The sequence below is a fragment of the Thamnophis elegans genome, chromosome 4, assembly GCF_009769535.1.
Source record: "Thamnophis elegans isolate rThaEle1 chromosome 4, rThaEle1.pri, whole genome shotgun sequence".
In the NCBI taxonomy this organism is placed as follows: domain Eukaryota; kingdom Metazoa; phylum Chordata; class Lepidosauria; order Squamata; family Colubridae; genus Thamnophis; species Thamnophis elegans.
In genome coordinates this window covers 67,546,453-67,690,631 of record NC_045544.1, presented here as the reverse complement: position 1 = coordinate 67,690,631, position 144,179 = coordinate 67,546,453, and the positions used below count along the sequence as shown (strand labels likewise).

Here is a 144,179-nt window from a genome sequence, read left to right as displayed (position 1 = left end):
CAGAAATAAAGTCTAGAATACTTTTAGAATACAATCCTACGCCTACTTTCTTCTAGGCAGCCTATTACATCCAGAGAGATTTATTCCTGAAGAAACGTGCCTGTATTAACTGGTGGTAAATTCGTGAAAACCACTAGGAATTGCTAATAATAATAGCAATTCCTACTGGCAATCGTGGGGGTGGCAGCGCTCTTGAAGGCTCGATAATCATCCAAAATCCTTTCCTGACCTATAATTATGCTCCCCCCCCCCCCAAATCGATGCAGTGCTCGGGGAGCGGGGTTGGAAATTTCAAGGACGGTTAATGACTTCAATTTAAGAGGCAGTTTTAAGTGTAAAGGATTTGCCGAAGGTCAATGCGCCCATAGCCAATATCGAAAATTGAAACGATTCTTCGGGTAACCTACATTTTAAAACGCGGCCATTGCAGAACCCAACATTAGAACACATCCACAAGGTGCGGTGACCTTCTGCAACGGGCGAAGCTATGTGTACAGGGTGGCTATTAATTATTTTTTATTGCAAAACTACACTCCCCGCGCATTACTAGTAAAGCGTTCTTGCCCGGAAGGAGGAGAAGCGAAAGGCACCCCAGTCCTTCTATTTGCATCCATTCACACACGAAAGAGCTGCCGTTCCCTCCCTCCTTCCCTCCCTCCGCGTGCTGACTAGAGAGAGCTGGTTATTCTTGCAGCTCTTGTTGTCTTGGCAGGAGTTCAATGAGCAGCAGGAGGAGGAAGGGGAGAGCCTAACACGCAGGCGCTCCTGGGCACTGTCGAAGAATCGAGTCACTGGAGCAGAGCGCCCAAGCGGCGGCGACTGCTTCTGGAGTCCCCGCCCAGTGTGAGTGTCTGGGCGGCCGGCAGCCGGCGGGCAGTGCTGGAGTAGCAAGAGCGCGGTGCGGGCAGAGCGAGCGGCGTGTCGTACTGGGGGGTCGGAGGGAGCCTTGCTCGGGCGATGCATATCGCCACGTACCCGGAGTCCAGGAAATAGGAGAGCCTGGCCGAAAGCGGAGGCGCTTCCCTCGCCTCGGAGCCGCGCTCGTTCGCCCAAGGAGCTGGCATTCAGGGCAAAAGGCTGCAGCACCAGTTGCAACACGCCGAGCCTCCCCGGTGGCAAGCCGAGCAGCGGTGGGGAAGAGGAGGTAGGGGACAAGGCGCGGGGCGCTCACTGCCCCTGGACTCGGCCATGTCGTCCGCGGCGGTGGCGGTGGCCGCTGCCTCCCGCAGACAGTCCTGTTACTTGTGCGATCTACCTCGCATGCCCTGGGCCATGATCTGGGATTTCACCGAGCCCGTCTGCAGAGGCTGCGTCAACTACGAAGGGGCCGACCGTGTGGAGTTCGTCATCGACACGGCTCGGCAGCTCAAGCGGGCGCACAGCTTCCAGGAAGGCCGGGCTCCGCCACCTCCGCACACCAAGCAACAACCTCCGCCGCTCAGCGCCAAAGACCTGCACTCGGCGGCGGTGGCCACGGCCGAGGCGGCATCCCGCGCTCCACCGCAGCCCCACGAGCGCTACTCTCTGGCTGCAGCGCTGGCGTCCTCCGAGCGGCCGCCTCCCCGCCTGGGACCCGAGTACGGCGGGAGCAGGCAGGTCAACGGCATCCTCGTCCCCAACGGTTTCTCCAAGCCCGAGGAGCCGCCCGAACTGAACCGTCAGAGTCCCAACCCGCGCCGGACTCACGCCGTGGCCCCCACTTTGGTGCCCCTCATGAACGGAGCCTCCCTGCCAGCCTCCATCAGCATCAGCAGCCGGGCGGCGGCGGCTGCAGCAGCCTCCTTGGCGGCTATCTCCGGAGCGCCGCCAACCCCGCTGCAGGTCTCGGTCTCCCAGGCGCAGCAGAGCCAGCAGCAGCCCGGGGAAGGGGGTGGGCACAAGCGGCCCGGCTCGGTGTCTTCCTCCTCGTCTGGGGGCGGCGGTGGCGGCGGCGGTGCCAGCGACCAGGAGGGCAAGGAAAAGGGGCAGCCGCAAGCGGCGCGGGGTTCGGCGGACCCTCTGGACCCACTCGGCGTGGAGAGCAAAGCCCGGGGGGCAGCGGCGGGCTCGGAGCAAGAGTGGTTGGGCAAACCCAAGACCGTGCGTGACACCCTGCTGGCTTTGCAGCACAGCGGCCATGCGGCGCCCTTCGAGAGCAAGTTCAAGAAGGAGCCCGGCATGGCGGGAGGGAGGCTCTTGGGCTACGATAGCAACGGGGCTGCGGCCAAATCAGGTGAGAAAGGCGGGCGTTTGGCGCGGGCAGTTGAGGTTCTTGTGGAGGGAGAACCGTTTCGCCCTTCCTCCCTGAAAAACCGGGTCAGGGGCCCTTTTTCAACCTCCTGTGCCTGGCTGTGGCAGCGTGCTCCGCGCGCGGAAACAACATCTGCCGCGGGGAGATTTCCCCTCCCTACTCCTGGCCACTTTCTCTTGCGAGGGGGGCTCTGGGGCAGGCGGGGCTGGGAAACGTTTTGCCTTCCTCCTGCACCAGGCTAGAAGTCAGAGTGTGCAAATTAACAAACATGCGGAAGTTAGCCAGAGACTGGATGTGTATGGATAAATGTAGGGCTCTTCTCTATGTGAGTGGATTATGACGCATTGGGTGCACAATGACTGTGAATGTTTCCAGCCAGTGGAAAATTACAAGCATGCACTTGTTTCTTTGGCTCATGGCCACTAATGTGGGAGGAGGGAGGCACAATGTAGTTACATTTGACTGCAGTGTGTACCATAATAATATGAGCCCTTGGTCTACCTTGCAGAAGCTGATTCACAAACCCAGATAAAGTGAACTTTTATTGGTTTTAAGCTGGTCTTCCCCATTTGTATCTAGTGAGTAATTTGGCTGAGGTCCAGCTGCTTCAACTGACTAGAGTGATATAGGACACACCATTCTCTCTGCAACATGATCTCATCTCCCACTGCTTCTTTCTAGGGGCTCGGGCTGCGAGGAAGAGAAAGACTTCTCCAGAACCCGAAGGTGAAGTTGGACCTCCAAAAATCAATGGCGAGGCACAGTCATGGTTACCCACCTCATCAGAAGGGATGAAAATACCAATGGCAGCTGCATCTTTCATGTCCCCACCGCCACCAACTGCTTCGCCTCATTCAAATCGGACCACACCACCGGAGGCAGTTCAGAATGGTCAGTCCCCTATGGCTGCGCTCATTTTGGTTGCAGACAACGCTGGGGGCAACCATGCTTCCAAAGATGCCAACCAGGTTCACTCCACCACCAGGAGGAATAGCAGTAGCCCCCCTTCTCCATCCCCTATGAACCAAAGAAGGCTGGCCAGGGAAGTGCCGAGCCAAGGGGCAAATCCTGGAGGGATGGAACCAGTGCACCCTGTCAGCCTCCCAGACTCTTCTCTGGCAGCAAGTGTCCCCCTCTGCTGCACCCTGTGTCACGAGCGATTGGAAGACACCCACTTTGTGCAGTGTCCCTCAGTTCCGTCTCATAAGTTTTGCTTCCCTTGCTCTAGACAGAGCATCAAACAGCAAGGAGCTAATGGCGAAGTGTATTGTCCCAGTGGGGAGAAGTGCCCCCTAGTGGGATCCAATGTCCCTTGGGCCTTCATGCAAGGGGAGATTGCAACCATTCTTGCAGGAGATGTCAAAGTGAAAAAAGAGAGAGACTCATGACTTTTCCAGTTTTTCTTTGCAACGTCAAAAACGGCTTGAACTGTATATACCTATAAATACTATAAATATCTATATATATATTATATATATATATATATATATATCCAAGACAAGGGAAATGTAGACTTCATAAAACATGGCTGTATAATTTTGATTTCTTTTTTGAATACATTGTGTTTCTATATTTTTTGAAGACAAAGGTATGTACTTATAAATGCTCTTTTTTGTTGTTGTTATAGCAACTATTTGTTGTGCTTCCTTGGTGACAGTTACTGTTCAGTGTAGGCTGTGACTTGCGCTGCTTTTTTTAGAGAGCACTTGGCAAACCAGAAATGCTTCTAGCTGTAAATTGTATGCACTTGGTTTCTCCCCCCCCCCACTTTTTTTTAAAAATGCCAAATACATCTTTCAACATTGTAAAGATTGCCTTATTGTCTGTGGTTCCTTTTTTCCCCCTTTTCTTTTTTGCCCTTATTCATATTGAAGGCATTTTAGGTTTTAGAGAAATTATGGCATTAAAGAGATCATAGGATTCCAGCAAGGTTGCTATTCAGTCCAGTCCAAAGACCTGAAGCAATAGGGGTTTGTGTGGAAACATTATTCCTTCGCTGCTGCTGCAAAAACTGGCCAGATTCTTACAGTAATTTTTGCTTGTAGAAGGAAATTGTTTTTAGACTATTCAGCTTAAAGTGAGGTGCTATTGTGAGGCTGAGGAGGGGTTGTTGTTTTTTTTTGGTTAAAGGCAAAATAACCACAGTTGTAATAGTTGGTAGTAAGATTACAAAACCGTTTTTGTCATGAATTGCTTAAGGTTCCTGCAGTTCTTTTGTGATAAATTTAATTATTGACTAGCCGTGCATTAGAACAGAACAGCACTGCCATCTTAACAAACTCACAACTTTTCAGCATCAACGAATTGCAATCAACGAATAGACCGTTGCTATACCCTTCATACTTGTATGGAAAAACACTGAGGTAGGTTTTAAGGATTTTTACAGTAGTGCAGAAGAACTTTCTTCTTAACACTGAAATGTTTAGAACTGTTGCTATTGTTATTGTTGCTGATGTCACCTAATTGAGTAGAGCAAAAGCAGAGTGGTAATGACAGCAGCAGAGAAGGTTTTGCTTGGCATGTCTGCATTGTCAGCAGAGAGATTAACGGGGATTTCTGTCTGAAATTTCCTAATCCATGTGTTGGAGGCAAAACAACCAAATCGTATTTAAAGGAAACAACCTAGGATTTAAATCTTGAATTTTTATGCAGGCATCCCATGCCTTCTGGACTAACTTCAACCATTATTTTGCATAGCTAGTATTTTCATCATGCTTCTTTTTGCATCAGAAGACAGACATTTTAGACAAACATCAACTGCTAGACAAGACTCATTGTAGTGTTGCTGTGCTGTTCACTGTTGTGTTACCAACATTGCTGTACAACCACTTGCATTCATTATTGGTGACCACTTTAGCATATGGTCATAAATGATTATTTCAAACAACAGTTTGCCCCTCATGTTGTTAGCACGTAACAATATATTCTCTTTAGCTACATTTAATCATTTTATACTATTGGGTCAGACTGTTGTTAGGTGTTCATCTTCAGTCTTCTATTTAATGCTGAATAGATTTTGATAGGGTCCTTTTTTAGCGGTCAACACATTTGAAAACCTAACCTGCACATGGGCAATTCTTTTTTTTAAAAACATCTTAATAAGCACACCCACTAGCGTTGTGTTCCATATTACAGGTCAGTGTAATATTAAATAACAATTTTTGCATGATAAACCAATATTTGAAATTATAGAAATACATATAGATCAGACTGGTGTCTTATGTAAACACATTTAGAAAGTTTGAGATGGGAAACGCACATATGTACAACTGTAAGGATTCTTTGGAGCAACTATAATTGTGGAAATAAGAATTTAGGCACTTTATTAAAAATTGGATTTTGAATTAATAGAGGATAAGTTCTTAAGAATCTTTTTGACATAATACCTCATGTATTAAACTAATTTGTATGAACAGTTTGCATTTTTATGTTAAAAAAAATACCCCTACTAAAATTTTCATTGTGACATCTTGGCACGTAGTTCAGATTTGAACTTCTTAATCAAAGGAGGGATGAAAGTTCAGATTTGAGTTTCTTAATCCGAGGTGGGATGACAGTAACTTCTTTCTTCAAAATGCTATTCAAGCATGACAGATTATGGAGAGGCATTTCATTAGTTACAGTCTTCCTACTGTAGCTCAGTCATATCACTGTATGTTCTTTAAAGTAGTTCAATGAGTGGGATGTTTAAAGCTTGCCATGAACACAGCTGGAACATATTTCAAGACTTTTATCTGTTCAGCCAGTTTTTTCCAAACCTCTGTTAAGGTAACAAGTTCTCATATATTTTATAAATTTATACTACAGAAATGACATAAAATTGTGATATGATTTTTTTAAAAAAACACATTTCTGTGACTTCAATTGGCCTAATGTAATTTTGTTTGCTTTTTAAAATCGGTTTCAGCAGATAAGCATATATCCACATATATACATATACATTGATGCACACAATATGCTTCCCTGGCTACAAATTTTTTTCAAATGCTTTAGCTGCAACAATACTACAGTTACTATCCAATAAACAAAACAAAAAACTTGATTCCATTGCAGCTAATGTGAACTTAATTGCTTATTTCAATGGAGTCAGATGTTGCACCCTTACATTTTTTTCGTTTTTAATGGTGATTCTTTGTATAGCAATAAAGCAAAATGTTGTTTAATGGAGAGTGTGATTGTCACAATCTCACCTTCATTATACTTTTAAGTTACCATTATTAAAATGCCACCTGCACTATGCTTTCATTGTTTATAGTTGCTGAACTAACACATTACTATTTTTTCCTATTTTTTTAATCTTTTGCATTAAATAAAGTGAAATCAGGCATTTAAACACTTTCTGTGAATGTAGTCCTTTTTTATCATTTTATTTAAACAAAAAATAATCCTGCAGCTACTGACATAACCTAGTAGCCAAAGCAACTTTTTTTTAGATTACTTTCTTTAATTAGAAGGTGATAGGGAAGAATAGAACAAAATGTCATCAGAAAATATTTTTTCTTCTTAATGAGAACTCTTCCCTTTTATCTCAAGGTGCACAGAATCCAGGCAATTGGGAAGGGAAAGGAAAACATACAACTGCATACTAGTTATGGTATATTTGAGCTAAATACACTATGAAATCATACTTAGGAAAAGGTTTATTTGTGGAGTTCTCCCAATGGCTTTTTATGGCAACAGGATCCTGAGAAATTTCTTCTGTAGAAGAAGCCAGAACTTCTCACTTTACTTCCAGGAAGAATAGATACAGTGTTCTGCTGACATGAGAGGGAGCCATTGAGGAGAGATCTGATGTTGCAGTTTTGTGGAAGCATTTTTTGAGTTGAAGACAGAACACTCATATGAATCATAAAAATGCTGCACTTACTATATTTAGGCAGAAGAAAGGTTCCTTGGACATAATCTCAAGTAAATATGTTTAGAATTGAAAGAAACACTTCTAAAAATGTTCACTACAGGGAAAAACAGTAGAAAACATGCACCAATGCAGCTTAGATGTCCAGTCAAAATACAGAGAAGGTGCTGTAGTTGAAATTCTAATGATGTATGCATAATAAGTCTTGATCAGACTCAGTGCTGGAGAAGAATTGGAGATTATAATATATTTATATAAATTTTACAAACATTGCCATTTCAAAGATACAATACAATGACTTACATGGGGTTTTACAAGTTCAATGCAAAGATTTTAAGAGCGCTGCTCTTGCCATTAGCTTAGTAGTGAAAATTGTACTATTAAAGCAAGGATTTTACAAGGATTACCATTAATAAATATATTTAACCAATGAGTTCAATAGACCCACCACAGCCATTTTTTTTTGGAATCAAGATTAGTTGAATGCTGAACTGAGCTATAAAGGACTATACTATCTAATCAATGCCATTAAAATTTGGCCCTTCAATTTTGCTGAAAGTTTCTAGCTTATGGAACATATACACATTTTTATTTGAGGAGATGGGGTAGGAATCAAATTGTAAAAGTAATGTATATAACCAGATAGTGCATTTAATTATATTACACTAGTTTCTGTAAACTTTTTTTTACATTTTTACAAACACAAAAACTCTAAAATCACTCCCATATATTGGAAATAAGACAAATTAATCAGTGGATTGATTGGTTATGAGGACATCTAATGTGATCATAAAATGTAGTCAGTTAAAAGCAGTCTCTACTTTTGCTTAAGGATCATACTGGACTTAAAAATGTTAATAACTATAATGTACATGAAACTAACAAGGTAATTAGATTTCTTAAAAACATGGAATGACCAAAGGGAATTCTTCATTTTACATAAACATAACTGATTTTTATTTTTTAAAAATCTCTTCCTCTCCCACATATATCTTTAAGGTAAATCTGTTGTCAAAAGTGCAGATCAACTATTATAACCCAAGCAGAGCAAAGTTGCTCTTGCTCTGATTTCTTTAGACAAATAATTCAAAAAATGTTCTGCCAAATCTAGGTAGGCCACACAAAATTCTGACTCACTATCATTTACTTGCCTGTGCTCAAAAAATACAGAATGAGAAGAAACGCCTCTCCTTTATCATAGATGAAGGTCAGACTGTACTAACAGATAAATGGAATGTATATTTACCAATTGCATCATTCCAGACTTTGTAGCTGGGATGCTCAGCTACTCATTCAATGTCTTTGACTAAGAGGAAATAATCATAAATCCTTATAAAGGCTTTCATTTTGCAATGATAATTTACTCTCAATGTTCTATCCTATGAATGCATATGGACTAAAGGTGAGTAGAACAGTCTTCTAAATAAAGGTGTGTAGGTCTATAATGTTAATTACATTTGAAGAAATTCTTAAAGTTAACTCTTAATTGATACTTGTATGCTATTGCTTTATAATATAAATAACTGATGTATCCTTATTTTAATTTAGGTTATCACAGTAGTTGCATAAGTAAAATGCATTAAGGGCACATATAATATTTTTTAAGCTGAACTATCCCAGATGTTCTTTCTCACTTCTATAAAGGTTATTAACTTTTCTAACACTTTCAGGCAAAAATCCAGTGCTGAACTCTTTGTATGTACGTGATTTCAACTGAAACTACTTTCAAGTAAATGTAACAGCTACTTATATTAAAATTAGAAATAACTGTCTGCAAATTGTAGCCTGATATATGTAATTCCAGGCCTAAATAATACAATTTAGAAATACATTCTACTCAGTTGCAAGGATTGATAAAGTTGCTGGGAACTCTCCAATGTCCTTAAGGGACCTGGCCTTATGTTCCTTTTATAAGCAGAAGTGCTCAAAGAGAAGGGAAACAAAAAGGTGAAATGTCCAGTTCAGTCATGCTGATAACAGATTCTCACTAGTTGAAAAGTAATAGGATTAGTAATATTAATGGATGCTAGAACATAATAATTCAGCAACCTAAATCCAGCCTGAATGGTAGAGTAAAAATACAGGATGATTGGACAGATGGAGGATAGATTAGACAGACAGACAGATAAATATGGACAGACATCTCCTTCAAAAGCACATCAAAAACATCCTGGAAGAAGACAATATCAAACCATTTCTGTTGTCAAGAAAACAGCACAGAAATGTTTAGGTATCAGCAGGAGCTAAGTTTTACTCAAAGAAGCCCCTATTTTAAGACGGACACTTTCAAAGTTTGCTGACCTAACCCATTTGCCAAGGTTCATACACTACATTAACTTACAAAACTGGCAATCATACCTTACCCTAGTATGATTAAGACCCTGAACTACAGCCCGAGAAGTCATGCAAGCTAAATGGGTCATTTTATTTATTTACTTGCCTCCCTACGTTCCTACTTACTATTTGACTTAAACACCATGCAATCATAACTTACAGCAGCTTACAGACTTACAAACAGTGTGAAGGTTAAAACTACCAAGATAAATTTCTCAACTCCAAGGAATTTCACATATAGAAAGCATTCTCTGGGAGGAAATGAACAAATGAATAAAGCCAATTCCACAGGTCCCAAACATCTGCTGAAACAGACATGTCTTAATAGCTTTATGGAAAGTCAGAAAGAGCTGAAACCTGTCTAATGTTGACAATGGACATTAGACAATGAACAATGGATCTCTGAGACCATTTTGTTCCAGAGAAAAGGGACAGTGACTGAGAAAGACCAACTTCAAAATCCTGCAGATGACTTCAATAATCTAGAGAGAGGCATTCTCTTCCAGATATTATGCTAGTTAATTAACTCTTTGCTCAACTTATCCTAGTTCCTGTTATGGCAAAAAAATGAAGGGGAAATGGTAGGCATGCCATTGCCTTCAGTTCCTGGGGAACAGGGATAAGATTAAAAAAAATCAACTGTTAAAATTTGCTATAGTCAAATTCAGCCAGTTAGGGAATGTCCATTTCAACCATATCCATTCCTCTCTATATGAGATCTAATTGTCCTGCAACTAGCCAGTTTCCCATTATCTCACTCTGGAGCAATGTTTCTCAATCTTGGCAACTTTAAGATATATGGACAGCTGGAGAATGTGAAGTCCATAGATCTTAAAATTTCCGAGGTTGAGAAATACTGCTCTAAAGGATTTAGTTCATGGGTGTCCAACCTTTTGGCTTGTCTGGGCCACACTGAGAGAAGAGGAATTTTCTTGCACTGCATATAAAATATACACATATACATACATACATACATACATACATACATACAACACACACACACACACACACCAATCACATAACATTAAAGTTTACGATCTTGTGGGGCTGCATTGCTAGCTTTCCAGCCCATGGGCTGCAGGTTGGACAAGACTGACTGAACAATTATGGCAGAGTCTATTTCCTTCTTTCCTAGGTCATTTTTGCATTATATGCTTTTTATTTTATGTTATTTTAGTTTGAGAGATACCCAAATGAAGTGTGGCAGAAAGGGAAGACAAACCAGCCTAGAAAACTCCAACCAGAGCCTTGAAGTCATATCCACTCCAGTGCTTGTTGTGGTGCCTTGACTAGCAGATGGTCTTGCTGCTTGCTGGTGTTGTGCTAAAAGGAACCTGCAGCAAAGATAAAGGGTACCTTGTTCATTGTGACTAGTTTACTCATCATAACTAGCACATTCACAACCCAATAATGCTATTTGGCAGTGACTCCAGGAAGACAGATCAAAGACAGCATAGGAATTGGCAATGAGGACAACAAATTGTATGACAAGATTGGTTTGTGCTAGCTTAAGTGGAATGGAACAGATAGCACTTTAGATCAGTGTAAAAGACTGATATAGAGATCAGAAGTCATATTTTGAAAGCTATAATCTTCCTGTTGTGCTGGTGAGCTTCCCAGAGTCATAAGACTGACTAATTAAGGGGTGGGGAGGAGGGTAAGCATGTCTTAGTAGGCTTTTATCTGATCTAGCAAGATGACCCGTTTATTCTGGCTTTCTCAAATCTCAAAGACTGTTGTTCATTTTAACGAGATCACTAACCCAGGCACATGCACACAAGTAAGCTAGCCAAGGTTTGACTCAATGTTTACTAGTGAAAATCAAAACATTGAGGTTTGTTTGCCAAGGAAGATCCCTCACAGAAGAAACATGAATTGCTTTTCAGAATTATCGTTTCATGTGTGCAATTTCAGAACCAATTTTAGAAAGCAATGTGGCTGAAGAAATTATAGATCTGCTGAGCTGTAAATAAATAAAAGTAGGATTTGCTATTAATCACCACAGGTTAAAGCACCAATTTCACATAGGAAGAAAGCACTTTGACAGCACTGCAGAAAGAAAGGTCCCTGCTTCTGGATCCAGGTTGTCAAGACAAGAAATGATTTACCCTAGAGTACCAAGGATTTCCCTTTTGGGTACTACCATGTTTGTGATTCTACTATTCTCCACAATGCTTCCTTTTGGCTGAGATTAGCTTCAAGGTGAGAAAGTGATCCTTAAGTGGTTTCTGGGAATCTTGTAGATGAATCATCTGATTACCAGCAGTATATGTTGGAGCCTGTCCCTTTGTTACATGATGAATGGTAAATGAGATAGGAAATACTGTGCTACTGGCAGATGGTGTCTTTGACAAAGAAAACTATATTAGCAAGTTCCCTTAGGAAATATTTAGAAACTACTCATAGGAGAATGGAAAACTACCTTATATTGACTCAGCTAATTTTGAGTCCTTTTCTAGTTTTTGTTTTTTGTTTTGCATACATGTTTCTCTTACTATCTTGTTATCAAGTACAGCGTACTTAGCAAGATCAATTAGATAGTTCAGGGAACTGAGTTTTTTTCCCTGGGAAATTGTTTTAAGCTTTGAGTGATAACGCTTGTGTCATCTGAATGATAAACCTTGGCCATTCCTATTTTAAAGTTTATTATCAAATTGGCAGAGAATAGTGATCATTGTGCATGAGGGATTTGGATGGGGTGGGAGGAAAGGATAAATTATTCCTGCCTCTCCGATACTGAAGATGAGAAGCTATGAGTGAAACACCATGATTCTATCCAAGGAATCCCATCTAAAATTTAACTTAATGAAACCTCTTGCAATAGGAATCATAATCCTAAAATATTGCAAGCCATCTACAAATCAGTGGGACTTATTTCCATCTAAAATGCTTAAAAGAGTGCATCTAAATCAGTGGTGGGATTCAAAATATTTTACTACCGGTTCTGTGGGTGTGGCTTGGTGGGCGTGGCAGGGGAAGGATACTGCAAAATCCCCATTCCCTCCCTACCCCACTAATCTACTTTCCAGCTCTGTTCTCCTGTTCACGGCAACTGAAGATCAGCTGAGAGGCTGGGAGGCAGCAGGGGCGGGGCCAGCCTATTTGCCTCTTCTCCGAATTACTCAAAATTTCTGCTACCGACTCTCCAGAACCTGTCAGAACTGGCTGAATACCACCTCTGATTTAATATTTCCTTTTGCCTGAGTTGATGTACAAAGATTGCTTGCAGTATGTTGTTTGCAAGAAAAACTACATCTTGGGGAAATCATGGAGAGTCAACTTCATAGCTGGCATTCTCTTGTATTCACACAGATTGAGAAGCTATTTCTTTTAATGCACACATATATTTTCAGTTACTGAGAAAAATCACACAACCAAATCAGAAATAACTTCTGAAGCACCAGGGTTTTTACAAAACATCAGCCTTGTTATTTTAAAGGGGTTAAAAATGAAGTGACTCTATGCTAGTAAATAATTAACTTGTTTACCAAGCACTTGAACTGCCATCTAGCCATGTGGTCTGTGTCATTAAGGTTTGTTCAAGGTGCACATTGCTCCAAGCAAAGTCCTAAGTCCAAATACTAATATTTACACAGCCATATTCACCTTCGCCTTCAAAGACTATAATCTTGAGTATTATTTCTTCACCCCTGCCAATATCAACTGGCAAGCTTTCCTCCTATCCTACAGCTCAGCCCTGCACCGTTTAAAACTTGTTACTACAAGGAATGTTTTTTTGGAATGGTTGGAAGTGGCGGAAAAAAACTGATTTGTGGGTTGTACAGGGAACCATGTGTTTTGATGTTCATGTTAATCTATAGGCCTGAAATGTGTTACAAACTCTTGGGCTGGGACAAGTGCCAAACTAATATATTGTATCATAATTCAGCATGTAGAGAAAACTGTAATTCAGGGTGTGACCACCACAAAATCCTTGTGTTTTTAACAGTTCATAGCAGGTAATCAGCAGGTGACTCTTCCATCGAATCTTACCAGTCTGGAAAAGCTGGACTTAAAACAGCTTTCCCAGGGAAAAAAAAAACCTCGGTTCCCTGAAAAGCTATCTAATGAATCTAGCTAAATACACTGTATTTGGTAGCCTTACTCATAACACTGAAGCATCATAGAGGCCAAATCCTCAAGAGTAGACCTCAGGAGCAGGTCTTACCTGAATCGTGTTTGGTATTTCTGGGTTGCACACAAAGGCAAAACCAACCACACTCTGCTATATTTTGAAACAAAAACTTAGCTCTAAATATGCAAAGACTTTAATACAAGTCAACATAAATGTCCATAAAAGTAAAAAAAAAAGTCATCCTATTTCCGGCCACTCAAGAGCTCAGCCTCCCCAGACACAGCCTCGCTTATTTCAAAAGGCAGATACATATGAGATCGAGTCTCTGACTCGCTTTCCTCTGCTATACAAGTTCTGAGAAACCTAACTCATTTTTAAGAGGAAGTTGTAAAAAAAAAATTACACACAAACCAGCAAGGCTAAAGTTCATTACTACGCATTCCTCCCAGTTCCTCTCTTAAACCTTGACCTAAGAAACATGGAAGAGTTTGCAATTAAAAAAAAAAACCCGATCCGGGCAATTTCGAAAGGTACATTTTAGGGAATTCAGAGAAATGAAGCACTCTTTATTATTCAGCCTTCCCGACAGCCTCGTTTCCCCTCCCTGAGCTGCCTGCAAAAAAAAAAAAAAAAAAAAAATGCTAGCTCATCACGTACCGCTGCAGGGCACGGAGGGCAAAGCCACAAGCTGCGGAAGCCGCTGCCTCAACTCGAGCAAACCCCGCCTAGCAAGGAAACGGCCCCCGCTATAATTAGAGCCAGCGGGGCAGGCGCAGGCTCAGTGTTTCCTCGCAGGCGAGATCGGTTTCGGGCCTCCCTGTGTGTCCAAAACTGAGCCGTACCAAGAAAGGCTTTATAGCTGCTGACTCCAGCCTTTTTGTTCGAACCAGGGTCACCTCGTGCTGAACCAAATATAGTCAACGGCAGAGGCTAGCTGAGCCCTCGGCAAAGAGGAAGAATGTGGCGGCCTTGCGCAAGCGGTGGCGGGGGGGGGGAGTGCAAACGGTGACGTGTCGCGCAGCCACCCGCTGGGCGGGCAAAGGACCAGGGTTGCCTTGTTTCCCCCTTCCTGCTTTTGCTTGCGATTCGTTGCCTACAAGTCCCTTGAGGCCGCTGACTCATTCGCCGAATTGTTGAGAGTAAATTGTTGCCTCTTCAGCAGAATCTGCATTGCTCAAATAGTCCAATGTTTTTTTTTTTAAATAAAATGCGTAGAATCATTTAGAGATACGACATTTATGTATCCTTTACGCCGATCCCTCCCACATTCTGTTTAGAACCTAACTCGGTCCCTAGAGTTCGATATAAGGTAGGTGGTTATATAAATGTTTTACATTAATAAGTAAAAATAAACTAGGCGCAGCAGAGGCTTGTTTTCTGAAGAGTCATATAGTAGTTCCTACTGTCACTTCCAATTGATCCCCCCTCCCCCAAAACATTATTCAGGTTCTTTGGAATGAAAGGCAAATATTTCTTATTTTCATGTCAAAGCCATTAATAAGTCCCATTCCATTCAAGTTCAGTTCAACTCCATTCTGTCCTTAAAATGCACTTTTTAAACATGATTTTTCAAATTATTTTTATTTTGAATACAAATAATACAAACATAATACATATAAATATAAATACAAAAATAAAAAATACAAATATTGCAGTCCCCCCCCACCATTTTTTCTTACATATTTCTTATATTTTAAAATGCATTTTATGAGGAATTTTTTAACTACACCACCACAGTGAAATACTTTTTGGAAAAGATGAGAAGCATGCTTTAAACATTGATGGAGTTATAAATACATAAGGGAAGCAGTGGAATATTGTATTAAATAAAATGTAGTTATTTTAATTCAGCAAAATGTTCATATTGACTTTGCAATAGCTATTCATCAATGGAAAGAAATTAGGCCTAGTCAGAGTATCCAACCCAGGGGTCCCCAAGCCCCGGGCCTGTGGCCCACTACTGGGCCGTCAGCTGTTCAGAACTGGACCATGGAAGTGGCAGATGAACGCATGTGTGCGCGCATCCCCACGTGCGTGAGTGGTAAGTGATTGTAGATAGATCCCACTCTAGAGGTTCGTAACTTCACCACATCATATGGAGTGATGACTCTTGTGTAGGTTCAGATGACCTCAGGAGATTGAGTTTCCTAATAATAAATATTTGAATCGATATGTCTAGTGGAACAACTCAAGATTTGATCTCGGAGAGTTTTCAGCTAGATATCTGCTATAGCCAGTTTCTGCAACCTACAAAATTGGAACATAACTACAAGAATTAGTGGGCACGAAGAAGTGAATCCAACCCAAGAATCATAGAACCACACTATTTACTGAAATGGAAGATATACAGAATGCAGTCTTGGATGATATATGTTGTTATTTACCTAAACTCATTTATAACCTGAATTGCTATCTAGTTAATGAGAGCCTCAAATATTTTCAAAATCTCAGTAGGAGAAAGAAAACTTCAGCTTTCCATGACGAGTTGTTTTCCTTGTATTCTGGACTTCCACTTCCAAAAAGACTGATAGTATCAGATTGGAGAAAACAAGATTATTTTAACAATAATATGCACTATTTTTGTGATGAGGTTTGCACTACACCATCATTTGTCATTTGAAATGGTGTGGTTTACAAATATTTCTTACATTACCCTCATAAAATGGATATTTGCCTTTAATGTTGATTTTTAGATATGGAGAAAGTAATGTAGAAAAGGGTTTAGAAACAACACCTGGAGAAACAACCAGAACTTATTTTTCTTAAAGAAGATGAAAATGATTAAAGATGTCATTCCATCAAGATCTGTAACAGGTATTCCACATAAAACTTTGTCCTATAACATTATTTCTTTTAAACTATTACCATTGCTGTCCACCCAAGTAGCAACTTCACTGTGGGGTTTATTTTAATAATGAAAGCAGGATAGAAAAATAATAAATGGTAGTTCATTCTCCAAATGAGTGGAAGGTGCTTATTGTTTATATGTGAGAACAATCTTCTGTTTCTTTGTTTTTAGCATATTCAAATATTGGAAAAGATGAGCATGTTGGCAGTTCATCACATTTCTATACTGTCCAACAATGGAAGCCTCTACAAAAAATAAAAAGGATAACAGTTTGTAATAGGAAGGCATTAAATTATTTATTTATCAACTGCCTTTATAGCTCTGTTTTCTGTTAAAGCCCATATTATCTCTACAATTATCCCACAGTGAGACACATTGGCCTGAGGGAACAATGATTCCTCCAGAGAGCTTTGTGGTCAAGCAGGATCTTACTGGTCCCAGTCAAACACTTTATTACTTCACCACAGTGGGTTTCGTGTATCATAGGGTGGATAACCTTGATGACATCACATACACTAGTTATTAATAATGGTTTTAGGGAAATTGTTTTTCTGTAATCTCTTTCTAGGTAGGTATGATAAGTAGGGAGTGGTAGTCTTTGAATTCCTAGCTAGGTAGCAGCACCAAGCTAGTATTGGTTGTTGTCAAAAATCAAAGCAGGATCGGACTTAGATGGAAGACCACCAGCAAATTCTAGGGTTAAAGGTTAGATTTGGAAGTTAAGAAAAGAAATCCCAGAAGAAGACAGTAGGAAACAGCTTAAAGATTGTTCCCTAGATAACTACATGGACTACATCAGCTTTATTTTTATTGTTTGAACAACCTACAAAATCTCTTTCATCAAGGGCCAACAAAAAAAAGTATAGGTCTACTCCGCTCTTAAATCAGATTTTAAAATTACTTTCAACTTTTAAAAAGTTATTGACTATTTCCCTCAAGGAAACAATAATCATGTCATGCCCTAATTATTTTTTTCTCTTTGCTGTTGAGGGGTTATTTTATGTATTATTGTGTCTAAAAATTTATTGAGATTACAGTGGATTTACCAGACAGAATCCAAGTTGCCCGACTGCTGTTCAAGCCAATACAAATAATAACTAATCTCTTAGTGCTGCTTTCTCTTTGATCTTGTCTTACTCAATAGCAGTAAGATGTTCCTGGCAGAGTATTTCTGCACTTGCATGAATGTTAGTGCCTTGGCCTTGTGCCACTTCTCCAAAGAAGGAAGAATAATGGATTTTGGGTTTTAAAATAATTTTGTATATGAGCTTAGAGATGGTGGAAAGCGCCAGAGCGACAGTCTGAAAGGCAGAAGTTGTTTATCTATCTATAGTCTAGAGATCAACATTAACCATAAATTTATATTTCTTTACTGTCACCATGGATGTATCCTGACTTTAAAAATATAATGAAATTCTTTTGGCATAATCAGTTTGTTTAAAAGCAGTATGAAACGTTTAGGGGTTTTCTCCCTGAGCCATCTGCTGGTACAGTGGTTTTTAAGTGCAGGGTTAACCTAAGATATATGGTGCCTGAGGTGGAAAATCAAAATAGTGCTCCTTTCTAATAGCATTTGAAAGCTGCTGTCTGAGAAAGCCACATCGTTTAATCTAAACCTGGTAGGCCTCACATTGCTTAAGACTTTTGTAACTGGAAAGCAGCCAGGAAGTTTCTTTACAAGAACTGTGTTAAACTCCTAAAGTAATGTCTTTCCATTGTTCTAGCTAAGGGTGGAGAATTCAGAATCCTTCAGAGTTTACAGCTTAATTCCCAGCCTTTCTCACACAAGGCATGTTGGGTAGGACTACTGGGAATTGCAGATGAGCAACACTGGGAGTACATGATCCATTTCCTAGGTAAATATCTTTCCCATGTCCTGGGCAAAAGCATTAATAATTACACAGCGGTAATTTGAGTTCCACAAAATTATCGTTTGTTGCTCTTAAGGCTGCAGTTCAAACTGAGGCAGTTCATAACAGCTGGAAATCCCCATGTTTCTTGTGCCTATTGAAGGTACCATTAGCATCTCTTCAGATGTTTGCAGGATTCAGCAGTTTGCTCAAAGCTGCCTGGGGAATTCTAGAAGTTTAAAGTCCACACACCTTAAAAGTTTTTAAGGTTGAGAAATCCTGGCCTAGAAGTAAAAGATTGTTAGGATGAAATATAACAATAATAATATGAATTTGTCTAGCTGCTGCTAAAAAACACAGGGGTAACATCAATAAAAGAGAGCTGGGACATTAATAAAAATTAATCATGCAAAGCAAGACATTTTTAATGCTATTTTTGTTTAAGATTGCTAAATTATAATCTAAAAATGCACAATCAAATTATCTAGAGTTGGCCTTTTTACTGTATTTGTGTTTTAAAAAAATAATTATGAATGTTTTCTAGTTAATCTTGGGCAATTTTTCATTAATTTCATTAGGTTTTTGTTTCAGTATTTGTATTGATATCTAAATCATTTGGAATAAATTCAGCTATTTTTAATGTTGGAAAATTATACATCTTGTCATTATTTTTAGAGAGGGATAGAGTAGCAAGAATTGTCAGAATTTACAAAAATTTGCATGATAAGCAAAATATTAGAGGAAACTAATAAAATCATATGATTTGTGGAGATAGAATAAATATAAGAGAAAAAAAGATTTAAGCATGGTGGGTAAAAGTGATGAGTGGTTCTTATTTCGTTCAATAATGAACATTTGTTATCTGTATAGCCTATGTTTAACAAAGATAGTACTTCAGAAAAATGACATTCTTGCATATTTTTCTAGGAGCCACTTTTGATGGAATTAGGCCATAAATGCTTTATATTAAAAGAGAAAAGGATTCATTGTAACACTTCAGAGATCAATTACCATTATAATCTGATTAAAACATATTTTATTCTGTCCCCCAAATACATTCAGCCAATATTCTCAGCGAGCCATACATTCTCAGAGTTTTTCTCACTTGCATCTAAGCACAGGACAGAAATGCCCTGGCAATCTCTTTTTTCCCCACCAAATCCCCATAACACTATCGTTGCGTAGTCCCCATTCCAATCCTGAAACAGCCTTATATGTTCCAATGTCAGTGATGTTTCAGTCTTTAAATTGGCAGCAAACTCTCAAAATCTTATATGGGTTGCTTCCAGTGGCACAGTCGGGTGACTCTAGGGGAGAGGATGACCCTGATATTCATTAGTCATTTCAAACTGGTGTCCAACTCTTTTGTTGCTGATCCCTAAATGCTCTCCTCCAGGGCAGCTGTGTTAGCTTTTGGGTAGCCGGAGAGTCCCACTGTTTCAAACTAGAACGTTCCCTTATATCCACCATTTCCTGATGCCGATTTTTAAGAGATGATGGGTTCTGAGAGATAGTAAATTCACCAGGATAGGCTCTTTGAAACTCACTGCCTGCCTAACAATGAATACTGGAGTTTTACAAATGGTTGCATCTATCAGCTTAGCATTCTTTCAAAACTCCCCACCTACATAAACCAGTTGATGAAATTTGACAGATGGTTAAATCTATATCTCCCCATCTGTGAATGGCGAATGGTTTCCTGCTGGCTGATGACCTTTAGAAAGTGGGAAGGCAAAAGAACTGAAGTATAAGCAGTGGCTTTGCTTAATAAGCCTTGCATATTACAAGGCCATGTTAAGCCAGAACTATAGAGGAAAGGTAGAAATTGGCAGTGAGGACACACAAATGCTCAGAGTTGGCTGAAGGTTCTCTTCAGTAGACTCATGGGGAAAAGCAATCTTTCTTTCTCCCATTTCTGATCTTCTTACCTCTCTGTGGCCAAGTTCTAGCAGAGGAATAACACATCGTGCTAAATTAGTGTGTGGTTTTATTTGGCTTTGGTTTAGAACAGTGATTGTTAACCTTTTCGGCACCAAGTTCCCAAACCGGAACGCACATGCATGCACGTGCATGTGTGCACCGGAGTGCCAGAAACTCAAAGACCAGCTGGCTGGCGCACGCATGCCTATTTTGGGGGCGTTTTTTGGGCCGTTTTCAGGCTCCTTTTCAGGCCATTGTTAAGGCCATTTTTGGCCTGAAAATGGCGCGAAAAACAGCTTGAATATGGTCCAAACAACAGCCCAGAAAACGGCCTGTTTTTTTGCCCGTTTTGGGCCATTTTCAGGCAGTTTTCCGTCACTCTGGCACCCATGAAGACCAGCTGGCTGGCGTTCATATACACACTGAAAACCAGAAGACCAGCTGGCGATGGTGTGCATGGCCACAGAGAGAGCTCTGCATGCCACCTCTGGCACACGTGCCATAGGTTCCTCATATGGGCTTAGAATGTGTTTGAAGCAGAACAATTCTAATCTACTCAGTAAATTGTAGTTAAGCAAGCTATGATGTAGATTGCATGAATCCTGCCAATATATGTTTATCTTATCACCCTACGAAGTTTACATTATTGGCTTCTACTGTCCTATGTGTTTACTTCTCTGCATCTACATCACAGGATCTACCTAATTCTTGTCAGATAGACCTGTTTTAGATTCAAGAATGAGTAATCATGTAAACTGGTTCACAGCTGATGGGTGGAGTTCACCATTAATTTAAAGAGAAAACTACAGTAGCCCAAATCTGACCTGAGAGTGTCTGTAAGGTACATGGTAGGAACAACTCATATTTCTTTTGCAATTATGTAAATGGACAATCATGTTTAGTATTTGTTACAAAACCTTTAATTTTAAACTGCAGTCCTATCCTCACCAGGAAGTAAGCACCCTCAAACTTGGTAAAGCTCATTACTCACTAGACGTATAGGATTCTGCTCCAAATCAATAATGTCTGTAATTAAAAACCTTTGGAAGGTTTATATTTGATTTATAGATTGAATCTTCCTGTGGTTTACAGATGATGATATTTCACACACAACTCCTCCCCCCAAGCACACACCCCAATTAAATGCCTGGACTTGCCTGTTGTTTGGCTCCTTGCTTATTTGTGCCTAGGTGACATTTCTGGTGCCTCCCTGCCTTGCTAGGAAATTATTTATTAATGCTTTGTCATGTAACCTAAATAAAGCCAAAGATGACCCCTTATTTCTCAAGGTTGCAGCAAGTACATTTAAACATGACAGTAATCTTTCAAAGGGATATACTATATTATGGTATTATCTATTTGGCACACTGGTTAGAATGCAGTATTGCAGACTAATTCCGCTGACTGCCTATTGACAGCAATTGGGCAGTTTGAATCTCACCAGCTCAAGGTTGACTCAGCCTTCCATCCTTCTGAGGTCGGTAAACTGAGGACCCAGATTGTTGGAGGCAATAGCTGACTTGGCTGTAAAGCACTGTGAAGCAGCATATGTCTAAGTGCTATTGCTATATACCATATTTTTCAGAATATAAGACACACCTAGCTTTTGGGGAGGAAAACAAGGAAAAGAAATCTGCCTCTGCCTCCCAGCAATTTGCCTCCTTGCAGCAAACAGAGTGTTTCAGTTTCAATTTCAGCACAGCCTGATTAGCACAAACAGCTGATTGTTGGTTGGATCGGCCTCCCAATGATCAGCTGTTTCAGGCTGCAGGGATTGCCACAGCCTATTGCCGCCTCCACGCGCCCCGTTTTCAGCCTCCACACATCCCATTTTCGGCCTCTGTGCGCCCCTTTTTATACCCGTTCCGGACAGTGGGGATCAGAATGGGTGGAAAAAGGGAAGCCAAAAACGGGATGTACAGCGGCGGCAATAGCAATGGCAATCCCTGCAGCCTGAAACACTGATGGTCGGGAGGCTGATCTAACTGACAATTAGCTACTTGTGCTAATCAAAACTGAAACTGGCTGTTTGCTGCAAGGAGGCAAATTGCTGGGAGGCAGAGACCAAAGGGTGGGGACCGGCAGGTAGGCGGGACTACATTCAGTGTATAAGACACACTCAAATTTTCACCCTCTTTTAAGTGGGAAAAGTGTGTCTTATACTCCAAAAATATGGTAAATCTAAGCGCTACTGCTATTTAGGCTTTCCTCTTTTAGTATATTTCATACTGCTACTTCTCTCTCTCCCCCACTCTCAATTTCTGATAGCTTTTTCGAGGTTAGCTAGCATCCTATCCAAATGGAACATTTTGAGTTTTCTCTGGTTTGTTTTGGGTTTCTTCCCACGTTTCTTAATACAACTTTAGAATTTCAGAATATAACTTCCATAATTCTGGATTGCTTTATTCAGGACAGACCAAAATATTTGTCAATATAATAATCTAAAACATTTGGAGTACGTTAAGACTGCTGCCTTGTCTCCATTCCCTTGATGATAAAGTGCCATTACATCAATATTACTTCCAAGTGACCACATAGATGATCTGTCCCAAGTCTGGTCCTTCATGTCTTCCAATAGTGTACCTGTCCCCATTGTAATTGAGACCATCCACTTTGCTGTTAATTATCCTCATCTTTTCTTTCTTTTCATCTTGCAGTATAGATCCAAAGAGCTAGGTCGTCACTCAGAGGTAGTATTCAGCTGGTTCTCTCTGGTAGCGGCTGCTGCAGGAGGCTCTGTCCCTCCGGCCGAATATAATGCGTGAGCACTGCGCATGCACGTGCTCACATTTGCAAACCGGTAGGGAAGGGAAGTGAATCCCAGCTCTGTTGTCACCTAATGTGTCTAAAATATGGTAATCTGAGTCTGGTTATTTATGCCTGGAGGGAGAACTCTTGGGTTCAATTTTTCAATGATCCTTATGTTTGTTTTTATGGTTCTCCTTGGTATTCTCTGGAACTTGACCACAGAGAATTTGACACAGAGACACAAAGACCACCCCACAGTTCAAAAGCATCAATACTCTTTCTAGTCTGCTTTTATACTACTTTCTTTTTCTTTAGAGTCTCTTGTTCCTTTGGGATTTTTTTTTTACTTCTTTAAAGCACATTTGTTGAAATTCCACTTTTGTGGGCATGGAAAGATCCTCACTGCCTCACTCTGTCTTTTTGTTCAGCTGCTCAGTGCTCCATCAATGCACCAATTGGAGGGCATGGAAAATAGCATTCTTCCCCTTGCAACATTTGTTTTGGGAAATTAACTGTATCAGGCCAAGTTTGCGTATGTGTCAAAGTTTTCTTATTATTTTTAATTCCTTGCAAGATGCACAGATTTTTGTGTATCTATGTGTATCACATATAGATATGCATATACAAATATGCATACATACAGTCACAGACAGAGACAGACAGACAGACACACACACACACACAAGATAGCAGCTACATAACTTAGAAGGAGAAAGAAAAAAGAAAGAGAAAGAAAGAAGGGAAGGAAAAGAAAAGAAATTATCTTTAGAGTTCTGAAAAGTGAGGGCAGTTTTGGAGAAATGATCAGATGTACAAATGTTGGTAGAGAGATAGTAGGTAATGTGTGATATGTTAAGTAGGTAAGAGGTAAGTATGAAACCTAAATTTGAAGAGGAAGGACTTCAAAAGGCTAAGAAAAAATGTAGGAGGAATTCTATCCATTTCATGAATAGAGATATTTAAAAATGATTCAAAAGAGTAATTATAAGAATGTAAAATTATAAAATTATAAAAATATGCTAATTACGAACCAAATACAAGCAACACCAAACAGGGAAAAAATGGACAGACAACATGGTCCCACCAAATTTCTTTTGACAAACAGAACAAAATTTTTCAGGTACTGTTTCTGAAATGAATATATGAAACAAAAAGGACAAGTTTAAAAAATGGAAAAGGAGTATATAACATAGGATATTATATCAAGAATAATCTGAATCTGCAAGGATATCATGGTGGCTAAGGCAGAGAGGGGGGGGAGAGGGAGAGGGGGAGGGAGGGAGAGGGAGGGGAGAGAGAGAGAAAGAGAAATATTTTTCTGAGGTAATGGTTATTTGGGGAGGGCCTTACTACTCTATTGACAGAAGAAACCATTAATGGAAGTAATTACAGTACTTGGGGCTACAGTGATGGAAAACTATGAGAGACAAATGATAAATGCAGTGCATGAATCATTATTGCATATTCAACCTTCATCTTTCTTTCCCACCTTTCTCTCCCTCCTTCTACTAAAGATGCGCTGGGCAGCTGCTAGGTTGCAGATTCAAAGGGCTTCTTAGTCTAGACCTAGACTAAAAATTCTTAGCAATGAAACAGGCCATAGCAGAGAGAAGAAATATATTGCACAAAAATTTAGAGGAGGCATAATTTCATATTTCATCCGTGGAAGGCAAAGAGATCACCAGACTCTTTTTTGAATACGGCTCTCCAGCAATCTCCACAATAGAATATAATTCTTCATTGGCCAAGTGTGATTGGACACACAAAGAATTTGTCTTTGATGCATATGCTTTCAGTGAACATAAAAGAAAAGATTCATTCATCACGAATCAGAAAGTACAACACTACATAATAGTCATAGGGTACAAGTAAACAATCAAATCATACTAGGAAACATACTAGGAAACAATAAATATAAATTGTAAGGATACAAGCAATAAAGTTACAGTCATGCAGTCATAAGTGGGAGGAGATGTGTGATAGGAACAATGAGAAGATTAATAGTAATAGTAATGCAAACTTAGTAAATAGTTTGACAGTGTTGAGGGAATTATTTGTTTAGCAGAGTAACAGAGTTCAGGAAAAAACTGTTCTTGTGTCTAGTTGTTCTAGTGTGCAGTGTTCTATAGTATTCTTTGTTGTCTAACCTTCTGGCTTGTTTGGGCCCCATTGAGTGAAAAGGAATTGTCTTGGGATCCATATAAAATATATTATATATTTATATATCAATGCATATAAATAACAAACTTTCTTTATCTTTTAATACAGAGGTGTCAAACTCATGGTGTCATGTTGTCATGTGACATATTGCAACTTTTCCTCCTTCACCCCATCTTCCTGGGGTGGGGGTGGCCAGCATGTGACCCATCCAGCCTGTAGGCTGTGACTTTGACACCCGTTTTTTTATTTTTATTATCTGTCTAGGGGCTGCATGTGGCCTATGGGCTTCAGGTTGGACATGCCTGTTCTACAAGGATGATGAATCTCCATGAGTGCAATTTTGGTTTTACATTGCATGTGATCCTAATGAGGTTTCTGGTGGATAAATATCTTTTTTTCAGTAATGATCAAATCACTGCTTGATGGACAAGAGTACTACTCTTTATCCTTTGTCTGAGTGTGACTTCCACTTCAGCCATAATGGTAATGTGTGTATATGTCTATATTTGCTGCCTTTGAGTCTTCTCATTCCTGTCAACTGCCTGAACATGTCCCTATAGTTTTCCTAGCAAGATTTCAGAATTGGGTTGCCCTTGCCTTCTTCCTAGGGCTGTGGGAGAGTGACTGGCCTACAATTACCCACCTGGTTTTGTGCCAGAAAGGGAACTAGAATTTAGTCCTGGTTTCTGGCCTGGTACGTTAACCATTGCACCAAACTGGCTCTCTGAACTGTACGTAACATCTGGAACTCTTTTGTCCCTTGAAATAGTAGGTTTTGATATATTAAATTCTTCCTTAGACAGTGAGTAGGGCAATGTTTAAACTTGCAGTTCAGTTTTGAATATAATGTGCACCTGCACTCAGTCTTCTCTGTTTTCTCTTGGTCAATTGTCAATTTTAGGGTGATTTTCCAGTTCTAAGATCTATCCCTGCAATATCAACGAGTCGACAATCACAGTGCTCTTTCCTGTTGCTGTGTTTGATATGTCACTTGCTTGCAAAGTGTAGAAGCCATGGCAATCATAATTCAGAATCCAACTTGCTGGCTTTTCTACAAGGAGCCCATGAAAAAGCCATTGTCTCTTCAGTTCAGTCCATTCCTCACTCCAACTTGATACACAGAGCTTTTATTGTTAGCATTCTTTTAGCAACCTGGCCTAGTGGGAGCAACATTAAAAAGACATGAAAAATAACCAAAAGGAAACAAAAGCTGATATTAGGCATTTTGAGTGGGATGAAGAAGGCAGAGGGAGACCAATACCAGAGTTGCACTAAAAACAATTTGTTCTGCTGATTATTGCATGTAGCTGGAAGATTAAACAATTCCTCATCTATAATGAACTGTATTTGTCCTGGGTGGCAATAAAAATATCAAAAATAATATTTAGCACTAGTATGTATCATAAATAGAAACCCATTAATACTATTTCCACATAGCTACTCCGTCTAAAGTATTAACTGGCGGTTGTTGTTTTTTTAAAAAGCAGCTCTTCCATATTAATATTAATCAAATACTTAGCAAAGTAAAATGACAAATAAAGACCTGTTGTGATAAAAATGAATTCTTGTGCATTTTAATTTGCAAAATAAAGGCCACTACATTAATAAGACTTAATTGTACCATCAAATATTTAACAAATATTTTCTTATTCTTTACAAATTAGCCACATAAAGCAACACATAAGGCTTTATCCTGAACATTGTAGGCAATTCATACTATGATTTCTCCCAATGCATTCAATGTCTAGATGCAACTATGGTTGAAAACATACTGATGTTTTTAAATTCCTTTTCACATTATATGTGCTAGCTTTGGTGTTAATTACAGAATAATTTCTTCCAGTCTACAGTTTGGGTTTTTTTCATTGTTTTGTCACTAAGAAATTAAAGGCTTTAAATATATAATTGCAACATAGATTATTTTCGCATACATTTTTGATGCACCTTTAGATCAGACTGAATCATGAACAAGGAGTTCTGATTTATAATATCTGTTCATGATTGCTCAAAGATCATAACGCTTTCACTGATATATCTGACTACTTATTAATTAGTTAAATGGACAGTGTGAACCCTTCATGCATATAATTATAGATCCAGAAAAAAGTATTTCTGAAAATTATGTTTCTGCCCTTTTCAGCTGCATTCAACTGCCCTTTAAAGTTTGAGATATTCCCAAGAAGATGAGTCTTGCCACTCGTCATAGAGTCCAGCTCCAGACAACAAAAGCTGACTGATTCATCACACAGCACATCTCTTTTTGACAAAGTCCCCAGCTCAGAGACTCAAAGAACTTAGAAATCACACAGATGGACTTCACTTGATGTCCATCTGGAGTTAACAGCAGTGTTGATTCCAAGTGTCCCAAGCCAGAAATAGCTCATCTGCAGCTGCCTTAAATATGACCTCACTTTCCTATAGTGCAAAAGGCACAATCCAGATCTTAATTCCTAAAAGAGGCTCTCTCAGAATCAGGGAAGATTTGCCAGCCACACAACTGAGTGTGTCCTAGCTTATGCCTGTATTCTGCAACAAATAAGTAAGCATGTAAGTAGTTACAACAGAAAAGACATAGTGCTCGAGATGACCAAACAAATAAGTATAGTACTACCAGCATGAGATCATCCGCACCTCGTGAAAATTAGGAAGAATTGAAGACATCTTTCAGACCTGACTCCAGAGCCTTTAAATTGTATCTTGTGGTAGAGGGAGAAGACAACCTAGAAAATAGTGTGACATCAAGTCCTAAGAATAGGACCGGTGGGATATACAGGCTGCTGAGGCACCCACTAATGAACAGTATAGTAAATCTAGGAAAGGATAAATCAGTTTGCAAGGCTCAAAAATTCCAATGTCTTTATATTAATGTGCAGTGTTTAGGGTACAAACAGCAAGAATTAGAAGTCCCAATGCAGGAAAGCAATTACAATTTTGCAGGCTTTACTGAACCCTGGTGGGATGAGTGGAATGCAAAGGTTGAAAGGGCTAGTTGATTAACTTGGGGGATGGACGGACTGTGAGTTCTAGTCCTCCAGGAGTTCCCTTAATTTCTTGGTAATGGGAGACTATTTAAAGATTGTGTTAGGGAGCACACATTGAATGAGTTGATTCTGTGTAGAGAAGGCTGTTCTGACGGCACTTCGGAGCCAACTCGTATTGGACTTTATAGGTTAGAATTGGTAATTCAAATTGTATTTGGAAACCTCTTGACACAGCTGTTACATGGTGTCACTCTGACCGCCCAGAGTCATTTAGTGAGATGGCAGTGTCTAAATTTGTTAAATAAATACATGATGACTCTAATTTGCCAGCAAATCGGCCACTACAAAATTGGGCAAAGTACCTCTGGTGTGAGTTGTGAGTTCAGGAGAAACCCCAAATTTTAGACCCCCCCCTTTAGGGGCAATGCCACCCAATCCAGAGATATAACTGGAACTAATAGAGCACCCTTCTCAGCAAACATCAACTTGGGTTCGGCAAAAGACTCTTTTGTCCTGTCCACACCCAAGAGCCTTCAGACACCAACCCAGGTTTTTCCTTGAGTTATTTATAAAAATAATAAAGACTGGATATAAACAAACTAATAAATAGGTAAGTAAGTAGCAGGAGTGGGTTGCTGCTGGTTTTACTACCAGTTTGCAACCTGTGTGCAATGCGTGTGTGTGCACTGTTCAATGTAAATTGTTCTTTGTGCATGCACAGAACAATTTGCAGTGAACTGCACACACGCAGTCACTAAAAACCAAAATGGTGGTGGCCCAGCAGCGGTGAGGGAACTGGTTTGGGGACGTGCAGGCCTGGGTCGCTGTTGGTTTTGCGACCCAGGCATGAATTCTACTACCGGTTCGGCCGAACCAGGCTGAACCAGGAGCAACCCACCTCTGATAGGTAGGTATGTGCTGGATAACTAAACATATCAGTACAGGCAAAATTCTGAAACAGTGTTAACTTGTCAGTCTGTAATCATTAAATCATTAAAAAAAAAACCACATTGCTTGGTTCTTTATTCCAAACCATGGCAACTAGCCTGATCTCCTTGTTTGAAAGAGTGACCTTTTAATTGCCTAGAGGAATGCGGTGGACATAGTATACTGTGACTCTAGCCAAACTTTTGACAAAGTCTTCCATGAGGTTTTGGTAGAGAATGTTATCAAAATGTAGCTTAGATTATGTTGCTGTTTGCTGGATACAGAACTGATTGAACAAGCATACCCAAAATGTCAGTGATCCTGTATTAAACTCTGTTCTATCTCCAAGGAAGCAGTTAATTAATTCCCTTCTGTGTGTAAGTTTGATGAGGGCTGAATGGGAACATAAAAACATAAGCATTGCCCAGAGGTGGGCTTCAAAAATTGCAGCAATGGGTTCACTGCCCTGTTGCTGGGTGGGCGTGGCCATAGTGGGTGTGGCTAGTCAGCCTCCTGCACCACGGTGTGTGGGGAGATGTTTTTTGCCCTCCCTAGGCTCTGGAGGCTTTCCTCGAGTCTCCAGGAGGACACAAACTGCTTCTCCCAGGCTCCGGAGACTAGAAACAGGCCCGTTTCCAGATTTCTGGAACCTCCGGTAGGCCCGTTTTCCCCCATCCCCGAGCCTCTGTGCGGGCCCTACACTTACCTGGCATGATGAACGGGCCGCCTGGCAACTCCTGGGAGGGACAGGATAGGTGTGGCCAGCCAGGGATTGCATTTGGGGGTTCACCAAACTGGGCAGAATCCTAGTTAGAGGATCGCCCGAACCCATGCAACACCCAGCAGCCCACCCCTACCATTGCCCCTGCCGGATTGGAACTCTGGCCCATCTAACTTGCAGACTTTTCTTATATTGGCCAAACAATGGCACAATGAAGTCCATCTGTCTCCGAGCAGATGGCGTTCAGAGGCAGTCACATTGCCATCAAGGCTAGCTGCCATTGATCCATATGAGTACAAGCAACGCAGAGGTTTGTAGATCAATGGGAAATGAGGTTCTGGGGTTTGGTTCAGTTTGTTCTGGAAGGACTTTCCACTTTCTGTGTACATTCAACTAATAGTTTGGTAGTGCTAAGGAAATCTCTGCATTTCCATATGATTAGGAATGCATTTGCCCATTTATATTTCTGTAATATATATTTTTGTTATGTTTCTTGACCTGGCAGCAGTTATCTTTGCCTTGATTACTTCCCAGCTTAACTGCTGCAATGCATTCTACACGAGGCTTCCTTGAAGAATATCTAAATGCACAGGGAAAGCAAAAGCATATTGTTTTATGTATTCTGTATTGAATTTGTTTTTTTAATATTTTAATTTCTTAAATAGATTAGAATCTACTTACCTTGCTATGCACATCCAGATCCATAAGATCAACAGAAGAGGCCCTAATTCAGTGCCTTTATCTTCCAAGTTTGGTTCTCCAAAGTTGTTTGGAGCCTCAGCACAATTCCACAGAAAGTAATATTTCTGTTTTCAAGAAAGAAAGAAAGACTTCTTTGGATGGATCTTTGTAGTTTGAATAGGTTAATAGTTGTTACAACTGTTTATCATTTAAAAAAAAATTCTGCTTTTTTATTGGTATACTCATGGCCTTGAGTTCTCTTCAGGCAGAAAGGCAGGGTAACATTTGTATAAATAATAGACCACAAAAAAGGAAAGGAAGGCAGGAGGCTGATTTTAAGCAGCAGCAGGATAGCCATCTGTCAGGGATACTTTCATTTAAATTTCTGACCTTGGGAGGAGATGGATTTGGTGGCCAGCATAGCTTCAGCTCTATGATTCTTTAATGCTTTGAAAAGAGAGAAATGTGACGGGAAAAAGCAGGAAACTACATTAACCAAATTTCAACTTTATTCAGAGAAAGATATTTGCTTTGTGCCAGTCCAATCTAATATCTACTAGATATGTTGGATTACAAGTCTAAGACTTTCCAAAGCCATTCAACACTCTGACTTGAAATTTTGGGTGCTGCCAATATATTTAGAGGTTATCTGGTTGGGGAAAGCTGATTTCCATGTGCTTTGAATGAATACTGCATATGAAATGACCTGCAATTGGGTGTGTGTGTGTGTGGTTGACATGCAAATCTTGAGACAGTTTTAAAGTAATGGAGTATAACCACTGTTCCCTCTAAGGTGCGCGCCTGCGCGGCCGCGCACGTTGCAAAAAAAACCCGTGCAGCAGTTTTTATCTGCCGCGCAGAGATTTCTTAAGAAAACGTGTGGAAGTCCTTTGCAGGAGGCTACAACTGAATCCGGCAGTGCTGTTGCCTGTTGGAGGAGGAGGTGGCGAACCAGCCTGCCACCACCGCCCACCGCCAGCCCCGCTGCTCTTCCCGCTATTGCTGCTATTGAGACCCGGGGCTGCTTCTGCTGCGACCGCTGGACTGTGGGACTGGGAAGGGGGCGGGAAGAGCGGCGGGGCTGGCGGTGGCCGGCGGTGGCAGGCTGGTTCGCCTCCTTCTCCTCCAACAGCACTGCTGGATTTCCGCCCAACGCTACGGGGGCGCCAGCGGGAGCTTTTGCGGCTTCACCTCAGCCGCAGCGCTTGGCAGCAAATGTGTTGGTGCTGTTGGAGGAGGAGGAGGAGGTGGCAGCAATAGCACCTGAGGACAGGACAAGAAGCAATGGAAACTTGTCAGAAGAAGACTCAAGCTGGAAATAAGGAGAAATCTGACAGTAAGAACAATTAAAATCAATGGAATCTTAATTCATTTGCTACAGGTTTTCAAAAGACTGGGCGGCCATTTGTCTCAGATGATATAAAGACTCCTGCCTTGGACAAGGGGCTGGACTAGAAGACCTCCAGTATCCCTTCTGATTCTATGATTTTAAAAACCACAAGCTTTTTACAGCTCGCTTGCAACTTTACCAAATTTAATTCAGCCATTTCCTTTTGTTATTAAATGGGTATTGGTAGTTCAATGCACATGCACTCCACTTTTAAGATGCTGAAAAAATCCCCATGACCTGCAACAAAATTCATTCTTCTACTCTTATCTTGCCCTAACTTCTGATAGGTTCCTGAAATATAGATCTATAAAATTTAGTGAAAATATTTCTATCTATTTTAATACAGACTCGTAAAACAGATTGGGACAAATGACATTAGTGCTCTGGGATAATAGCAGGTTTACTCTATTTGGATTTTCAGATAAAAGGTATCTTTTGTGCTAAGTTCTAACAATGTAGTTCTCTAATGTAACTATGAAACAGTCCAAATATATAATTCCCCTCAGGGAGGAATTCTGGGAGTTGAAGTCCACAAGTCTTAAAGCTGTCACATTTGAAGACCCCTGGGATTTTTTTTCCCTAAAGGGTTAGGGGTGCAAGGGTCTTGTAACAACAGCTTTAAGTCTTGCGTGCTTCAAATGCCAGACTTTCTGAGCAACATTTTGGTTGCTAAGCAGGAGCGTTGTTAAGTGATACTGATATTATATAACACTTTTAATTAAGCGGGTACCTTGAATAAACATAACTTTGAGTTTCAAATAATACTGATTTTGTTGTTGTCTTAGGTGACATATGTGAAAAAAATTCAGGTGCTCAGGCATGAAAATATGCCGCTCAAACACTATACTTTTCCGCTCACACTGAAAAAAAATTAGAGGGAACATTGAGTATAACAAATCTCTAGTTTTCTCCATATCATTCCATAACCATATTTTTTACATATCTTGTGTTGTGCATATTAAGACAGGTTGGACTATGTTGAGCAATGACTATCAGTAGCCAATGAATTGTTGAATGAAATGTAGCACAGCATCCTAACTCTTTGGTTCAGCCATTCAGGAGATGCACAGCTTTATAGATACACAACAGAGAACTTGACTGACATATTTGCAGTCTTGCATGCAACAAATAAATTTTGCCAATATGGTTGTAGTTGTTTGTCCATTTGTTTTGGAAGGGTGAAGTTCAAAGTGATTGCAAGCTTTTGACAATCATATTAAAGATGCTCATGATTTCAGATACTTTGGAGACTGCAAATTGGGGGCTCCAGCCTTTGCTTTTCAAAAGCTTCAGCAGAAGTGACAACAACTATAGTTGCTCTGGCTGAGCATGACAGGCGCTAATCATTATTCTGGTGGGGTGAGCAGACTCAAAGTTTCCCTGTCAGAAGATACATGTTCCTTTGGGCTTTATCCTTCTAACTTTTATCGCTGGCACTGTGACTTGAATAGCAATTTGGGTCTCTCAAGTGTAGCACAGCAGGCTCAATGTGCCAGCAGTGTGGTGCATGCCAAAGAAGGCTAGATTAGTATCTGTCTTATTCTTGCTAGAAACTACTTTTTTCTGCTCTTTCTTCTGCCTTCCTTTGTGGATAAAGACAATATGGATTCTTACCTATCATATTTCATATGTATTGGGAGAGCAAAGTGTCAATCCAAACAAATTTGTAAACATGTTTATTTTTTTGTATTAAAAATGGTATTAAAATCTAGTTCATCCTTCTGCATGTAGATGCCTTCTGGATATGTTAAACTGAAAAGTTCCATCTTCCTGGATTAACCCTCTTAAATTGGATAGAGTAGCAATGAAAGCTACATGTATAGCTTCAGCTGGAAATTAATTAACTTTTCTCTATTTTCAATTTCTGACAATGACTGACAATGAGCTATACTGTATTCTGATAGATTACTTAATATATTTATAATGATACACTGACTGGTTGCCTTGTGGGATGCCTTTGCTTATAGCCATGTCCAACACCTCTGTTGATAAGTAGATTGTCCTTAAGCTTATGCGCAGCAATCACGGTTGATGAGTTAGGACAGCATGTGTAACTCAAAGGATAACTCTCCCAGTGGTAGGATTCAAAATTTACTACTGGTTCTGTGGGCATGGCATGGCTTGGTGGGCAAGGCTTGGTGGATGTGGCAGGGCAAGGATACTGTAAAATCTCCATTTCCACCCCACTCCAGGGCAAGGATACTGTAAAATCTCTATTCCCTCCCCACCCCACTAACCTGCTTTCCAGCTCCATTCAGGGCAACAGAGGAAGACCCAGCCAATCAGCTGGGACTCTGTGAATAGATGAGGGCAGAGCCAGCCAGAGATGGTATTTGCCAGTTCCCCGAAGTACTCAAAATTTCTGCTATCGTTTTGCCTGAACTGGTCAGAACTGGCTGAATACCACTAGTGTTCTCTCCCAACGCACATGAGAACCTAATAACTTTCACTGTAGAACAGGGGCGGGGAACCATGGCCTTTTTTGACTTGTGGACTTAAACTCCCAGAATTCCTGAGCCAGCATGGGCCATGATTCCCCACCCCTACTGTAGAATGTCAAACAAAGAAGCATCTCATCTATAACATATCATCGTCTTCATCATCCTTAAGCAATCCACTGAAAGGCCTATTCAGTGAAAATTACAGACTGTAATCTACAATGCTAGTTCCAGGCAAGTTGGCAAATATAAGTTTTTCAATTACCCAGTTCAGGGCTGAGACAGAGCGACTGGCCCAAAGTCACCCAGCCACCTTCAGTGCCTAAGGAAGATATATATCTTCTGAAGATATGGGTGTACATTGAAGACTGAAGTTAAATCTCTACTAACTTCTAAAGATGTAGAAAACAATCCATTTTTTCAGAGTAGTGGGAAATAAATTATTATTACTTTCTGACCATGACAGTGCACAGTTCTGAAAAACAAGTGCTTAATAGCCGGATTGTAGTAAACAGTCGATTGCCGAAAATGTCTAAACTTGTGTTAAATTCACTCTACTGCAAACTTATAATTCACCAGTGTGACTTGTACCTCTTCATTTCACTCCCTGTGATATAAATCACAATGTGATAGAGCCTGGGTACAAATGATGAATTTTGTTAATCTCATTCTTTAGTATCCCTTATAAATGGCTTTAAAATACTATAGTCCCTTTCATTTCTCGACCTTGCCTCCCTGCTTTGCTGCGAGGGAGCTTTTACACTAGTTTCTATAGCAACTGGCTCTATTATATTTAAGACAGTAGAAGAAAAGGATTCATGTGGATTCTTGTGACAACTCTGATGGTGTATTCTCCTCTTATTTTCTGCTGTAATTTGTTCCATTCCCAGTTGGTCTGACCCTGTCTGCCCTGCATAGTGCCTTCGGTATGGGGATGGGGAATGGGGAAGCACATGTTTCCGTATTCTTCCTGATCCTTCTTCAGATTTTATGGGTAGAATGTTATGCCACAAAATCATTTAAAATGCTTTTTAATTGAGTGTCCAGAGATGGATAGGTTGACCATGGAACTGAAGGATAGAGAAGAATCGGAGTACTATAAAGTGTGGAACAGATGGTATAAATGGTTGGACAATAGATGTGAGATACTGTATAAAAACTAAGTATTATTTACAACAAATATGATAACACTGTATAAATCTGTAAATATTAGTATGTTTTAAGTTATTATATGATATTATACAATATAGAATATATTATATAATATATGATGAATTTCCAGCCCCACTTGAATCGTTATGACTGTTGTTGTTTTTACTCTGTCTGTCTTTTGTCCTATTTGTATCCCCCCCTCCTTTGGTTGTTAGCCCCCACCTAGTCCCTCGGGAGTGGGGCAGCATACAAATTAAATAAACATAAACAAACATAAACATTAGAGCATATAGAAATGGAGCTTATGCAAATACGAATAATATTGACGATACTGATATGAAGTCACTGTAATGAGTGGAAATTTGTGTTTTGTTTTTTAATGTTTTAAAAAAGCTTAATAAAAATATTTAAAAAATAAAAAAAAAATGTTTGTTAAAGCTGGCTGTCCTGAAATAATTGCATGAGGTGACTTTAAAGCAATTCATTCCATCCTTTTGAAAGGTGCAAGAAGTGAACCTTTTTTTCCCTGGGCAAACATCCCATTTAATAGGTGCTGTTATCATACACGTGGCTTGATCCTGGGGCAGCTTGGAGCAGGCCATCATGTTTGGGACTCTTTTCCGGGGCAGGTGTGGGGGAAGAGGAAGAGAATGGGATCTTCCTTGAAAGGAGGGAAATGTGACTTAGAGAATTACGATGACCTGATAACTTAAATGCTAGTTTACATGACCTCTGAAAAACTAAGGAAAAGGGAATGATTCCTGGCTTTGAGTGCAGTTCTCAGGAAAATTATTTATATGGATCATGTACAGAGCTTGCCCAAACTTCAATTCTCCTCCTCCTACTCAACGGCTATGCTGGCTAGAGAATACGGAAGTTCTAGTCCAGCCCCACTGGTTCAGAGGTGGGTTGCTCCCGGTTCAGCCGAACTGGTAGTGGTGATCTGGCCTGGGTCGCAGAATCAGCAGTGACCCAGGCTGGCGACACCCCCAAACCGGTTTCTCAGTCTCTTATGCCATTGCTGGCATGTTTCTGCACATGCGCAGAACAATTTTCAGTCAACTGCACATGCGTGAGCAATGCATGCCGAAGCAAAGTGCACATGAAGAGAACCAGTACCAACTGGTACAGGAACCAACCCTGCGCTGGTTGATACTAATTGGGGATTGCTATTCAAGGGCTCTGGTGGAAGAAATGCCATTGGTGCATATCTCCTTATGAGGTCCCCTCCCCGCCCTGTGGCTTTGAAAGGACTGGCTAAGGGCCATCCTGCTCATCCTATTCTGGGAAACCTCTGTGATGGGAATGCTGTACTTTCTCAGTGGCTGGGTTTACATAGTCACTGAATCACTCACGATGCAATGACATTTGAACTGGTTGTATGCAAAGCCAGTACATTGGGTTACTTTATGGTTCAGTGTATTTTGCAGACTCAAGAAGGTGGATAGTCACGGTTAAGCATACCATGCATCAATTTCAGTGAACTATTTCTTTTAATAAAAGACACTGTGTATGTTCCTCTGTTCTTATAAAGGGAATCCCTTTTATGTAGACAAATACTCTTTGTTTAAAGCATCTTGTAATACCTTGAAGATATACCCAAGGCGAAAAGTAAATGAATGCATGTAAAACTGATTTTAAGAAGCAATAATTCAAGTTCTGCATCATCATTAGCTTTCATAAGCAAACAAAATACCTTAGATATGGAGGCATTCACAAGTTCTTATGGTACTGAAATCAAGCAAAGTTCTTCCAGGTAAACAGAACTTTTGCACAACCACAGTGCAGATCAAACAAAACCTTTTTTTATGACAATGAAAAGCAGTAAATATTAGACAGGCTTCTGCTAATATGGAACTATGGCGGATACAGCTAAAAGCCTTGCAAAGGATGACCTAGGCATTAATGGGACGAGTCTCTCCATGGAGAAGAATAGGTAATTTGAAATCACCTCAATACGGGGTTGATAGGTCCAAAGAAAGCATGGTCTAATTGAGTTATCCCACTGGACGAGAGATATTGCAGTACCACTTATTTTGTCCTGGGTTAGAGGCAGATAGTTGCACATGCAGAGTCATACTGAGCTCGCTGTGGAAACATATGCAATGGTGGAAATAAATATGAGTTGGAGAGGTAGACACAAGAATAAGAATTAGCTTTCATGGATACTTTTGTTTTTATGCTCTTCAGCAGACTAATTTGTCTGTTCCTCTGAGTCATCAGAAGAAACCCCATGAATCCTGAATTTTGATTAACCTTTAAAATGCCTAAAGACTTCATGCCTTTGAAACCTGAAAGTTGAATGAAGGTCCTCCTGTGTGATAAAGTCTACGCTGGCTTTAGAATTAAAAATAGCAGGTTCTGCCTTCAGGTGGCCACAGTGGAAAATTCCTCATAAAGTATATTGCTTTCGATCTGCAATTATTTAGATAATTTCTCAATGCTTTTAACTTTGAAATTCTCTGGAGGTGGACTCCTGAGGCAATGCCTCTCAAAATCTTGTGAGGAGGCAGTTGGCAGCTGGAGTGGTGCTTTGAAAGAAGAGTGCCAGTTCTTCCCCATAGATGTCGTGAGATATATATCCTTTTGTGACCTAAAGAGAGGTGATTGAATTAGGCTATCATTTTTAATCCATCTGAAAAGGAACTATAAAGTAAATGAGATAGAGAACTAACTTTGCAGTGCAGGAGATTCCAGAAATCAACAACTACATATTTATTTCTGGTTCTGCAGGGTTCTGTAGCTTTCCCTCATTTATCATTCTTACTAAAGAAGTCTATTCAACTTACTGATTGCATTTCCCCTTGTCTTTTTAAATCCCCTCTCCTCCTAGGGTTTAAATGCACCTTATCTCATTTGTTTCACTCTCACTAAGCATAAACATACATTCTGATAATGGAACGTTGTGTATTCAAATGTTTATATTCATCTGTACAGGTAACATCTAAAAATGATGAAACAATCATTGACTGACCCAGTGCCAAAATATTGGAACAAAATGGTGCAGTGTTGCTTGTTAAATCAAGGTTGCGTTTTATATATGTAAATCCATCACAGTTAATCATGACCGACTGGCATATAAAACCTTTTGGTGCAGCTTTCTTTCTTCCTGGACTGCTTGCTCTGAGGAAATTTTTAAAAGATGAAATTTGTAAGACTCATTTTTTAGTAACTAGATATTTTCCTTGAGGAGAATTATCAATATATAGTTTAGCTTTTGGCCCAAGAACAAGAGTGCTGGTTAGTTATGAATTCTTTGCATTGCAGTCAGCCATAAAATTGGGAAACGGCAGCACATAGCTGAATATGTATAGGCTCCAAAGCTAAGTAGGATAAGGCCTGTTAGTGTTCAGATGGAAGATCGCCAGACAATCCCAGGGCGTGTATACACACACACACACACACATGCACGCACGCACACACACACATACACACACTCAAAAGTGCATGTCAACTCTTGCTGGCCCATCCTGGAAGTGAATTTGAGAACTTAGAATACAACATACATGGAGGACAGCAGGTTGGGAAGTGTGTTACTTCCACAAATGCTTATATTTTATCAACGTTCTTATGAAGGTCAGCTCAGAATAATACTCTTTAAATCCTGAATTTTGAGATTGCAAATGGTTAAAAAGTCAGGACATATATACATGTGTTGTAGAATCATTTTCTTGCAGGTTCTAATTGTTGCAAGAATGCTACTAAAAATAAACGACTACAGATTAACTTTAAATTCACTCAGTTAATTTTTTTTTTAAAAAAAGACAAGGCAAAAACAAACCTTCATGTTCAAAATCTCTGGAATGCTTGTATGCAGTTGTTTTGTTTGTTTGAATCATTTGGGTCAAAGCAGCACACCAAGATTTGAATATGTGGAGGGTGAAGCAGCATCCTGAACATGCCAAATGCCAGATTTTATTCTGAGATCCTGAGCAATACTTTCCACTTCCCAGACTCTCTTGAACCTTGCCCATTTCTAGTTTTTCAGTCACGGAAGAGAAGCACTTATCACTGTCTTCATGTATCATGTGAGAGGCGATTCCCGGCCTATTTTCCAGGGATCCAAACAATCTACTGACATCATATACTAACTATAGAGCTATTTTGGCTGTAGGTGAATAAATAATGTAGCTGTACTTGCAGAGGTTTTTAATGGCACAGCTTGTACTATAACTAGACTGTCAACCTTGAATAATCAGAAGCCTCATTCTCAATTGCAAAGAAATCTTTGATGAATATTCAGAACTATTACCAAGGAAAGCTTTCAAAGACTAGCTCATTCTCCAGGTACAAACCACAGTGAAGTGACAAGAGACCAATAACCATAGCATGACTTTTCCACATTTTTGTGTCACTAAGGCTTGCCCAATTAAAAAAGGTTGCATTTCTGTCGGCAGTCAGTTTTGAGTGGTCACGAGAAGACTTGTGTGATGGATTCTATGTCTGGAGAGAATTACATATGTTCTGAGAATATAATAGAACTCGAGTCTAGAGTTAGCATTCCTTCACTCAAAAGAAGATAAGAAAAAGTATGTATCTATTAGAGAGAATCTTTTCTTTTATTTCTTTTAATATTATTTATATAGCCACCCAGCTCCCAAGCAAGTGACTCTGAGCAGTACACAACATTTTGAATAGGACAAAATAGAACTCTTTATTCGCCAAGTGTGACTGGACACACGAGGAATTTGTCTCCATTGCATAAGACCTCAGTGTACCAACAGACAACAAGATCATAAATCATAGTTACAATCGTTAATCATAAGATACATTTTTTTGCTTTGGTTATTTTTATGCTATCATTCTGCCTTTAGGCAAATACTCTGCTCTAAAATGAAGACTTTATCCTCACAACATTTAGACGAAGTAGGTTACATGGGCAGACAGTGATTGGCTTGAAGTCCTTCAGTCATCCGTGTCTGCACCTGAGTCTTCTTCCCAGCCCCCGTCCAGCAATCTAACAAATCTCTTTGCTATTTTGAGCCTCTTTTAAATGTAAATATCAGCACCATTCATAATGTTTAAGGGCTCAGGGTTTCCCCTTTACTATGGGAATATTGCAGTGTTAATTTACCTCCACTTCTCCAAACATCAGTAACTCTTCCCATGGGCCAATTTCCTGTTAAATGTTTTTGGGAAAGCTCTGCATTTCATAAAGTACTACCAAAATCAAACCAATAACAACAAATCCAACCAACCTCCCTCCCCCAAGGGTTAATTTTATGATTCCCCACTGTATGATCTTCTACCATTCTATACTCCACAGTCAAACTACTGTGTTTCCCTGAAAATAAGACCAGGTGTTATATTAATTTTTGCTCCAAAGGGCTTATTTTCTGGTTAGGTCTTATTTTGGGGGGAAATATATTAAATGGCTGACAATCTTAACTGGGGCTTATTTTGAGAGTGGGGCTTATATTATGAGCATCCTGAAAAATCATGCTAGGATTTATTTTCCAGTTGGGTCTTGTTATCAGGGGAAATAGGGTAGGTTCTACAAGACACAGTAGAATAAACAGAGAATTCTAAGGCATCTCTTGAATCCAACTTCAATTGTCTTGGTAATACAAAAGCTCAAGGGGTTGTATCCGGGGATTTACTTTCCTTTTCTTCCCAAAGAACCACCCAGTGAAATAGATTGGGTTGAAAGACAGTGGCCCAATCTCACCCAAAGAGTTTCCAGAGCTTATGGTCACCTTATACTCTGTCCTGTTCTAACAGTTAACCATTATGGTGTAGTCCCAGAGATTTAAGTTGAAAAGCTTGCTGCACTCGTTTTAATGACTGTACTATGCTTTAATTATTATGGCATTATTCTTTAATAGCTGCTTTGAATATTGGCTGGATAAAAAATAAACCACAAACATGCAATGTTCTAGTTTATAGATAAAGTTAAGTAAAAACATTTTACCTACCAGAGTACCAGCTCAAACAGGTTGGAAACTGTTGCTTATCAAACTAACTGGAGACCTGCTGCTAGATTCCACAGCGTTCATCCAGCAGTTCAATAGTTCCTGAAAAGAGAAGAGAAGAAAAGAACAGCTGAAGTAATTCTGTAGCATAGCCACGTTATCTAATGTTTATTTAATGTGATATTGCACAAACTGGAGAGAAAATATCAGTGCTGCAGATCTACAAATATACAAAATGACCATGTGAGTCCAGCGAATCAATCAAATAATTTGTAGGGCCTGAATTAATAATGCCTGCAGTGTAGAGCAACTGAACGGTTACAGAGCTGCATTAGAATTTCCGGACAAACAGGCAGACAGACACTTTAGCTTTGTCCCTGCAAATTGAAAGCACTTCTCAGAATGGTGGTTCAGATTAAAACTGTTTCCTTTGATATCTTTCTGTGTTTTGGGGCCTTTGCTTGAAAATGTGTTTATCAGAGTTTAGTCAAATAAGCAACAAAGGGGTATACTATAGGGTATAAGCAGCTGCATTTTGTGAGCTGCTGTTTATGTAATCACCTAATGAGCTTTGATTTCAACCAGGAACAATATCAGATTCATTTTTCTGGGTGGGCAGAATGGGGCTTCTGGCTCCAGCATTTCAAGCCAGCATTTCTGGAAGCTAATTCACGTAGAAAATTCCAGATTAGGGAAAGAATATTTTATATGCTGTAGGTATGTTTCTTCAATAATATGTAAGGTATCTTACAAATAGTTTTCTTCACATAATGTTTAGAGACTATCAGGGGTTGTTTAAAAGTTAGGGAAAGTATGTTTTGGGAAGTATGAGTCACTTCAAATAATTGTCAGTTCATTCCTGTGAAAGGTGTTAAGATAAATTCAGGGTGTATGTTCTCAGTAAGTGTCTATTGCCTATACTGCAGCAGGTTTATGTAATCTTTTATTTGCATAGCTAGCTTTATATTTAATCTAATATGTCATTGCTTGGAAGTAAATCCTTCAATTCTCTTTGCTAAGATCATGTTGTAAATGCTATTCTCCATTGCAAAATCTTTATAAAAGAAAAATGTGGGGTTCACATATAGCACTATGGCTAATGTAGTTTGTTTTGGGTTTTGTCTATTGCAGTGTATAAAACTAGCTATTGTAGCTTAAAAGCTATAGTTTATTGTTTTATGTAATCAGGCCAGGATAGCTTCTTTAGCCAACAATAGTTTACTGCAATGTATGAATCCAGCCATTACAGAGCATATTTTCAACATTTCCATCTTGTTCCTTGGTCAGTCAATAAGACAAGATCAAAACGTATCTCTTAAAGGTTATAAATTGATTAGTGTCAGAACATTCTACACATCTCCTAAACAAGAAACAGCTCAAGAAAAGAACAGCTTCCGTTAGGGTGGTGTTTTTCAGAAATGGCAACTTCAAGATGTTTGGACTTCAAGACATGTTCCTACATTTTAAAGTTAATTTGAAAAAAAATCTCTTTGGAGTTTGTATCTAGATGGAGAACATCCCAGGTCTATTGGGCTCCAGGTTCCCACAGTCTGTTCTGTGCCATGTAGTAGCTTTAATCATGGTTCAGGGCAGTGGTGGATTCTGGATCCCATTGCAACCGGTACGGTTCAATGGGGCCCAGAGTGTCCCACATGCACGCGCGCAGCACACATGTGCAACGCACACATGTGTCCTTACCTCTGTGATGCTCCAGCTGCTTGGTGGAGCATCTCACAGGGCGCCGTACGCTGCGTGCACATGCACGGAAGCGCTGAAGAGCTCAAATACAGATAAGGAGCTCGGGTGGGCCCTCCGGAACACTGTACCGAAACAGTACCCGGTGTTCCCGGCAGGCATCGGTATGGCTGTACCGGGGCGTACCATCTGCAACCCACCACTGGTTCACGGATAGTGGAGCTATTTTTTGCAAAAGTGAAGAAGAAAAGAATTTTGCTGCAGTAGGTTGGCTCTTAGGATAAAAGGGACAAGATCTTTTAAACAAGGAAATATTTAGCTTCATGCTAGAATTGGAAGACAGAGTCTTCCAACAAATATGTCCTGAGGTGTAGAAAGTTACTGACAAAAGCAGCTGCAGTTTTCCATTTTCTGCTGGATTTTTTAAAAGCTATGCAGGAAATTCTGCAAGAGAATAGTATACCTCCCCTGGAAAGACTTATCCTCCCAAACCAAAAGAACATTTTAAAAAAACTTTATATAAAGGCTATCAGAATAAATACATGCTTTCCATGATGTCACAGACTCTAGACTTGGATGGAGGCCTCACCAATTATAAGTTGTAGCATTTGGGGACATAAAGTGGGAGGAGGAGTTGGCCTTCCCAGAAACTGACTTGATTTAATTCATGTGAGAACCTCTGCGTGGGAATCACTTAAGCAAGTAGCCAACTTCCACCCTCAGCTGATTGTCTGAGAGACGGCCATGGCTTACCTGTGTCCCGGTGAGCAAACATTTATTGCATTCCTAAATGCTTGACTGGCACATTATGCAACTGAAAGAACAAGTCAAGAAGTTGACTTAGCTGCCTCTGGGCTGTAGTGACTCAACTCAATCAAAACTGGGTTACCTGCTGTGATGAGTTCACATCATCACAGCCTGCCTTTGTTGTGGGACAGTGCTTCAGCTGGGTTTGGTATGCTTCCTAGATCTGTCTTCTGACTTTTTTATTTTGGGCATAAACACTTATGTTTCTTCTTTACTTCTCAATATAATTTAGCTGTCTCTTTTCTTGCTGATTCTTTTACTGCAGTGGACAAAATAAAAGCATTTTTTCCAGTTCTGATTCTTGATAAGTTTCAAATCTGTGCAGTTTTGCCAGACTTTCCATTGGGATAATAAAAACAACTTAGATAAACATGGTGATCTTTTTCTTATTCCATTCCCAATGCTAAGCCTTAACCACAAACCTTTTCACTGGAAGAAAATGGCCTTTTCCACCTCCTCCCCCCTCCCCCCAAATACATTTTAAAACTGTATGTGTGAATGTGTAAGAAAACACACACAGCTGCTGAGGTTTTTATGGCATTCCTATAAGAGTAGAGGAAAATATTTGATCAAAAAGGTAAAATAATTGCGATTCTATTTTCCCATATTGCCCAGCAAATGTCAAGCATTCTCAATCACAAACAGAATTTGAGACTTTCTATAGTCCTGATGTGTTAGATATTAAACTTTGGTGACCAAATACCCTGCTGCTTGCATTGCTGAAAGTTGAAAGTTCTAGGTCTGAGGTTATATCAATTGTGTTTTATTTATTAAATTTATTTGCTGCCTGTCTCATTTTGAAGTGACTCCAGGAAGCTTATAGCATTAAAAACATTAAAATCATAAAGAATTTCTAAAATAATAAAAATGGAAATTACAGTTTTGTATCTCACACCACAACAACCAGAAATCTATGTTAATAGAATGGTGCATGCTCAGCATTGAGATAGAAATATCTACACAAACAAAACAAAACCAGAAAATATTCTTGGAGACATTGGCATAGCCACCACTCTGAAGCCATTGTAGCAAAGACACCAATATATCCTGTGGGCATAAAGAGAGAGAGTGAAACTGGTTGTCCCGTTGCTATAGCTCAGGGGTTAGCAACCAGCAGCTCTGGAGCCACATATGGCTCTTTCATCCCCCTGCTGTGGCTCCCTGTTGCCAGTCGGTGCCACAATTTTGAAAGGAGCTTCCAGTTACGGGGGGGGGGGGGAAGCACAGTGCACCAGGAGGAGACTCTATAGCAGGTGGTGGGTTTGCCAGTCGACTCCACAATTGATAGGGCTTTCAGTTAGGACAAGTAGAGGAAAAAGGATGCTGTTCTAGGAAGAGACTCTTGGGGGGGGGGGGGTGAACTGGCTTTCCAGTCGCCTCCAGAATTGAATGAGGGGCTTCAGGTTAGGACCTTTGTGGTTCCTGGTGTTTTTTTTTCTGTGGGAAACGGGTCCAAATGGCTCTTTGGGTGTTTAAGGTTGCCAACCCCTGCTATAGCTCAATCACGTAAAGAATGCAGAAATAGGCAGGGAATAGAAATCTCCAAATAAATTAATATTAAACATTATTCAGAATAAGTTACTAAGGACAGAACTGTTTCAAAGTAGTTTCATCTTTAGCAAAGCATTTCCATTTGCCTCCGGCCACCACCTAAAAGAAACATTGGGTCAGATAGTATCTACAAGCAAGAGGGCAGTTTCAATGCAGAAGCAAATGTCCTTGGAGCTCATGGTTCAAACTGACCTCCAGTGGGTTTTTGCCTATTTCTTATTATTAGTTGAAAAGAAGAATGAGGAAACATGAAGATATACAAATGCACATATGCTGTTATTGGAATTGTTTCATGTACTCCTAGGGGAAAACATGTTCACAATCCTAGAATAGAATAGAATAGGAGAGTTGGAAGGGACCTTGGAGGTCTTCTAGTCCAACCCCTGCTTAGGCAGGAAACCTAGTTTGGTGGTGCTAAAATCTAACTGGCTACTGCAGAATTCTACAGCATCGATGATGTGAATTGGAGCCAAAATTTCCATCTCTAGATGATGGAATCACTTAGTCGGATTTCACAACTTTTTAAAGTCATAGTCGTTCAGTGAATCATGTGGTCATTAAGTGAATCCGGCTTCCACATTATCTTTGCTTTTTGGAAACTGTTTGGAAGGTCACAAATAGTGATTACATGACCCCTGGATCAGAGGTGAAATTCAGCAGGTTCTGAAGAACTGGTAGTGGAAATTTTGAATAGTTCAGAGAACCCGCAAATACCACCTCTCCCTGGCCCCAGAGTGGGGTGGGAATGGAGATTTTGCAGTATCCTTCCCCTGGAGTGGGGTGGGAATGGAGATTTTGCAGTATCCTTCTCCTGGAGTGGGGTGGGAATGGGGATTTTGCAGTAACTTTCTCCTGGCGTGGGGTGGGAATGGAGATTTTGCAGTATCCTTCTCCTGGAGTGGGGAGGGAATGGAGATTTTGCAGTATCCTTGTCCTGCAATGCCCACCAAGCCACACCCATAGAACTGGTACTAATTTTTTATGAATTTCGCCACTGCCCAGGATTTTACAACCACTGTAAATACATGCCAGTTGCCAAGGGTCCAAATTTTATTCACGGGACTATAGGGACACTGCAATGGCTGCAAGTCGGAGGACTGGGCATAAGTCACCTTGTACAGATAGTCACTGTAAAAATATTTCTAAAACAGATCAGCTGGAAAAGGGGTACGTGTGCCACCCGGGGTATAAAATCCATGGAAGTATGCACCACCAATGTCACACCCAGCCTTTTAGCAAGCTGTGGGGATTTGATTACCATTAGACGAGGTCTGTTTGTGCAATCTTTTCACATAAGGGATCGCTGGCTGTCCAAGGGGGAGAGAATCAGAACAGCTCTGTTGTTTTCTTCCGCTGCCCTCCATGGGGATAGAGAAACACGATCCCGATTCTTTTTGCTTTGTTGTACTCCTTCCTGCGGCTTTTCCACTGCCTTCCAGACTCTTTGCTGAGGGCAGAGGGAATCTGCTTAGCCTTTACTTTCTCACATGGTTCAGATGTGCAGGGGTGTGATTGTAAACAAAGTTGTCAAATGCTCCAGAACTGTCTACTCCTCCTGTGTCTTGTTCCCATCATCCGGGAGGGGGGGGGGGCTTTCCAGCAAGAGGGCGTAAGCAAACAGAACAAAACAGTAATCTGGAGCTCTGACAGCATTTAAAAAAAACACAAAACTTTAATGATAGGTTATCTGACTACCCAAGGTTTGGATTCACTTACTCTTTCTTAAGCACATCTGGTATTTTGTAACAATTTAAGTAGCAGGAGACATAGCCAGTGTTGCCTTGCAGGATGGAAACTCATCAGGGAAGCCAGTGAACTGCACAGTTCCACAGCTTTTTTGTACTCTGGGCACCCGGCCAATGTAGCTAAAATATGTGGATTGGCACTGAGTTCTTGCCACGCAAACACTTCTGGAAATTTCGGTGTTCAGGCCTGCCAAGTCCTTTATGCGTAACATGAGTTACTCTCTTCCTGAGCGGTTGTTTTTAAGCCTTTGCTTGTCTATACGGTTAAGAAGAAATACAATATCTTTGACTTAAATTTCCATTTCTCTGTTGCCAAGGTCACCGTTTCAGTGAATTAGTAGGAACTTCCCAAAGCATTTGTTTTAGTTACATGGAATAAAACATGTGGAAGAGAACTCTTATTTCCTGGAAATTTCTTGAAAGAAAGGCTGTCTGATTAAATTGAGATTGGTTGGCATCTGAAAATGGTAGCTAACTGGAAGACAATTGTTTCATGCTTTAAAAAGGCATATAAAATAACGTGATTTATCGTACATTAAAATACCTCTGCTTGTCAAGCCAATGTCTTTGCAACCACAAATATGAAAGAAAGATAATCATCTTGTCAACACAAAGGATAATTTGTTTCATCTGCCTGTTGTTAAAAAAAAAGCCCTTCCCAAAAGCTGCTCCATATTTTTTAATATTGTGTGAATCATACAACTGCATACCTTTGTAGCATGGTGCTTAAGTGATTATACTGTAAAATCTGAAATCTGGCAGTGGATGTCCTGAGATTTGCAGCATACTGAAATTATTTTTTTTTAGAACTAAGCTGAAATTGTGTCAGTACTGGCATATAAATTAGTTAAATAATAGTAAGAAAAGACATAAAACTTTATTTGATTTTGATTAACTTTTGTCTCAACAATTCACAGCAAACAGTTGTGCTTTAAAAAAAACAACTGGCTTTGATCCAGATTTATCTAAACTAAACATGCTTAAACTCTTCTGGAAGAAAGAAAATACACAGAAAAAGAGAGGATTGTTGCTAGCCAAGTATAAAAAAAACATGATTTCAAGTTACATGGATATCCCCTTTGTATATATATATATTTAAACCAAAAATTAAAAAGGAGTGATACTTGTCCAGATTGAGGTTAGTTTAATACATTTCAGCATTTTGAACATTCACTGTTAGGATTATTTGCTTTGTGGACTTTTGAAGCAACAGCTGGATGGAAATGAAACCACTGGATGGCTCCTTTTCTACTATGGGCCAGCCTTTTCCCTCTCTCTCATACACATTATATGATGTTTATGGCTGAACACGGTGAGTAAGCCACTCATAAATGAGAAATAGGAAGGATCACAAAGGATTCCAAAAGGATTTAAAAGATGAATTTTTCTGTAAATGACCTTGTGGACACTGCCCTTATCTGTGATATTATCATATGGTCAATCCACAGAAAGCATTCACAGTAAGAATAATCACTTACTAATGAAGGCAATTATTGTACTGAATACCCAGCAGTTCTCCCATTAGTAATCCCTGCGCCCGCACCTTTCCTAGATAAACCAAGGCAAAACTATCAGCTCTTATTTACATTTGCATGGACAGCCAATGTGGTATAAGTTGTCCACCCTCAACTATGATAATTGGAATCCATCCTCAGCTATGGAAGCTCTATAGGTGACTTGGTTCTGTTCTTTTCACTCAGCCCACTCAACCTTATAGGGTGGTTATTATGGCAATAAATAGGTTCAGTGCTATATTTAAATATAAGCATATGCTAAATAAAAACATTGCATGTGAGTTTGATTTATTGTTCATCGGGGGTCCTTCATCAAAAAAATTGTCAAGAAGATGAGCTACAAAATACAATCTAAAACAAAACAAAACCATGAAACAGCATTCTCAGTGGTTCAAATAGGGAAGGCTAACAATATATCTAGAAAAAACATTTTGACAGTATGGCAAAACAGTGGTAAGATCAGCATTGTTCTTCTACACAGAAAAAGATGTCATATTTTGGAGGCTATTTGGGGCTATTACTACCACCTTGGAAGGCTGGAATTGAGGGGGGGGGCACCAAGAAGAAGAATGCAAATTTAGAGCAATTTGTCCCTTCATATTATAAACCAACACAAAGTTTCATTGTTTGAAATCTCAGATATAAAGTGACATAAATGGGCAATTCCTCCAGTGTCACTTTCCCTAACCTGTAGCTTTTCATCTGTAATATATATATATATTTGTGTCCGCACATACTTACTTATACTGCAATTGTTCCACGAATAATGCAATAACTTCTTTTCTTAAAAATAATTTTCAAGTTCTGTGTCTCATTCCAACTCCACTGCAGCTTGAATTAAATGGGCTTCTTGGAAAAGATGCTTATTGGATTCATATCAGAATAATCTCAGCACCACCTTTCATCTATCTGTTACTCATCATTCTTTTCAGTTGCCTAAAATTTCCCATCCAAAGTGATTATTTTGCTCATTTCTCTGTGTCTCAGATGTATAAAGAGGCGAGACTTATACTGGCTTAGACATAAGAAGGCATTTCCTTATGCCTGCCAAGTTAGCAAAAATGTTCTCTATCCTAGCTACAGATTACAGACCACCCTGTAGCATTTTTTTCTAACCTGTCATTGTTTAGATCTGCTTGGACTGCAATCCCTTAAATTCTCCAGGCAGCAGAATTGGAGGAGGGCTTCCCAATTGCCATGTTGGGTATGCTAACCCAAACATATGTTTTATGAAACAGGAAGCCAGGGTCTCTTACTAACAAACATCCATCTTGTTCTGAAGGATAGAGTTTACAGGATGTGTTGTTAACATTCCAGTCCCAAATTATTTCTTGTCCTTAAATGGGATTGAGCAACTTAATTTTACATAATGGTCCCTGCCAAGTAAAAGGTACTTGCAAAATACTTGAAAATTATTTTTACGTGTAAATCTTTAACTTAACAATTCATTTGACTGTAGAATATGCGTCATGCCCTTTCAGGAAAAAAATGTTCTCAAGAACATGAATGGCATTAGGGGGTTAAGATGTCATATTTTGTTTCCTTCTGTACTCCTCCACTTTTTAAAAACTTTCTTCCCATAACTCTTGGACAAAACACATAATTCATCTGAGTTAAGCCAAGCCTTAAAGATCAGTCTGAGCCTTTAGAGTCAGGCATGGAGCTCTTTACACCGTGTAACAGAGAAGAGTCTGAAGAAGAGGAGGCAAAGGATGAGATTCTTGTTTAAGGCTTAAGCTTGTGGTTGATTCATAAATCTTTAGAGCCAGGGTCTCCAACCTTGGCAACTTTAAACCTGGAGGACTTCAACTCCCAGAATTCTGGGAGTTGAAGTCCACCAGACTTAAAGATGCCAAGGTTGGAGATCCCTGCTTTAGAGAACCCCCAAGCAGGTGAGCTTTTGAGGCACTTCTGTTTTCTCTCAGAAAGTCAGTTTGCTCTGTATCAGTGATGAATTGGGGATGATGGGATTCCTATCTGGATCTCCCAGTTCAAGTCCTAATACCTTTCCCAAGACACAGCATTCTTTTCCTTTCCAATTTGTCCACCCTCTCGTATATATTGATTTACACTTTGCAGGAGTCATCCCGGGAGGGTGGTGGTGGAAATCAGGGATGTCTACAAGTGTCCTACTCCATAGTATAATAGTGTCTTGCAGATGTTGCATTGCTATAGTTCCCAGATATGTAAAGGTTGTTTCGGGTCCTTCTGTAGCCCATTGTTTATGGTAAATAGAAGAGATGAGTCTATAAATAGTAGTGACACAGCAAATTAGTTCTACAAAGAAATTAACTTGGAAGTATGTAAAAGCACTTATGGAACAGATACCTTATATACTTTATTACTGATTTTCTGCATCACTAAAAATGAGATAAACTATCGGGTTTTAAATCTCTGCTTTTTAAAGCAGTGGAACTATCAGATGATGAAAAACCTCAAGGAATATTATACAAATGCAAATCTAGGTTAAAGCTGAGGCGGCTTTGTAGGTACATATTTTTGTATAATGAAGAGACAAATCAGTGATGCAGTTCTCAACAAGGAGGCACTGCATGTTTCAGCTTTAGTGACTGGGAAGACTTGCTTTATCATGCATTCAAGATCCAATGACCAAACTATGGAAAGCAATTCAGAGAGTATCTTTGTTAATGTTCCCAACAATCAGCAATATGGAAATGCTCCTAAGGAATTATTGTTATGTATTGCTATGTAATCTAAGATACAGGGATAGGAGTGAGAAACAACCATCCCCACCTTTCTTCTTTTGGTCTAGCACAAAAGGCAGCACCTCAAAGGAGCAGACAACTAATTCAGCAAACTCTGACTCAGGGTGTCTCCAGACAGAGGGGCTTTGTTATTGTATCCTGTAGTAACCAGGTGTGCTGAATCAGCATCCCTGCCTGCTCACACCTGCAAGGATTGGTGAGGAGCTCTGTTCTGAAAAATCATAGCAAGTACAAGACCTACCATTGGGTGCGGGAAGATGCAAAGTGGAAAATGAAGGTTGGCTCCTAACCAGAATTTATATTGGAATTGTTAGTATTTCTTCTGAAGGGGCTACAAGTTCTACACTAGTGTGCATTTCTTCTCCATTTTTCATTTAATGCTTAGGGGTATAGAACAGACTGCTGTACTTGTTTCTTGAACTACAAGACATATAACCAGAGCTCCAGGGGTCTGTGAGTCTTCACTACCATAATAGTAATTACAGGACAGTGGTGGTCTACAATTGGTATGCCCCGGTATGGGCATATAGGTGCCTGCTGGAAGTACCAGGTACTGTTCTGGTACAGGTGCTCCAGAGGGCCCACCCACCCGCCCGCTTTCCTTACTGTTATTTGAGCCAATCGGGGCAGTTGGAGCATCACGGTTGGTAAGTACACATGCGTGCGCTGTGCACATGCTGCACACATTCAGATGGTCAATGCCGGGCCCATTGCAGCGTACTGGTTGTAATGGGATCCGGAACCCCCCACTGTTACAGGATTATGAAATCACCAAGTTGAGGGGTGGCTAGTATACATCATTAAACACCATTATTCCATGTCTTAATTTAAAGTTGTGTTATATTTCTTGGTGCTTGAAGAATTTCATGTGGCCTCTAACTCATTTGTTGTGCTACAGGGATTTTCTGGATCCATGTCATTAAATGTGATAGACATCTACTTTAGGATTAGAATATTTGAAGGGATGCCTTCTCCATATCCTTTTGTTGGACTACCAAGGTCTTCTTCAGGCTTTTTCCCTGGATATCCTTATGCTCAGCTTTCTAGCTAAGGCTAGGAAGACAGAAATTTTAAATTCCAGAAATTCTCTCTTCCACTTTTCTCTTCTCATTATCCTTTTGGAAATGAGTGAGAGCTTTAGTTTTAGGATGGCCTGGAGTTGAATAATTTTCGTTGGTCTCCTTTTTCTCTCAATATTTTAAATGACCATTACATTGCTTATGTTGCTTTTCTGTTTATTAGAAATTGGAAACATGTTTGCATTTGTTAAATTAGCTATTTCACTGTACATCACCTAGAGCAGAGCTAAGGTGCATTTTTAATAATCAGATTTATGGTTAAAATGTATTTTAAATAACCAAGGAAAGCAGTATATGCTTTCCGAGGTGGCACAGTGGTTAGGGTGCAGTACTGCAGGCCACTTCAGCTGACTGTTATCTGCAGTTCAGCGGTTCTAATCTCACTGGCTCAAGGTTGACTCAGCCTTCCATCCTTCCGAGGTGGGTGAAATGAGGACCCAGACTGTGGGGGCGATATGCTGACTCTGTAAACCGCTAAGAGAGGGCTGAAAGCCCTATGAAGCGGTATATAAGTCTAACTGCTATTGCTATTGCTATTTGTACACCAAGGAGAGGAAATATGATTCATTGTACATATTATTCCATTCAATAAACATTATAGTTCAGAAATATCTGGAAAGCTTACAAGTTCTCCACCTGTTGACATGTAATTGGGTTCAGTTGAACTCAGTGAGACATGTACATGTGTTGATTTGAATAAGGTTGTGGCATGCTGGGAAGGTTTCAATTTTTTTGTCTCACCTTGAAAATGACTAGCAAGTGCTGCAGTTAGCTCTTCAAGAGATGCTTTCATAGGCACAAGCTGTTATGAAGGGTTAGGGGCAAAACAATAGATTTATCTTAAGGGCTATATTCATATATCAGGCATTGTGTGATGTATTTGATATTGATCTACTATAGCCTAAAAAACCCACTCAATTTACGACCACAATTGAGCCCAACAGTTTTGTTGCTAAGTGAAACATTTGTTAAATGAGCTTTGCCCCATTTTACAATCTTTCTTGCTGTTGTTATTAAGTGAATCAGTGCAGTTATTAAGCTAGTAACATGGTTGTTAAGTGAATCTGACTTTCCCATTGACTTCGCTTGTCAGAAAGTCACAAATGGTGATCACATGACCCCCCAGGACACTGTAACATAAGTATGAGTCAGTTGCCAAGTGTCTGAATTTTGATCACGTGCCCATGGAAATTCTGAACTGATGCTAAGTGTGAAAAATGAACATAAGTCCCTTTTTTACTGCTGTTTTAACTAAATGAACTGTTGTAAGTCAAAGATAATAATAATTATTATTATTATTTATTTGTCAGTGCACAACATATGTACAATGAGATTGGTTGACTACCTGTATTGTGCTTTATAGGGCACAAATATGTAAGCTAATCACTCAGTATCCCTCACAGTCTCTTCCATTTGGCTGGAGACTGTTTCAATATAATACTTCCTTAATTGTACTGGGCTAAGCTACTGGTAAGCCAAGATGTTGTCACACAGATCAGTGCGAGAACTAACTTGTATTTAACAAGTACTTCTTAGGTGAAATGTGTGGGTGTAAGAAGACATACCCTAAAGGGAGTGTCCATTTAATGTACTTAGTTTCCAGGGTTGACCTTTGTGTTAGCATTTATGTTTCACATGTCCACCCAGACTCCCATTGAGTCAGCTTTTTGGTACACCACGAGTTATTCAAATGTTGACGGTGGAACACCAGAAGGCTTTTTTTATGTGGCATCATAGAGGTTTCTGGCATAAGATAGAAAGCTTTACCATGGCTTATATGATGTCATTGAGAATATGCATCTTTTTTCTGCATTTTGGGGATTTTAAACATTTGTTTTTTCTAGTTTATGCAATATACTTGGAAAGCACTTGGGGGGAGGAAATGCAAACTTTTGGCATTTCTTATTTTCCTCCTGTTAATGCTTCATATCTGAATTTAACCTTTGTTAGAAATAAAATGCAAATTTGTATTCGCATGATCATTCTAAACTCACTTCAGAATGATTGTCATTTTTATCTCTTATGTGCAGGTATCCAACAGGTGATACTTTCTTCCTGGCACTATCCATGCAGGATATGTTCTATTATTAAATGGATCCCTGCCATGAGCTGTTAAAGATACTGGAGAAAAGGAACACGAGTTAGAATATATAGTGTTACTATAAACCAGCAGGGTGAAAATCCAATCCACCTATTGCACACTTTAATTAGTCCGTTGCTTATATTATAGAGAATTGGAATAAACAACATAGGTTAATATGAAGAGTATCTGCATGAAAAGGACTTGTTGATACATGGGACTTGGGTTGCTTGACTAAAATTACTTCTTGTTTTTAATTGACATCATCATCTTTTGCAAATAGTTTTGCTCTGAGGCATGCTGTAATATCAAAATGACACCAAACAAGGTGGAGGAGTTATGAGTAAGAAGTATTGCATGATAATATCTGAGTCATACTAACTGGATCATTTTGTATGTGAGAGAGAGAGATTTAGGCAATACACCCTGTAGGGCACTGACATGATATGTATTTTGTTTTCAATATTTTAATACACACCCCTACCTGGAGGCAACTATGTGCCTGCTTAGAAACCTAGGCGGACTTGTTCACAACCTTTGTGTTTTCTCTGCACGGCAATCTAACTATGTTGATTTGATTTTTACTTAAATCATAGTTGCAAGCAGGACTGTCTGCTCCTGGTTAGGATTTCTGTATTGGGAATAAAAAGGAAGCCTTCCAATAGAACAATTCATGCAGCGTTGAGCTGAGGACCACAAACCTAGAGCTGTCAAGTACAGAAATGAGGAATGTGGGAAGGATTATTTAGGTAACCTCTCAGACTGGTTAGCCATTTGGTGACTGGGTTAAACTAAACTACCCTGGAGCATGGACAATTTGCTCAGAAAGCAGTAAAAATGTGAATTCAAAGGCTTTAGAAGAGGACAGTGTCCAACAAACAAAGGGGATACCTGTACTACAAGGATATTTCATCGATTATATGCAAAATTACCATGGAATATGCATTTAATATAGCTGAATTATTTCACTGATCTGAATCACATTCGTCTAGATCTTTGTTATCTATCTTCTAAACAGAAGAGAACAGTGGAGAAGAGCGTAGACACAAATAACTGAAGCAGAAATTTTTTAACTTATGGAATGGATACATCTGTTTTGAATATTTATAATACACAGAGAATAGAGAAAATAGAAATTGATATTTTGTATTCCAGTGAAAGAAACCAGGTCCACTTTAGACTGTAGAAAAGGACATAGTTAATGGGAGCACTGCACAAGGACTATGTCCAGAGTTCAGCATTTATTGCTCAGGAATTCTTAATAAACGTGTGCAGGAATAAGCATTCATTGGGTAACCTGGGCTACTCAGCAGGTGGTTTGTGGTTACCTGTGTCATTTCTAATGGAATGTTAAACTTGCTTCCTAATTTGCTACCTGTCAAGACTTGGTTTAAGAAAACTGCTATGCAAGACATGCTGGTAACATGAAAATCAAGTACTCACTAGCAGTTTTTATACCCAGCTGTGAAAGAATCTGTGGAAGCTTGGCCTCTTTTTAAGGTTGCTTCTGTAATTTATCTTGAATTAATATATGGGAATAAACAATAGTATTCCTGGGGCCTTTGCTCTCATTTAGTCTATAGATCTTGTTTAAGCAACTTGACACATATTCAGTACAGTAGTCAAAGAGTTCAGCCGTTTTTCTGGGGTCTGATGCAATTGATTGGTAGAGACTTAATCTGACAAAATAAGCCATTTTCAAAATGCAAAAGAAAATCAAGACTGGAAGAGCTTTTTTTCAATCTAGCAACCTCCAGATGATTGAACTGTAATCCATTTAATGCCCAAAATCTTGGCCAATGAGTTTGGGATAACAACTATTGAATCATGCTGAATAATTATTTCCTTTTTTATCTTAAGAATTCAAAGTCTTTAAAATATTAGATTCTTTATTTTCAGTACACATGTGATTACCAGTAGTTTTCTGTGGGGGTTTTTTTGGTATCTAAAATGAACAGTTAATTTTTGATTCTGCCAAAAGTTTCCTGCACAAATGTTTAAACTGATATTATTTGGTGTGGGACAAATGATAACACCGGGCTATCTTTTTTCAATATTACACTATTTCTGATGTCTGCCAAAAAGGTCAAAATGTTTGGTAATCTGGTTGAAATTTAATAACAAATGCCTACTACTACTCTTGCTCTAAGGTCCTTTAAGGCTGTAAAATTTCAACGTTCTGCTTTGTCTTCTTTTTCTTGCATACAAAACATAATGTAATTCAAACAAAAGGGAGATGCCAATGACTCCTTTATTTATAATTATAATAAGTCAATGATTACCAACTACTTTGAAGCTGTATCACACATAGGACATGGTCTGGTTGCTTAATTATTGCAAATTATTATAAGTCAATGCGACCAAGGGGGTAAATGTCAGCTATATGAATTTGCAATTTAATGTAAGCTAGTATTCAAGCAAGTTTGAACATTAACTATTCTGAATTATGACACTACTAGATTTTTCTCCTTAAAAAAAAAATCCAGCTGAAGTATCAATCAACTGCATAGCCTACCACATTTTCTTTGATATTTTGATTCAGTTAGTCCTCACTTAGCAACTGGTCACAAATGTTTGACGTTATGATGGCCATGGAATAGATGCTTATGGACTATAAAGTATCCCAATTGTTGTAAATGTCACATTTTCCCACATAATCATATGTCCACATATTGTGTGGTTGAGCTTTATGATCTGTCATGGTGTTCTTCAGTTGCATGATTGCAATTCATGATATTTTTGCCTGTTTTTGGCATATTTTGTAGGTTTCTGGCAAAAAACTTCCCAAATGGCTGTGGTGTTTGCTTAATGACTATGGCATTCACTTAATGATCATGGCATTTACTTTATGACTCTGGTTTTTGCCATGTTTGTTTAACATCTGCTGTGAAAAAAGCCAGAAGATTACTTCAGTCACATGGGTGCCTCAATTTATCACCATAACGACATAAAATTGTAATTCCAGGCTCAATTACAGTCATAAGTTGAGGACTATCTGTACTGTTCCAAAAGGATAATAAAGAACAGTTCCAGCGTTGTCACTTAAAACATTCCCATTTATCTCCATGCTGTTTGGAAAAAATAAAGGATGGGGATGTGAGCTGTTAACAGAGCAAGCTTTCACTTATGTGTAACATAACTTCTTAAAGATAAACACTGAAGCAGCAGCAATTCAATCTATTCTAATTAAAACCATATGTGGACAGTACCAAAGGATTTGCCCCAATGCCCCAATGCCCCATGAAGTAATGGCCATGCACCATGGAGTGTTATAGTTCTCATGGCAGCTTTCTAGTCATTCTAATCAGTATTGGCTTGTACAAAGCTTGATAAATGGTGATTAATTTGAAGAATGATGTTAAAACAGTGCAAACCCCCCCCCCCACCTTATTAAAATATATTGTATTTTCCAGATCTATGCTGTTTGCTTTTTGCTGTTTCTGTGCCATCCTACCCAAGCACTCTCTTATCCTTGACTGCAAAACCACAATATGACTTTCAGCTCTCACGGGGACAAGGCTGTAAATGGAGCCTGGCATATTTTGCTCCACATGTTTGCATTGCAGGAGTCCACATTCATCCATGCAAAAGCATTAGGCTAATTTCCTGCAAGCCCTATATCTTCCCCTGATGCATTTTACATGATCATGGATGTCTTTAGACCTGGCTGGTTTTCTCTCTCTCTTTTTGTCTTGTGAGAAAAAAACCCCTCTCACTTTAGAATATTGATTTCAGCAGAGTGAGTTGCTGTGGTTGATAGTTAGCACTAATCCAGATCGAGCTCAGCATTACATCAGACATCAGGCGAGAGAAATTGGCAGCAGGCCAGCCTGTAAAAATGGAATGTACTTGCGTCACTGTTCCCTTGGTAACGTTTCTTGGAGTCTTGTCAGCTGTCCCCTGAGGTTGTTTCCTTAATATGTCAACAGACATTCCTAAATCTTTAATGCTAATAACTCCCCCCCTCCCCGCTTCCCTTGGAACACTTTGGCGACAGATTTTGCAGCATATCCCATAGCCACAAGTCTAATTTAAAAGAGTATCAAGATTTAATAGCAGAGGCCTTGAAAATGTACATGTAAGCTTTTTTTATAGAAAAGGTACCTCAGACAGTCTTTCAACATTGTAAGGTTAGAGAATAGAAACAATGGGTTTTATTTTTTTATCCTTTTCTTAAGTATGTTCTATTTCATGTCAAACATGCACATAGTATCTTGAAAAATAGCACATCCGGTTTCTAAAATTGTGGTTACAGTGACCTCTAGCTTCCACAAAAGACTGAAATGTTGAAGGTAAGTTTCAAGAAGCTTTACTAAAATATATTTTGTATAATATGATCTGTCGCTCCAATGCACACAAAATCAGAGCTGTATAGTTAGCCACGTGCAATATAATTGCCCTGGTGATTAAATGAACAAAGGCCCATCATCTCATCTTATCTTCAATAATAATCTGTATCTGCTCAAAGGACATTTCAATGACCTCTTTGATCCTGTCCATCCATTGTATCTACTGTTTTCCCTTTCTTCTTCTTTCCTGAACCTTGCCAATTACAATTGTTTTTTTCTAGTCCATCATGAGCTTGCATCATGTGTTGAAAGCATACAAGTTTTGGCTTGCTGGTCATTGCTTTGAGGGAGTAGCTAGTTCTTTATTTACCTCCAAGGTGCCTGAGTGGTTCCTCTAGTATTTGCATTTATTAGTTTGTCAAACACATACAAGATAGCAGGTATAAACAAGGGTGGGTTCCAGCAGTCACTACTGCTGGTTTGCTCGTGGCCAAAAAAAATGGTTCTGCGCATGCACAGAAGCAAAAAACAAGATGGCGCCACCGTAGGCCAGTTCAGGGGCGTGGTAGGCCTGGGTCACTGGAACTGGCAGAGACCCAGGCCACCAAACCACTACCGGTTCAGGTGAACCGGTAGGAACCCACCACTGGGTATAAATATAAACATGGATATAAACTGAAAGAAATGAATACAAATAGATGGGTGCAGTAGGACAGAAATGTTAGGCACGCTGGTGCACTTCTGCACGCCTCCTATGATTTCAATGATTTATGAATCATGAAATACTATGGTTTCATGGCATTCTTGCTAACCATTTCCAAATCCCTTATTTGAAGCCCTATATCGACTTCCTTTTCCTCTCTCTCAGTGTATCGGTTTCACAGCTGCATATGTTATGGTAATACATAATTTCTTACAGAATGTACAAAATCTATTATTACAGGAATTGGTTTATTTGTCCTCTGGATTTCATCAATTCAACTATTCTAGGAATGGTTCCCTGGAAGTGAACCTGAAGAGTTGGTGGTATTCTAGACCCTGGGCTTTAGATAAAGCAGGGCTGCTAGATGTGGTTCTGACCTCCCTTCTTAATATGGGGAACCGAGGCCCAGATTTGAGGAGTCAAAAAAGAATATCTACCTCCTTTTTCATCCAGGTAATAGCTGACTGAATTCCTAAAGAGATTTTGCTTGAACTGAAATCATAGATGGTTTGAGATTTAGGCTTATTTTATTGTTTCAACTTCTATACTTATTTTATTGTTTCAGCTTCTATGACTATCACTAAGTGTTGTATCTTATGATTTTTGGTGAATGTATTTTTTCCCTTTTATGTACACGGAGACCATATGCACCAAAGACAAATTCCTTGTGTGTCCAATCACACTTGGCCAATAAAGAATTCTATAATCTATAATAATGTATATAATATTTGCATTTTTTCTCAGCCTTTGAATTGAGGCTGCTATGGGAATCATTTAATTAGACCCCCCCTCCCCAATGCACCCATATAACGGCAACAACATCTAGAACCAAGTAATCAATCCATTTAAAGAAAGAAAGAGGTATATCATTACACTATTCTTCCTATTCCTTTCTATATTTGTTCAGAATGCATGGCCTGCATTTGGAGGCAAAGATTTATGATACTGAGGGTCTGTTTGCAGACTGTTTCCTTTTGCACTAAACACAGGGGTGAAATTCAGCAGGTTCTGACAGGTTCTGGAGAACAGGTAGCGGAAATTTTGAGTAGTTCAGAGAACTGACACATACCACCTCCGGCTGGCCCCCAGAGTGGGGTGGGAATTGAGATTTTGCAGTATCCTTCCCCTGGAGTGTGGTGGGATTGGAGATTTTACAGTACCCTTCCCCTATCATGCCCACCAAGCCACAGAACCAGTAGTAAAAAAAATTGAATTTCACCACTGACTAAATGTGTTCATAAGAAATGTTACAGGGTTTATGCATTATACAGGTACCTTTGTCACACTGCCATACCCTTCTTCTAGCACTAGTCTTACAAAAAAAGCATCACTCATTTATACATTTAATTTTCTTTAATACATTCTTTTTTCTTTCTATAATTTTTTTCTATTTTACTTTCTATTCTGTATCTTTCCTATTTTTTTTCTTTGCACATTTTACTCTATTTTTTAAAAAAATTGTATTAGTTTTTAACTACTCTAATTATGGGGGTGGGAAAGGATGTTTTGTGTTTGGTTAGTTTGTCCTGAACCTCACAATTGACCACAATATATTGATTATAAAGAATATCTATGTTTAGATCCTAGAACAAAGTATTTGTAGGTAAAAGTTCTTGAAACTGCTATTTGATTTACTGTTTACTTTCAGAATTTGTAATTCTTAGAATAATTGGATGCTGGCTTTGTTGAGAAGGGAGAGGAAAGAAAATAACTTAGTTGTAATTTCTGCAAAGATTCCCTTGAGAAAAGTATTTTGTGCAGTGTGTGTTCCTGGGTTGGCATGAATACATTTTGGGGATATTTCAAGACATCTAAGAAATTAGTGAGTAATAAAGACATACTGTATATTCTAGGCTATTTTGTTTTACAGGGCTTAGTGGATAAACTGGAATATCTCCTTTTGTCTTCTGATCTCTCCCCCCTCCACCCCCTGAAGTAATCACAAAGTAGGATTGGCATGAAACAATTACTGCCCTCATTCATAGCAAAACAATTTGCAATGGAATCATAAGGCCTGCAGTAACTGATCTTTGCAGAATCAGCAGATGTAAGTTTTCATGTTAGCCAAATGTCTCCCTATTTGTATCCAAACAATTATTGTCAAATTGTAAGTATACCACTATTTACAATGGACTTTACTGTAACCTCTCTACTTAGATGACGACATTTAGAGCCAGAGTTCTCTACATTCTTACTTGGGACTATGTCATGGAATGCTCACCAAATTCAAGACAATCTATCATGTGTGAATTAATTTGTAAATGCTTTAGATTAGACTTTGGGACATGGCTTATTCTCTGTCTTTTATATGTCCTTTAGCAACTAACTGCAAAATTTAAGATTTTTTTCCTAGCTGTTGTTGATTTTTTTTTACCTCTGAGGTTTTATGATCTTGTTTCTGTACAATAAGTCAAGATGTTGCTACAAAATAAAAATTTGTAGACATTTTCCAGGAAGAATATTTTTTCCTACAAAATTTTTCTATTTTTATTTTTTGTAATTTTGACAAATTATACAGTAGCTTAACAAGAATCCTCTCAATTAAGAGAAATGTTGGCCTAGTTTGCTATTTACCATTTCGTAATGATGTTTGATTTCCTGAATCATACCTCCTTTGAAATAAACATAGTGGTTTGGAATCTATCATTAACCTGTCTGTGGGGTTAGATAGTTCATGCTTGTGACTACCATAATTGGGAATATGCCCCTGAAAAAAAAAACTTCTGCTTTTTATTTTGAGACAGACCTACACTTGAAGTGAGACGCCACTAGCATCCTATCTTGGTTTCTTCAAGAACACTTATCAGTTGTAGGACTGGTGCAAGGCTAAGTTTGGGATAAAGCTTTTTGTAGTGTATGCTGTGGGGTTGGATTAGAATGTGCTGAGTCAGGGCATCTGGACTCCTATATTAAAGCCATGTGGAAAGCCTTTTGTTCTTACCCCTTAGGCTTTAAAACCTGGCAATTAGTAGCTCTTGTTTCAACTTACTGACTAGTTGCAACCTGTTCTGGTATCAGGAATAGACTCGAGGACAACATACTGAACAGATCAAATGCTAGACTAAGAAACATGCATCTTCATTTGGATCCGTCTTCCTTGAAAGAATGTCAAAGTTTACTCCCTTCCTTTGGTCATCTTTGTACAGCTTAAAAATAGATTTAGACCATATGTTTTAAAAACATCATGGAGATGGATATGATCATTTGAAAACATTACATTGCCAACTCAATGAAGCGGTGGACGTGATGAACCGGGGTCTTGAAGCCGTTAGGGACTGGATGAGGGCTAACAAGCTTGTACTCAACCCGGAGAAGACCGAGTGGTTGTTGTGTTTCCCTCCCAATAATTTGGTTAGTGTTCCATCACTCAGGCTGGGGGGTCAAATTTTATACCCCTCAGACAGGGTTCGCAACTTGGGAGTCCTCCTGGACCCACAGCTGACCTTCGACCACCATCTGACGGCTGTGACCAGGGGGGCATTTGCCCAGGTTCGCCTGGTGCGCCAGTTGCAACCCTACCTGAACCGGGAGGCTCTCACAACAGTCACTCGGGCCCTTGTGACTTCTAGGCTGGAATACTGCAACGTGGTCTACATGGGGCTGCCCTTGAAGAGCATCCGGCGACTTCAGCTAGTCCAGAATGCGGCCGCGCGAGTGATTGTGGGTGCACCTCGGTTCGCCCACATAACACCCATCCTCCGCGAGCTGCGCTGGCTACCTGTTGATCTCCGGGTGCGCTTCAAGGTCCTACTTACCACCCATAAAGCCCTTCATGGCAGTAGATCTGCGTACTTGAGAGACCGCCTCCTGCCAATTACCTCCTCGCGACCTATTCGATCGCACAGATTAGGCCTCCTCCGAATTCCATCTGCCAGTCAGTGTCGACTGGCAACTACGCGGAGGAGAGCCTTTTCAGTAGTAGCTCCGACCCTATGGAACGATCTCCCCGTGGAGATTCGTACCCTCACCACCCTCCAGACCTTCTGCGCAGCCCTCAAGACCTGGCTATCTCGTCAGGCCTGGGGATAAAGATCGTAATCTGTCCCCACCCGAATGATGAATGTTGTGTTTTATTTTTACTTGCACTGTTTTCATGTTTATTGTTTTATTGTTTTGTATCCCCTTCCCTATAAATTGTAAGCCACCCTGAGTCCCCTCAGGGAAAAGGACGGCCTATAAATAATAAACTAAACTAAACTAAACATTGCACATATTAGAGCATTTATTAGACCAACTCAATATAAGTACAGTGTCTCTGTCTCTCTGTGTATATATTGTTGCAAGCTTTCAAGATCTCCAACTTTTTCTCCATCAGACAAAATAGTAAATAAGAAGTATGGTGGCACATGGTGAAGCCTTGGCATCTGCATTTTGCTGCAATCTTATTCTGGGATGGGGTTACACTAGACTTTAAATTCAGTTCTGCCTGGTGCTGGCTTCAGGTAGTTCTGCCTGGTGCTGAAAGGTCTATTGGAATGAGGAAACAAGCCACTTCATACAGGGGTGGGTTCCGACTGCTGCTACTGCCGGTTCACTCAGGGAGGTGCTGCACACACTGCACACGCTCTGTGCGCATGCTTGATGCACACTATGCTAAAAAAATGCTTCTGTGCATGTGCAGAAGGAAAAAACAAGATGGCGACGCCTATAGTGCCACCAAGAGAACTGGTTTGGGGCGTGGCAGGCAAAGTTACTACTTATTTGGCCGAACTGGTAGGAACCCACCTCTGACTTCATATTTTCAGACTTAAGAGTGATTTCTATACAATCATAGGGGAAGTTCTCACACAAGCAACATCTTGAATGATTACACAGTTACATTTTGAAGCAGTTGTTTAGTTCTCTTGATGGTTTGACATTTGGTCTCCGTACCTCTGACCCATCATTCCTTCTCATAGTGATTAATTCTGTTGTCTTTATATCCCAAGAGACAAGTCAAGATGGACACCTTGTCTTAATCAACTTCAGGGCCATGTGACTACACAGGCACAGCTATGCAGGTAATTTTTTTTGTACCAAGCTTTACCACATTTTAATCCTTCTTTTATTTTTGGTCAACTACAGATGGCATACATCCCTGATTTTGTCTCTTAATTTCCCCACAACAACAGCACTATGATGTGGATTGGGCTGAGAGAGTGTGACTGGCTCAAAATCACCAATCTGGGTTTCCTGCCTAAGGGAGGACTAGAACCCATAGTCTTTCAGTTTCTAGCACGGCACCAAACTGGTTTCTTTTTCTCTGGGGAAAGTGGCTTGCCACTTCCAATATGCTTTTCAATTTCCCAGCCTCGCCTCCAGCCCAGGGATTCCCTGCTCATCCACCCATCCAAGTATTAACTAGGCCCAACCCTGCTTAGCTTCTGCGCCAAGATGGTGCCACCTGCTGAGGAAGCTCAGAGGCAGACTTTTGTAAAAATGCAAGAACTGCAATTTGAAAGAAATTAGTTGGTCTCCCCCCCTCGTTAAGTAGGGGCAGCTAACTTTGGGAAACTTCCAGAGTTTGATATAAGAAAGCAGTTATATAAATGTTTTAAATAAATCAATAAGTAAACCAGTTGCCTAGGAATATGAGACTATAGTGAATGTTTCCCAAGCTCATTTTTGGGTCATCCCCACAGAAGGGCCGCTTCTTATCCCCAGAAATGAAAACGAGTAAGGCTTTCATCATGCAGTTGTGACCACCATCTTGACTTTTTTTGACACCCCAAGCAGATGCCCTTACCTGCTGTCAACTCAAATGAAAAGCCTTTAGCAGTGGTAGTCCTAAACTTATAAAGCAGTAAAAATATTAATTCTTTGGCAGCAGAACGAACACTAATTTTAGCATAAGATAAACAAGATTTTAGCCTTGTTGATGATTTATTGCTCAGGAACTGTCTCAAGGAAGCACTTTAGATACATATCTTAAGTATTTTAAAATAATTCAGTTTATATCAGTAAACGTAATTTCTTACTTTGCATATATTCTCATATTAGTGAATTTCACATTATTTCTTGACCCACTTTTTTCAAAGGGGTCTCCAGCTGAAATTGGCTTTCAATATTGGAGTTGTAACCCAGTAAAGAGACCAGACTGGGCAAAGTGTTTCTGAAATTGTTCCATATGTCTTTTTTTTACCTTAGTAGTTTAATATAATTCCCCCAAAGATATGGAGGAATAAAGAACAAAAAATAAGAATAAAGCAAACTTTGTAGGCTATGAATATTAGAAGTTAATTTTCCCTCTTTAAAGTGTATTTTAAATATAATAGGGCTGCTTTTTATCTGCTGTCTACCAGCCTTGATGGTTTCCTTCTGCCACCTGCTGGGTATGAGCTATAATTTCAACCAAAATCTTAGTTTTATAAACTATACAGTATTTTTCCATCCTACTACAGTAATCGTTGGTGGGGAATGGGGCACTATGTCAAGTGTAAGAAGTAGAAAGCAAAAGAAATTAAAGACAGTAGATAAAATAAATCTAACTAAAACAACTTTATACCAATACATATTCATACTCCTATCCATTTCTTTCTCCCCTTGCGAACCAGCCTTGCTTTAACTATGTCTACCCTCTGGTTTATAGATTTCCTCTTTCTCTTTTAGAACTTGTTTTAGTATCTTAACAAATCCATCAAGCTATGACTCTCCTTGTTTTCTTCTTCCTCTTGACTCATTCATTATTTTTCCCTTGTAGTGAATATTTGTTTTATGATTTGTTCCTCATTCATTTTCTATATGATTAAACAACCTCAACATACCTTTCATATTGGTCATTCATTTTTATATTCAATCCATATTCATTCATCATCCACTCACCGTTTACTTTATCACTTCTTGGTTTATCACTCACATTTCTCCAATAGCCTCTTTGCAGTGCATTCCTCTTATTTTTCTGTTTCTACTGACATACCCAAAGTGGCCACAGTCATTTCTTTCTTTCTTTCAATGAACATTCATTCCTTGCAAGAGGCCACATATCTGCAATTGAAATTATCTGTTTATCAGCATTCATACTTCTTAAAATCTCTCCATCCCTTATTTCCGGGATGGCGAACCTATGGCATGCGTGCCACAGGTGGCACGTGGAGCCATTTGTCAGGGCATGCGCACGCTGGCCAGCAGAGTTCAGCCTTTTAAAAAGACATTTTTTGCCCTCCCAGGCTCCAGAGACTTTTATAGAAGCCTGGGGAGGGCAGAAAGAGCCTCCCCTGCCCCCCCGGAGGCCCTCCAGAGGCTTCAGGAGACTTCCCTGAAGCCTCCGGAGGGCCTCAGGGGGGGGGGGAGGCTGTTTTTGCCCTCCCCAGGCTCCTATAAAGCTTCTGGAGCCTGGTGAGGGCAAAAAAAGCATGCAAAAATGGGGGGAGCACCTCTCATGCACGCATGTACACTGGGGGGGGGTGTCATGCGTTGCATTATGGGTGCAGCACGCCAGGGCACGACCCCCCTGCGCTGCCCCTTATGGCACACGAGCCAAAAAAAGTTTCCCATCGCTGGCTTATTCCATCTTTACTAAGTATTCTGCTAAGACATAAATCCATAAATGTGCTCTAATTTTTCACCATGTATGTATAATTTACAGTCATTCACTTCATTTTCGCTTTCACATACGTCCCCTAGACTTTGATGCATTAATTTTCAGAGCTATACTTGTAATTACATATAAACTATCTAACATTAATTTTGTTACTAGCCAGCAGTATAAAGTACAAAACTGCAAACAAGTTCTTTTCCTTGCTTATCACTTCAAGCGTTCTTTATGAAGTTTATCTCTGGCTGTTTATTGTACACAGAGGTATTCTGCTGGTTCTCTCCAGTGGGGGTAAACTGGTAACGGTGGCTGCAGGAGGCTCCGTCCACGGCTCCTACGTAATGTCCGAGCACTGTGTATGCGAAGGCAGTGCGCATGCGCAGGTGAGGCACATGCACAGGAGAGGCGCTTGTGAGCGAAGCTCATATTTGTGAACTGATAGGGAAGGTAAGTGAATCCACCTCTGATTGTACTCATGGATATCACACATCTTTGGCTTATTCCCTGCTCCTTGTGAACAATTTAAAATTCCATTTGTTCACATATACGCTTTACTCCCATGATAAATCACTTAGTACATTTGACAGTCAACTTTGAACTTCCTATTCCAGCAAAACATTCCATAATTCAAGCCTGTTCATATTATCCAGTATTAACCAAGGTTCATGGAGCACATCGAAAGTCAATTCTGTTTTCTGGAAAACAGAGTGTGATCTGACTACGTCAAGGAATTGAAGGTAATCTACTCACTTAAATTATGCCTCATCTGTTCTGAGATGAAAACTAGACCTAGCATGTGGCTTCCCATGATCTGCAACAAGACCATGGTTGCCATGGTAACCATGAACTCACAAGCTGCCTCTGGATCTTTCCCCAAAGAAGACAAATTGTAGTTCCCAACACTGTAAGTGGGGTAGGGAGGGGATCCAATGGCAAGCTTGGGCAGGGATGCAACTGTGCAAGCTGGGTAGGATATTCTGTAACAGCAGCAGGCCTATCTTTTCCATAGCCAATCTCATGATCAGGACCTTGCATTTGGTTATTTGCAAAAGAGGCCTCTGGCAGAAGCTACTAAGCATCAGCTACCATTTTCTTCCCTTGCCTTGGGAATGTGAGCAATGCCAGAACTGAAATCTGCATGGACACATTTCCAAGAGGGAAACTGTGACCTATTTTTATTTACCAACCTGATGAATTTTGAAGAAGACTTAAGCTGCATCAAAAACCATGGGCTTCTGGGAAAGATTATGAAAAAAATCATTGTTTTGAGAAGATTCAGAGTGAAGGAGTTTTCTCAAGGTTTCAGAGGGAGCAGTGACCCTTGTAAGAGCACCTATTTTTGACTACACTGTTTTGCTTGCATAAACAGAGTAAATAGAATAAAAACATCATAAATATACAGTGCACTTTCATCCAAAGGAAGCCAATTTCATATGGTGCCACTACTCCCTGAATTTCATGCTATTTGAGAAATGGTATAAGAAAAAGCATTGTTTGAAAACCTATCTATATATCTATCTGTTTTTCACCATTTATACATCTACACAGTGATGTATATCATCTGTGAAACTCATATGAACATCAGCCATGGATAAGAGGAACTTACAACAGAATACAGCAGATACTCTCTGTTCAGATGTATATGTATTGTATGTACCTGTCCTTACTCCTCAAGAGAGGCACCCTGTTCTCTTAAGTTTTGATAGTTATAGTACTGGTATCTCTAACTTTTAGAAGACCATGTCAGCCAGCTACAAGAGTAATAAACCAGTCATCTGTTTAGTAAAAGGAATAAATCAAGAATAACTATGTTAACATAAGAATCAAGGAGATGCTTCAAAATTCCTATGGGGTATTTTTTCCACTGAATAAACAAATATAATTGAATAGGATAATTTTACAGCTGGCAGTTATGTACAAAAGAATACTATTTTAGGTTCTAAGCAACTCCTGTGCACTGGGGAATAACGGTATAATTTGCTTTGGCAATATTATTAGAGATTCTGTCTACTTATCAGATCAATAGCTATTCATTCTAACATATGGCAGTCATACTATCTCCAATGGGTCAACCAGAAGAAGACACTTCATTTTTTTTCAGAGATATGGGGGAGACTATGTTGCTTTCTCTGTGTATATGAGCTTATTGATAAATTTAAAACTGATTCGGAAGGAGTATGTTAAACCATTGTAACTGTCTTCATATTAGCAATGCATTCCGGAGTTGGAATATTTCACTTACAAGCTCCAGGCTTGTTCCACCCTGAGATGAAATCCAGAGGAATGTTAACGTAATAATTCATTCTGATTGTTGTGTACTTAGAATGAATGTGTTATTCCCGATATTCATTATTTATCAGTATTGAGAATTATGAATATTTTACAGAAAAAAACATAGAATTATAATAAATATAGGAAGGATAAATATACATTTAATTTGCAGTTATACATTGTTATGTGTTGGAAGGTTGCATAAAGAATTCTCAAGGATGCCTTTTAAAATATTGATATGGATGAAGTGTCCTTTGAAGAATCAAGGCAATCATACCCTCTGGAGACCTCAGTAGATTAGTTCTGAAGGCTTTCCATGATTGTCTGTGCATTATGCAAATTTAGAAATAAAATTTCAATGCTGAGCTTGACATTACAGGGGATTCAAAATAGTTGCCAAATTATTGCTGATAACCAATGGAAAAACAAGAATGACATATTTCCTTATCCTGTTCATGAATGAAAAATAGGGACATGAGCAATATATGGTGATCATGTCATATTTCATTTCCCAGGTATTTCTGAGTGCAGTAGATACATTAGGAAGTTGGCTGGTATTAGTCATAGTCTGATATAATGTCTACTGCATCTTTATTTTTTCTTTTTGCTGACATTTCTTGTCTGAGGCAAGAAATGCAGTAATACACCTGATAAAATATGCAATTTTTGAACATTTCAATTAATGGACTCTGGTAAGTGATACATGTTTATAAAATGGACATAAGGGAATGAAGAATGTGCTTTGATGGATATGTGCTCCGCATGAGTGAGCAACGTCCAGCAAAGACCACAATCAATTGGATACTACCAGATGGTTGGAGAAAAAGGGGACGGCCAAAGAAAACCAGGGACTAAGCATTTCAGGAAGATCCGAAAAGTATCAATTTTAAATGGAAGGATGTGAAGACTAGCTGTGGATTGAGAACTGTGGAGTATATTTGTAGTCCAACATGCTTAGCACAGGACATGAATAATAATTAAATGGACATACAAGGGCTACTTGGCAAAGTTTACCTAAAAGACATCACTCTAAAAAAGGCAAGGACTTTTATGACAAATACATAGTTTAGTTAAGAACCCCTATCTCACATTATGAAGCTATCTTTGAAATTGTTATTTTAAAAGGCATTTCAATGTCATAGTCCATATATTTAAAAATACACATTTAAATAGCCATAAATGCTTGAAAATCTCAGATTTACAAGTTATTGCTGTGCATATAGCTAGCTAGCTAACACATTACTACAAGATTGATCTGGCAGAAAATTGTAACCAGCACCTTGGATTGCACCCAAAATCCTAACTGGCAGTTGGTGCAGCTCACAAAGCAATGGGGACATTATGGTATTGAGGTATGAGTTTGAACAGCTAGCTAGCTTGCTGACTGGCAGGCTGACATTCTCTCTCTGTTACCTATAAGACACACTTATTTTTCTATTTATTTTAAGGAACAAATTCTTTGTAAGGAAGTTAGGAAAAAAGAGAAGTCTTGACAACAGCAACACCTACCGTTATAAGAATGATACAGCATTTTATGATTCTATTTTGTAACAAATACTAAAAAGCATATCCCAAGCAACCGTATCCTGGGTTTCAGGATAGAGTTCAAGTATGAAGATTGCAATAGTTGTAGTTGTCAGCTACAGTTGTCAACTGTAGTAGAGCCAGAATGAGGGTTGTGTGTCCATTCTGATGCTCCTTGAACTCTCAGTGCCATCAGTCATGGCTGATTGGACCAGTTCAGGAATTGAATGGAAGACACTATGTTGCAATGGTTTGTGCCATGTTTCAATCAGTGTTGAGAAAAGGCAAGAGGTTGTGCCTGCAGCCCTCACTCGTCCCCTTTTGTTTAAAGTCTACGTGAAACCATTGAGCCTACCAATAGTTTGGACTGAGGTATCATCAGTATGCCAATAATTATACATATTTATACATTTATACATATTGGGATGACCAAGTTCTGACCAAGAGCCCGGAGATTATGAAGACCTGAATGGGGAAGAACACATTTGGGCTCAGTCTTGACACTTGAGTAACTTTTTGGGGCAAGCCTGAGGGAGAGAAGGGGAGAGGCTTCTGTGGGACAAGCCTGAGAAGGGGAGAGGAGAGACTGATTGTAACTACTCATTAATTTTCAAGCTGCAAGTGTCGATTTATCAAGCCCAATCACATAGTTTCAGAGCGGAGAATGGGTATTCAGCTAGTAGTAAGTAATTTGTACACATTTTTCTTGAAAAGAAAATCAAAACCTTACTGTTTAATGAAAAAGGATGAGCTTGCTTGCTTACTTCTCACTGCATCCAGTAGAAAAAAATCTGTTCTTAGAGGCATATCTGCCATGTGAAAATGAGGATTCATTGACCCATTCTTTTTGTCTTTTTTATTACAATTTGAGGACAGGCAAGGTTGATGTTTGAAAACATGATATTGATATTGTTCCCCACTCCCAGTTATTTCTCTCATGAAAGTCGGGAAAAAATTAGAAAAGGATGTTTTTCTTGCTTGGGCTGCTGTGGGCATGAGAGCACATATTATTCCTTGCCTTATATCAGGGTCCCCCAAAGTAGTTAATATCAACACTCAAGGGTCAATGGGATTACCCAAGGGGTAAATAACTCAAGGTCAAAAGGTCAGTAAATGTCTGGGACTCAACCTATGGTTGATAAATGATTTAAGATTATTTTGGTTTAATTAATCTTTCTGGGGCCTCCATAGAGTTCTTACACATGCTAGCCTTTAGTCCTGAAGGTGAGCAAGCTGGTGGCAAGAGTTACCTAGGATTGGATAGTAAGCCTCAAGCAAAAGTGGCTTTGAGTTAATATTCATGGCACTATCAGTTAAAGTAGCATTTATTAAATTATTTTCATATAATAAATGTTTGTGGATTAATGAACAATCTGAAATTACTTGAAGAAGTTGAAGAGCTGAAGTGTTTGGGACCCCTGTCTTTTATTAACTTAGCTTGCAAAACGCTAGGCAGACGATAAATCGCTTTTGAAGTTCTTCCATCAAAGCTACACCATGATGTCTTTTCCAATCTGGAGCCTGTAAATTCCTCCCTGCTTTTGCCATTTCCTCCTGACTGTAGCTTCATGGGCCCTACCCACACTTCCCCCCTACATAGCAATTCCTTCTGCAGGGTGAAGATCAGGTCAAATGATCAGAAGTTTCTACAGGAAACTCATTCCCTTCCAGATATGATTACTCCTCCTTTGAAAAGCAAATACTACTACACAGAGAACAATCAGGCTTTACTGTATACAGCATTCAGCATACTTTGGCATCTCTCTGATAAACCTTGTTTCAAAGGATTTCCATACTACCCCCTTTCCACCACCTTGGGAAAGAGGGGGGTCATAATCACTCTTTAAAAATGTTTACTTTCTACCTATTTGTATATTTTTGGGTGTCAGTCCAAGTTCAAAGATTACTGCAAAAGGAATAAAGGGGAAAATGAAGGAAGAGAGGCGTGTTAATTTACAATAGTAAAAAAAAAAAACCCAGAGGAGCCTGTTAGCCTCAATTAAAGTTATGAAGGGGAAAAATGTAGAAAAAAGCTTGATTATGCAGACTGCATGTTAGATAGATTACAAATACTTATCAAAACAATTGTAATAACAATTGTAATATGTTAAAAACCCATTTTTTGTTGAGACCTTCTGAAATTGCCTAAAGCCTTTATGTGAGTTTCCTTCCCTGGCCTTTCATCAATTTAAATCCTGTATAAATCTTCTAGCTGAGTGGCCCCCAAACTTTTGGGCACCAGGAACCGGTTCTGTGGAGGGAGGTTTTTTTCCATGGACCGGAAGGGGCATAGTTTCATATGCTGCCTACATCCCACGGATGGGGCTTCACTTGTTTGCATGGCCTGGTTTCTGGCATGCCATGTGCCGGTCCATTGGCCGGGTAGATGGGTTGGTGGGGGTTGGGGATCCCTGTTCTAGCCGGTCTATGCATCTGTTGCAATGATCTGCAGCTCACAAAAATGTATGCTTTTTAATAATAATGTTAGAAGATGTGCCACCAGATTCCTGATTATTCTATAAAGAGAATGCTTGAAGATTGATTCTAAAGACAATGTTCAGCTTGATTGTAGGACAGCTCTTCCACAACTTTTTCCTTTTTTTTCTGGATAGCCTCAGTCTTGCAAAATATGAGAGGAAAAGCCAGCATTTTGGGCTACAGCTTGACTATATTTTGTCCAATCAAGCAAAATGTCTACCTCTAATGTATTAGATTGAGCCAACAAATTAGAAACCTATCTAATGGCTGAAGATATCCTCCTAAAACATTTTGCTTGTGTGATAAAAACACAACTATTTTTTACCAATTATGCCATTATATAAAATGAAGCTTAAAAACCACATATGGATTTTGTCTATTTGATTTTCTTAGCAGGTCATTTTATATCAAAACATAGTTTTGTTATATCAAAAATAAAGTTTTGTCAAAATATCACAATATGGATAAATAGAAGAAAATATATATTTTATTTCTCTAAAACGATGTTTGAAATGCTTGAATGCTCACTTCATATCAAATAGATCAATTACAGAAGAAAAATAAAGTAACATGTATACAGTTAAAAGCAACCTGGGTTCCCCAGAATACTGTAAAGAAATTAAGTCAACTCAACAATCTTTCTCTTAAATTGCAAATATAGCTATATATTTGTGTAAAAACATGGTTTGAGTTCTTGAGCTCCATCTAAAGAATGGAGATAGCCATTTTTATAGAAACATATTCTTATATGAACCCACAAGATCTTAGTTTGCATACATTTTGCTTTTACCACAAGGTTGTACCATCCTCACAGCAAAGGCGCACATAAATTTAGTATCATCAATGTATAAAATGTATGGGATATTCGGATTCGCCCTAGGGCTGCACAGGAATTAAGACAGGACCAAGGCAACTCCCACTGCAAGCAACCCTCATTATAAGGTATCCTAAGCAGGTTGATAATATAAATTAAGAACTTCGCTTCACATTATAATGCAATCGTAATCTTGGAATCTGTTTATCAGCATTTATAAACAAGGGTTAAGTGCGCAACAAAGATTGAATATTCGAATCTGGCAAGTTCTATGCAATTAATACTTTTTGCCGGCTAAATCCTTACCTTGCCTAAAGGGTTCCCTTTCCTCGGCTTAAGGTACCGGGCTTCACCTTTCCTAACCCAAATCCTTTACCTAGTCCTATTTTGCCTAAAAATGGTAGACGTACCTCATGCATTAGATAAATTAGCGATACTGTGTAATACAAGAAGGGGAATGGCTTCGCCAGCTGAATTCCTGCCTCACAGCAGTCTAGTACAGCGAATTGCAAAAGCCTCCCCAAAACAAACCTAGCAAGCGCAGCTAGACCTATCACCAAGCTAGTCCTCCTCTATAGCCACCTTCAGCGCAAAGGCTGCTGGGGAAAAGTATCGGGCAGAGCAGGCCGCGCGCTAATTGACTGCAAGGCCGCGTGGTTCCCCTTCGCCATGGATGCGGTGCTGGCCGACACACTGCTCTCCCAGTGCCCCGACTGGGGTGCGTGTCTGCGGTCGGTCTGCGGCGAAAAGGGTGCGCTCACTCTCGAGCGAGCGGAAGCATTGCGTTTCCTTTTGGAACGGGCGACACGTGTTGGGGCGGGCAACCGGGGCGAAGAGGCGCAACGGGCGGCCCGGGAGCTGGCGCTGCACCGCTGCCTCCCGGCGCTTCTCAGCGGGAGCGGCGTACCGGCGGGCGAAAGCCCGGAGGGGTGGCGACGATTTGTGACAGCCACCGGCGGAGTGTTGCGCTCCTGCATTTTGGTCTGCGGACCCCGTCTGGCTGAACGGTTGGCCGGCGAAGTGCTGGAAACCTGCGCCGGGATTCAGGCTTTGCAAATGGAAGGCAGCATCGAGGTCCTGTGCGCGGCGGCGCCTTGGCTGGAGGATCCAGCGCTGCTCAGACGAACCGTGGCGGCCGCCCTGAAGCTGCTGCGTGGGGAGGGAGAAGAACGGGAGGAAGAGAAAGCGTTGCTGGTGGGCGGCAGGCTGTTGCCGGCGTTAGGAAGAAACGGCGCCGCCCTGAGTCTCATTTGGGAAGGCCTAGTGCTGTCGCCCCTCGCTGATGCCCCGCGGGTGAACCGGACTCTGCTCGTCCTTAGCGCCCTCGCCGACGTCCTGTTTCCCCGACTGGACGGTGTCACCGATGGCGAGGCAGCTTCGCTGCTGGATGCGAGGCTTTCTTGCAAGTTTTGGGAAGTGGTGCAAAAGGGACTATCCGAGAGCGACGCTCTGTGCCGGAAACGAGCCCGGTATTTGTTGAAGAAAGCCGTCGATGTATCTGATAAAGTGGCCCTGGAGTGCAAGTGTAGCCTGGACGATGGCAATGGTATCTATCGGCTCTGAATGGCATATGTTAAACCCAGGGCCCTCTCTTACGAGCATTTAATATGTGAAGTGATTGTGAGAAAAGGCATCCTTGTGCTGGTTTTCCAGCCCAAGGCCAGCTGGACAGGTTTTGGAATGGTATAATAAATTTCTTTAAATCTGGAGTACCCTGATATTTAAATCTGGCAGGTGTCAGAAGGTACTTAACATTAGGTGACCATAAATGAGAAATAAATTATGATCAAACCATTTCTCCACAGTCATTCTACTCTGTAATGAGTTCCATAAGCATCTTGGTCCATTTTGCTAAATTTGGATAATATTACAATCGGGCAAATAGCTATGGTCGGGATCATTAGGAAAGTAGCTGAAAAGATTATATGACCCAAAATTGTAATGGCCTTATACAGATCCTTGGCATATATGTATCTGGAACATATACAGTTCTGTTCACATTTGGGAAAAAAGTATAATCATTCTGGAAACAATGCAGAAGATAGCAATCAAAATGTCTTCCCTGTGTGAAAAGGATAGTATTTGAAACTCCTTACATAGTCTGGAAAAAAAGTCTTTGGTGGGATATTAGTTGAGATCCGTAAAATCCTGAATAAGGAGATCCAAATTGCTGGAACTATTTTTTTAATCAAATATTGCTTTGGATAATAAAATCAATAGCTGGTAAGTTAATAGAATGGATTCAGTCAAAGATGGAGGATATAGGTAAATGTGGATGAAAAAACACTGGTAATATGCCTCTATGGATTTTCTAAATTTTCTCAGATAAGGGCAAAAAGTAGAACTAAGGGTATATAATATAGATTTTTAAGAGAACAATTATTCTTTCCTGTCAGAGATCATGTCACAAGACAATGTGCAGAAATAGATTAATAGCTTTTTTAAAGGTTCCCGTGACAAAAGAAGATGGATAGCTCTGTAAGGAGAGTGAGGACTACAGTATTGGTTCATTGTTCATTCAATTGCTAGTGAAGTTAATACTTCATTAAGAATGAACTTGGGTTTGCATTAAAAACAATGAATGGAAATGCTGGCCTAAGCTTCAAATAGAATGAGGTAAGCCAAAAATTGGTTAAGAACAAAAGAAAATTATAGTAGTACATCTTTTCATTGTCACAGCCATTCCATGTCCTGTCAAACTTTAATACATTGATCTAGGAGAACCTGCTTCATACTTGTTCCTGTGGGATGCAATCTAGTTGAGAAATATGTAAGAGTAGTCTATGTGGTGGATGCTGATAAAAAAGGAATAACAAATGAGGTGCAAGAAAGCCTCCAATCTACATAATGTGTAGCTATTTTACTGGATTGAGATAGTAATAGTGCTTGAGAAGTCTATAATACTAGCAAAGGGGCATGGGGGGGGGGAGGATGGACTGTATTGCAGTCGCAATGGGTATACCATTGGGAAACCTAAAGGGCCATGCTGGGAACAGATTGTTCTGGATAAAATCTGTTTGTAAGAGTTGACAACAAATTGATGGCATATAATCAATGCAGTACCAGTATGGGGCTTATTAGGAGAGGGAGAGAGAAATTGAATGGGGTTCTTTCGACATATATAATTCTTTATTGGCCAAGTGTGATTGGACACACAAGGAATTTGTCTTTTTATATATATAAAATTTATCAGTTTATGATAAATCATTTAGAATTCCAAAGAGAAATAATTATGCTCTTACTGCATTATTTCTAGTTCCCCTCTTGGACAACTTGTATTGAGAGACGTTTTCTAGGATTATTTGAAGGGATCCGAGGTGCATTATTATTTTGTATTATTGACATTAATTTAGGCATAAGATTATTTCTATACCTTTGCTTAAAGACTAAAACATCTTATTTACTTATCTTATAGGATCTTATTTGTTTTGGTGGTGTGCTGAAAAAAAAGATCAATTTACTCAGTTTTGGGAAAATTATATTTTAATAATGGAGACTTTGGAAGGAAATCAGGTAAATATAGTTATTAAAAAGGATTGGTTTAGTTATAAACAAAATTTATTTACAGTATTTACTAAATTTATACTAAATTATGTGAGGGTTTGATATAGTTGTAAGATACGAAAAGTAGATGAAGACAGGAATTGAGATGTCAGAACTATGTTATTGGTAAATGGATACATTAACATTTATAGAAGTTATTGGTTTAGCTTAAGAAAACATGAATAGAATTTGAAAATAGAAGGAATGATTCAAACTTAGTAATTATATTTTTTCTTATAATTTGTTGAAAGGACTTAAAAGCAGAATGACTTAAAATGTAAAGTACATAAAGGAAATCCTATATGTGAATTACTTAGAATATTTATGCTAAGATTTTCATTGTCCCCATCACTTAATGTAATGTTATGTAGGTCTTAAAAGATTGATATCTAGCTATTTATAAAGCATGTTAATATAGTAATTTCTGTTTTCCAATTTCAGATACATGTAATAAAGCCAGTTTTACCAAAGTTGAATAGCTTGTATGAACTTGCAATATCAGAAGAAAAAGGTAAGATTTTTTGGGTAAGATAAGTCCTGTTAATGTTCAATATCAGCAAGTAAGGTTTTGAATTTATTTTCAGTTTTGCAAAATTTACTCGTGCTTGATTATTCTTTAGAAATATTGTTAGCCTTTGTAGTTGATAACAAACATAAAAATGCAAGCCCTTTTAAGAATTCATTCAGTCTTGACGTTAGTTCATCTTGGTGTTCTTCTGTCGCAGATTACATTGTTAGTTGAAATATAAAATCATTTTAATTAATTTGATATATATCCCATCATTCTATCGACAAGGCAATCTTTCTGTGTATTTATGGAATATACAAAACATTTGGTTCACAATTAAGTGATCTGGCTCTTAGAACCATGCTAAGTTTTGGGGTGGAAAAAGAAGGCCCATGCTTTTTTTTTTCTTTTGTTTGTCCATTCTGCAAAATAGTGAGCTCATGAGCACCTCCTTAAAGAAACTTAAGGATAGGATTTAGCATTGGTTTAAAACAAACCAGTGTGTTTAGACACATTAGAGTTTTGGGGCAGGAATAGTCTCAAGGGCTGCTCAGAGATTTGTTGCTTGGATATTCTGTTTCCTAACTTAGTATTTTTGCCAATTGATCTAGTCTGAACGCAAATAGATCTTGGACCATATCAGTACTTTCATCTTGTCTGCTAACCCTAACCCTGGGGTGTCAAACTCAATTTCATTGAGGGCTGCATCAGGTTGGATCCGGCCCACAGATATTGAGTTTGACACCCCTGCCCTAACCCATTCTCTCTTCTTATGTTGATATTGGAAGCCACTGTTTCACCATCATGGTACCAGCTGTACCCAAACAGAATATTAGTTTAAGAATGAGCCTTGCTGCACATCTGAAGCCAACTTTCAACTAAGCAATCTTTGACCATTTTGCAACTAATCATTTAACACAACTTGTGATATCTGCCAATCATCATTGAGGTGAGGTTGACAGACAGTCAGGCAGTCCTCAGTACTCCTGTACAGATAGAGTAATGATTAGATGATCAGATGATGTTATGTCACTTTTGTTTCTTTAGTGAAATTCTGTAGAATAAAAATGTTTAGGTTGTCCAATGCCAGCCCCAAGATTTCCTCAGCTACCCTAGGAAAAGGACTGTTAGCTAGGGAAGTGGAGCTCTAACCTATCTCCTCTAGGGTGACTTTTGAACTCTACATTCAATTATATTGCATCCAGAAGTTTTACTTAGTAATAACTGCTACATTACATTGATAGATATTAACATCTCCATTTGTTTCTAGACCCAGTTAAAGGCATTCATTTTTTTATCTTTAAAGTTTTGAATAGTTTAAGTTCTGACTATCTAAGTAACTGCTAGTCTTTTGTAAACCACTACAGTATTAAAGATGAGAGAAGAGATCCTTTTCAAGCGATCCTCATTTTTAACATAGTTTTTCTTTGTAGATTGTTTTCATTGTAATGTTTCTTATAATTTCTAAAACTATATAAAATAATCAGCTCTTACAAATTAAATTATTTGTACAGACATGCAATCAAGTGAAATAGCTTATTCAAAGTGTACATATTTGTTTTTTAATAACAGGTTGTTGGATGTTCCATCCTTCATGGCATATGTGCATTTACAAAAGAATGTTTGAGAGTGAAAATAAGACATTGGCAAAGGAAAGTGTCATTCACTTTCTTGAAATCTGGCAAAGAAAATGTCTTCCCTCATCACAAGGATTTTCAGAGGTAAGGTTTACTGCCTATCCATATAAGATACTTCTTATTAATCTTCTAAATCAGAGCTCGCTAACCTCCGAGCTGCAGCCCAGTAATGTGGCATAGACTGTTTGGAACAGGGCATACAAGCAACGGGTGAGTGCCTGCATGCAGCTCTACTTCACGAGCAGTGGGCAAGTATTTGTACGTGATGCTTCATTTGTGTGAGAAGGGTACGCCTGCGTGTTCACTGTTTGCACAAATGAAACTGCTCATTCTCGCCTACCACTCATGCAGAACCCGTCCCTCTCTCCCCCTCCTCTGCCACCGCTACTGGTCCACACAGCCAGGAAGATTGGGGACTACTGCTCTAAAGAAGGCCTAGCTGTCTGTTGCCATTATCTCCTTGGGCAAAACGTTTTAAGTCTTTTTATATAATTCATAATTCCTTTACTTATTTTTCAGAAGTTGAAGCTAGTGTTCTTGTATAAACTTACCTGAAGACTTTACGTATTTTTCACACTATAAGATGCACACTCCCCCAAAAAGTGGGTGGAAATGCCTGTGCGTCTTATAGAGCGAATATTGCAGGGGGGTTGGTGTCACTTGTCACTGCTGCTGTCGTTTTCCAGCCCCAGGGAACGTTGGCGCCTTTGCTGCTGAGCAGCTGATTGGTGGTTGGATTGGCTTCCTGGAATACCGCCGATCAGCTGTTCTGTATGGTGACGGCAGCAATCAGTGGAGTAAATGGCCCAGTAGCAGTGGGTAATAGGTGGCTGCAGCAACGATCTCCACTACCTAGAACAGCTGCTCAGTTCAGCAGTGGAGGCTCCAGCGTTCCCTTGCAGCAACAGCAACTCAGCTCAGTGGTAGGTGCAACGGAGTGGAGCCCTGACAAGCCACATGCTTGGGCTGTGATAACATGCTGAAGCTGACCAGGCTGTTTGCTGTTTGCTGCAAGGACACTAGCCAGATGAATACTGGATGGATGCTGGGAAGCAGAGGCAGATTCCACCCCACCCCCTCTAAAGCTAATGTGTGTCTTATGGTCTGGTGTGTCTTATAATGTGAAAAATACAGTAATTGTTCCCTGGTTAACTGTATTATGCTTATATCTAAAAATATATTTACTGCAGAACAAATAAACTGCAATTAATGTCTTTTATTTCTTTTAATGAAAATCTAATTTCTTTTGTTTAGTTCATTATTGGCCCTTTAATGGATGCTCTCTCAGAAAGTTCTCTGTATAGCAGGTAAATACATTGTTTAATGAAAAACACAGAAAGAATTTTTGTAGATGTTAAAAGATAAGGTTTTTTTGGTTTCAGCCTTTATTGCACTTTGGGGAACAACTGCATATTTGTATCTATCTTTAATAGCAGTTGAACTATAGTCAGAATAAGGAAGAATAGGGAGGAGAAAAAAATAAGTCCCTCGTTAATATTTGATGCACCTACATTTAACACAGTGAGAAAAGATGTAAAATAAACTTCAGAAAATAGCTCTCTTGGATGCCACTATTGCTAGTTAATTCATTTTATAGTTCAGAAGGAGCCACATTTATCTTTTCTGAGAGGTCAAGGCCCATAGTGGATGCAATTGATGTAAAATGGTTAGACTTATATCATGCAGGTTGAAGGGGGCTGGATTTCTGTTCTCTCTGTCTCTGTCTCTCTCTCTCCCTCCCTCTCTCTTATACACACACACACTTTGAGGGCCTTCTTTTTAAAACAAAGCTATCCTCATTTTAAGACAAAGACTTCAGTTTTCATGTACTTTCCTTCTCAATGTATTTAATAATCGGAAGGGGTCCAAGGATGTCGACACAAGTTAATCAGGAAGTGAGTTTGTTTTATTGAGAAAATGGTTGTCTGTTCTTTGAGGATAGCTTGCTTTTGGAATGTTAGCTGATTTAAATTGTTTTTTTTCCCAGTCAAAAGAGGTATCCAAGTATCATTGGATACAAAGAGGTTGTGAAAACCGGTGTTATTGCCTGTTCTTACCTCGATAGCCTCCTATACATCCTCTCTTATGGATGGGGGATCTTCCTGATTTAGTTAGATGTGATATGAGACAAAGAAGAGGAACTTTTCCATAGGCAGTTTTAATGAATGGGAATTCTGCCCAGGCAAAATGTCTAATTTTGAGAAACTCTTGTCCTGCAGAATTCTCTGGATTACAGTTTGCCCCATTCTGGCAAGGGAGATGAGTCTCTTTTTTTAAAGTTTGAGAATCTACTAGGGAAATCAGGATGCACGGCAAGCAGCTTTATACTCTCTTATCTCACAATAAGACCAAATGAAAACTGTGGGAACTATTCTAATATTTTAGCTATTTATCAGCATGAAATGTATCTCTGTTTAAGGTTTTGATCATTGCGAATGTATTAGATAACACAATAAAATGTTGTAATAAAATTAATTTGTAGCCTTGGCACTGAATTTTTTTCAATTATCGCTTTGGTTTAACTTAACAGGGTATCAGGTCAGATTATGGGCACTTGTCCACCATTAGGAATAATTCTACAGAATTTCATGGCGATTTTCTTCACAAGCCTTCCAGAAAGTGAAAAAAGTATGTGTAGTTAATGGCATTATTTTGGAGTAACATAAATGTCAGTTCTCTGCTTCAGGATCGCTTATTATTACTAGCTGATTTTATTTTTATTTTTGTTACAAAGGCAGATACGAGTTTGATGGTGGTGATGATGATGATGATGACATGGGGATTGGTATTTGTGCACAGTTTGTCTAGCGATATCACTAGGTATCTGGGGCAGGCACAGACCCATAATGCAGAAGATTTTATTGGCATGTACCAAAAATGGCATTAGAGATGCATGACCTTTTGAAAGAGAAAAATTAACCCCAAATCACTTGCTGAATTTCATGAATGTGGTTACTGTGTTAAACTGTTTCTTCTTTCCATAGTAATGGGTCTCAGAAACGGGATGATACAAAAAGTTCACAAGTGATATTAAACACTCTTATTTTACAACCGTCTCTTTCTCAGTTATCCTGTATATTTATACCTAAGGTCAAAAAGATCTATCTCTTGGGTTAGGATTAGAAGAGATTCTATAGATCTGAGGATTACAATCTAAAATGTGATTGAGAAAATATATTTATTCTTATTTACTATTGAAATTAGCTTTATTTTTATTATACTTCATTACATATATAAATTGGAGAGGAAAATGGGAAGGGACATATTGCAAAGGATAAAGGGAAAAAAATAAAAAAATAGCTTCCTACTTTATTTAATACAGTTACAAAGAAAAAGTACATTAACCTTTTGATCTGAAATTATTACATTGTACTTCTATAATCATAGACAATTATAATTGTCAAATACCAACATTAATGTAGTATTTCTTTTGATCTCAAGCAAAAAGTCCTTACGTGGCTTCTTATGGAACCAAAACTAGACAACACTCTTATCTTCAATAAGATAACAATGCTATTTTCTTTCTCTTTAAAGGGAGCTTTTTGTTAAATTTTATTCAGAAGATGAGCAACAGGCACTGGTGCGCTATTCCTGTTTTGTTTCTCTCCATGGCATTGGCACATATACCACAGTGTAGAGCACTGGATAGCAAAGGGCTCCTTGCATTAAGGTGATGTTCTGAATTTTGTTTCTGTGAATTTTCTGTCTCCTCAGTTCATTGTTTGACTTTTGAAAACATGTATTTGATCCATTTGCAGAAATGTTCTGCAGTGTAGTATGATCACACATCAGATTCTTCTACGAGGAGCTGCTCAGTGCTTTCTTCTTAAAGCAGCTATACATTCAATAGATACAGTAAGTATTATATTTTAAACAAATGTTTGCTTTAATGTACTGAAGGAACCAATAAAGCAAAAACAGGCAAAAGCATGTCACATTGTAATATGCATAAGAAGGGTTTTTAAACAGTATTAAATGTTGGCTATATGGAATAACAATCATCATTTTTTGTAATAAGTATTCCAATCCTGATAGGGATTTTGGGGGGGGGGGGGCTATTTTAAGAAAAGCAATGTGTCACATACACTTAATTGTTTTCTAGTGCTTTCATGGATAAAACTTTTTCCTTTAAAAATGCAAGAGTCCCAACTTGTTTGATTTCTTGTTGAAAACCCAAACTGAAATATTTCTCCTATTTAAATGATCTTCCCAGCCATCTTTTTTTTTTTTGAAAACAGACAAGTCAGCTTTCATATGTGTATTTATCTTGCATTAAAATCCACAACTGCATGACTACATTATTATGTCTAAGGCAGGGGTCCCCAATCCCCGGGCCGTGGCTCAGTACCGGGTTGTAGCCTATTTGGAACTGGGCTATGCGAGTAGTGGGCCAGTGTATACATGTGTGTACGGCTAAACGTGTACAAGCAGTGGACCAGTGCATGTGTACACATACTCGCAGTTCAACTTCCCCAAGTTGAGTTGTGTACATCCACATGCACACCGGCAGGCTGCTCACACAAGTTGAGCTGAGCACGCACATGCACCTACTGCTCGCGTGTCTTGGTTCTCCCCTCCCCCTCTCCCCCCAGCCAGGCCACCAAGCTGCAAAGGTTGGGGACCGCTGGTCTAAGGTATGGTACTGCAAGTTACCAAAAAACGGTGCACTTCAATTTGTTCCTCCTGGTATAAAGTATGTCAGGAATTATGCTGGCCTTATCAAGCCAAATTTATGTACACCATAAATGTATCAGGATTGTTATAACGCTTTTGTGTATTTCCTCTTTGAAAGTGGTTGTGGTGATTAAGTTGATTCTTGAACAATTTTATCTGAAATGTGTGCATCGAATATAGTTCTAATATTCTAATACATTATTTGGTTACACTTCATTTCATATAAATAAAAGAAATAGAAAATGGACAAGTGAAGCAAAACACTTTTCTTCAGCAACAAAAAGACAGAACTTTTTAAGAGCGACAAAATGTGTTCAAGTTGGTTTTTGTAACAGCAGGCACTTAATAAACATTTTTATTAATTTAAAAAGAATGATATGATATGATAATACGATAATTTTATATTGAGTTTTGGAGCAAAATGTTGTATTAAAATGTACAATCTCTTCTTTATAAGATGCCACAAAAATTATTTATAAATTTTAAGTTGGATTGTCTTTAAAAAAACATAAGATTAATTTAATTGATTACAAGCTCATTACTAAATAATGCTTTGGTAAAACATTGTGTTATCAAACATGGTTAGAATTAGTATTTCTTGCGAAAAATGGGGGGGGGGAAGCAATGCCACATAATTAAAAAAAAGATGTGCAATATGAAAATATTCTATCTGTTAAAGTAATATTTAACCCAATATTTACTTTCCAGTATTGTAATAAATTCTGATTACATTTTTTAGGAAAAAGTATCACTCTCAGATATTTCAAACTTTATTACATATCTGAAACCAGAAGAGTCACTAGGAAGAAGAACTGCTTTGTGGAGAATGGTGAGAAAAATGAAATCAATTATGTAACTGAGCAATAATTATTTCATTTGCTGATTGCTAATCTCATGATGAAGGATTATATGATATCAGCACTCCGATCAGAAAGTCATATGAACCCCTGTGTTCTTATGCCTATTTGTCTGGGAAATGTACCCATGATGCTAGGTTTATAATGCGAAATTGCAAACTTACAGTAGTTGAATTCAGATTGAATCAGCATTCCTGCCTGTGCTGTTTTGTCTATGATTTAATATTATTCTACTCTTCCACTGAGGTTAACATACCATGTTCCCCCGAAAATAAGGCAGGGTCTTATTTTCTTTTGACTCCCGAAATAAGCACTTGGCCTTATTTTTGGGGAGGTCTTATTATTTTTGAGGTGCAGGAGGCAGTGAGCATAGTCAGCTCAAGACTGCTGCTGTATTGCAATATTTTGGGGGAGGGCTTAGTTTTGGGGGAGGGCTTATTAGCATATGCGCTCAAAAGCCTGTTTCGGCTTATTATCCGGGGGAGGTCTTATTTTCAGGAAAACAAGGTACTACTGTATAGTTGCATTTACTGGTTTATAGAAAAATAATACAAGAAATAAAAATGGTGTTTAATTTTTGTTTTGCTCAGCTTTGTGATTGGTTGCATGTAAATGACAAGTACTTTCAAAAGACTTTAAACTGCGAAGTCCCACAAGCTAAAACAGCATTAAGTGTTTATGTGCAGCTTCTGGTGGAGGACTATCTTAAAACACCTCTTACCAATTGTAAGTATCGTATAATAATAATAATATTAAAGTAGGAGCACCTTTATAAAATAGTTGATTTCTAATGTAGAAAACATTCACCATTGGGCTTATTACAAATTTTCAAGAAAGGTAATTTTATATAAGAGGAAAAGAAGTTTATATATTTACCACTACTTGCTTAATAAGTAATTAGAAAGTGGAACTAATTTCTCATTGGGGAGCCGTGGTCAGTTGCTCATCTTGAAAAAAAATCATGAAATTGAATATTAAATTTTATGTTTGCAAAACCAAAATTAAAATTTCTTGCAGCTTCCCAATATCACTGCATGTAATTAAAAAAAAAAGTATTTTAAGTTCTACATACAACAGCTTTTATTTTGAGCCAGACTGATAATTTTTGTTGTGAAATTGTAAACTTTAAAATATACTTGTACCTGCATGCCTGTCTATCTTTTCATATTCGAAAGTTTCCCCCCCTCCAACAGCAGAAGATTGTCTTCCAGACTGGTTTGATGCTAAACGGGTGGCTACAATGATTCTTCTAGCTGCAGATGTGGAAGAGATAAGACACACATATAAGTAAGCGTAATATTATTCCATTAGATGCAAAATAGGTTAACAAGGACCGATCTCATCAGAACTCAGGGAGGCTTTCTGACTTATTAATATATTCGTTTTCTTTGGAAATGTGTAAGGATTTGTCTTCTCCTTCTGATAATTGATTGTAATGTTGGAAGAAATGTCCTTCTGGGTTCAGTTCCAAGTGGGGAAAAAGAAACAGGGAGGCTGCTTGGAAAGATGGTTTAATGGTGGACAGGACCACATGGTTTGAAGTCCTGGGGAAAAAGGTGATCACATGCTTCAAAATGTTGAGTGAAAAAGAAAAAGAAGGGATTGCTGAAAGTTCCTGGGTTTTTTTATACTCTCTGTTTGGCCCCACCTCTCTGTTTCCTGTTCCTGTGTAAGAAATGTATTCTGATTGGTTGTCTGACTCCCATGGGGCCATGCAGGGGTAACTCTCTAGGCTGTGTTTTGAGTCCAAGTTTGGTTGAGCATTGCTTTTTCTCAGATCCCCTGTGGTGAGATGGGTAAAGGGCTAATATTATCATGCCTTAATCCCATCATCCTGGAGCCGAAGGGGGATATCTTTGTATAGTAGAATATACTGGGTCAAGCTTTTTTAATGTCTGTTAAACAGTCTGTTAAAGTGAGTCTGCTTCCTGCCTAAAAACATGTTTCTCCATTTCTTATCCAGTGAAATATAATATTCTGCCTTTTCAATATTTCCCAGGATATTTCATTTTTCTTGGAGAGGGTGGGTTTTTAATTTCCTACAGTAACATATTCTTAAAATAATAGTCTGATTTCAATATTCAGTCTGTCTCTTTTTTCCATTCTCTTTCTACAAATGATTCCACTGACTCAGAATTGAAATGTGCCAAAACTAGTGTCTTCTGGTGTTGACACCTCTCAAGATGATAAAATATAGGCTGCAGTGATTTTTTCCTACGTGTTGCTGTTTGGAAGATGTAGGTGTGACTTCAGTACTATGAGGCACCTTCTGTTTTAGAAAAAGATGTTTTACTTTCCAGAAGTCAGTATAAGACTGTGATTCCCTTTTTATTGTTTATTTTGTTTAGTGACAACACCGAACGGATTGGCTTGAAGGCTCTCTTAAATCCTCTCCTGGATGTGTTGCTGAAACTTGGCACTAATCCCTACATCTCATCACTGAAAATTGATAAAAGCCTACAACTGCTATTGAAGATAATGCAGACTTGTTCAATCAAAACTTCTAGACCAGAAGTTGGTTAGTGGTACCTTCAGTATGTTAACTTTATTATTCTTGATCCTCTAATTAGAATAGCATAATAAAGTTTATGAAAATTACTTTACCCTATTAGAATTGTTAGGCACACTGAATATTTTGATCAAATAACTTAGATTCTTTCATCAAATGTTTGCCGTTTGTAATAAGGATGAGATCACACAATCACTTTTGTAGTGATTTGATCAGCCATTTCAAAGACATTCCAGTACCATAAGGCATGAATTGGGATCTGGGGCTTAACATAACAAAACTTTTTGAATCTACAATTTTCTATTCCTCCAGAAAAGCAAATTGTTGATACCCAAATTTATGGTATTCCAAAATGCTAGATCAGCGGTCACCAACTGATGGTCCGTGGGAAAATTTGGTTGGTCCACAGAAAAAAATATTTGCATTTTTTATATTGCACTAAATTAGGGGTCCTCAAACTATGTTCCCTGGGCTCGATACATGCAATGAACGTTTGTATTGCTGCAGAGAGTCTCCACCTTCAGGGTCTTTTTCTGTGGGTCGGAGGGGTGAAAGAAATTCCGACTTGGGGTCTGCTTCAGCCTCCTGGTGCGGGGTTTTAGACGAAGGCTGGAGGGAAGTGCTGCTGATGGTGAAGAGCCAGAGAGCCTTGTTCCAGTGGGACTGCATCATGGCCTGGAACTGGCTGACCATCTCAGCCTGCTGAGCCTACAGGCGCTGGTATCTGGCACTCCCGCAGAGAGGATAGACTTTCCTCTGCTTGGAAAGCCTATGTTCGTAGTTCTCAGTGAGTTGCTGCTTCTCGGACAGATCCAATTTGAACTGATCCAGCTGTTTTGCCAACTCTTTCTCATGGTGGCTTCTTAGTTCCAACAACTGCTTCCTGTTGGAGCCCTAAGGAGCCCAGGCAGGGAGGCGAGGAGTGGTTGGGAGGGGAGGAGCAAATAGAGGCTGGCGAGGTGCTTCTTGATGTGAGTGACATCGAGTTGGACCTGTTCACCCTCTCATTTGACGACCTAGCCATGCCCACCCAGCCAGTCATTAGGCAGATCATATTAGTGGTCCGCGGAATTTAAAATTATGAATTTAGTGGTGCCTGAGGTCCGAAAGTTTGATGACCCCTGTACTAGTTAATTTATTGAACCTCATTTATTCATCTTTTTCAGGTTCAGCCTCTTATCTAAATAACTCCTTATTCTTACCCATCAAGGCAGACTAATTTTCTCTTTACTTTCCCTTTTTTTTGCTGCTTTTTTAAAGACTCATTCATTCATTCTTTGTACATCTCACTCTTTCTTCTCATCCTTCTGGAGTTTTGCCATTACCATCCTATCCTATCTTGTCATGTCTATGGAGATTCTCAGTCATCCAGGTCCCAAAGATGCTTTTTCAAAAGAAGGATGAGAGGGAAGAGTCTAAGCACACTTCCCAGACAAGCAATCCATAAAACTGTTTTGGCCACTCTGAATTATTACAACTGTTGAAATAAATAAGAATAAAAGATGCTTTAGAATATATTTTATTTAATAGTTTAAAAATATCTAGTTGCGGGTCTAAAGTTTTAGTACCAATTCTCTTCTGATGGGGAGAAGCATTATTCGTAGATCTGTTCTTTGTAGAGGGAGGACAGATTAGAAGGCTCAGAGAGGGGAAGTACAAAGGAATTCTACTTTCTAGTTTTTATTGATCATAAAAATGTCAGCAAAAAGAAAAAAGAACTTTCATTTTAGTTTCTGCTTACCTAATTGTATGTTTTAGCTGTTTCAGTGGTAAAATGGTCTAAATCCAATTTGTATATAGGTTTAGAAGCAAAAATGTATTCTAAATGTTTTAATGTAATGATTCTTTATATAGATGAAATAATAGTATTTCTCCAGAAGTCAATTATGCTCGCCACTGAAAGTATTTTGGATTTTCTCCTCAGAAGACTTACTGCAAATGAACTAAATAATGTAAGTATTTAGTGTGGAAACCAGTCTGGCAAACACTTGTAGTAAGTTGTGTACTGAAATGAACTTCTTTGGAATTTTTAAAAAGTCCCCAATCATTTATAGCAGGTAGCAGTTTTAAACTCTTTTTAATCTGTAAAATAGTTATAAAAATATTACATATCCAAATACAATAATTAATGTATATTGATTTATGTAATTTTCCCTGGCTGATTAGCTATTGTGTGGAAATGTTATGGAATAATGTGTCCAGATGTTAATATAAGGAAATTGTTGGTTATATAAAGACTGCTCAAATATATTTCTTGCTTGCACATTTGTGCATATATGTTTGTGTCTCATTGCAACAAAATACAGAGAGGCTTTTCTGTGCCAAAAAGTACTAGTTGTTATACAAAGTGGCAATGTGTTTTGGAAATGGAAAGGCATTACAATATTACAAGACTGAGCAGCCAATCTGTTAGGGAGCTTAAAGAAAAATCTTGTTCAGCATGCATAAATTATTTGTTTAGACAATTATGTCAGTATATTGTGTCTTACAGTAATGTGCAGATTTTTGTTTTCTTTTTTGTTATTGCAAAGATAACTTAATTTTTTTTCATTATAGATGTCACATCTGGAACACTGTAATTTATATCTGCAAGTGTTGTCAGAACTAATGAATTCTATTCAGCCAGTGATGGAGAAAAAGACAATTTCTCTGCACGTTTGTCTCATCTTTAATAAATACTTCTCTGTACAATCTGCAGGAGATACATGATAACGAGGTATTGTTGAGCTTACAATGGCCTGTAGTTAAGAATGAATCAAAGCTTGCATCTATTGGATTTTCTCTGATGATGCTAGGGGAGCTGCTACCACATCTGCATTATTTATTGGTTTAGTATCTGCCCCAATGTCAGATGTTCTTGTTAGTTGTGAAGTCATGTCTGACCCATGGACAACATTCCTCCAGGCCTTTCTGTCCTCTACCATCCTCTGGAATCCATTTAAGCTCACATCAACTGCTTCAGTGACTCCATCCAGCCGCCTCATTCTCTGTCGTCCCTTTCTTCTTTTGCCCTCAATCGTTCCCAGCATTAGGCTCTTCTCCAGTGAGTCCTTCCTTCTCATTAGGTGGCTAAAGTATTTGAGTTTCATCTTCAGGATCTGGCCTTCTAAAGATCAGTCAGGGTTGATCTCCTCTAGGACTGACTGGTTTGATCGCCTTAGAGACCAAGGGACTCACAGGAGTGTTCTCCAGCACCATAGTTCAAGGGCCTCAATTCTTTGGCTCTCAGCCTTTCTTATGGTCCAACTTTCACAGCCATACATTGTAACTGGGAAAACCATAGCCTTGATTATTTGAACTTTTGTTTTCAGGGTGATGTCTCTGCTTTTTTATATGCTGTCTAGATTTGCCATAGCTTTCCTTCCCAGGAGCAAAGTCTTTTAATTTCTTGGCTGTAGTCCCCATCTGTGGTGATCTTGGAGCAGATCAGAGGTGGTATTCAGCAGGTTCTGACCAGTTCTAGAAAACTAGTAGCAGAAATTTTGAGTAGTTTGGAGAACTGGTGAATAACACCTCTGACTGCCCCTGCCCCCATCTATTCTCTGCTTCCTGAGTTCCAGCTGATCTGGAGGAAATGGGAATCCCCTGGAATAAGGAGGGAAGATGGAGATTTTACAGTATCCTTTCCCTGCCACACGCACCAAGCCATGCCACACCAAGCCATGCCCATAGAACCGATAGTAAATTTTTTTGAATCCCACCCAAAAAAGTTTGCCACACATAAAAAGGGGATAGGGCTTCAACTTAATAGGCTCCCCCCTCCCCCCCCATGTCTCCTCCCCCCGCAGACATCACTGGCGGAGTCACACAGAGCCAGTATATTAACTCTTAGAAAACCCCAGCAACAGCTGTTCTTGAATAACAGCATCAGTCAGAATCAGCTAGTTGCTGTATTTAGTATACTTGGTGAATATGTGGTCAAAATAAGCACAGGTATTTTCTCAGAATGAAGCTTTATAAAATGTTAAACTAAATTAAATACTCCGTTAAACAATTGCAGATCAATAATGAGTCAGCAGCATTAAATAGTAAAAATAATACTGCACCATAAACTAAGCAATTCTCCTGTGTTTTCACTTACTGCATTGGAAATGCTTTTGAATTGGCAGAGGAATAAATAAAGTTTTAACACTGCAGTGTTGTGGTAATACAAAAAATAGAAAATACAGCAATGTTATGAAATAAGATGGTATTGGGATGCCTAATAAAGCTGGATGGTTTTCCATGATTTTCTAGTATTAAAACTACAATGTCTCCAGGCTTGCTTTTTTTTTTCTTGATTGTAGATAACTTGAATTGTTGGAAGAAATGGGATGGATCAGAATTGTATTTAGAGTTCAATCAGCATGAGTTAAATTAGTCATAATAATTGTTAAAACTATATGTTTGGTGAAGAAGGAAGCTTGATAAGGTTCTTACCTCTATCCTACTTGCCAGTTATCTTAATCTTAAAGGGTTAAATAAAGCTAGGAGTTTAACTTTTTGTTTATCAGAGAAGGAAATGTTACCCATGTTCAAATTAGTACATTTACTACTATGTTCAAATTAGGACATATTTTTACAACACAACCAGACCATTGTATTTACACCTCTAGGACATAAAACTTGAAAAACAGATTCAGAAGGTAGTAAGTTTGGCAACATTAAGGGTTGTTTGTGAAATTATGGATCAGAAGCCAGACCTTCAACTTCAGTTTCTACCAGCTCTTGATTCCCTTAAAACGGCTATTTTCAGCACCCAACTTAACCATGTATAAAGAAGCCTAACAACATGGAACAAATAGGTAACGTATGTTGCTCAACATTTTTTTCTACTAAAATATTTTACTATTATATTAGTAATAGTCTATCTTTTAATGTCTACCTTAAAATCAAAATATTTTATAAATGTTATTATGACTTTCTAGTAATTGGTGTCTAGCTATTATTCCTTTTAGGGCTTAATTAAAACCTGAGAAAACGTATGTAAATGTATGTTTCTTCTAAATATATGTTTATCAGGTTGCGCTAATACAGAAATAGTCGTTTCTGTTTCTTTTATTTTTCATATTTCTTATTATATATACTCGAGTATAGGCCGACCCGAATATAAGCCGAGGCACCTAATTCTACCACAAAAAACTGGAAAAGTTATTGACTCGAGTATAAGCCTAGGGTGGGAAATGCAGCAGCTACCGGTAAATTTCAAAAATAAAAATAGATACCAATAATGTTTTTGAATATTTATTTCAAAGAAAAACAGTAAACTAGCGGTGTATTCAATGAAATACTTCACTCACCTCATGATGCTGATGTCCCGCTGTGATGATGATGTCCGTGCAGCCGCGGGAGCGATGTCCCGCCTCCTATGACACACGGCACAGTGATTCCTATCATTGGATCACTGTACCAGAGGAGGTGGAACATCGCTATGTGGCTGCTTGCCATAACAAGGTGGAGGTGGGACATCGTTGCAGAGCGGCAGGAGGGGGAGGAAGGGGAATCGTAAGACAGCCCTGCATTACATTAGAACGTGAGGAGGGGGGATGGTGCGGGTGCGCGGTGCGCGGCAAACTGACACAGAGGGAGGGGAAACTCACAGGGGCACTCGGCCATTCACGAGTGTCACCCCGCGGCATGGCCCCGCCCCTTTGTTCTCCTCCATTTCGGGCAAATTTTTCACTGACTCGAGTATAAGCCGAGGCGGCTTTTTCAGCCCAAAAAGTGGGCTGAAAAACTAGGCTTATACTCGAGTATATACAGTAATTATATATTACTGAAATTTACTCAACATTGTAATCTGATTTTTTTTACAGTTCAGTTGAAGAAGCAGCATCCCATGAAGGATGGGGGAAAATTGTAGCACGTTACATACATGATCAGTGGGTTTGTCTTCATTTGTTCTTAACAATTATCAAAATCTTTCCAAGGACAAACATTTAGAGCAACATTTTTATGATGTTCAGGACTATAAAAGAATGTTACAGTCTGCATTAGAAGCAATAATGATTCTTTCTTCTGATCATGTTTTACCAGTTTTTCACTGCATGAAAATATTTGTTTCTAAGGTAATTATTACAAAAGAATGCATGATTTTATTATGTATTTTAAATTTGGCCTTGTCTTGAACTAAATGTGATTTCTGCTTGCCTTTAGCTTATGGAATCTTCTGAATCTCTATGCATAGAAGCTTTTGAAATGTCATGGAAAATAATATTTTCTCTTAGCAACACACAACTGATATTTTGGCCTAATTTAAAAGCTTTTATTCAACTTGTGTTTGATCCTGAGATTCTTGTTACCGCAGCCAAGTTCAAGAGAGAAGGATACCTAAAGATAAAAGAGGTGAAATATTTAAAAACTGCTGTTGAGTCTTGTATATTTTTAATTACTGAATTCAGATGAGACTAAAACTGAAACATGCAAGAATCTTTTTGCTTCTCTCTCCCTGGGCTTTAACTCAGGAAGCTTCTGATTCACCAGGAAATGATAGGTACTAGTTCATATCAAGCCAAGATACTGAACAACAGATATTCATCCCCTCATCCCACAGACATTGAATGTAATAATATAATTTATTTAATCATATACCGTAATTTCCAAACTAAAATATCCAGATATTCCAACAGTAGAAAACAGCTAAAATTGTTCATTCTAAACTGCAAGAATTTATAGAGAACTTGCCTTCATTTGGAATATATAAGTGTCTATGAATTGATTATTTATTAGGTTTTTATGCTGCACATAAAAAGGTGAACAACTGACTTTGGGCAGATGAATCAAGCTTCTTGATTAAAAATTAGTTCTGCAGTGAGGCTACAATTACAGAAAAGTTATGAATTTATTCTAGTCATGTTGTCTAGATACAGGTAGTCCTTAACTTATAGCCACAATTGAGACTGGAATCTTGGTTTCTGGTTGTTAAGTGAGATGCCCGTATGCAGTCACTCAATGACTGCAATCACAGCATTCCTGGTTGCAGTCAATAAGCAATCTCCTGAGTTATTAAATAGAGCCAAAAGGCTGCCTGCTTAAGATTTCAGCTTTACGGGAGATGCTGCAAGAACGGTTCCACCACAAAACCGCGGAGGACAAAATCGCGCTCGACGAAAGCGCGCATTTGACGTCATCACAGCGCGACAAAAACATCGCGCTGTGATCGAAAAATGTAAAAATAAAGCGAAAACCTTACCCTAACCCCCCCAAACCTAACCCTAAACCTAACCCTTAACCTAACCCTAAATCTAACCCTAACCTAACCGTTAACGTAACCGCTAAACCTAACGCTAACCCTTAACCTAATGCTAACGTAACCCTAACGCTCTAAACCTAACCCTAACCCTTAACCTAACCTAACCTTACCTTTATGTGAATCGGCTTGCTTTAATTTTAATTTTATTTCAATTTTTACTTTTTTTTCGTTGCGCTGTGATGACGTCACATGCGCGCTTTCGTCGATGCGCGATTTTGTCCTCCGCGGTTTTTGATGGGTCACGGCAAGAACAAGCTGAAATCTTAAATGAAAAATTCCCCTTCCCGCCATCCTTCTCTGCTTGCAGCCTTCCTTGCTGGCTTCTCAATTGATTTACTGGAAATCCAACAAGAGAAGATTGCAGATTGTATCACATGATTGTGGGGTGCTTTGGCAACTATTTGTAAATGAAAGTCAGTGACCAAGCACCCAAAATGCACCGAAGGAGGGGTGGGGGGAGGTGGAGGCAGCTTGATGTTTTATGGTGTCTGGAAGAGCTTTATGGGGATGTCTAAGGCCATTGTAACTTTGAACTGTCATTAAATAATCAGTGTAAGGTGAGGGACTAACTGTATCCTACTTCAACGAGTCAGGTGGGTTGCTCCCGGTTCGGCCCGGATTGGGTGAACTGGTAGTAGTGGTGGCGGGAGGCTCATTCCACCCGCCTGATGCTTCTGCCCATGCACCCCTGAACAAGTAGTAAAAATATTGCAACCCACCACTGCAACCAGTATAATACTTTCCTGAAATCTCCATTTAAAGTGCATCAGGTTTATATTAAAGATACATGTCTGGGATGAATTGATCTTAGGAAACCTTTTAAAATGTTGAAAACACTTGTACATATACAATTCTTACTTTGAAATAACTCCCTAAGTGTATTGCTGCTTCAGTTTTGTTTTATATTCTTTAGTGAAAAAGTACTAATCCAAGTTTGAATGAAGTTTAGAGTTAATGATTTATGCTGAGAATATTCTATATTTCTCTTTTGAAAGAGAGAATTTGTCCGTGATAGCTAGAGGAAGTTACTTATTGAAATTGTCAAAGAATAAGAATGTAGGAAGAAAAATAACATAAATGGTATCAAGTAAAATTTATTTCTTAAATTAATCGCTGTAACAGAACTCAGTATTATATAACCATGAAAAGAAGGCTTACTTACTTTAAGAAGATCCTAAATAATGCTTTTTTGGAAATCATTCAATGTCGGCCAAGCACATTTCCATTAAAATAATTGGACTTCTCTTTCATATTTTAATTCAACTTTTACAGATGTGCACTAGAGCAGAGGTCCCTAACCTCCAGCCATGGCCAACCACCGGGCCATGGCATATTCGAACTGGGCTGCGCAAGTGGCGGGCCGGCTCATATGCATGCCTTCACAGCTCAATTTGTGCGAGAAGAGAGCTGGCACATGTGCACACCCATGCAATTCAAATTGCACAAGTTGAGTTGCAGACAGGCACATATGCTCTGCTCGCTGCTCATGCAGCCCTGTTCCCCTACCCCCTGCTGGGCCACCTAGCCACAAGGTTGGGAACTGCTGCACTTGAGGTTACCCAACTCCAGGGAACTATTTAGAGGAGATCTGGATAACTACAAGAGGGAAGGGGAATCCTTCTGTTTATTTCATATCTACATGAAATACAATGTATGTTTTATTTTGTTTTACAGTCAATTACGTTTTCCTCCCTTCTCTCAGATTATATTTCAAATGATTGAACTTTCATCTACAAAGACTGGAATCTTTAATGTTCTACTAAGCCATTGCTGTCATCTTGGCTGTTTCCTCCTGGTGAAATAACTACTGTGGAAAATGCCTTTTCAAATGCTGGCAACTACATTGAACTCCTTATTGAGGCTTGTTTGTTTGGAACTATTTTCAGGCGTGATCAAAGGTAAAAACCAGAGCAAAATAAAAACCACACTATGCATGCTTGTTTCTCACTTCTCTTTATATTTATGCTGTCACAAACTCAGCAGGCTCCTGCCATTCTCGGGAATAAAATATGCTAACATGTTGCATTTTTTTTGGCGTGAACTTACGGTGATTGATAGCATAATCATAATAAATGACTAAATTAACAATATTTTAATTTCCTTTTTGTGTTCATTTTTAAATGTAAATTAATTTCAAGACTCGTTCAGGAGGTGTACGCTTTTGTTGAAAATCTTGGAGATCAATGTGCAGCAAATGTTGTTACAGAAAGGTCAGTATCAACTTCTTTTATAATAGTTTATATTAATCACATATATAGCATTTTCATAGAGTAATATATTATCACCTCTTTCCCAATTCCTTTGCTCACTTTTAATTTTAATATGGGAGGGGGATATTTTTTTTTTTTGTTTTTTTTTATTTTGTTTCTAATTGGTTAAATTTAAGCCTAATATTTTATTCATTTGTGAAAACTGATGTAGCACATTCTGTTACTAAGTCCATTTACTGAAAATTCTAAATTCAACTATGGTATGAAAGTTAAATATGTTTAATTCTAGACTGCTAAGAGCTAACCATGAAAAGTGTGAGGCAGTTATAATTGCTCTCTAGCTTTTTGAACTCTAACTTCAGTATCAAAAAAGTTCCTCAGGCATTTCCATGAATTCAAAGGACTCCTTATAGAACTAAAGATACTTCACAAAAGTAGTCAAAATCAAAATAGATACTGTATTTTTCAGAGTATAAGATGTACCTTTTTCCCTCAAAAAAGAGGGTGAAAATCTGTGTGCGTGTTATACACTGAATACAGCATTTTTTTGCCTCCTGAAACCCCGACCCCTTCACCAAAATGGCCGTGCATAGCCTTTAGGAGGCTTTTAGAGTGCTGCTGGGGGCTGAGGAGGGCAGAAATGAGCAAAAAAATTGGAAAATTTTGCTCAATTTTGCCCTCCTACCCACCAAGAGCACTCTATAAGCCTCCTAAAGGCTATGCATGCCCTCTTTTTGACAAAAATGGGCCTGTTTTTGCAAAAAATGGGGGTTTTTGCTCATTTTTGCCCCCCCCCCAACACTCTACAAACCTCCTAACTATTAATGCCCTTTTTTTTAAAAAAAACAGGCTCGTTTTTGTGAAAAAAAGCCATTTTGGGGAGTTCTGCAGATTGAAAAAAACTTTTTTTTTTTAAAAAAATTGCCTCTTCAAAATCTTGGTGCGTCTTATACTCCGAAAAATACAGAATGCTGGATTCCTTTGAATTTAGCTAAGATAGATTTGATAGGATGAAGATTTTAAATCTTGACTTTATAACTTGGTTAATCAAGGATGGAATGCTAAACTAAGCCGATTTTTTGTCTTACCTAAAAAGGATATTGAAGTTTATTCATCAGCATCTTTTGTTTCAATCTTAGAATGGAAACAGTCTGTCTCTCTTGTTTTCATAAAGAAAATATAATTAACTGGTATTAAAAGTAGTTAATGTTTTAAAGAATACCATCATTAATATAAAATGCTGCAAACTTTGTTTGTAGTACTTAGAGTATTATATCCTATTTTCTCCACAACAACCTTTTGAGGTGGGATGGGTTAGAGTTAAAAAGAGAGAGAAGGGAGGGAGAGAGAGAGAGAGATACGTGGGAATGAAGAGAATGTGTTTTCATATCTTAGTAAACCATATGTAAGTGTGTCTGTGGTTGCTGAACAAATTTAAATGTGTAAGACTATTTCAGAAAGCATAAAAGTTAATTCTGATTTATAATTACCATAATATATTACAGTAAGAACAGAGATGACCATTATGTACGAGTTTGTGCTATCAAATTTATCTGCTTGCTGGATGAATCAAACAAGCAGCACAAGAAATTTATAGGAGATTTTGTCATGAAACTACTTGATAAAGTAAGAATATGTTATAGTGCTCTCTCTATAAAAACAGTCATGTGAACAGGAATGTTATTGAATTGCCAATTTCCCTAAGCATCACCCTTCCTTCTGCTTCTTAAAATAGGTGTGAAGAGTGGGCTTTAGGTGGACTGGGGCAGATCTCACCTTTGGGTGATCTTTCATTGATTCCCAGCCATTTTGCATAGTTCCTCCTCTTCAGAAAGAAGAATTTGGCCCTGCCTAACTGCAGAATCGAGAGGAAGGTAGAACCTCTGTAAGATGAGTGGCATCTTGGTTTGGCAGAGAGACAATAAGAAAAAGCTGCTTGATGGGGGAATTGTTTCTCAGATACTACTAGGAGAGGGTCTTGTCATGAAACATGGCTATGGAAACTAGTCTAGAAAGTCTCCTATGATTTTTAGCAGAAGAGGAAATTCAGTCCCAGCCTACAGTCTTCTGTGTTCTCCACTGCTTCCCTAGCCACCACTTAGTTCATCATCATGCCCTACCAGTGGGCCTCATCCTCTGACTCCAGGCTGACAGCCTCAACTTGTCTTTATTCCATATTCGTCCAATTATGCCCCTTCGTTGCCTTTGGTTTTCTGGTATTTAGACTGATTCCCACAAAGTCTGCTGGGTTGCCTCATCCCAGTGTTCCTGGGAGAAATGAGCAAGAGTATATATTCTTTGACAAAGTGACAAAATTAGTGGACCAGAGGAATGCCGTCGATATAGTTTACTTGGACTTCAGTAAGGCATTTGATAAGGTAGACCATAACCTACTACTAGATAAGTAGAAGAACGTGGGTTGGACAGCAGCACTATCAGGTGGATTCATAACTGGCTGACCAACCGCACTCAACGTGTAGCCTCAATGGAACTGCATCTACATGGAGGGAAGTATGCAGTGGAGTACCCCAAGGCTCTGTTTTAGGCCCAGTACTTCAACATCTTCATCAATGATTTGGATGAGGGAATAAATGGGGAACTCACAAAATTTGCGGATGACACCAAGCTGGCAGGATAGCCAAAACTCCAGAAGAGAGGCTAAGGATACAGAAGGATCTTGACAAACTTGAACATTGGGCACTATCTAATAAAATGAAATTCAATGGTGAAAAGAGTAAGGTTCTACATTTAGGCAAGAAAAGGAAATGCACAGGTACAGTATAGCTGGTACCTTGCTCAATAGTAGAAACTGTAAGAGGGATCTTGGAATCCTAGTGAACAACCATTTAAATATGAGCCAGCAGTGTGCAGCAGCTACCAAAAAAGCCACACAGTTCTAGGCTACGTAAACAGGGGGATAGAATCAAGATCACATGAAGTGTTAATACCACTTTATAATGCCTTGGTAAGGCTACACTTGGAATACTGCATTCAGTTTGGTCGCCACGATGTAGAAAAGACGTGGAGACTCTAGAAAGAATGCAGAGAAGAGCAACAAAGATGATTGGCGGACTGGAGACTAAACAGGAACGGTTGCAGGAACTGGGTATGTCTAGTTTAATGAAAAGAAGGACTAGGGAGACATGATAGCTTCCAATATCTCAGGGGTTCCAATATCTCAGGGATTGCCACAAAGAAGAGGGAGTCAAACTATTCTCCAAAGCACCTGAGGGTAGAATAAGAAGCAATGGATAGAAACTAATCAAGGAGAGAAGCAACTTAGAACTGGGAGAAATTTCCTGACAGAACAATTAATCAGTGGAACAGCTTGCCTCCAGAAGTTGTAAATGCCCAACACTGGAAGTCTTTAAGAAGATGTTGGATAGCCATTTGTCTGGAACGGTGAAGGCTTTCCTGCCTAGGCAGGGGTTGGACTAGAAGACCTCCAAGGTCTTCCAACTCTGCTATTGTATTGTATTGCTATATTACCAGCAAGAGCACTCAAATCGTGAAGGTCATCCCAATCACCTAGTTAAAGCAAGCAAGCACCTTTATTGGACAGCAGCAATATAGGAAGATGCCAGATGCATATGATCACTTTAGAAAAGTTATCATATTGGATGGAAGAAGGCAACAATAACCATTCCCTGATTTTTTTTTAAACCAAGAAAACCATATGGCTAAAAAATATAACATGATAGACAATATAATGCTGGACGTTAAGTCCTCAGGTCGGATGGCATTGCAGTCCATACATCAAGTTGCCAGTGTTGGGAAACCCTGATCTAGAGAGCTGCTAAAGCAGTAAGTTATGTTTAGTTTTGCCAGGAAAATAGGCGAGCGAACCTAAAAAAGGGTGAAAATAGGAATCAAGGTAGTGGATCATCTGCTGTGCCTAAAGCCTGCTATTGGCCACAATGGGAATCTTTTCCTTTTCCTTTATTCCCCCTCCTTGATCTCATTGGAAAAGAGAATGGGAGCATGAGCTCTTACTCTTGTCTTGCTCTGCCTTTAGAGCACTTCATATTGGCTCTTTTGAAGATGGCAAGAACAACAACACTGGGGAACTCTGTGTTTGCGTGAGTAAACTTGCATGCACTCATGCAGACACAGCCAGTTTGGGGGTTATTGCATGGACTACTACTGCCTAGTAGTCTATCTGATATGGGTTTTTCTCCAAAATAACTTTCGTTAAAGCAAAGCTTTAGAAAAGAAATCGCCTCCCATTTCATTCCATAGCACATTTTATAGTTTGCATGTCAATTCTTTTCATACGAGAATATGTGAGATGTTTCATAGTGTTGTTGTTTGACTGAAATCAGAAATATTCCTATTTATATTCTTTGCAGGGTGAACTAATGTCCAAATCAAAAGTCCGCTATTATGTGAACTCCTTACAACATAGAATTGAAAACCGCCTGTGGCAGACATTGCTAGTTCTGTTTCCAAAACTTGATGAGGTATGGCTCACTTTGAACTGGTGGTTATTAAATAGTGTTATCATTTATACCATGGATATGTAGTACTAAGTATCTAAGACTATTCTGTCTTAGATTTCTTCTGAGGATAAATGCATGTCGTGTCTATTGTTTCGTAAATAGTTACGTTGCCATCTGAAATTGAGGTCATGGGATGATCTTCCAACCAACCGTCTAATCCTATTTGTAGAACTCTCCCCTTCCTCATATTGTACACTGAGGGTGATCATGATCTTCAACTGTTTTATTGATTTGCATTAGTTTGTTAGACTTATATCCCACCTTTCATCCTGGATCTCAAAGTAGCATACATAGCATTCCCTCCTCCAATTTTTCTCTGCAACAATCCTGCAGGGTAAATTGGAATTGGAATGAGATAATGACTAGCACAAAATCACCCAGATAGTTTCCATGGTTGAGGGTAGATTTGAATCAGGGTTTCCTTGGCCTTACTTAATCCAACAATATAACCACCCCAGAGTGAGTACATTTTGTTTTAAAATGTGTTAGGCCTTTCTGCATTTCATTGTGATTTGTCTACTGATTATTGGCTGGTTTATAATGTACAATAATGACCCACCTGTTCTATTCAATTTCATATGTAACAATTTTGCTTTAATGGAGGGAAGGCCAAAGTTCAAGCCTCTGCAAAAATGTCTGCTGGGTTGTAACTTTTTGTAAGATAGAATTAAAATAATTAAAGGCATGAGAAATAATTATGACAATTTCACTCAGTTGAATTTACTTTTTGACTTAGCATTTTGGAATACTGTTTTGCTCAATAGAAACAACAAAAAATGTGTTATCCGCTGCTTAGAATGATAGTGATCTTCTGTGGAGAAGAACCTTACATTTAGATTGTATAATTATAGTGGATATAGTGCAAGGTACTGCTAGAAAAATGTCACTTTTTAAATATGTGTGTCATCTAGGGAGAGAAACAGAATAACAGAGTTGGAAGGGACCTTGGAAGTCTTCTAGTCCAACCCCCTGCTTTGGCAGGAAACCCTACACCACTTCAGAAGAAATATCGAGGAAAGCAGTTGTACATGGGGAAACCAGTACAATATGTTTGTTAAGATATTGACTAGGCAAAAGGAGATCTTGCTTCTAGATGAACCAACATAATTCAACAGTCTTCACATGGTGGTGGTTATCAGAAAATTAATAGAAGGCAATGCTTGGGACATAATTTTATCTATTATTTATTTGTCACATTTACACATCTACCCTTCACATAGTGACTTTAATCTTAAACTCCTGAAAGAAAAGCAGGATGTCAATTTAATAAATAAAATATGATGAAGAAGTCATCTGTAAATTAAAACTGATTTGGTTCCTGATATTTTATTTAGGATATTTTATCAAGAATTGTTGACAGGATTCTTCAAGCTGGACATAATAATAATCAAGCATCAGTAAAGTATTTAATAGAGTGGAATATCATTCTGATTTACACAAGTTTCCTCATTATCTTCAAAAATTCTGGAATTGCTTTAATTATGTGAGTAACTATGTATCAAGGTATGAGTGAAGTACAAATAAAGAAGAGATTATTTTTATAAAACTTGCATTCAAGATTGTTAGAAAATATACTCCATAGTTATTATTATTGAAAAATATGTTGCATCAGAATAACACTAGTTAGGATTAATTATTAGGAAGACAAGAATGATTCTTATAAGGCTCAATATATTTTTACAAATTGAGAAATAATTGAGAGTAATACATGACTTATTTTTCAGGATGAAGATCAATTTAAAACTAGCATTTGCACATTTTTAGCAGTCCTGTCACATTTGACATAATTCTCCAGAACACATCTGAAAAAGTAAGTGTTTTTGTTTGAAAAAAAATGTTGGTTATAGAAAATAAATCCTGTTATCTGCTCTTGGTATCAGATGAGACTATTGTACGTTTATATGAAGTTTTCCTTGAACATCTTTAAACCCACAAATATCTGTTTGGCTTCAATATCTAATCTAGTATCCTGTTTCCTTCAGGGACTAAATAACATAGGAAATCTCCCTGTTTCAGTCAATAAGTGTGATAAACAACTGGTATATAGACAGCATAGCCATCATAGATGGCTTTAGGATTTTTAGGATCTAAGTATTTAGGATTTTTAAGGAGAATATTAATGTATTCAATTGGCAGTTTATATGAATTTTATTTTTTGTATCTTCCTACTTTGTTGAGTAGAGTCAAATATTCAAGTATGCTTCTCTCTTTCTAGGTATCAGCCTTGAAGAAAGCACTAATTGTTGTCCTACAGTGGTGCTTCCATCACAATTTCAGTATTCGGCTTTATGCTTTGATTGCACTTAAAAAAATTTGGGGAATGTGCAAAGCATCACATGTGAACGATTTTGATACTTTAACTTCTGTTATTGAATGTAGTCTAAATCAAGTGGAACTCATGCATGGCACAGGGTTAGTAGTGCATGTTTTAATTTAAGGTATGGTTCTTTTTTGCATGAAATGGTAAAAATACTTTTTAGTTGATTCCTAGATAGGTTTGAGGAGCAATCTGGTATTATTTTAATGATAACCTCTTGTCTCAACACACCAAGAAACACCAAAGAAATTACAGTGCAATCATAAACAAGATTTAGAATTAAGCCCCACAGAGGGCACTGTATCTCAACTCGGGGGAATTATATTTACCTTATATTTATATCTGCCTTTGGATTTTGAATCCCTTAGGATGCCCTTAGCCCTTAAATATGTTATGTATCATCTTTTGTGACCTTCTGACAAGCAAAGTCAATGGGGAAGCCAGATTCACTTAACAATCATGTTACTAACTTAATAACTGCAGTGATTCGTTTAATGACTGTGGCAAAATTAACACCTGTCTTGCTTATCAATGGAAATGTGGCGCTCAATTGTGATCTTATGTATACCTGTACCCATAATATTATCAATACAGAAAATTGAGCCACAGTGACCCCAATATAATAATTAATCCTTGTGCATTTGTATCAAAAATATTTTTTACAGACCTATTCTTTATTGTACCAGCGATGACAACCTACATGCTGTTTTCTAAACTTTTAAATAATATAAATTTATAAATATAATAATAATTATATTATAATATAATATATAATAATTTATAAATATAAATTCCAGAATTCGCCTGGGGAATTCTGAGAGTTAAAATCCACAAGCCTTAAAGTTCCCAAGTTTTGGAAACCCCTGGTCTATACAGAATGTTTCCTACTACATCACATCTTAATGCTTTTTTATTTTTAATCATCTGCAGGAATGCTAAGAAGAATTGGCAGCGCATCCAGAAACATTTTTCTTTGAATATTTTCATCCACTTAAGGATTACTGTCTTGAAGTAAGGACAGAAATGAGCATTTTAAAATATTTTTTCTGCCTGTCTTTATATCTGCTTTACCAAGAAATGGTGTTATAAGAGTTTTCACTATATTTCAGGCAGACACAGCTTTAAATAATCCCATAATGTCATAAAGCACAGCAGATTTGGTAGGTCCTTGCTGCCTTAATCCATTAATCCATTATTTATTGAGTTATAGTAAATAAATACTCAAATTAGATGAAACATTTAAATCTAATTCATCAAAATCATATTTTAAATTAACTCACATTTTTCAAATTTGGCAACTTTTAAGATTTATGAATTTCAAATCCCCATCATATTGGTTTGCGAGTTCTTGAAGTCCTCACATTAAACTTGCCAAGTTTGAAAAACACTAGATTGATCTCACAATGTTGGTATGGGTAAAAAATAGGAATAATTCTGTTTAAGCCTCTGTAAACTATTTAGGAGAAACAATAGGACACAGGATTTTTTAAAAAGCTAAAAGTAAACAAGCACCATATTATCTGGTATTAAAATCTGCAGCAATTATTAATAGAAAAGTAAATGTTTATATCAATTACATATGATGCAGTGGTGGATTTCTAATTTTTTCCCTACCGGTTCACTCGTGCGCATGCTTGTGCCACTTCTGCACATGTGCAGAAGTGTCCAGGTGGGTGGGCAGAATCTCCCGCCACTTCTCCTACCGGTTCGCCTGATCCAGGTCAAACTGGCAGCAACCCACCTCTGATATGATGTCATTTTTTACTGAATAAGCCATTGTGTGCTGCTTCAAATCAAACTGATTTGTGTTATTTTTATAAAAATGTCGAAATTTTGTTCCACCTATATGCTTATTTTGCAGAATAAGCAAAAGCGACCCTAAGCCATCCCTATTTAAAAATAAGCTCCACTGAACTCATTTGTATCAATTCTCAAAGTAAATGAACATTGTATTTAGAAATATTATAGTTTAAGACTTGCTTTCTAGATGTTGGAAATCCTGAACAATTGTATCTTGACTTTAGCCCGTTAATTACGGTAGACATTTTATGTTTTCCAAGTCATCTTCTGCAGCCATAAGAGCTAGAAATTCAATTTAAACAAGCAAAGTTCAATGTGCAGAATACTATATTTGTGTGAAGTTCATATTATACTGTGTATTCAATAATCTGAGTTGTGGAAAGTGAGAAGTAATTATTTGCTTATTTTAAAACTTTAATCTTAAGGTTAACTATGCCTACCTGACTTTAAAACCAATTGAATTCAAGCATATTTAATCATCAGTTTGACAGAAGCTGATCTTTCCATAGATATAGAATATACAGCTATTTGGAAGTAAGACAAGCATCATTGGTTGGCTTTTGCTGAAAATACGTTACATTGAAGTGGAAGCTGATACTTCAAAATATTATTTTTCAGACAATATTTTATACGCTGCCACGCCTTTCAGAAACTCCTGAAGAGGAATGGATCTCTCTCTCTAAATTTACTTCATTCAGAGATATTCCATTGAGTTCAACATTCCCTTCCTGCCATTCTCAAACTACACTTGACCTTAAGCCAAATGACTGGACTCAGCAAGACATCGGTAATGATAATAGTGATCATCGGAAGCTAAACAGCATTAGGAAATAATTTGTGCTGGTCGAATTGTTATACATATTTTATAAAGACTCTAAAATATATGATATTTAAGAGCGTAATTACTGAGCATGCAGACTCTATTTGTCCTAAGTACTTAAGTCCTAGAATGCTGAGATTCTTAAAGAGATTATTTCATTTAGCTAATTACGTAATTTATTTCAGGATCAAATTTAGCTGAGCCCAATAATGAAAGGCGGTGGATGAATGTTCAGAAAAAATTATCCCTTGCAAAGCCAGTGGTTCTGATTTGGATCTGGAGCTTATATTTCAAGATCGGGCCACTAAACTTGGAAAATCAAACAGGAAATTGATTGTAGTTGCTTCACTCATTGATAAACCCACCAATTTAGGAGGTAAGCACTTACTCATTTTAAACTACCTGCAGGTTTTGTTTTTGTTTTACATTGTATGCCTTATATTTACAAAGTAACAAACCTAGTTTAGCCTAGAAAACAATTTGAGGATTTAAAAAGAGGAAATAGATTCTTATAGTTTAATTCTCAAACTGTTTACACAAAAGAGAAATGTTTTGTTTTCTTAATTGTGTTAATACCTCTGTTAGGCTATTTTAAGGAATAGTTGTCCTATGCAATGTGAATCTTTTGTTTTTAAAGGTTAGGTTTAAAGGTTATTATCTTTATTTTATTTATTCATTGTGCCTCTAAGTCAGTTGATTCCTGTCAACTGCCTGGACAAACTTTGTAGCTCTTTTGGCAAGATTTGCCATTGTTGCCCTCTTTGTAGGGCTGAGAAAGAATAACTGGCCCAGGGTCACCCAGACTAAGCAGGACTAGAACTCATGGTCTCCCAGTTTCTAGGATAATGTCTTAAACACCACACTGACTCTCACTGCATGTTTGTAGCCTCAGTTTGAATCTCCTTCCCTGGTATTTATGTGCACCACTCAGTTTAGGAAATCAATTTCGTATTGAAAGAACCCTGTTTTATTTGTAGGCTTGTGTCGAACATGTGAAATCTTCGGTGTTTCTGCTTTAACAGTTAGCAACCTTCATTATATAAATGACAAGCAATTCCAGCATCTCAGCGTGTCTGCTGAATGGCTTTCTGTTATTGAAGTGAGTAAAATAAACCTTCCCTGTTGTGTCACAGACATGCAATTAATTGGTATACAATCTCTTCCTGGTTTTCATATAGTTGCATCAAGTTGGACACTATAAATTGATCTGTATTAATTTTATGGATATTAGTTGCAAAATTTAAAGGGACAGTCCAACTTCAGCATTATTAGCTCTTTGATTTCAGTAGGAGAATTATAATTGTGGGTTTTTCATATATAGTCAATTCTAGCAGACAAGGGGAGGAAAGAGCGAGCCTCAGTTTGGGGCTTTGTGTAGGTAGCTCTTCTGAATCAGACACCAAATTAATTGACCTATTTAGTTACTGGTGAAATGATATGAATGGCACCAAGCTGAGGACTTGTTTACCATTCTTGAACTAGGCAGCATTTGATCCATCCAATCAAAAGGTTTCTGTCTACATAGTATTGCCCAGAATATATCTATTCAGTCAGAACATGCTATATCTTGCTTAGTGTGCTAATGAAAGTAGACACTTCCAAACCCTAATACTAATCTCATTTTTCAAAAATTTACAGGTAAAGCCATTTCAGCTTATTGAATATTTGGAACAGAAGAAAACTGAAGGCTATACAATAATAGGGGTGGAGCAAACAGCCAAAAGTTGCAATTTAATGGAATATTGCTTTCCAGAGAAATCCCTGTTGTTATTGGGGTAACAAAAATATAATTCTAATACATTTTTCAAATGTATTTTGAGTAGTAAATACTGACTATTCAGAAAATAAAAAGAATTTTTTCCTATACACTACAGAACCTTATTTTAGAAAGCTACTTTCCCTAGAGATTTATCTGTTAGGCAGTTACATACTGACAGTAGATAGGTTGAAAATTTCATTAACTCTGCAGTACAAATAAAATGCAGGCGAATAAAATTGGGCCACTTATATTTGGGTGGATACTTGATTGTACCTAGCACACATTCTAAAAAAAAAAAAGTTTTGAGTCCAAATCACATTATTCTCAATGATAGTTTACAAATTGCTCGAGTAATTGCTATCCATACTAGAGTACATAAGACTGCCTGTTTTATTGTTAGTATTTATTGATTTTTGTCCATGGCCCGGACCTCCAATAAAAAAAGTGCAATAGTATTTTGGAGTAAGAGGGTGGAAATGAAAATTACAAATCTGGTTATTGATCTTTCTAGCTCAATATTAACAGCAATCTTCCATTTCTGCTAATGTAATGCATTTTTGTTTCTTTTTAAATCAGAAATGAACATGAGGGAATCCCAGCAAATGTAATTCAGCACCTGGACACTTGTGTAGAAATTCCTCAGCAAGGAGTTATCCGTTCACTTAATGTCCATGTAAGTGGTGCTCTGCTCATTTGGGAATATACAAGGCAGCAGATGGCCAAGGAAAAAGAACAAAGACAAAATGTTTAATTTTTCTTCAAGCTGATAATTTGATGGTGCTATAAATTCCCTGAAATGACTATAGCTATGACTTAATTATGTTTTAATTTTGTATATCTTCATTTTAAACAAAAAATGTTTTTTTTAAAAACCATGACAGTATTAAAATTGTTTTAATGCAGTTTTTGGTGTTAGTGAATTCTGATTATATTGCTGTAAACGCTACATCTTGATAGTTCTGAAAGTGGTGGTAAATAATTACTCATTTGCAGCACAATTGGGTGCAGTGTAATTTCTGCAACTCCACAGAGCTGTCAAAAATTAATAACGCAAACTCTATGCTGTTGCTGGAGTATAAAATTATAAATTTAGTACATTAACTTTTTTCATTATAGAGAAAATCTATTTGTGTGGTCACTAAGGAATCAAAAATGGGCATTATCAAGATGCTGCACACAGCAATATAGCAACTCACCATTTGACAATTCTAGTGTGTTCTCATTGCACTTGGTCATGGCCATGAAATTTTCTGGCACTGCTTTTTAGGATATTTTTTAAACATATACTCAAGTATTTTTTGTTTTTTTCCAAAGACAGCATTAACTCACACTGATCAGTTTCAGTTTCTAAAAACTGCATCTATGTCTACAAATTTAAATTTTAATTCAACATATTAAACAAAGTGATCTCCCGTACATATGAATCAACCAGAATGAAATATTTAAGGGTTTACTGTTGATAATTATATTCTTCTTCAAGATGTAATTTATACAAAGGAGCACTAGACATTACTTTACCAGTACATTGGAGGAAACTTTTGGAAGAGATATTTGCAGTGAAAACATGATACAAGTATTTGAATTTATATAGTTCATTTATTTGACTTTATTGATGGTGTAGTTTAGTGGTGAAAGGTAAGCATATTTTCCTAAGTGCCTCTTCTATCCAATTCAAATAACGGGAGCTGGAGCTTTCAGACCAGTATGAGATTTATAAACAAGAACAGGTCTTAAAATTTATGACATTGGTGCCAACATTTATGCTCTTCAATTATGTTGTTTTTCTGCAACTTCCTTTGTGTACAGTATTGTAAACGTTCTCTAGTTGCTATGACTCTGTTTTCTCTGAAGGCAGAAATTTTCCTGATTCCATTTGTGCCTTATATTGTAAATAATCTCTTCTTTTGTTAAAGTATTTAACCTGTTTTGAATAAAATCACTTGGTTAGCAAGTCAACCAGCTCAGTAAAAATCTAAAGTAATAAAAGTACAAAAAATATTATACCCATCATGACATTTTAGATTTAATGCCACTATTATAGAGCTATCTTCAAAAACTAATGTTCAATAAATTTTATCCACATCAGATTTAAAAAATAATAATAATATGGAACTACATACTGTATTTTTTGGAGTATAAGACGCACCTTTTTTCCTCAAAAAAGAGGCTGAAAATCTGGGTGCATTATACATCAAATACAGCATTTTTGCCTCCCAAAGCCCCGCCCCCCTTCACCAAAATGGCTGTGCATACTTTATGGAGGCTTTCAGAGAGTTCCTGGGGGCTGGGGAGGGCAGAAATGAGCAAAAAAAAATTGCCCTCCCCCAATCCCAGTAGCACTTTATAAACCACCATAAGACTATGCATGAATTTTTTTGACAAAAAAACGGGGCTGTTTTCGCAAAAAGAAACAGGCCGTTTTTTGCTCGTTCCCCCCCCCCAGGAACACTCTGCAAGCCCCCCCCCAAGGCTTTTCATGCCTTTTTTAAAAAAAAGAAAAACAGGCCATTTGGGGGAGATTTGCAGAGTGCAAAAACTTTTTTTCCCCTTTTGGAAAGCTCTTTAACTGATTGATGAGAATTACATTGATCAAGTGCTGGGCCAGCAGAAACAAAGGCTTAGGTGCTGCAGGTTGTCAGTGATTACCTTCTCCAGCACATGGATAAATACACCTGGAAACATCTACCTACCTACCTACTCTCTCTCTTTCCTACCTACCTACTGTATTTCTCTCTCTCTCCCCTCTATCTATCTTCCTACCTACTCTATTTCTCTCCCCCCTCTAGCTACCTATGTATCTACCTACTCTCTCTCTCTCCCTACCTATGTACTGTATTTCTCTATTTCTCTATCCCTCTCCCTACTTACCTACACACCATTCTCTCTCCCTACCTACCTACTGTATTTCTCTCTCTCCCTTTATCTACCTACGTATACTCCCTACCTACCTACTGTATTTCTCTCTCTTTCTCTTCCTCTCTATCCCTCTACTACTTACCTACTTTTTAAATTTGCCTCTTCAAAACCTTGGTGCGTCTTATACTCCGAAAAATACAGTACTTTTTTCCCTTGTCACATATAACGGACTGGGGAATAAAGCCATATCACTGTGCATGTACATAAAAACTGAAGTAGCTAGAAGAAACTTATGGAGTGAACAGCTCTGCAATCTAGGAAAATACATTGTTGCTTTAATGTTTTAAAGAAAGGTACTTCCTACATGTTCCTAGGTGTTACAGAGCAAGGTTTGCATAATTCTTGTAACTCTGTAGAATGTAGTTAGCTTAGAAATGATTTATGCATTGGCTACAAATTACAAGTGGTTCCTGTATTCCAAATTACAGGCAGATGGTTTTGAAATAAGATTTTCTATTATAAGAAGCCTTCCCATGGGAAAATGCTTTTAATTTTAAAAAAAACATGATACAATGGAAAATTGAAGGTTGGACACTAGGTGAAACTAGAAGGAATTAAAATTATACTTAAATGAGAAGAACACTTAAATTCAATTTACAAATACAGAATGAAGCAAAAGTATTTTAATATTGGCCACATTGAAGAACATTTTTGAATAATGGACACTTTCTTTTGTTCCCTATTTCTTTCTTTCCTGCCTTTTGCATATCCCAAAAAGAAATATGTTAGGTATGTGTGTATAAAAATGAATAAAAATACTTACTTACCCACTGCTGTGGGCATAAATTTTCAAAAGAGCACCTCAAATTGTCACATTTGATGTATCTTTCATATTTTCATCTAAGCATTTCCAATAAAAATCTCGGGCATCCCAGCAGGCTTTCCTTTCTTTCATAGATGGTGCTGACATTTCTGAAACACCTAAAAAAGAATTAAAGATGATTTTTTCTTTTTTTTTGTAATTCTCTAAATCACAACCCACAAAAACTTGGAAGCTAGTCTTCAATTCTAAGTGCTTATTTCAAATATGTACCTGAATGTTGTAAAAGTCTTCCACAAGTCAGGTGTTCTTGTAGTTTACTTACCTCTGAAGATGCAAAGATTTAGAGCCAAAGATGGAAACAAGATTATTATAAAGCTAACCTAGTATTAATCCCATTTTATCCCATCTTTTTTTCAAGGAGCAAAAGAGGTAACCCTGGCCCATTTTATTTTCTTAACAACTGTCAAGCGCCAGGGGAATCGGGAGATCCAGGCAGTTCAAATGGATATTATTAACATTTATTGCAAGTACAAGAATCTAAACTACTAATGGTCAGAGCAACTTGGCAGTAGATAAAGGAATTCAAGATGGGCTAGACTTAGATCTCTTGTGGATAAAGGGACTAATGACGTGTTTGACTCCTCCATCTGTCTCATCCTGGTCATCTACAACAGTGGTCTCCAACCTTGGCAACTTTAAGACCTGTGGACTTCAACTGCCAGAGTTTCTCACCCAGCTTTGCTTAAAGTCTTAAAAGTTGCCAAGTTTTGAAACCACTGATCTACAATACTATAGTAGTAATTTGCCAAACAGTTTCAAACCTGAGTCTCCAGAGTTTTAATCCAATAATTCTAACAATCGTACCACTTTGGTTATGATTGTTTAATTACTAAACATCAAAATCTATAGGTTAGCACAAGGCTAAATAACAGTGGACATAAAGAAATGATGCATGAATAAGCATATGACATTAGGGGGTCGTCTCATGCAGGGGGGAGGGAGAATACGGTAAACGCACACTTCTTCAGGTGACAGTTTTGCATTTACCACAGAAGTTGAATTTTGAGTCTCAAGCTATTCCACTGCCATGTCTAGTTTGTATTAGATCATTACAACTGATTCAAAACACTATTTGCTTATTAATTCCGGGGCCACACTTGCGTGCAGTGGTTCAACAAACTGAAAATAACAGCAGTACAGGTAGTCATCAACTTACGGTTCCATTGAGTGACCATTCAAAGTTACAACGGCACTGAAAAAAGTGACGACTCTACTTCACAATTACAACCTTTGCAGCATCCCCATGCTCATGTGATCAAAATTCAGATGCTTTGCAACTGGTTCATACTTACAATGCGGTGTCCCATGGTCATGGGATCACCTTTTGTGACTCTTGACAAGCAAAATGAAACGGGAAGCCAGATTCATTTAACAACCGGGTTACTAATTTATCAACTGCAGTGATTTGCTTCACAACTGTGGCAAAAAAGATTGTAAAATGGGTCAAAACTCACTTAACAAATGTCTTAACAACAGAAATGTTGGACTCTATTGTGGTTGTAAATCGAGGATTATCTGTAATCACACACAAAAAAATACCCCTTCGATTCTCCTATACTCGAGGAGCTGCTTTTCCTCGCTCTCTGCTCCCTGGAAATGCGATCTATCTACAGAAGAAGAGAAGGAAGGGGGATCGTCCAGTGAAAAGGTCTGGAAGCGCCGGCTACTTACCACTTGCGGCTGCACCGGGACGTGACGCCGGTTACGAACAACTCCTTCGCCACTATCAGAAAGAGCAGCCAAGTAATGGGAATCCGTCACAAAGCCAAAAGCTGGAGGTGGGAAATAAAGTGCACGTCCCCTGCACGGGGCTCAAGAGGGAAGGGGGTCCGGGGGCTGAATAATAAGTACAATCTCCTCGAAGTCTTTCCTACTTTGCACACGACAAAGAACGAGCGCCAATACAACAGGTGCCTTTCGAGGAGGAAGGGGAGAAGCAGCCAATGCAATCACGCTCACAAACGCCCGCGCGCCCTTTCTACACTCTCCTTCGCAAGTCCTGTTGATACTTACCTGGTGCACTTCCGGAACAATTACTTCCCCGGATGTTTGTCTCTGACAACCACACCGGAAGTGGAAATGCTACTCGTTCAACCGGCAGGCTGTGCAAAGAGCCTGGAGGGGGGAGAGGAAGGAACGTGAGCGGGTTATCTAGTACGCATGCGCACTTGGCCCGAAATTGCCAGTCACCCGTTCCCTTTTGTATAGGTGGGAAGGCAGAAAGTTTCCGTTGGGAAGTGTATAAAGATTCGCAGTCATCCAGGTCATGGTTGTCCCAAAGATGCTTTCTCAGGAGGCAACTGGACTTTAAAAAAAAAATCTTTCGAAGACGTTTTGATTCTCATCCAAGAAGCTTTTTCAGCTGTGACAGGACATTGGGGAATGGAGGGATATCTGCCATTCCTTGCAGCTGTCTGCCAGGAATATAAATCCTCCCATTCCCCACTATCCTGTCAGAGCTGAAGAATCTTATTGGATGAGAAGCGAAACGTCTTCAAAGGAAAATCCAATTGTCTCCTGCAAAAGCACCTTTGGGGTTTCCGTTGGGAAGGGACTTGCTAGCAATTGGGAAGTTAGAAATTTTATTTGCTTTTTGCCAAGAGCATTGGAAAACCCGAGTGTGCTTTTTAAATTTTGCTTTTTAAATAATAAAAATAAGCCTTTTTTTTTACAACCTTATTTATTAAGGTTTATATTGTCACTCAACTTGACTTTGGGCAAGTTAATATAAACCAAAGAACAAAAATACAAAAGCGAAATAATACCAGCTAAAGATATAAACAAGAAAAATGTACCTGGGTTGAGATTAATCTGTCTGTTTGATGACATTACTACTTTCATTCTGTGTTGATGGTATTATTGATCTGTGTAATCATTTTGATAATTTTTCCTTTATTGTGTGATACATATAGTTATATTGCAAACTGCTTATTCTTCAAAATTCTGATTATTGTGCTGAATTATATGGATTAGGATGTGGCATCATGTGTTGCGCTAAAAGATTGAGAATATTTTCATTCAGATGAAAATATAGATGAAATAGTTATTATTTCATCTATACCTTCCCTCTGAGCCTTAAGAATCCAGGGTTCAACATAACACAAATAAGATTCCCCCTCATTTTATCTTCATTTAGAACCCAGACGTATCTCTGGGAATAAACTGGATGAAAACAGTACCATTAGTCCCAAATCATCCAGTAAGTCTCATTGGTAAGTGAGAATTCAAACTTCAGATTCCTTGCTTCGGCTCTAGCATTTTTTTTTTTTTAAGTACTTCATCTCCCCAGCTTTTAAATCACCTAGACTGAAAAAATAATTACTGATGAAGTGAGAAGAAATTCTCTCTTCTTCATGGTGGTTGTTTTTGTTATTGTTGTTAAATATTTTTGAATATTTCTGATGATGTGGCTCATTTGTGTGCATAATAATAATCCAAAGCCATTAGTGAATTTTATAGTTCTTCAGCATCATGGAAACTTGCAAGTTTCAGCTTTTGTGATTTCAAAGATATTTAGTATTGTGTTTTTTGAAAATCGATTGTAGCTAAACTGGGGTGCAAGTTTTGCATTCAAAGGGCCTGTCTTCAGTCTGGCATTGTCAGCTAAAAGGATTGTGTAGTGGATGATGGGAAATATTTTTTTGTTTGAGACCGTGTATTTGGAGAAAGATCTGAGGAACATCTGCTCCAGTCAGTAATGTAGCAACTAGCCATTTTTTATTCAAGTAAAGAAGGTTGGCTGATCCACAAACTCTGAGTAAAAATTAGGACTAATATATGAAAATTAGAACTAATATATAAAATTTAAAAACTTATTTTGGCTAAAACAGGAGAAATGACTTTACAAAGAGATCTGTTCTAGGGGAAGGAACAGCTTTGGACAAGAGATAGTTGTAGATTTTGTTTTACTGGAAATATTTAAGATATGACCATTTCTTAAGTACACTATTTGGACTCTGCATTGAGACTCCTCTAATAACAATGGCTTGGAGTTGATGACCAAAGAAATCCTCAGAATACTATTATTTGCTATCATTCTGCCATAGATGAAAGATCTATAGATAGGTTAATAAATATGATCTCATATCTTTAATCATTCTTGTTTCTGAAATATTTGGTTATAGATAACCTTTTAACATATTACACCATTCTGTTGTATTACAATGAGGAAAACTTTCTAAAATATTATAGATGTAATAAATAGATAAATGTCTAATTTTCTTCCAATATAATCAATGGGATGTTAAGTGGTTAATTTTGGCTCAGTTGTGCTCAGCATATAAAATCCTTAATTAATCCCTGATTCTAAAATCCTAAAATCAATGACTAAAAATGAAAAAAAAGTATGCAGTGATTTATGTTATTGTATAAACTATTTGTGAGTTTGGTAAAAAATGAATTTCTTCAATTGCCCAGATCGGCTGTAAAGATCCGTACTTGAATTATCCAAATTATATTCTTCTAAAAAATTATGTTTTAAATAGTGATTAATGACTTCCATATACAATAATGATATTTTACTTTTAAATCATGTATCACATTATTTTTAATATAATCATGAATCTTGAATCAAATGTACTCTACAATTTTTCTCCTTACAAAATCTGATGTTATTCAAGATTTAATATGTAAATTGATACATATTGTATATAGCTACATTCTTCAGGATTTTTTATCTAAAGGGAAAAATTTAATTCTCAATAGTTTGCATTTATTTATTGTCCTCACATGTGCTGATAAAGGAAATAAATTTCAAGTGTAGAGGGATAATAAAGAATTTGATAATATTAATGGGAAAGAAACCATAAAAAATTCTAAGCACAAGCACATTTGAGGTAGATGTCACTAAGCTGTAATAGCATCAAATTTCTTTGATATTTTTTCAAAAATACTACACAAATATGTGCTAATATCCAGTTCTAACATAACTTGTTTAAAAATCCAAAAACAATACTTAAAACATTGCTTTAAGCAGGTTGAGAAAATTACTATAACCCAGAGAAAACCTTTGACAGTCTTAGTACTTGTTTTTCCACTTTTTATTACACATTTTATGCAGGTTTTTTTTAAGTAAAACTAATGTAATTCACTATAAAACAGAAATGCAAGCAAAAGCCATTGACTTGATATGAAGTTGCAATAGTTTTTATTCGTTTTGTCAAGCAGATAATTGAATCTGAAATTGATTCAGTAAAAAGTTTAGAAGTGAGAGCCACCTCCATCTGACTCAAAAATGCCAAGGAGGTAGCATACACTATTGGGTTATGGCAACATTGAAAAATAATGTTTTCCATTTTGAATGCAGCAATGTAAACTTCAAAAAGAGTAAACTGTCACCATCGCCTATTCCTTTGCACATACACATCATCTATCACAGATAGAAATCCAATGGCAAACCAAATTGTACAAGTAAACAGCATGGTGCTTACAAGTTTTCTAAAATATTTTATGTTTGATGTAAGTATCTTGATGTCCTTAAAAAATAGCAATGAATAAAAGCAAATGCAATTCACTTATTTTCATTATTGTACACATTTTTTTTCCAAACAGCTGCAAGTTTTGTTGTTAGTTTTTAAGCATGGTTCTTGGATGTACGGCTTGATTCTCCCTCACAGAGATGCAGGTCAGGAGCGTCTCCAGATCTATGCAAGTGGGAAATAAATCTGGCCGCAACAGAAGACATAGTAGTCCTCAAATAGTCTGCACTCCCAGTAATCAGTAGCTTGAAGTAGGCACTCCTTGATTTCTTGTGAATTTCAAAAGCTCTGTGTCTATGGAACACATTCTTCATGTTGAAAAATCAATACAAGCAACTTGCAAAGTTTCTATTTCTATACAGACACTTGGACTAAAATTCTTTAGAAGGCACTGTATTTTCCTTTGCATGATATTAGCGCGGACTGCAATCATGCACACTTAATTTGTTCCCCTGAGAACTTTCTTTGCACAACCTCCACTGAGGCAGACAGTGTATGGTGCAAAAATAACACACTGTACAAAGTATCCTGTACTCTTACACTGTTCACATTCATGTTAGTGGGGTTTCAAGAGTATGCCTTTGTGATGGCACTTTGGTTCTCTTGATAGTTAATCCCATATGCTTCAGTGCAAACCTAACATTTTTACTTTCTTTTAATCTGGCACCAAGTGCACTTATCTTCACAAAACACTTCTCCACCCCTCCCACCCCTTCTTCCCCAAAAATAGTTTATTTTGGTTTGTTTGCAAATGTTTCATGTGCAGCTCTCATAAAAAATAAGCTTATGACATAAGCATAATATTTGTTTTCTCATATATGGTTTGTATATTTATATATATATATATATATATATATTTGTGTGTGCATGCACACACGCATAAATCACAGTGTGCAAGTATTATTCAGTACATAATGTTCAAAATGTATGCCCTCCATCTCATGATTTATCAATAAAATCATATATGCAAAGATCATTACTTTATACATACATTCATTTAAAAAGAGTTTCATGTTTTAGAGAGTTCTCCCAAGTGAAAGGGTGAATGTGAACAGTGCAGCAATTTAGTGATGCTGAAACTTGATGTCTTGGACTCTTATTATTATCAAAAACTGTACATCTGTATATATTTACTGTATTGAACATATGTGCTTTGCAGAAAAAAGCTATGATTCAAAGTATACAATATTAAGAATGTTCATAAAATATATTAATGTGTGAAAGATGACATGGAGGGGCGTGTTCTTCTACTTTTATTTGCAATCCCGAAACAATGTCTCCATTTTCCCTCTGGAATTTCTTCCTTCTTTCGTACTTTGAGGCGGGTAAGGAGTTTTATTAACCAATCTCCCACTCCTCTGGTAGAAGCAGCAGGAGGAAGCCCAGGCCAATTATGACAATGGCAATTACACGGACACTGTTGAAGACATATCACTCGAGTAGTGATCAACACTGCATAAAATATTGAACAGATAACATTATAGATGGAATAAAACATATCTAAGTAGTACATATGCAATAGCAAAAGCTTTGGATTCATTCTCACAAACCAAGAGCCCATAAATGTAGCCAAGTCATATCAAACTGAACATTCTTAGTGGAACAGGCATTTATCAACTGACTGAGGTGTTTGACTTCTCTTCTTTGAATGGGAAGGTACCCGGTGAAGGCTACCAGACTGCTGATGCTCTACATTCTACTTGGGTAGTTCTGAGCTAGCTTCACTCTGTATCAAAGCATCCTTATTTGCAGATAGTGGCAACTAATGCTTTAAAGATTGCCAAAAATTGTTTTTATTCTTACATTTTAGGCCGCCCATTTCCCCTATAAAGTGGATCTGGCAGCTTACAGATAAGATTTGTTATTGCTATAAATTGTTGTCAACCAACTCTCCTATATGAAAGAGGGATACTGGTGTGAACTGATTTTTGTTGTGATATTGGCTCTTCATAATCAGTAGGATCTCTGAGTAGGAACTGTATACTTGCCAAAACTCCCAATCTATTCCTTATCTAGCAGCTTCTGGAAATTGCTGGTGGATGTGACTGGTAATCATCACACCCACTTGCCATTATGAACACTATTACCAACAAAGTTTAAGATGTGAAATTGAGCAATCAAGTCTATAGACTGAGCAAATTAAAAAAAACTTAACAAGTATGCCTTGTAGTAGCAGCAGGAACTCTATACTTTAAAAAAACACTACCTTTCCAAACAAATTGACTTTCTATGCCGAGCGCTAATCTTATTTTTTAGAGAGTAATGTTCTAAGTTCTTTAAAGTGCTCTTAAGATTATCAAACACACATTTTGAATGAGACAAACACTACTTTGCCAGAGCACACCAAATATATGGACTCTAATTTGTGCTTCCAAAAATGCATAATGGAGGTGGTAGCTTCCTAAGATTCTAGATTGACACAACCATCCAGCAGCACACCTAGATGTCACCAAGGAAGGAATTTGTAACCAGAAGCAGCCAATAGGAACTGGCCACATACACCAAAGGAAAAGAAGATACATTCTTTTACTAAACATTTGATTCATAAACAAAATATAAATATTTTGACATTATGAAGCAGGAAATTACTACTACAAATCATCACATTCCAAACTCCACATGAGAACAATCCATTAAGGGATTTTCCTGTTGTTTGTCTTCTGAAACAAATCGGTGATGCTCTAAGGTTCAATACTGTATCGAGAGAAAAACTGCAAATAATCTTGAAATCAATATTTTCCACAAATTAACCTTTACTGTAAAGGTTAATGCTATAAAGGCTAATGTTATGAAATTGAAAGCAGTGAACATTTGCTATAATAAGCTCGGTTATTTAAATACAATGTATTCTACTTTACATATAAAACATGTACATTTTGATTTATATATCATTTGTTAATCAGCCTGTACATGTATGTCTATATGATTTAATGAAGAAGTATACTTACTAGCATTTACAGGTACGCTTAGTACAATCCGAGAGATATCAAGGTAGGATATGTTATAGCAATCCCAAAATTTAATATAATATTGAATGCTGAAATAAGAAATAACATTTTTCCATTTTAAAATTACTTTTATTTTGGTTCTAAATCTGTTTTTTTTACAGATTTAACCAGTTATTTAAGCAGCCACATTTAGATTGATACAAACCTTTGCACATAAAGATCAAACTACAGTAGTTCTGAAACTACTGTGTATCACATGCCAAGGAACACACCTGGATCCAGTACCAGATACTGTATGCACTGCAGGACTGCTCTTACTTATTTATTCAAACCTGTACATTTTGTCTTCCCAAATTAAATTTACTTCAGAAAGCACTCAAACTGCATGTATTATGGTGAAAATAGTTTTTAATTGGCTAATTTTTTATATTTTATGATGTATCCGTAATGTATACCTACCTTGTTGCTGCACTTAATCCTTTTATATGCATAGAAGAATATCAAGGAATTACACAATAGTTTTACATAAGGAAACACTCTACACAGCTCTTGCTTACATTTAAAGGCCACTAAGATAGATAATTTTAGAAGAGAACTGCTTTCATCTTGCTTACTAATACATTATGAGAACCATTATGTTGTCATTGTGTAAGTCATTGAAACCCGAGCACATGGCTGATGGGAATCTAATAAGTGATGTTAGAATTAATATTCTAGAGTTGAAAGAGGTTTCCTTGATAATACTAACTCTAGCCCCCTGCTCAATGTAAGAATTCAAATAAAATTCTGGCAAATGTCCGTTTCAGCCTGCCCAGTGGAGAGTAGCCAAGGAGGTGATTATTTGTTCCACTTTCAAAACCTTAGTTATTATTAGGAACTTTTTTCTAGAATTTCATGAGAATCTTCTTTCTTGCAACTTGTCCATTGCATGTTCTACTACTGAATTTGTGTCCGAAGCACATATCAACGTGCTTCTTGGTTGAAAGGATTAGCTGGTGACACAATCATTGCACAGGAGAAGCCCAAGGAGGCTCCTTTCATCTCTATGCTGTTTACCCCACCAAAGTGGTACCTGTTCATTTACTTGCATTCACATTCTTTCAAATACTAGGTGGGCAGGAGCTAGGGCAAATTGATGGGAGTTCATTCTATCATGTGGCTCATCCTTGGGTTTTCAACTGCTGAACTGTCAATCTCTTAATGGTCTTTTGACTCAATATCATAACAATATTAGCCACCATGGCCTGTCCTACATTTTGGTCTTAAAGAGACCACGAGTTTCTTCTATGTGATAACCTGTTGGGTGCCTGAAGAATGCTAGTATATTTTCCTTCAAATTTATTTTCTCAAGGCTAAGCTCTAATTCTATCTAATAATATATTAAATGTCAAATCTATTAAATGCAATAGAAAAGCACATTATCAATACACATATTGTGCTCATTACCGTGTTTCCCCGAAAATAAGACAGGGTCTTATTTCTTTTGATCCCTGAAAAAAGTACTTGGCCTTATTTTTGGGAAGGTCTTATTATTTTTGAGGTGCAGGAGGCCCCTTAAGTTCGGCCTGTGAATCAGCTAATCCAGAGATCACTGGGCTTGCTGCTCTTTTGCGGCCACCACTAAGAGAAGGGGCATGGTAGCTAGGGCTTGTAGGAGCGGCCTCCGCGAGGTCATTCCTCATGGATGGTGAGTGCATGTGGGGCATCTGGGGCATGTTGCCCCCTCCCCCCAGGAAATGGCAGGGACCAGCTGTGCATGCGCTTAAATATTTTAGGGGAGGGTTTATTTTGTGGGGAGGGCTTATTTTAGCACATGCTCTGAAAAGCCCAATTCGGCTTATTATCCGGGGAGGTCTTATTTTGGGGAAAACAGGGTATATATATTTTACTCACCAAATCAGTGTGATAGGTTAACCGTTTCTTTTCTTTTAGATAAAATAGTTGCAGTAGTCTTTTAAATGTCAGGTTTAGAGCAACTATATTATGGAAGATAAAATTGCAATGATTGTTAGATATGATCAGAGATGGTATTCAGCAGGTTCTGACCAGTTCTGGAGAACCTGCAGCGTAAAATTGAGTAGTTTGGAGAACCGGCAAATACCACCTCTGACTGGCCTGCCCCCATCTATTCTCTGCCTCCCGAGTCCCAGCGGAACTCTTATCAGGAGGAAATGGGGATTTTGCAGTAACCTTCCCCTGGAGTGGGGAAGGAATGGAGATTTTACAGTATCCTTCCCCCTGCCATGCTCACCAAGCCATGCCTACAGAACCAGTAGTAAATTTTTTTGAATCCCACCACTGGATATGATGGCTATATACTACATTTAGTTTTGAAGCAATGTACTTCTCAATAGCTGCTAGGCAACATGAGAAACCATTGTTAATATCTAGGAGTAGTGGCATCATTTTAAACAACCCCCCCTCAGATTGCATTGAATTAAATTAAATTAGATTTGATTAAGTAGGTTTTAAGTATGATCTGCAGTCTCTTTTTCTTAAGACTATTTAACATAATTGCCTATAAAGATGCCTCATTATAATTAAGCAACATTTACTTACTCAATAATAGGACTGAAAATCCACAAATGCTTCCCCAAGGAATGGCATCGAAAGAACTCCAGTATTCAACTTTGGTAAAGTAAAGAATGACAGGAATACAGGTAACAAAAAGGATATTGAAAACAGCTAACACTGACAAAAATAAGGCAGCTTCTCCATATTTAGCACTACCCAGGAGAAGCTTAATAAAACCTGTAATAGAAAGAGAAAAAACAATTTGAAGAACAAAAACCATTGTTCATACATGGTAAGAAATTCTTTAAACACTTATCTTAAAGTGTATTTCTAATTTAAAACATGCTTACATAATGTATATTACATGAGAGGGAGAAAGAATTTTATTTACACTATTATTCAGAAATAGCTAGAGGTTTTCAGGTAAACAACTTCTATTACAATCCATTCTTGATCTATTCTGTCATTTCCAAGAAAGATGGAAGGAATCAAGAGGCTATAAGTACATTAAATGTAATGTCTCCAGGATATCCTGCAGACTTCTGTAAATTTGGCAATGCAATTTCATGTTAAACTCTTTGAAAGCATTGGACTTGAAGATTGGCTAGAAATGTTCCTAAGGGAAAAAAAAACAACTGCCTTGTTTATTTTATAATTTCATAGTAATAGACATAAAAGAGGGCTAAGATTGTTATGTAAATTCCTATAAATGAGTGCAATATTGTACAGAAGTGCCTTTCAGAATTGTAATATTGATTTTTCTGCAGTTTCTTAGCAGTAGTCAATATAAAAGTTACTTATTCTAACCATCAGAAACTAACAGCCGTTTCATAGCCTTTTTTATAATACTGTACAGCATTTTTAAATAACGTGAACTGACAAACAAGTTAATTTTAGTTTTGTTCTCAATCTTTGCTATTTGATACAAACAATAAAACAACTTCTTCAACAAATTTTGTGGTAAACATGGGACACATCTACCAGCTAGATGTATATAATCTTCTGCAAATTACCATTTTGTTTTAATTGCATGTAAAACATTAAGGTTGCAAATTGAATAATGTTTTAATGAAGAAATTTCTATATCAGCAAGATTCTCCTGAGCTAATGAATTAGTGGCAAATTTACCCATAATTATCACTGCTTTCATTGAGAATAGATATATTTCTTCACTTGATTTCCATATAACCTCAATGATATCATGTAATTTGAATCCTATTCATGTTTAATAATGAATGCTAATTGTGTATTTATTTCTAAAGTACATGTTTTCTGTGTAGCTTTATAATAAAATCACCTTTTAGATTTATGGAATAACAAACTGCCTTTCAGACAGAAGGTGAATTCCATTTCACACCCAATGCAGCTCATTTCACTGAAATAAATCCCACCTCACCTTTAGAAAGAAATTGAGCAGATTACTTAATGAACTTCATTGAACCATCTTTGCCAATATCTACCTGTACACCCCATTGTGATAGGTCCTGTTGGCAAATACCAATTGTTGCAGTTACATATTTTTTTCTACAAATAGGTATATATTGTGGATCACTATGTAAGAGTGGAGCCTAATGCTTGTATGAGCTAATGACAAAGAAAAGTAGTTGTGGCACTGGCATCTGTAGTTTGCTGTGTTACACATATAGCACAGGACCAAACTCTTGGTTTCTTGGTGTTTGCTGAGCTTGATTTTTCTATTGCAGATGATGGTGATTATAATGATGAGGTTACCTGGCCTGGTAATTAAATATCTGCAAGAAAACAACCAAACTCACCAAATACCAAGAACTACACAGCCACACATATGGATGCAATGTAACACAGATAAAGTAAAGTACTATGGACTCTGCAGCAATGTCAGCACTATAACTTCTTGCTTCTTTATATAGAACTTCAAACAGAAACTGTCAAAGTGGCTTTGACTAACTGCAGGTGGAAGATCCTACTTTGAACAGCTTCCAGGTCATTAATGTCAGTCAGTGATTGGCATCTGCAGGCTTTTAATGTGTCAATGATGAAAGCAGTACTGTACTGCAGCGTATGTGTATGTATTTGTTCAGATATACATACATAGGTAACATTGTGATGAAAACAGGACTTATACCCTGATTTTTGCATGTTTCTTGTGCCACTCTGCCTTTTGTTCCCCTGCCTTTCCCACTGACAACACAGTCATTAGTGTAATTCCTTTCGCTATGAAATATATGCTGAATACAAAATCAGTGCAATGTTCTTCTAGCAGTACCTAAACTTTTACTGTATGTATTTTTCTATTAATTAGATATGTCATTGCTATTTATGATCTGTTTATTTATTTGGACTTATATGCTACTTCAATCCATTCATACTCCTGTTCATACATGCGAATAAAATACAAAACTAAATTATCAATGCTTGGACAATTCTTGCTGAAATGATTCTTATCCTAATAACATCCTTTGATCACTCCCTGTAATTTCTGTTTTCTTTCCAGCTCTTTACTACAGAATAACTGCAAATTGTTACAAGATGAACAATAGAGATTCATGGTTTTTTAAAATTTTGGGTTGGATCGATGTGCTAACAAAATGCCATTGCATAGAATGGATTGCTGCTCCTGTGTACTTCTCAGATAATGTATTTCAAAATATATATTTTAAAAGCTATAACAAGTTTCATTTATAGAATATTAATGTAAAAGCCGACTTCTAGTTTTACATACACTCACATATAAGAACCAGTTTTGTATGGCCAGTTAATATGGACTTTTGTATTTGTATTTTGTTTCCTTTTAAAAGGGGTTAAGATTTCAGCCTTTAAACCTTACTTTTTAAATCTTGGCTTATTTTGGTTATCTTGCCAGTATTATGATTTATCACAAGCAAATGTCATAGAACAACTCTTATTAAATAGTCCTTGGCATATAGAAAAAAAACCTATATTAATGCTGAAATCAGCTTACTGGGCTTTGGGTACCTGGTAATGATCACTGAATTATCAGGAAAGAATGTTATATTATCTAAAGCATACATTACTAGATTCCAAATATTTATTATCTTCTCAACTTTTACATTTTTTATATATTTTGGAATCTCTTATTTTTAATAAATAGAGTTGCTTTTTGGGTTATAAACAAATATATCCTAGGTGATCAGTGCATATTATATATTAATATAATGTGTAACAGAGGTGGTATTCAGCCGGTTGGACCGGTTTGGCGAACCGGTAGTGGAAATTTTGAGTAGTTTGGAGAACTGGCAAATACCATCTCTGATTGGCCCTGTCCTCCCACCCCAATTGTTCATGTCCTATATTCATTTGGTTTTTTTAGCTTAGCTGATTCGCATGCAGAGCAGATTGCCACGCCTCAACTGAGTTAAAAAACAGCTCAGATACCAGCACTGACACCGAGGATGGTCTTTCAGTGCGGAGCACACCTGCAAAGTGTGCTTTTTTAGAACCGGTAGGAAACATTTGGAATCCCACCACTGATGTGTAATCCACCCATTCCTGTATCACAAGGCCATTGAATAGAATGACTTTCCTTCTAAATTTTTGCTTTAATTTTTTAAAACAATTTTTATTCCTTATGCTAAGAAATTCATGACAGTGTGATTGCAAAATGTCTACAAATGATATAGACTATAATTTCCAAATTTTCCAACTAAACATTTCTTATGAACACCAATGTCCATTAGTTAATTGTAGAGTCATTATATACCCAGACTGAAGACTAAGAAGATATGCTGGAATACTCCTTTGGTGGAAGATAATGGTGTTCTCTCTTCCTTCCCCTATTCAAAATTTTTCCAATCTAACTTTCTTCTTGTATAAAAGCACATTTGTGCAAGTCACACATGCTTTTCAAATAATACCAACATTGCATAATTTTGGGATTAATTTTGAATTTTTTGTCAGAGTGAATGAATAGGGAACAGAAATTAAAAGCCTTTTCCTTATCCATCCCTTATGACCTATTGTACTTTTCCTGCTTCCAAAGTGAAAACATTTCCATTTTGATGTAAAAAATCTCCACTAATCAGTAGATAAGATAATCTCCTTCTTTCATGCACTCACTTTCCTTTTTCATGCTAGCAACAGAAGTGGATTTATCTAATCCTATTATTATATATTGTGTTATAAACCAGCATCTTGTAAGCAGATTTCACTAACCAATTTCTAAGCTCTTTTTTTAGTTGTAGAAATGGAAGTGATGCAGAATCTGGTCCATCAACAGCTCCAGGATCTCTTCTTTTATACAGTTTTTTTAAAACATAAAATGTGAACAATTTTTCTTTAAATGGTTCCCATAGATTGGGTAGTGTTGAGCCTCAGGATTTAGTGACTATGTATAGACAACAGATTTCCTGAAGTTTTGCTAACAACTATGGCTGGCATTTTCAGAGGCAAGGTAGTCTACAAAGTTAGCCAGTCTACATTGCTAGCAAAAATCAAGAAATCTGTTGTTTAGGAACAGCCCAGTGCACTCTGGAGCCCAACACTGTCCAACATAAACCAGCTGTGAAAGTTTACACTAGTTCCCATAGGGATAACAACCTGATTCAACAACCTCTAGTCTATGTGAAATTTTAGTTCTGTAGAAGCTCTGTGACTCTTTAGAGGATGAACTGAACTGAAAACAGAACTTGGACACATTTGGTCATGCAATGTTGGGCTGTATACCCAAAATTAAAATCCGTAGATTAATGGATTTAAGACTACTACTATACTTACCTTGTAAAGAGCTGATGTTGACGCAGATCCCACAACAAGTGCTATTCCAATAACTGAATGACTGTGGAATCCATCTGCGTAAGTCATCATAACTATCCCTGCAATAGCAAGTATAGCAGCGACAATCTGTTTTGGATACACAGAAGCAAAATGTTAATGGGCTCTAAAGTCCCCCTAACACTTGGTAACACAGACAACACCTTTAAACTGTGTTTTTTCCTAAGACTTTAGGCAGCATTAAGAAATCTTTCATAAGCCTAACTAAAATGAGTACATTCCAGATACATCTTACATTCTTTGGCGAGATTAAACCAAAGGCTACTAAAGACAAAAAGCAAAATTAGCAGGAGTTCCATTTATAGTTATATATCAACATGCTATTATTGAGATATTAATTGTGAACAGTTGTGTATATTATCAGATCTATATGTTTGAAGCACTGAACCCTCAGAAAGGGTTCCCTTGTCATTTTGTCTATAACAGTTTCTGGATATCTATAGATATCATTACAAATATTGTTGCTAATTTCTGACTACATTTTTCAAAGGTCTCCTTCAGTATTTTCATTGTTATAATGTTTTGCAACATTTTACAATTTTGAAAGTTTTCCTCTGCCTAAAACATTAGTATCCACTAGTGTTCTGTTTCTAAAATCATGACATTGCGAACAATTGCTTTGCTGTTTCTTATAAAAATGAAAACAGAATCTATTTCCCATGATAAATTATTTGTTCTTTATAATTAATTCCAAACTCTTACTGTAAAAGTTTAAATATTCCAATTTTTGTCCATTAATAGTTTTCTAGGGTCAAATTCTTATTTAACTTTTTGCTATTTATTTCAGATTCTTTAAATTCTTTAATTTATGATTAAAATTTATTTTATTCAGGATTAAAGGCAGATTCACTCAGCATTTTCGAACTTGCAATTCTGAAGGCGTTTAATAGCTTAGAAATAGCTAATGAGTAATTTTTAAAAGTCATTAGAAAGTGAGGCTTTGTGAATTTGTGTCCTTGAAACTTCTTTGCTGCATTTGCAAGCAAATTGGCTAATCCCAATGTCTCTCAGCTCCCAAACCCGTGGAAAAAACTCTATCTTGCAGTCTCTTTGTGTGGTATCGATCACAGTAGTACCATAAAAAAGCTGCAACATTCGTAACTATTTGACTTTGAACCCCCTAATGTAAGTAGTACCTGGCAAGAAAAATCTTTATATTTCCTGAGTTTACAAATTAAATAACATTACTTTTTAAAAAGGCAAATAGTTTTTCTTTTTGGCCTTCTAAGTCAAACAGATGAAAGTAAATGTGAACTCACTTTGTTCTTTATTACAAAAATATTTGTACAAATGTTGATAAATATTTTCAATAGTGAGACTTTGGTCTGAATGGTCTCCTTATTGCTTTGTTTGCCTTATTGAAGCAGCTTCTTCTCACTATTGCTGTAACTTGGCAGATAAAAGAATTATAGCTTTCAGAACAGCAATGTGCTCTTTAATTGGAAGAAATATTTACATTCATATACCCTAAAGTCTGTGAGATGCCAAGTGAGGCAAATGTCAAAATGGGCAATGCATTACTGTGATGTGACTCTGCTGTTATGTACTTGCATGCAACTTAGCAAGAGAAATACAAAAGGACATAGCTTAAGTTGTGATGTCACAATGCTTGTTCTGTAATTTTGCTATCATCATAACTAAGAATGAACGTCAATCCACTGAAGCAGCACCCAGACTTTTTTTTAAAAATGGAGAAACATTATTGGAAACCAATAATGAAAATGCATAAAATGTAAAGGAAAGCACAGTTCATGACATTTCGTTAATTAGTTGGCGGCCTCACACTCAAAAAAATGATATTTAAAATAATATTTCAATGATATTTAAAATAATATATTATTTTATTATTTTCAACACTGATAGGCTTTTTAATAATAGTTAAGTTCTTAGGCTGACTCACAATATAAGCTCAAAAAAGGGTGTAGCAAATTACTTGAAAAGAAAACTAAGATACAGTCAAACCGATTTAACAGGCTAATTGAAAAGACATGATAAAAATTAGACAGAGTAGACCGCTTAAAAAATGCCTCTTGGGGGAGACACTCTGATTAGGATCTTGAAGTTACATATTTCTAGTTATAAAGAGAGAGGGTCTTTTTGTTATTGTTTAAAACCTGTTTGCATTCCTGGTAGAAGAAGCCAGTGGAATCAAGGGAACAATAATATCTCATATTTATATTATTCAGTTCAGGGGTGGGTTGCTGCTGGCAATACTGCCAGATAGGGGTGTGCAAAAATGTTGTGTTTGTGCGTTCACTTTGCTCGCACTCGCTTTGCTTGCGCACACACCAGAGACACTCTCTACGTGTGTACGCATTTGCAAATATAAAGGTCTCCGCATGCACAAAACCTTAAAAAATGGAATGAAAATTTTTTCATTGCAACTTTTTTTTCCATTTTTTAATGAATAAAACAAGAGGGTGCCGCCATAGGAGAACCAGTTTGGGGGCGCGGCAGGTCTGGGTCGCTACCGGTTACAGTGACCCAGGCTGCCCAGTTACTACCTATTCGGCTGATCAGGTCTGAAACGGTAGGAACCCACCTCTGATTCAGTTTCATTGAACTATTTCAAAGCTACGGATTCAACATGTTCTCTGAATGTGCAATTAATATTCTTCAAATATTGTACTAAGCCTTCTGTAGATAAACTCTTTTAATATGTCAGATCGTTATCAGGACTGAAATTCATAAGACCTCTAACCTGTTCTTTGTTTATTTAAAATAGCTCTTAAAACCTGGCTCTTCTTTCAGACCTTGGGATAGAGTGGGGATGATGGATTAGTTACAATTTATGTTATTTTTCCAGATGCCTATTATTTGTATTGTATTATTTGTATACTGCCCACAGTTGCGATGCATCCAATTTTCTCTATCTCTATGTTACATTTTATTGATAAAGAAATAAATGGAGACTAGTATAGATCTATTTCAAGCTATTTCGCTCTCATCAGCTAGCCATACCCTCTTGGGATTCGAACTTCAGCTGCCTGCATATTAGGCAGTTATATTAACCTCTAAGCCACAAGAAAAAAGATAGTTGATTAACCACTTACCCTCACTCCCATGAATCTGTCCCTGAGAACAATCCACGAAAGCAAGAACACAAAAGCTTTGTTGCAGCAGAACAATACGGAAACATCCGTAGTGTTTATTTTTTTTATTGCATGTAAGTACAGGTAATTCGTGAGGGTCCAAAGAACACCAAAAGGTGCTGCCTTGGTAAAAAATACCTTCAGTGTCAAGCCGTTGTCTCCAAAAAACCGACAACATTCCCTAAAAGAAGAAAAGAACAATAGATCCTTAGGAAGTTCATCAAATAGTATTTTAAGATTGACCTATTCTGTATCAGCTGCATTGTTAACTAGCAATGGATAGGGTTCAAAGGCTGAGTGAAAAACCTCTAGCGCACCCTCAGTCATGGAAAGTTTTCTGAATGTTTTTACTGTTTTAATTGTTTTATAATTTTAGAATTGTAAGCCATCCAGAGTCACTTGGTTGAATGGGACAGCTATAGAAATTGAATGAATTAATAATAAATAAAAACTGACTGGCTAACTTTGGAACAATTATTCTGTCTCAGACCAATCTATTAAATAGGGTATCTTTACAGAGTAAAATAGGAGGAGAGAACATACTCCCTTGAGCCCCTGAATCAGATTATAAATCTAATCTTAATGCAGCTTTATAACTAAAATCTAAGGCCTAAATCAAAGCCTAAAAGCTAGTTATAAATCTAATAAATCAGTCAATTTTAAAAGAAACTTGTATTTTTAACTATAAGCATTTTTGGTACCAGAACAGATTTTAACAATTAAATTTCTGATTACTGTCAAAAAAATAAATCAGATGACAGTGTCCTTCGAAATCACCATCATTTCACACATGTACATGTGCACACATGCACATGTGTGTGCATAAACAGAACACACACACTACTCTTTCTTCACTTGCTGGTACCAACAAATGTTCAGAGTCCAAAGAAGCATAATCAGTATGAACAATGCCATGCATTTCAAATCTTATTGTTTTTATCCAGCCTATACATGGCATGTATTAATTCAAAAGAAAAGGCCAACATGTTTGGGCCTAGACAAGATTTAAGAAGATAATGAAATTGTCTTTTTTTTAAAAAAAAAAAATCTACAAATATAATTTAAGCATTCATCTGAGTGCGTCATCGTTTTTTAAGTAAATATACCAAAAGCAATTCAGAAGACTCTAGGGAAGATCACCTTATCCTATTCGATAATGAATATATTCCCACAGAGCCAATTTCATTAAGAAATAATTGGAATGAGATATAATAACATAATAGTTTGTGGCAATAAACAAGCCTTATATTGGCTGATACAAAGTTAATTCTTAGTTTTTAAATTATTTTTATTAAAGAGGGGAAAAAACCATTGACGTATCCTAAAGTAGAAGAGAGAGAGACAAGGCAAGTCTATGAACATAAAGCATGTTTGTATCTGCCCATTTTGAAATCGAGATCAAATCAATCAGCCCAAGCCGGTTGAATTTTGTTTTTGTAGTAATCAAGAGTTTGTACTAATGAAGACAGGGAAGGGAAGAAACGGGTCCCAGTTGTAAAGGGATGCATGTGGATGGATACACAAGATCTGGTGGCTTGGGCTCTGATTGATTCCAGTGACCAGGAAGCCCCTCTATCCACAACCTTTTCCACCCTCTTTGCAACTTCTAGGAAGAGCCATTATGCCTGTAGAAATCACCCATTTTACTTCAGAGAATTTCTCTCTTCACTGTCCCTTGTCAGGAAAGTGTGAGGGAAGTCCTGTTTCCTGCAGTTGCCAGGCCTGCTGGGCAAATCAAGTGCTAAGTAGCGCAGTGGTTAGAGTGCAGTACTGCAGGCTACTTCTGTTGACTGCTGGCTGACAGCAATTTGGCAGTTCAAATCTCACAGGCTCAAGGTTGGATCATCCTTCCATCCTTCTGAGGTGGGTAAAATGAGGACCCAAATTGTTGGGGACCCAAATATGCTGACTCTGTAAACCACTTAGAGAGGGCTGTAAAGCTATGAAGCAGTATATAAGTCTAAGTACTATTGCACAGAATGACTAAGGATCTTATGGAGATTCTCAGTCATCCAAAGGTGCCCTAAAACACCTTTGAGACAATTATATTTTAGTTATATACAAGTAATCCTCATGTAGAGACTGCCCTTGTTTAGTGATTGTTCATAGTTACAACGGTAATGAAAAAGAAACTTTACAACCAGTCCTCAAATTTATGACCTTCACAGCTCTATAAAGCAAAGGAAATCTGAGTTTCAGTTCCACTTAATGACCACTTCACTTAATATCCAAGTTGTTGATCTGAATTGTGATCCCCTAAATGAGGACTACCTGTATAACAAAATCAGACTCCTACAGAAAAAAATTGAAGAGAAGAAAATAAAAAGGAGAAAGAATGAGCAATTGCTTTCTGGAGAAATTATTTCAGTGCGGATCTCACTGAATCTCTGGATCTCACAGGATCTCATACTAGCACACACCTAAACCCTTAAGATAATGAAGTAACAAAATCTGTACTGCAAGTACCTTCACTGATCCCAGTTTGCTATCCAGATTCATTAGATACAGGCTGGCCTTCAACAGTCTAACCTTTGTTATGGCTTGATTTGCAGCCAGCTTCCTAAACTAAAGCCCAAAAGATATAGGCAGAGTGCAAAAAACTGTCCACTCTTGTAAAGGCCCACCTCTCCCGCTTCATTTTTTGACATTTCTCTGCCCATTACTGGGATGGCCAGCATCTTCTCCGTAAATCAGCTACTTCTTTCTAAATATTTCAGTGTGTAAATCTTTTGAAAGGGAACTTCACCACATTCATTACAGCAGTATGTTTTCCTTACAGAAGGTGATAATGCAATTTACAACATGAATACCTTCAAATAAAAAGGCCAGTTGGCTGATATTTGTTGCTCTCTTTTTCCATTTTATGAAATTAATTATTGAATCAGTCTGTGAAAAACAGAACCACAAATCCCATCTTAAAACACATCAGCAGCATAAAACCCCTCAAAATTAACTAAACATCCAATTAGTTTAACTGCACATTATGCTGCCTTTTTAAAAATACCATCTTAAGTGAGTGCAAATGAATAAAACAAATGTGAAGGGCTTCCCAGATGACCATGCTTACAAATGAGAAATATATCTTAATATACTACTGAAATGGAGGCATTATTTTAATCAATAAATATACTCATTCAGCATTTATTTGTCCTATCTGTTTTTAATCTAAACAGCAAACCATAGAATATATTTGTAATATAGATGGACAAATTCCTCCTCAGGGGATCATGATATTGACAGATAACAAACATATCTAATATACTTTTCTCCTCCTAGTGTCTCCACAACAACCCTATGAGGTGAACTGGGCTGAAAGAGAGACTGACCCTAAGTCATTCAGCTGGCTTTTACGGATAAGATCGGACTAGAATTCATGGTCTCTCTCTTTTAATCACTAGCCACCAAACTGACTCCCATTAACAAGGCCAATCATCAATGGTGATATACATGTTTGCCTATTGCAGTTGCAAAATAATACTAAATGGCAGTAGTAAAATTTCCCAAAATATTTAAGGGTATACCAAAGCAGATAAAATATTGAAAGCTAGCTGTATTCTGGTGAACCTAGGATTTGCAAGCAAGGAAATGCCTTTCCAGATGTTGGCAAAATATGCTAACATTTTTAATCATTGCTCATGTTGGATAAGGTAGCTGGAAGCTGAAGATCAATAAAGTTGAAGGGACATAAATTGCTTGGTGCTGTATGTTCAGGAAAAAGTTGAGTTGTATTATATGTACATTTTTGGATTTGAATGCTGCAAGGTATTTTTCCTTGGAGCCGTGCAAAAACCCATCCTTTCAGACACATTAGTTCAAATTCACATTTCTTTTTAACATTTTACTTCCTTTCCTTCGGGGCTGTCTCTTCTGTAGTGGCTTGAATCATTAAACGAAAAAGCAATTGAATAAGCACAAAAACAGAAATTATGGTTTCAAAACCTTCAAAATGTCGATATTTTGAGAGCACTCCTTACTTTGCCTGTATAAGCCTGATTATGTTTTGAAACCTTTGACACCCATCCAAGTTGTTTATGACTTCTGGTTAGCAATGAACCAGTTTGAAAACTCCTGCATTAACTCCTAAAACTAAAAAGGTTGGAATGAACCAAGAAAAGATACAACAGAGCCACTGGTTTTAATGCCAATCTCCTGTTTTCCAAAATTTATCCATCTTAATAGAACTCCAAAACAAATCCTATAAGAATCAGTTCCACAAGACTTCCAGTGAAATGTTGTTGTCCAGAGCAATATTTCTCAATGCATGTGATGAGAATAAAATATATCAGCAACTCTGAGGGGAGGACTGCTCTTGAATAAAAATGTCCAGTGTTTAGATAGAGCCAGAAACAAACTACTAATCTACTGCGTCTTTCTGATCAACCCAAGATGCTATGAACTCTTTACTGTAGTCATGTTTCGCGTTTCCATATGATAAGCCTTACCATAAAGTGTTCGATTTAAGTTGAAAATTGAATCTTGTCATATTGTGGAATAGATACTTTTCCATTGCTATGTGCTTATTATATACCATATAGTGGATAATTCCACCACCACTGCTTTTCTCTTCAAGTTCTGCATTTGATCTTGCTCACTTTAATTCAGTATAAAACATCTGCCAATGGATGTGAACAGCCTTCCAATTATCTAGACAAGTCCCCCATTTATAGATGGAAACTTATGTACAGCAGCAGCAATAAAAACATATTCGTGTTGCCACATTTTCATTTTATAGAGTATATCAACTCTATAGATGTACTATAAAGAGTATATCATCTATCTAAACTGCATCTAATCCATGTCCAACTTAAACACAAAGGTACGTAAAAAATAAAAACAGGTCTTCAAGAGTAAAATTATAAAGGGCACCCATCATTGTGAATTACCATAAATAACGTATTTCTACTAAAATTAAATGACTATCTTTAAATGGACATTAGGTAAAATAAATTCATGTGACTCTTCTGATATCTATGACTGTTAGAGGGAAGATATTTTATCTTATAGCTTTTATCTTATAACTTATCTTTTGCCATAAAGAAAAAGACGGTTAAATTATTTATTATTTTAATTAGCTCAATTATAAATGAACAACAGCAACAAAAAGCATAAGAGAGGGTGTAGATATTCACATAGAGATATTTCAATTATTTTTAATAGAAATGTGTAATGTAAATTCTGCCTTCCTCTACAACGTCCTTATCTTCCTTCTATCCCCTTCCAATATTTGGGCCAATAATTTGCAGTCCTTTTTTTTTTTTACCAAGTAGCTTAATGAAACATCTAAGAAGGGAATAAATGACAATACAGTAAATTATGACAACTCCCTCTTACCCGTATCTTTGTTGGGGAGATTGTTTTTCAGCTGACTTACAAACATGTCCAATGTAATACAAAGGAAAGAATAAAAAGTTCCAGTTTGTTGCAAACCATGTCAAAGTGAAGGGTGCATCAAATTTCTTAAAGGTCAGTTTTGCTAGCTGGGTTGAACCTGACCAGGAAGAGCAGACTCCAAGAACCACCACTACTCCCCAGAAGATTTTCTTAAGCTGGACCATGGAGCATGTTTGGCAACATGGGCTCCCTCTTCCACCAGCTTCCATCCCAGCTTGTGTCTGAGCTTCTGCTGGTGTTGTGCAATCATAGGAGCGCTCATCCCCTGAGAAAAAGCAAAGGAAAGAGGGTGAATGTTAGACTCAGTGATGTGTATTCTGCACTCTTTTATCTTCAAAGCAGTAAGCCTGAAATGGCACCATATGTGGATCTCAGCTTTGAATTCACAATTAAAAGAGAATAATTTAGAATCCTTATGCAACAGAATAATGCCAAGAGAACTTTATTAACTCAGATTTTGTTTCCATACATACAACTAAGTATTTATGGGTTCAAGCCCAATACCATGCTTATTAAAAATCTATTATATTCCTAGTCACAAAAATGATCAGGTTGCATACATACGTTTTAAAAATATTGTACTCTGTGTCTACCTTTATGCCAAGTATTAAATCAAGCAATAAAGGTTTTTACAGTGCAGAAGTCATGTGACACACAATACCACATGTATCACTTTACTATGAAAATGATCTTGAGCGTGAGGTGTTGAATGTTTTTCTGCTCTCGCATTGGAAGGAATAATGGACAATGGCAGTGAAAGCACACTATGCCATTTGGGGAAGCAATAGATGACTTCAGAATATTTCATTTGCACCTAATTATACGCAACAAAACATAGCATAAAACATACACTCATGTTACAATTATGGTATGGTATTTGTATTCTTTTACAGGGGTGTCAAATTCATGTCGTCACAGCATCGTCATATGACATAGCATGACTTTTTTCCCTTCACTAAACCGGGCATGGGCATGGTCACCATCCTGTCCACAGGCCGCAAGTTTTACACCCCTATTTTAAGAGTTGTGAGGCCGCTTGGAGGTTTATCTGTGTCCTCAGGGTAACCTCTCTGTACCCCTCTCTGTTGAGAGAGGGTTATTCAATTGTGACAAAGATGGCCTCTTTGACCCCTCTTTCAAACCATCAGTCCTCTCTGTCCAAAATGTGGATTTTGTTTTCTTTGAAAGAGTGGCCTTTGTCTTTTAAATGCAGGTGGACTGCTGAATCCTGACCTGATGGGTTTCTTCTCCTATGTTGTGCCATGCATTTATGAAATGGTTGTTTTGTTTCCCCAATGTACAGATCTGCTAGTGAGACATATGCAGATCTGTACATTGGAGAAATAAAATAACCATTTCATAAAGATGAGTAATTGATTCAGAATTTTGTGCCCAGTATCTATTGGCCAGTGTATGGCCTAAGTAACAGACTTCATGATAATTTCATGTTTTACCAGCAACTATGAACCTTGGTTGCCTCTCTGTCATTGTCTTACACCATTTCCTTGAACCTGTGCTATCCTGATTCTGGACTGAACATTGTAGCTTCTGTTCTGTGCCTGCCCATCCCGTTCTCCATCTTTCCCAAAATGGGTATACATCTGCATTGCTGGCTCTTTCCCTACTTATTTAATTGGCTGAAATACTCCTCCTCAATTAACAGTTTATGATGTGTTTGTTCAACCCTGAACAGAACATTTTTAATATTAGGTAGTCAAATGCTCCAAACAATTAAAAGCGGATACAATATGACATGTATTACTGATAATATAACAAACAGTGGCTTAAATATCCCCAATAAAGTGCTGTGGGGGAGAGTAATCTATAATGAAAGATTTATGGCTCAAAGAGACTAAGACTGAACACAATTACAAAAAATGAGTTTGCATAAAATGCATTAGACATCATAAACAAACGTTATTACATACAATTGCTAGAAATAAGAAGGTGCAGCCCTAGAAAATAAAGCACAAACTCCAGACAGTGCATCTTAACTTATTAATCCATCTTACTCTCGGTTTCAGTGTTTATTGAATACTTCTCGCTGATTTCCAATTTTTAATCAATAGTTTACGAACAATTCATCCTAATTCCTTAATCTACATCAATAGTACTGGCACTTAGACTTACATATCGCTCTATAGTGCTTTACAGCACTTTCGGTGTGTGTGTGTGTGTGTGTGTGTGTGTGTGTATGTGTGTTTGTGTGTGTATGTGTGTTTGTGTGTGTGTGTGTGTTACAATGTTTTGTATATTACCCCCAATCTGGGTCCTCATTTTAATGACCTCGGAAGGAAGGAAGGCTGAGTCAGCCTTGAGTTGGTCAGGATCGAACTCCAGACTATGGGCAGAGTTTGCCTACATTATTGCATTCCAACCACTGCATCACCAGGGCTCCCTCTGAACTCCCTCTATCAGCTTTATTCTTTAGACAAACTAACTTAGCTCTATTTATCATGAATCAAGACAGACCTGGAGAATCGTCTTGTGTTTTTTCAGAGTTGGGCTTATCTCAGTTGATATATGGAAGTCTCTGGGACCTCAATCCAGAACTTTTCTCCCCTCCATTCTTCCTTTCCCAGCAATCTTTGATCTCCCACAATCTCTTTCAAAAAATGGTAAGGCTGGGGAAACTTTGTATTCTGTTCAGGAAAAGCCTCTTATTTCCCCTTTCCCCTTTCTTGATGCTAGGATTCCAAAATGACTTAAGTTTTGTTCTCACTTGCCAAAAGGGATGTGTTGAGAATCATTCTACAGTATATGTGTTATCAGGTTTATTTAGAAAGCAAAGATGTTGCTCCCTATCTGGCTTTCTGGAAGTGTGACGGCAGATAGTTTCAGTTGCCTATGTGCAGAGGATTGTGTTGTAAATGGGCTTACCAATGTTACACTTATGGTTACTTTATGGAGCCATCAATGAGGCAATAAGCTTGGGAAAAGAATTGCAGATTCACCTGTAACTTAGAAATAGGTAGCAATAAAAGCTTGTTTGGTGGCTCAACATCTTTCATTCATTCTGCACTTTAATTTAAATCTCTATTTTTAATTACCAGTATTTCTTATAACATTAGTATCCTTAACTTACTCTAACAAATAATTTTTCCTTCTGTTCAATTATGTCTGATTCTTGAAGACTGCCTGAACAAGTCCCTGCAGTTTTCTTGGCAAAGTTTTTTAGAAGTGGTTTGCCATTGCCTCTTCCTTACGGCTGAGACACAGTAACAGCAAGTCACAGCTGCAGGTAACATCATAACAGAGTTGAAAGAGACCTTGGAGGTCTTCTAGTCCAGGGGTCACTAACCTCAGGGATCACTAAATTCCTAATTTTAAATCCTGTGGACCACTAATACAATTTTTAAAAAAGATAAATAGTATTGAGTGCAATATAAAAAATGCAAATAATTTTTCTATGGACCACCAAAATTTTCTCATGGACGATCTGAGGTTCATGACCACTGGTTGGTGACTACTGTTCTAGTCCAACACCCACCCCCCCCCCCCCCCCGTGCAAGCAGGAAACCATTCAGGCAAATGGTTGACCAATCTGCTTTTAAAAATCTGCAGTGTTGGAGCACCCACAACTTCTGGAGGCCAGTAGTTCCACTGATTAATTGCTCTGTCAGGAAGTTTCCCCTTAATTCCAAGTTGCTTCTCTCCTTGATTAGTTTCCATCTATTGCTTCTTGTCTTGTTTGCAGGTGCTTTGGAGAATAGCTTGACTCCCTCTTCTTTGTGGCAATGCCTTAGATATTGGAACACTGCTACACTTAGTCCTTCTTTTCATTAAACTAGACATACCTGATTCCTGCAACACTTCATATGTTTTAGCTTCAGTGCCTAATCATTTTTGTTGCTCTTCTCTGAACTCTTTCTAGAGTGAATGGACCAGGGTCACCCAGCAGTATTAGAACTAAGTCACAGTTTTCTAGCCTGATGCCTTAACCAAAACATCAAGTTGGCTCTCAGCAAAGTATATATCTCAACAAAAATATCCCAACAAAGATCTTGCCCTATTATAAATCACAGAGCTTTTCTGTGGGAAAACTCACTAGCATTTTATATGCAAGCCAGATGAAAACTTCAGAGAAACAAATTTTGTTGTTAAGTGGATAACAAAGCTACTTATTAAAATTACCCATTAATTTACAAGTGAAAAATGCTTTTTATTGTAAAACATATTTTTATTTCATTTTCATTTTCATTTTATACAATCACTTATATACTGTGCATAAAAAAAAGAAAAAAGGAAGAAAAAAAACCCAACATAACACTTCATTCCCCCATACACCCTCTCTTCTCCCCCTCCAACTTTCCTTTCACCCCTCCAGCATTCCCCTCTTCTACTTCCCTACCCCTCAGACGTCTCCCCCTCCCTCCATTTCACCCTCCTTACATTCCCTCTCACTCCCTCTTTACTTCTCCCTTCTCTTTCCCTCTTCTCCTCACTTTGGTGTATCCATACAATTCAATTTGTTTTTTACAATAAAAGTAGAAAAAGAAAAAAAGAAAAAAAAAAAAAAGAAAAACGAGCCACAGTACACAAGTGAATTCTTATTGTTCTAAGGATTGAAACTGTAATTCCACCCTCCCCCCTCCCCCCTATAATCCCCCTCCCCAACCCCCTTACGGCTTCGCAGGTCCCATACCCGGCATAATTCTTTAACAAGCATTTGAGTATAATAAGGCCAGCTAACTTTAAAATTAAAAAATAAGATAAAAGTAAAGCCAAAAGAAAAAGGAAAAATAGTAGAAAATAAGAAATAAACAAAAAAAAAAAACACCCACACTCACACACAAAAAGAAGAAAGAAACAAAAAGGGTCAATAAACCCACTACGTTAACACAGCTTCCCATTATCTGTAAATCTTAAACAATGTGACTCATTCCAAATTTCGATTATTTTGCTACTTGCAGGGTTTCAAACTGTATTAGAGCCAGGTAAGTTGGTCAATTAGAATTCCCCAACTAAAAGTCTCCTTGCTTTGTCTATCTATTCAGACCTTTAATTTATCTCTTTTTTATCCAAATATCCAAACCTTTCTATAACACCATTAAACTCAAATACTTCTTTCATTTTTCATTTCCAACACCTCCCTTTCTATCCTTACCCACCTCCACATGTAAATTTTTTTACCTTCCACTCTGCCTTTATCCATATCCACATATATATTTTATCCACATTCATTGCTCCTCCCATGTTTACTCCACTTTCCTGAAGATTCTCCGACCAATCTTTCTTAACCTTATATTGATATAGCAACTCAAACAAACATCAGCTTGCGTTCTAGCCCCAGGTAATCTAATTAAACTTTCGCTGCCCTTCCCTCTCCCACGCACCTCCCAACTCCGTTCGTCCCAAACCGCAACTCAAAAAGATCACAATTTCCGCTCTCCTCGCCTAAGAAAATAGTTCATGCACAATTTGAGTTAGAGTTCAGACAAAACTTCTGTACAATATATGTCCACAATCAGCAACGCTTCTTTCAGTCTCCATGTCTCATCATCGATATGCCACTTTTCCATTTTATCCCAGACAGAAATCATAAAACTTTAAAAACATCGCTTAGTCTTTATTCTTTAGTCTTCTGCCCTTCCGGAAGAGAAAAACAACACCCTCCGCCTTGTAGCCACGTGTCTCGCTGTTTGTCTTCTCCTTCTCCTTGCCTCTCCCCAGATCCGGATGAATCAGGAAGTCCCGCCTTCAGGGTCTCGTAGTAAAATTTTCGGGCTTCACCGACGGAGTTAATGCGGTGTTTTTGGTTGCCAAATGTAACTGTAATACCAGCTGGGACTTCCCATTTGTATGGAATCTGAGAGTTTCTGAGTTCTTCGGTTAAGAAAGCGTACTGTCTTCTTGTTCTTAATATTTGAAATGGTATCTCTTTAAAAACAATCAAGTCTTCCCCATCAATTCTCAACCTCTTTCCGTAGAGCCTCTGTATTATCTCATTTCTAGATTCCCTTGTAGTAAAGTATATTATTATGTCCCTCGGAAGCTGTCGCTGTTTTGCTACCCAGGAATTCTGGCGGTAAATTCTTTGAATCTGCCAATCAAAGTTAAGTCCCGGACTTCCCACCAAGCGACTGAAAGCCTCAAAGAATGTCTGTTTCAAATTCTCCTGTTGGTTTTCACGCAATCCTCTAACTCGTATCGCAAAGGCAGTCTTGTTATAATTTATCATGACAAGTTCTTTTTGGGCAGATTCAATTTCCTGTTCTAACGTTTGAATTTTTGATATCAGATTAAGGTTAGTTTCTTCCAAAAGTTCCAATTTGTCCTCTGTTTCAGCAATATAATCTGTCATGACTGTCATTACACCGATCATATCCTGCTTTGCCTGAGCAATTTTAGCATCAAATTGATCACATAAATCCGATATCAGTTGATTAATCTCCTGTCTGAAATCATTAAGCGTTTTGAGAAGGAATTCTTGTGTTAGCAAATCTCCCGTGGAGGGTGTAGGAGACAAGGGTAGCGCCTTCATAGCAGTTTTTGGAGATATGTTATTAAGGAAGCGCTTCTGTTTAGATTTGGGAGCCATTCCAGAATAAAAATAAAAGACAAGCAATCAAGCGAGCCAAAAATCAAAGTCTGTGCTCCCCTCAGTTAATCTTTTAGCAATTAGTACGGAGAAGCCTTCAGGAGGGTAGGGTCAACTAGCTCCGTCAGATCAAACACAAAAGCTACGAGATCGCCATCTTGTGACGCAGCTAAAAAAGAAAGGGAGCCTTTTGCGAAATTGAAGCTGGTATTTTAAATAGTAATAGAAGAAATTCCTCGGGAATGGTCCCCGCCCGGATTGGCTTTTAAATAGCTTAGCTTTGTCCTGGGGGGGAGGCAATCTGCCTAGGCTGCAAAAAAGGCAGCGCGGAAAACTGGCCGGAGTAAAGGCTCAGCTAATGTTGAATCTCTTCTCCATTCACAGCAAAAAAAAAGCTATGAATTACAAAGAGATCCTAACGACTGACCTCCTCCCTGCCCCTTTCTGCCAGAAAGGGGAGATATCTATAGATCTTATAAGATATACGAACCAGAGTCCTGGCAGGAGCTTTTTTTTGGCTCCCGACGGCGGCAGCTCCTCCCCTCGAAGCCCTGAAAAAATGCTTTTTACAGTCCCTAAAGAATAAATAGCCCAAAGAAGTTTGGTAATCAGCAGAATATAACTTCTTTAAAAGAAACCAGATTAAAAGAAATTATACTTGACACTGACAATATTTACTTTCTACCACACATTAATTCTTTGTATACTAAAATATAAGTCATTTTCATTTTACTATCATTATAGCAAACAATTACGAATACAACAACAAAGTATTAAATCACACACCTAAAAATGTTCATTTTCATTTTTATTTAAAAAAAAAAAAACCTTGGAGTTCTGCATCTTAAAGTAGGAATATAAATGTATCTGAAATTAAATTGCAGCCCTTTCTGTAGCGGGAGATTACAGTGCCCATCATTCATGTCATTTCTACTTTGAGGATGAGTTACTGAAATATGTTACAGCTGTCTTTGATGTCTATCTGGAAACTTCAGAATATGATAGCCTGCATACTGAAAAGTAAGGGCTGTTTCAGCAGCTTTGCTCCTGTGTATTGTTGGTACTGGACAAGATGCCCCATGAACTCAATCAAAGGGTTGATTTCTAAAGCCCTACATGGCTTGCATCCATGTTTCCTATGGGGCCATATTCTCCAAATCCCGTTAGCTCATCCTGTGAGATTAACATGAAAATATTTTGGGATCCCTCTTTTCAGGAATTTAGAGAGGTAAGGTTGGAATCACCCCTATGATATATTCTACTTAAGATCCAGGTGTCCCTCATACTTCTGGAGATTAAAATACTGAACACTGTTATTTTATTCTGCCTGAA

The 144,179-nt window shown here is 38.1% G+C and overlaps 4 protein-coding genes and 1 long non-coding RNA gene across 8 annotated transcripts; 2 read left to right on the top strand and 3 right to left on the bottom strand.

Annotated features, from left to right (window-relative positions):
- Positions 1-675: 675 nt before the first annotated feature.
- Positions 676-6,565, top strand: IRF2BP2 (interferon regulatory factor 2 binding protein 2). Its single transcript, XM_032215728.1, has 2 exons — positions 676-2,212; positions 2,912-6,565. Exons 1-2 carry the CDS (start codon positions 1,189-1,191, stop codon positions 3,616-3,618), a joined length of 1,731 nt encoding a protein of 576 aa, XP_032071619.1. The 5' UTR covers positions 676-1,188; the 3' UTR covers positions 3,619-6,565.
- Positions 6,566-25,153: 18,588 nt separating this feature from the next.
- Positions 25,154-74,385, bottom strand: LOC116506952. 4 transcript variants are annotated; one of them, XR_004255113.1, is made up of 6 exons: positions 74,318-74,385; positions 41,226-41,324; positions 37,262-37,903; positions 30,331-30,455; positions 27,652-27,740; positions 25,154-26,177 (listed from the first exon to the last, which is right to left on the bottom strand). It is a non-coding gene; the product is annotated as an uncharacterized LOC116506952 (long non-coding RNA). The 4 variants fall into 4 exon arrangements; XR_004255111.1 differs by having other exon boundaries at positions 25,154-27,740; XR_004255112.1 differs by lacking the exon at positions 27,652-27,740.
- Positions 73,679-110,088, top strand: TARBP1 (TAR (HIV-1) RNA binding protein 1). The gene is given in 37 exon segments (XM_032214845.1): positions 73,679-75,557; positions 77,427-77,524; positions 77,996-78,065; positions 79,635-79,783; positions 80,954-81,006; positions 82,230-82,327; positions 83,234-83,369; positions 83,458-83,554; positions 85,113-85,202; positions 85,821-85,956; positions 86,406-86,517; positions 87,579-87,748; positions 89,594-89,691; positions 90,296-90,366; positions 90,368-90,455; positions 92,335-92,490; positions 93,473-93,608; positions 93,611-93,786; positions 93,875-94,063; positions 96,673-96,742; positions 96,745-96,868; positions 97,109-97,180; positions 98,686-98,806; positions 101,530-101,640; positions 103,014-103,107; positions 103,110-103,162; positions 103,404-103,455; positions 103,458-103,489; positions 103,895-104,091; positions 104,927-104,961; positions 104,964-105,007; positions 106,415-106,583; positions 106,802-106,855; positions 106,858-106,992; positions 107,594-107,715; positions 108,255-108,391; positions 108,952-110,088. Coding segments are annotated over 37 exon segments (4,797 nt in total). The 5' UTR covers positions 73,679-74,680; the 3' UTR covers positions 109,127-110,088.
- LOC116506949 (cytochrome c oxidase assembly factor 6 homolog) lies at positions 109,982-114,163 on the bottom strand. The gene is given in 4 exon segments (XM_032214844.1): positions 109,982-110,296; positions 112,059-112,108; positions 112,111-112,212; positions 113,786-114,163. Coding segments are annotated over 3 exon segments (234 nt in total). The 5' UTR covers positions 112,202-112,212; positions 113,786-114,163; the 3' UTR covers positions 109,982-110,203.
- Positions 114,164-120,553: 6,390 nt separating this feature from the next.
- SLC35F3 (solute carrier family 35 member F3) lies at positions 120,554-136,556 on the bottom strand. Its single transcript, XM_032216465.1, has 5 exons — positions 136,247-136,556; positions 130,877-131,096; positions 127,767-127,892; positions 123,099-123,290; positions 120,554-120,628 (listed from the first exon to the last, which is right to left on the bottom strand). Exons 1-4 carry the CDS (start codon positions 136,513-136,515, stop codon positions 123,225-123,227), a joined length of 681 nt encoding a protein of 226 aa, XP_032072356.1. The 5' UTR covers positions 136,516-136,556; the 3' UTR covers positions 120,554-120,628; positions 123,099-123,224.
- Between the last annotated feature and the right edge of the window lie 7,623 nt (positions 136,557-144,179).

What these genes read in the sequence shown, in the direction of transcription:
- IRF2BP2 (XM_032215728.1), top strand. Translation starts at nt 1,189, where the DNA reads ATGTCGTCCGCGGCGGTGGCGGTGGCCGCTGCCTCCCGCAGACAGTCC. An exon ending in CGGGGCTGCGGCCAAATCAG is followed by an intron (nt 2,213 to 2,911) that starts GTGAGAAAGGCG and finishes GCTTCTTTCTAG; the next exon opens with GGGCTCGGGCTGCGAGGAAG.
- SLC35F3 (XM_032216465.1), bottom strand. Translation starts at nt 136,515, where the DNA reads ATGGAAGCTGGTGGAAGAGGGAGCCCATGTTGCCAAACATGCTCCATG. An exon ending in ACAGATTCATGGGAGTGAGG is followed by an intron (nt 127,893 to 130,876) that starts GTAAGTGGTTAA and finishes TATCCAAAACAG; the next exon opens with ATTGTCGCTGCTATACTTGC. An exon ending in CAACATCAGCTCTTTACAAG is followed by an intron (nt 123,291 to 127,766) that starts GTAAGTATAGTA and finishes TTTCTATTACAG; the next exon opens with GTTTTATTAAGCTTCTCCTG.